Source organism: Caloenas nicobarica, chromosome 13 (assembly GCF_036013445.1).
Source record: "Caloenas nicobarica isolate bCalNic1 chromosome 13, bCalNic1.hap1, whole genome shotgun sequence".
NCBI classification, from domain to species: domain Eukaryota; kingdom Metazoa; phylum Chordata; class Aves; order Columbiformes; family Columbidae; genus Caloenas; species Caloenas nicobarica.
The window spans coordinates 11654936-11799114 of record NC_088257.1 but is presented as its reverse complement, the minus strand read 5'-3'; the positions used below and the strand labels follow the sequence as shown (position 1 = coordinate 11799114).

The window sequence follows — 144179 nt, the reverse complement described above, 5'->3', positions numbered from 1 at the left end:
GTACAAATCCAAAACCTGAAAGTAATTTCTCAGTAACCTCTTCTCTAACTGAATGTTATTGTAGATGGTTTTTCTTCCCTTCAATGTCATGCTATATTTCTCCATTTTATCTTTCCCTTCATTGATCTTTCTTCAACTGTGGCCAAGGAATAACTGAAGAGCGGTATGAGAGCATCAAAGCCTTTTCCAGACTGTTCAATACATGCTCTCTAGTAATTGTCTGCATTGGAATGGTTTTCCTACATTGCCTGATCCTAACACCAACAGAGAAGTCTTATGTGTTAACTGGCTTTTGGTAAAGAAAATACAGACTTTTCCAGGGATGTTCTTATGGCTTAAGGTACTGTGAGGGACTACATTGGTTGTGGCCTCCTTTGTTACCTTCAGGCTTATGTAGAAAAGCTACTGTTGTTTCCTGTAGAGTTGTTCATCCCAGTCCAACAGTGTGATTCTGAGTTTTAAAAGACTATCTGTCCCCATCACACATCTGTCGCTAACAATTGCTGGCTCTGAAAACTGTGACCAATCCATCTATGTACCTACCTGCCTACGTACCTTCCCTGTCATGTCTTAAGTCAGCTGAAATTTCTGTTAGTGTCATACAGATCACAAATACGTCCTGAGGTTCTGTGCACAGAATACTCAACTACTGAATTTGTTGCCCAAGGGTTTTACCCTTGCTTGTTGCTAATGTGTTGTGAATACCTGAAGAAATGCTCTATGCAATTTTAGAAATGCAAAGAAATCAAGTGTCCAGCCTCCTTTGTATACAAGTTGCCTGACAAACAAGAAAATGCTGCTTGAATTTAAGTCAATAAGTTACTACCGGGTTTTTCCCTTTGCTTTCAGTTTGATATGTTATTTCCCCCACCCCAGCACTATATCCTGGCCTAAGCAATGGTGACAGTGGATTTCAAATAGTTGCAACACCACACTCAAGAAATGAGTGAACTTGACGTAAAGAGAGCAACTTCTATCTAGGTCCTACAGTTGAGTGTAGCACATCAGATCTATCAAATGTAAAGAACAGATTTATGATGGAAACAGCAGACTGATGCGGTAGGAAGCATCGCATTGCACTGCACTTGAAAAATGCAATGAACCATCTTCATGTGTGTGTCCTGAGGGAGGAACTTTTGTTCAGTATCTCTACAGTTCTGCAGTGAATCTTAGAGATATGAGATTCTTTTGTATTTCTTCTCCATATTTTTGGAATTACTATGAAGATTTGCAAAAGTGTATCATAGGCTTAGGTACCCAAATGCCATTGACTCTCTGAAGTCATTTACTGTAGAAAATGTTATTTGGTTCTTAAAACCCTTTTGAAATGTCATACCTCTTTTTGCTATTTTTTAGCTTTATGCAGGATAGTACTGTCTCAGTCCTCACATTCTCTTTTTGCTTCTAAGATTGTCTCTAAATGCAGGCTGTATTTATAATGTGGAGACACTCAGCGTGACGTGAGTTATAAGTTGATTGGGCAGATGTTTCCAGGGGAAGAAGGGAGTAGGACTAAGAGATGACAACCCCTTCTTTCCATTTCTCTCATTTAGCACCAGCTCGTGCTCTGTGTCTACATGCGTTTTATATCCCCATTCGGCCCCACACTGAACAAGAGAGCTCTAATCTGAAAGTTGATTAGCCACATTAGCATGATAATGGCCAATTAATTAGGTCAAGCCACAATAATCTATTGTGCAAATTCTGCTCTGGAGGTAGTAGATGGCCTACCAGCTTGGAGCACAAATGAGGTGAAATTGTTGTTGTCCTCTCCATCTAAGGAGAGATACCCAAATTCCTTGTCTTGGGTGGCTGCTCTAGTTGTATCACAATGCAAATGAATCACTGTTGTATAAAGCTTAGAATTTTATTTTATTTATTTATTTTTACTTTTAATAAAAGTGGGATGTAGTTTTCCCCTCTGTTGTTTTGCATTTCTCTCAAGGTGTGATCTTGGTTCAGTGATTCCACATAGTGCTTGCAACTTGAATTTTTTAGGAAAGATCATTGATATGTCAATGTTGTACAGTATTTCCTGATGAAGTCACATAAATCACAGTTTAGTGAATTATATATAAAGAACAGAGTTCCCTGCTCACTGCTACTACATTAATAATAACAGTAATAAAACTTGATCTTTGGCATTAATCTCCAGATCAACATCCATGCAAAACTAGCCAGATGCTGAAGGAAATTCCATATAGATAAATCATGCTAATAATACAGTTTATATAAATCTTCCTTTTACTAACGTTACGCAGTTTTTTTCCAGGATTGTGGTCTAATAACTGTCATCCCACGAAGAAAAAGTCATCTGTCCTTCAAAAAAATGGAAAAGCATTTTCAAATGGGCCATTTCTGCCAAAAAATAGTGTTTCCATTGCATTAGAGGAAAGCAAAACATGGACATAGAGTTTCCACCATTCTCTTTCATTGTCATAGGGGAAGTAGGATAAAACGATGGGAGAGAAGCTGCTCTCCTCCAAATTTCCCCTTAAGAATGTATGAGCTCATAGTGGAAAATCAGACTGTCATCAAAAGATATTTTCACAATCTCTATGTTTTAATATATAAAAATTCCTCTGATGGATCACAGCAAACTATCCCACCATGGAAGTTCCACAGAGATGTGTCTGCATTCTGTATCTGCCATCTAGGACCCTTGACCTAAAGCTTGGATACTGTATTTCTCCATTTGTCCTGTAACAAGGACTGAGCTAAGGCAATTACGTAGGTTTTATGCATGTGTGTGCAAGCATACACTCTGAACATGTGTATTTATTTGTATTAATCATTAACTATTCATGTTTCAGAACTGAGCAGGCATTTAAAGACTACCGTCAAGTTGAGCAGATGTTTAAGCTATGCATTAGTGACACTACAGTCAAAAAAGAAAAGCCATAATAGATATTTGACATAAGCAAACAAGCAAGCTAAGATGGGTTGAGAAAGAAGTAGCCAACGTGTATGTAAAGTTACTTGTGCCCTTATTTATCTGCTCAGTGACTGAATGCAGCTCTCAAGTTTTCCTGTTCATTGCTGGCTCGCTGTTGATCTTGTGTGTTATCACAAAAGTGAATTTTGGAAATTGGAAATTGTCTTAAATGGGAACAAGGTGTTGCCCAACCTTGATTCAGCCTGGGCTCTTTCCTATTTATGAAAGGGGAGCTGCCCTAAGTTCTTCCCAGAGGCTGCAAATGTGTTGGTGTTCACTGAGGCTTCCTCCCTGCTCTCATTGCAAGGTGTCCCCTGGGAGGAGATGCAGATGAATGGGAATATGGTGCACAGCCCAGCCTCCGTCTGACATGCATTTCAAAGGTAGTCAGGGACCAGGATCAGAAGTAGACAATTTTCCCACCTGTAACAGCTGAATATCTTTCACTTGCCTGCGCCTCACCTGCTTCTGCCACATCTTTCTCAACATGCTTTCTAAGACTGCTATTTTATCTTTCTGAACAGGGAAACAACAGCAGAAGTGTCAGTGTTGGCATGGGCTATCTTGGGCAAAATGACCTGGATAACAACAGCTGTGAAGATCGGAGTGGGAATATAAACAGTGTATGTGAATGGAGGACCCAAAACTGCCTGAAAAGACATTTGTCCTCAATGATCATGTAAGAGAGGAAGACGGGCATCAGCCAGATGCAAAGAGGGTATGTGTGCTTGTAATCCAGACATCCTCAATGTGTAGGTGTCATACCATGTGTATGTGTGGGAGGGGGAGATTAGAGCTTTTGGGGATAAGTGGAGAGTAGAGAAGTATAGGTATTCATTAGCAGTATAGGTATTAAGTAACAGTTCACTGTTTGCTGGTCAATTCTGTGTCACGAATAAATCAATAAACCATTTTGATCCAGATTCAGTACAGCATATGGGAAGGGAGGGGTTTTTCCTCTGACGGACCTCCCATTTCAAACCCTCTTCAGAAGCCACGCTGGCAGCCGCAGCCCTGGCGCTCTGCCCTTGCCCAGCTCTGGCTCTGAGCTCTGGCAAAGGAGAGTCTGGACCTGACATCTGACTAACAGGTTGGGTACACTGGACGCAGCAGGGAAGTTGTTAGGCCTATCTGAGATTGCGATGCTCTAGTTTTGTGTTTTGTCAGATGCGATGGAGTTAAACCTCCCTTGCCACAGGTGTATGTGATCCCACTTAAGCAGGGTTTCTTTGAAGAGGATGGCTAGGAGAGAAAAAGATTCCACTGGTAATACTGTACATTTGTGTAAAGCTTTCAGCATGGTTAATCCAGAGCCCTCAAAATACCCTCATTCAAATGAGCATGCCACCCTCTCTGCTGTTGTGCCTCCCAGATGTGTGACAATAAACAGGAACTCCATTCACTGGGAACTGCTGGGGTTCATAATAAGTTTGTCTCACTGCTAATTTGGGTTGTTCCTCCTTTCGTTTTATGTTCTTGCCATATTTGCGGGCACCAAATAGGTAGCATACTGCATATGCTTGTGTTGTTTTATATGTGTGAAGGACTTCTAAAAGACTACTGCGTACAGCAAAAGGGACAGGCACTGTCATTTCATTGCTGTATTACATTACAGCTGTGATCTCCAGGCTGTGAGAATCCTCCTGTCACTAGAAAGCAGTGTGTAGAGTTGTGCCTCTTTATGAATTCCTACAGCATATCTGGTTGAGTTTAAAACTTTTTTTTTTTGCTTTATAAGCAATGTTTTTGTTCTTGCTTGTAACTTTTCAGTCATCTTATTCAGGTTTGGAACAGTTAGAACTACTGTTTTGGTTTGCCTGACAAAGTGAATTGTTTTCTATTTCACAAATAATTGAAAAAACAATAGAAACTTTTTCCTCATTTTCAAAGTATATGTTACGAATGGGGCTTTTCTTATGCTGGAGTACATGTCTAAAAGGAACATCAGTTTATAAAGAAAAAACAATAAGTTATATTTAAAACCGTAACATAAAATAATGTTACAATCTCAGGATTTTTGCTCTAAGCCAGAACTAATTTTTTTTTTTGTTGTTGAACTAAGTCTTAATTTTTAGAATAAATACAATTCTAAAACAACAATTAAAAATTAATTCTCTCTTAGCTGTACTTCTGATTGATGTGGTAGCTGCGATTTTATTTCATGTAATTACCTCTTTCATGCTTACCTTGTAGAAACAGTTAATTTAACTTTCTCTTTCTGTCTTCATAATATATTTCCCATCAGACAGTTTTGGAAGTTTATTTAGCCTGTATTTACTCTTCCTCAGAAGATGAATGGGCATTATGAGAAAGAAAATCAGACAGGAAAGGAAATGCCTCTGGCATATGATAAAGGTCATTGTAACAATCTCATAATCTCATTTCCTCTTTAAAGTTTACCTGAGAGTCCCAAACATTTTTTTTTTGCTTTAGCTCTGCCACTATGTAAAAAAGGAACTCAAGCCACGTGTTGCAATTCTGTGGTATTGCGGTGAAATGGAGCATCCCTTTCCTTTCAGAGTTTACAAGTATTTATAAGGGAGCCAGCTTCCTTCAGATCACAAACCCAACCTGCCTGGCAACTTCAGCTGACAGCCAGCACAGGAAAAGGTGAGAATTCCTTTCTTCTCTAACACTGGGGTGACACAAGGCTGGTACCAGCTGCTTCAGGCGAAACTAATTAAAACTTAAAATTATTTATTTTAAAGTGTATTTAAGTAGTTGTCGTGACATTTTTCTCAGAAGGGTATTTATATCCGTATGTGCCTGAAGTTAAGCACATAGTGTATATATTATATAGCTCATAGAATTGTTATCTAGCTGGCAGACTAGCTAACGTTATAAAGTAATAATCTTTTGTATCTTACTAGTGTTCATGTTGCTGGGGTGTGTGCATTGGCAAATGTGTATTTATGATCAGACTGTTCTCTGATTTTAAAAAAAAAAAAGTATTATGATTGACTTGGCCCTGACTCGAGCTGGGGCTGGTCCGGACATCGTCCTCAGGTCCTTTCTGACATAAATTATTCTGCGTCTCTCAGTGAAGGGGTCTGTGCTGGTCTACAGCAGCTCCTGCTCTGGATCACAGACAGCATATGGTGTGGGTACACTCTCCTTGTCTGCGAAATGCTTGGGCAGCTGGACTGATTAGTGACGTTCAGAAGCTGAGTTTATTTCTGATTAGGTTTTTGGTACTATTTTGAGATGGGAGAGAGGGAGTGTTCTCCCCCCATCTCAAAATGGAATAATTTTCCATGAAAGTTGTTAACATTTTCATCAAAAACTTGAATTGTAAAGCTTCTCCCTAAAACCGGGAGAAACTTTTCTGTTTTCAAGGTTTCAGTTCTGATGAAAGACTGATATGGAAAAGAAGGCGTGTTTTAGACCCTTCTCCTTCTCCAAGTTTTAGTTGATATTTCAGATATTGATTTTATGAGGCATCATAGTGAATGCCTTGTTACAATGAAAGAAAGTAGTATCTTTCAGAAAGTTGGAAAATGCATTTTTCTGTCACAAATTACAGATAATCCTGCCTGCAGCAGGAAATCATCAAGAGCTAAGAATGTTCACCTTTTAGTGAAGCAATATGCTGCTGATAGGCTGCCTGATGGAATCTGGCTTTTCACTGAGGCTTCTGCCTCTCTGAGTACAGATGCAATGTGAGCTGGTTCCTCTCCTACATACTGTCTCTGTTACTGTACTTGTAGCTTCTGATCCCATTAACAGCTGTGCTGTGTGATGTACAAAATCAGATGGCACGTTTTCTTGGCATTGGTTCAGAGACAGCTGGCTCCTGATCAAGATTAAGGACTGCTAATAATAGCACACGCTGCCAGTGAGTAACCAATTTAGCACACGTAGAAATACACACATACTCTTCCTCCATGAACCCACAGGAAAATGTTTTGTATCACATGAGAAGAAATCAGGACTACTCTCCTTTCACTGAAAAAACTGGTTTGGAAAGGAAAAACAAACAAAACAAACAACAAACACAAAACCACAACACTTAATTTTGTGTTTTTCTTGTGCTTTCAGATTCTCACTGTAGTAAGAATAGACTTTGAAAGGTATATTCACCAGTCTATTTTTCTAAGTCATATTCCTATTAATTTGGTTTACTCTCCAGCTGAAAAAGCTCTGAAAGTGCATCTAAATAACTGTCATTAAAGTTTTTATGTGCCCAGTGGTTACTACAATATTTGGCAAATACATTTTGCATTTCGTGTTTGCTCTAGCTGTATTTTGAATTCAGGACAGATATACATGTATATATTATATATACAGCTACATACTTCTATATTCTCAAGTGAGATATACGTATATGTCTCAAATGAACACAGCAACAATGATATGCATATCCAGCCATTTCTGCAAATACAGCTGTGGCACTGAATCCAGTAGGAATTTTGGCTGAAATTGCTTGCAAAGTTAATTAGCCCAGGCAACCTCAGGTGGATCCTAGAACTAGTACCATTCAGGCAAGTGTCAGTATTGATGTCAGCTCGACACTCCATTATTGACACTGCTGTCACTTGTTCTCACAGAGATAGTGAAGACTACAGTCCAGCAAAACACTTCAGCAGGTCCTTAATTTTATTTGCAATCCTTTGTTTTAACAGGACTACTGACACACTTAAACCAAGGAATATAATTATAAGCTTTGTATGACTGGAATTTAATGTCCATTGACCCCTTAGTCCAATGCCTTGTTCATGGAACCAGCCTCACTGGCATCAGCAGGACCTTTCTTGCATGAGGAATATTTAACTGAGGGACTCGAGAATGCTTCTGTTCTCCTGACCATATAAGACCTATGCACACAACAATTTTCCTCTAAGTTCTGTGATTTCTTCTCTGAACTGGTTTGTAGTGTGAATAACAAGCGGATCAAAATCTTGGCTTGAGCTCCAGTACAAACCTGATATTCAATTTTTGTGTAGTCTAAGAGTTCTTAGAATGGGAGAATGTTTCTTAGCTCGCTGGAACTGACTCTGTCTTCTTATTATCCTGTCTAGCGTTGAGCTCGATTTCAGTACACACTCAACAATCCTCAATGAACTTTAGTAATGTATTTTTTTCCTTACAGATGTCTCACCTCCTATTTGCCTTACTTTCATTATTTTCCTTTGCTGCCCTTCTGGAAGCACAGTGGAAACTGAGGGAAAATGGTAAGCAGTCTTCACTTACTGAGACCTACAGCTGACTGTAGGACACAAGGGTATTTCAGCATTACACTTGTGTCCACAAGCAAGGAATTTGTTGACTACAGTACCTTAGGGCAAGGTTCTTCCTACTTTCTTGTGAATAACTAGACAACTAATTGGTTTTAATGGAAGAAATAGTCAGAAGTCCTAAAATGTCATACAACGGCCATTCTAAGTATTTGCATTATAAACTGTCTTATTTCCTATTCCTTCTTCTCTTGTTTCAAAAGTTTCAGTCATGCAGTCTGGAAGCAGAAACAGTATCTTGTGACTTAGATAACAGTCCACAAACAAACAAGTGAAGAATTAATTGTCAAACAGAATATTTCACAGTAAAACCTAGAAATAGTTTTTCCAGCTCTTCTGGTAAACAAATGCAAATACACTTGTAAAAATACAGAGTCAGTAATAAACAAACAAATCTCTTAAATAACTTACCAGAAAATTGGGCTAAATTCAGATAATCAAATTTGCTGTTCTTATTCACCCAGTGTAGCTCTATAATCCAGGCTGTCATCAATACAATTATCTAAAAAGAAAGACCCTAGTCAACATGAGAAAAGCATTCTCAATCTGATTGTGTTTTATTTGTAAAAAGTAATTCAATTACAGTTCCCCATATTTTTACATTATAATGGTTTATCCTGTGGGTTCCCTGAGACATACCATGGTGCTGAAAACTGCAAATATGTTTGTCAGTACTGATAATAATCTCTGTATTTGAAGTCTGTAAGATTTACCTTGCCTGTGCTTCCAATGTCCATAAGCAGTTTGGTAAACTTCCAAGCTTCCTAGAGCTGCATATTTTCTGCCATTTTGGATTCAGCTTTTGACATGTATTTCTTAGTGTTTCTTCTTTGTGATAAAGTCTTAAAGCTCTTGTTCTGGTAGTGAAATGCTCTGGTGAAAAGGTCTTAGAGCTCACTGTAACTCTGATTTCCTGAGCTGAGTGCTTGCTGTGGTGTTGACACACTAAGAAACAAATTTTTGCCACTTCTTGCATGTAGAAAAGTCTCTAAGGGGTTGGGGAGCCTGTGACAGCAGTAGCGTATCTGAGCAATGACAGTTAAACTGTAGAACTGTTGCCACACAGAAGTGTAGGTGAAAGTTCTTCAGTCAACCACAGCAAAGAGACAAGAGAAGATAATGTTTCTTTAATTGAATTGTTCCCAGTTGTTTTGTGATGTGGTGTGTCTTCTAATTTGAAAAGGCCAGCAGGGCACTTCAGAGTTACAAGGTGGCATTTAGAAGACCACATCTCCCTGCTGCAGTCCACTTACCTCTGCCATAGCTCAGAGATCCTCCGTCTCCTAGTAATTGTTCCACTAGGACCAGGGTGAAGGAGTACAGTGTTCCCTGCAGAAAATGGAAAACAACATCAGCTACAGGCAAATACAAACCACTTCCTCAGAGCTCCCCTCCTTCCCGTTGCTCACTCATTGACCTTTGACGCTGAAGAGGGCAAAGCATCACAGCTTTGCACCATAGGAAACGCCCGAATACGGAGTGATAGGACAAGGGGAAATGGCTTAAAGTTGTGCCAGGGGAGGTTTAGATTGGATATTAGGAAAAAATTCTTCATGGAAAGGTTGTCAGGCATCAGAACAGGCTGCCCAGGGCAGTGGTGGAGTCACCCTTCCAGGAGGGGTTTAAAAGGCATTTAGACAAGGTTCTTTGCGACATGGTTTAGTGCTAGAGATAAGTTATGGTTGGATTCGATGATCCTGATGGTCTTTTCCGACTGAAATGGTTCTATGATTCTATGATTTTACCTGCCTTTCTGGGAGCAAAGGCCGTAGCCCACATGCAGGAGGAATACTTGGGCTCAGTGTGTCCTGGAATCCTCACCTTTAAAACAAAGATACCTGCCTACTTCCCACAGTTATGAACCACTGTAAGATTCTCTGGGAACATGGAAAAAAAATCACTTTTTCCATTAAAATGTCATCCCTATTGATCAGCATGTTCTAGATACGCTATAAAATTTGAAGTCGAACCTCTTATTGTAAAGATTTCCAGGTGATGGTGATGCCTTGGGCAAGAAAGCCAGAGACTGGTTAGCAGTTTTTCTGGAGACTAGAGCTGAAAAAAGGGCTTAGTTCAATCTTCGCACTGTTGAGTAGCTGCTAACATGTCTTTCTCTGCCATGTTTAGTGTACGTCATAGAATCAGAGTGGAATGATGTGACACCAGCTAAAAGAGTGGAGCTCACCTGTAACACACCTGATGAAGCACTGCCAGTTTACTGGAAAAAGGGCACAGAACTGAAGGGAACTGGAAAGACTCTTATTGCTGAAGTGAAAGAATTCCCAGATGCTGGCAACTACACCTGTCTGAGAGCTGATACCCATGAAATCATCAGCTATGAGTTCTTCCTCATAACTAAAGTAGACTCCAATGGGCAAATGATAAGGTCACTGCTGAGAAGCTTTGAAGGTATGGTCATAATATGATGTGCGATATCTTGCTCAGCTTTGTGCATTGGAGCTTTGTGAGGACCAGAGGGAGCTCTCTGGAGCTATGCATCAGAAATATCCCCTTTAAAATGGGTCCACCTCAAATGCTTTACTGACAGTGAAAGCAAATTCCTACTCTTGTGGGTGTGTATATGGTGCAACTGATGAGCAGCACTGGTTGCCAGGGGATTAATTTAGGACTCTATAGACCTATAGGACAGATTGATGGTAGGAATGATTAAATACAGGATTCAATCAACACTGTATCACTACTTTTCTGATGAGAGAGCAATTTGCTTGCTTTGCCTCCATCTCACAGACCCAGCACTCAGGAGAGGGTCTGCAAAACCAGGGCTACACAATTTGACAGAACCAGGGACTGACCTAGATTTTAAGTGCTGTCATTTGGGCTTCTCCATTCACAATTAACCCACTGGGACAAACCTGTGATGTTTTGCCTTTTCTGCATGAACCTCACTCATCTATGTCTCATATTGCGGTCTCTTGTTGTAGTGCCAGGAACTTATGAATTTCCATGGTTTTTTTGCCTGGCTCCTGGAGCCACATATCAGATGCAGTGGGCTGGTCTGCTGGTCAGCTACATCTAGGGTACAATATAGAGTTGTTGGGAGTCTGCAGTGCTGGGCAGCAGAAACGAAATACGTACCTATACTGAGGCCTCATTCACTTCTTACACTGGAAACATTCTCCATCAAGTGCCCCAGTGTGTGAAGATGTTGAATTATCCACTGCCTGGGGTAACAAATGCAGAGGTTTGCCAGCTGAATACCTGCAATGTTTCTTTGTGAAAGGAACAATGGATTGTTCTGTATTGCTGCCTGCAGCAGCTCAGGTATGTTCTAGCTCCTCTCAATGGCCACATAGATGTGGTTAATGTGGTGCCGTGTAAACCAGCCTTCAGCCACTAATGATGCTTATATGGCTTTTTAACTGCAGGTGGCTGCCCAAGGGGCAGTATGAGGCTGTGTCTGTGTACCCACCTGCCAAAGTAGATGGGAGTCTCTTGAATTACTGTTTTCTCTCTGCTTTCAACATTTTGGCAAAAAGTGTAAATAAACCATGTTTTCTTTCTTTTGCCATCTAGAGCCAAACAGGACATTTTTAAAATGTGAGGCAAAGAACTACTCTGGAATTTTCAAATGTTCGTGGATGACAGAAAATGAGAGTCCAAATGTGAAGTTCACAATCACAAGTCTAAAAGGGTAAAAGCTTGTACTTTCCTTAACAACCTCAGAGCAAGGCCAGAACAGCCCTTTATGTTACTCTGTGTAGGAAACCTTGGATTTTAGGCTATTGAGGACATCCCACTGTCTGATGAATCCCACTTCCAGAGCCTGAACATCTGCAAAATGTTTTAAGCCATGACTGAGACTAACTTAACTAGTAAGGGTATGGAAATTGCTCAGAAACTAATAAAGACTTGAAAATGGAACAGTCCCTCATTGGCCTGTTAGAGCTGCTGCAGTATAGCCACAGAATAACTTAAGCAATAGCAAAAACAGTTTGTGCAGGGGAGAGAGGGGAAGTTGGGCCAAAAGCAGAAACAATCACAGCGCTGAGTCCCTTGGCAGCAGATCCAGTGGAATCAAGGGAGTGAGAGGCTGCACCCACGACAAAAGCCACATGTCCACTGACAAGTCTCTGTTGAGGAACACTGCAGAAACCTGTGAGGGAAATATGTGAGGGGAACCTCGTGGGGATTTCCTACCTCCCACCACTCTTGGGGCTTTCTCCAAAACATGGAGTGCTTAAGCGAAGGTCACTTCAGTTTGTTAAAGAAGAAACAACTGCAAAGAGTTTTATTTTGCTGAATGCAAAAATAGAACCAGATCCAGGTAGTACTTTATAGATGGCTTTTGTTATTTTTTTTCTCAATGGATATATTTTAACATTTCCTTATTTCGTCCATCAAGGTTTTAGAAAGGACTAAGGAACAAAGTAAGATACCAGAGCTTGTCATGGGACAGTGGCGTGATAATAGAAGAGATATCCTCGTTTAGGTTTAAACACTAATTCCTTCTGCTAAGGAAGGGGGGCTTTTGTGATTTTACATTAATATGTAATACAGCACTACCACTGAACTGTTTCTGCATCTGTTGAACCGTAGCCATAAAATGATATAGGCAACAGTAAAACATTACCTTACCAACTACATGTTATTGTTGTTTCAACAAATTCTCAGAACAAACCAGCATTTCCAGTACTTTTCTCTGTTCTGTATTCAGTTCTCAAGGAGATGTAACCTGCAGCAGCCCTGTAGCTCACACTGATGAATCAGTGACTGAATACACAGCTCAGTGCCAAAAAGAAAATTACTGTCCATTTGCTGAAGAGCACCAGCCAATTGAGATGTTCCTGGAGGTCATTGATGAGGTGGAATATGAGAACTACACCAGCAGCTTCTTCATCAGAGATATCAGTGAGTAGACCAGGAATCATGATTAATTCTTAGCTTTATTCTTGCTGCTGACAGTGGAACTAACTGTGGCTGATCAAACCGAGCTTGGGAATCCCTGCCCTATTCTACTGTAAATCTCTATCAAGCCCCCAGTTACAGGAACAGGGGAAAACAAATCATAGCAGCAGTCCAGGAGAGGATGAGGAAGTGAAGAAGCAACATGTCCCTAGCTTGTGACCTCCAACCCCCTCACCCCCACATCTCACAGAAGTTCCTGTAGCCCTCCCTGCTATCACATGGACATGTTTTGGAAGGAGTATGTGGGAGAAGTCAGACAATAACCAATAACCCAACTGGCTCTTCTCTGAGAACTGCAGATTTACTCCGAGAATGGTTGGTGCTGTGTATGCTTCCCTCCTGATCCATTCTTACAGATGGGCATCCAGGGCAGGTTAATAGGAACTGGCAGGAAGTAAGAAGACCAGTTGTGACCATGATGCCACAGGGCACAGGAAAATGAAGGAACATCCTAGAAAAACAGATGTTTTGCTAAATGCCTTAACAGTTAGCAAGAGTCGAAGTTATTCCTCTGTGTCTCACAGAGCCCTGAAGCTGATTCCTATAAAACTATCAGCAGCAGTACATCAACTTCTGATATTAGGCTGCTAATGCGAACTCCTTCTATATTTTCTCCTGCAGTAAAACCAGACCCACCCCAATGTCAGTATGTGGCCACAAATGGAACAGTGACCTGGACATATCCCAGAACATGGAGCACACCGAAGTCCTACTTCCCTTTGACTTTCAGGGTCAAAGCTGAAAGTACAGAGGAACACAAAATCTGGGTAGAGATACATTTGAAACATGATTTTCTTGCTTGAACAGACGATATAAATAATATAAGCTTAGTATGCAAGAATTATGGACTAGAATTTAAAAAAAAATGCTGAAACTTAAATGTGACAAGGTTTTATTTTGGCGGAAAAAGTCTTCCTCCCCAGTTCCATGAGCAGTAAGATCCAGACAACACACTCTGTGGTGGATGCAACCTTGATGTAACTGGGGAGATAAAGTCATGCCCAGCATTGCATAGCTGTGCTAGTGTGAGGAATGTGTTTACTAATTCATTAGTAGGCTGTATGGGTCCTAATGCAGGAAAATCCCCATTTCCAAATCAAGAAATCTAGAATCTGTTGCATTGATTTCCTTGTATGTTGCTTGTACCTGGGTAGCTCAGACTTTCTTTAGAGCTGAATTGGAAAATAAGGAATCCATTACTCATTTGGCAGCATTTCTGTGGAGACTGGTGAAGGCTACAGTCTTTCCCACTCACTTTCAACTTATTAGCTAATTGTTAATTAAACATTGCTACTCTGTATTAGCTTTAAATCACAAAATGGTTTTGCTTCCTGTACTAATGCTCACGGATACACTAAAGGATACACAGCAGGAGTATGGCGATTTGCCTAGGTTGGCAAAGAAATCAGCAGTGGAAGTGGAAATAAATACACAAACCAGTTGACCACAGTGCAGGTCCTTGACTGCAGTGCTGCTCTTCCTTGGTCCAGCAATCAGACAAGTAAACAAATGTAATGATCATTCCAGTTTGTCGACAGATTAAACCAAACACACTAGCTGATGTCTTTTTAATGTGAAAAAAATACGCAAGCCTGTACCAGCAGATGGGGCCATTCCCCTAGTGCTGACTTCTTGATTTGAGTAGGGTTGTCTTGTACAGTCCCTTAGGTGGAGAAACTGGCCAGCTGCACAGTGCTTCTTGTATCAGCCACAGGTCCTTGGTGGAAATTTCAATGATACGGAAAAGCAGTGACTTCTGTCTTTTAGGGTTCCTGCTCTAGGAGCAGAACAAAAAAAGAGAAAACCCAGATAAACAAATAAACCCGTTGTTTTAATGACTGTTTCAGTTTGGGGTTTGGGTCACTTTACAACACTAATTTCAATGGAAAGTGGGCTTTTTAGTTTGCTTCTACTGAGGCTCCAGTTCTCACAAGTCCTCACAACTTTGGTATCTGAGGGTGAAAACTGGTGCCTTTGAAACACCAGACTACCAGTGGGGATTTTTGAGTTACATGTTCTTGTTGCAATCCATCTAGCACATTATTGTATGATCTGCTTGACCTTTACAACTCGCTGATGGAGCTGTGCCCTGTCCATAGGTCTATGAGGCTGATGAGCAGTCGATTCAGATTCCAGCGGCTGGGCCAGAAATCAAGATCTCTGTGCAGGCCAGGGATCGCTATTACAACTCATCCTGGAGTGAGTGGTCTTCACTTTGCAGGTAAGACTTGAAGAACCTTCTACCAGAGGAGCAGGGATGATTCCTTACCCAGAAGAGTAAGGACTCTGTGCACTTCTTCTGCTTCTTAAATATTAATTTATTTCACATTTCCTCATAACCATTTTTGTCTCCTGAATATTTTTTCATGAAATATCTGTAAGAGGATAAACATATAAATGTATTGGGCTGCCTAAATGATTATTCTTGTAAAAAAATAATGAGGAAACAATTATAATCCATTTAAATCAGAGTGAAACAATGGATGTAGGTTCATAGACATGGGTAGGGTTCTACCTAACTAAGCAATTATAAAATATTCTTTAAGAAATACACGAGCATTTTGCCATTGCTAGTGTAACCCTTGCTGATTTTGCCCCTTTCCGTCCATTGATAGCTTGTGAATGAATGTTGAGCATCCAAATACAGCAGACAATCCATACACAGCCAAGTATCACCAGTAAAATGACAAAGGGAATGAGGGAGAGAAAGAGGAGGAGATACTTGCTATTAGAAAGAAAAGTTCTTAGCAGCTTCTGCTAGTGCTAAGAATGGATGTTTTCTTATTCCGTGAATTGATTAGCGTTCTCTGACAGCTCTAAACTACTCTCAGCCCAGCTTTCCAGGTCTGAACATATTTCTAAATATGGAAATAGCCTCCTTTAGATCAACACCAAAAATAATTATGCAGATTTTTTAAATCTTCTTCCTCTCTTCTTTTTTGTAATTTTTTTTTTCCAGTCACATGTAGATGCAAATCTCTCTGGCCTCCAAGTTTCCTGAGTCACACGGTAGAAAAGTTGTAAACTTGTAGCCCTGTTGAAACACTTGAAATGAGATCACACTGTTCTGTGGATCCAGACTTCATTGCTACAGGGGCATTTATAGATACCAATGAGAACTGAAAGGAATTTTCAAAAGGGCCATAGCTGGATAGGTACTTGACTCTTATTAGCTGAAGTTGAATCCCTCACACCCATCAGACACGGGAACTCCTGAGTCTTGCATTCCCTGGGTCTGAGTCCTGTAGAGAAACTGAGTGCTGGCGTTTCACTAGATGGCTCAAACCAGCAAAGCTTTATTGAGAAATTGACTAAAAATCTAGGTCTGAGGAAAATAAAGATAATTCTTATGTAAATTTCCTTTATCTTATTTTACAGATAACCAGTAAGAGATTATAGAAGAATGGCACAAGGCTCCTAAAGAAAGCAAAGAATGAATTACCACAAGAACATAAGCACAGTTAGAAGAAAAATCTGCATTTGAGTTTATTAAGAAGCCATAACATTTCTTTTTTGTAAGAGATTAATACAGTCCTGATTTTGGCAGCTCTTTTAAGTTCTCCAGATTTGAGTAACGCCTTTGGCATACACCATGTTATATTAACATGTATTTTGATACAATGCTGTCAGCTATTATTGTAAGTTCTGCATATTCTTGAAGTGCATCTATTTATTTATTTATTTATTTATTATTGACTCGATATGAATTGCAATGTCAGATGATGGCAGTTGCTGTTTCATGTGTTAATTTATTTGGAAAGTGACTTATTGAAAGAACTGCTTTAGTATTCCATTATTTAATTGTTTATTTATTTGATTATTTAATTATTTATTTGTATTTATTTTGTTGCAATATATCAACATAGAAAGCCTTGGCTGCAGGAGGCAGCTATGCACCATGTATCAGGGCCATCCTCACCTTCCTCTCTGATGACAGATGTTTTTAGTAAAAGAAGGAATTGCAAGTTCAGAGTCCTAGAGATGCCAGCTGTCTGTGCTCACACGTGGCGATGTCCGGCCAGGGAACACAGCAAACGGCTGTTGCACCAGAGATGAGTCGCTCTCTAAGCCCCACACCTGCACCTGGACCCGGGCTGCAGCAGCAGCAGTGGCAGCGCTGGCGTGGAGGCAGTTTGAGGTGCTGTGGTTGACAGAGTCCTGCTGCCACATCTCATGAACATGAAAGGACACGGGAGCCAGGAGCTTCAGACAGCACCTCCTCCACAAAACTCCCTTTCTTTCGTGCCTGTGATCATCAGAGGCCTTTTATTCAGTGCACCTGGTACATCTCTTGCAGTGGAGTTTTCTGACAATAAAATTGATTTGGACCTGCTATGCAGCAGGCAGAACCACAGGGCACAAGCCCTCAGGGATCTGCAGATTAAACCAAGGCAGCTTAAATTATTTAGAAGTTTAACTGCAGTGTATCTGATACTTCAGAGAGCAATTGGTAACTGGTTTTATAAGTGGATGTTAAGCATCTAATTAGAGTTTTAGAATACAGATTTTTATAGTTCATTTTGAAAGTATTTCCCTAGTACTGCAAGATGTGCTAGATGTTGTCACAGAACCTTAGGAAATAAAATTCAAGTCCTAGTTCTGGACTGCTTACAGTGTAAGTCCCCAGGTCTGGAAAGAAGCAGAAGCATGTGTTGAAGCCTGTACATTTTTGTCAAACCACCTAAGTCCTGACTTTCAGGAGGGCAAAATCCATTAAAATATCTTTGAGGATTTAGGCCCTAATTCCTGATAGAAGTTCACTGAAATTAAAGACTTTCATTGTGACCATGCTTCTTTTTTCCCCAGTCCTAGAAATGGGTGGTAATTTAAGATATTTAAACATTGAAATGTGGAAAGTATCTGATATTTCAGAAAACTCTTGAAAATCTAGCTACAAGTGCTGTTACTGTTTATTAATATTAAGTGTACGCATCTTATTTCTGCTACAAATGCAATTTATTGTGCTTATTTTATAAAGGAGCTAATAATAAAGTACATCTGAAAACAAGAAAATTTGCTTTACTTGTGATCTTTTAAGAAGAATGGTTAATATCACTCTTCACTTTCCTGTAAGAATATTATACACTACTTCTAAGGCAATGTCTGTGGAGAGAAGTAATATTACTGAGTAATGCTACCAAATTCATGGCCTGTAAAACTGTACAGAACCACACAGAAAAGTGACGTCTGTTAGTCAGCAGTTTCTTCTAAACCCTCTTCTGCAGGCTGTGAACTGGTTGTTTCTTTTGCAGTCTAAGAGTACATTGAAGTTCACTGGGGTCTGTGGTCGGGAGGTTTGCAACTGAAACCAGGCTGACATAGATCCTGAGGTCTTTGAGGTTTCTCTCTAGTGCTGCTGGTACCATGTTCAGAATTAGTAGGACCTTCCTGTTCTTCAGATACCTGGGTTGAAACCCTGGCACCATTGAAACCACTCATTGAAACCTCTCATTAACTTTGATTCAGCCGAGTTTCCACTCTCGGAAATACTGAGGCTAAATTTACAAGTATCATGACAGAGATTATATTGATCTACTATCTTTAGAGGAATATGCCTTTCTGTGCCATGATCCCATAAGGTTAGACCTCCCTACAGGAACCTCTTCTGGCATAGATCACAAGGTAATGAGGAGGTGGTAATGACGAAAGTAATCGTCTAAGATTCTTCAGAAAACTAGCAAAGCACAGTTTGAAACTGTCCCTCTATCTGTAGAAAACAAGTTAATTGTAAGATGGCTGCTCTCCAAGACCTAAGTTGGATCCAGTCTTTGATTATCCATTTCCTGGGCCTTACATGGATCCAGTGTCCCTGAGTATCTGCTCTAGAAATTGTCAGACAGTCCCCCATTTCTGAGGAACTCTCTAGGTTTTACCAAAAGGTGTTAATATTACAGCACTAATATTCACCAGAGTGGCTCCATACACTGGAGACAATTTCCTGACATACTTTGTCAAATCAAGAAAATAATTGATGTGTGAATTAATCCTTATACTTCACTTTCTTAATTCCTCTCACTGCAAATTATCTGGAAACCTTCTTATAAATGTCACAATGTATAGACTCAACCAGGCTGCACAATGTACCAAATTCCCCTTCCAAAAACTTTTGATTGCAAAATCAAAGCTTCTGAAAAAAATAATGATAGATCTAAGTTTATTCCTGAGGCTCCCATGGTATGACAGCCATTAATTAAATAGTCATACAATAGGTCTTCTGCTGGACCCCTGTCTTACTCGGTGACCCACCGTTCTCTGGGAAGGGGCAGCTCCTCCAGCTTTCTGTTCGTCCTCATCATTCAACACGTGGCTTTAGGTTTTCTGTAGCACACCTCCCTAAATCTGCACTGAGCAGACTGACTCATTCCCTCCAGGGCTCTTTGTGGGTGATCCGCATCCTAAAGAATGCTTTACAAATAGTCGATGTGCTTTATGAGGCTGCAGTAGGAGTTTGCTGTCCTCTAAGGGCTTCAGCCATTAGAGCTGGGTAAGCAGCACTTGCTAACAGCAAAACAACAACAACAAAAGGCTTATGTCTAATTAGGGCTTTTGTAAGAGAACACATTACATTTCAGGTCCAAATGCTTCACATACACCCCTCCTTCCATGCTGACCTTCATTCTTTCCCACTTCTTCGTAAGTTGTGGCTTCTCTATAAAAGTTATAATATTTTTTGAGGCAAAACCACTGTATGTCCACTAAACTTGTTTTGAGACATTAAAAAAGAACTTTGTTTCCTCAAATGTTTCAGTTTAAATGACTTCAGTGTGACAGAACTTAGAAGTACTGAACACCTGGAGATTACATCTTAAAATACAAAATATGAGGCAATTTAAAATAAGTCCTATTCAGTGCTAATTGTCCAATTTATTCAGTGCTAAGCGTCAAGCTGTTAATGCCTGCTTTGCATATGTCTTTCAAGAATCAAGTCATTCAGAAACGTCAATGGTATGACACTAAGTAACTAAAACGATTCACAAGTTACTTGCACAATAGGAGGTATCACAGCCTTGTAATTTATCTTAAAGAGATCAGAAGATACAAACAAGAAGAATAAAAATAAGCTCCAGCCTTGGCAGAGAGTCATGGTGTTGTTTTGTTTTGTTTGTTTTGGTATTTTTTTCTGTCTTTCTAAAATAATATATGAACACCTCAGCTGGGATCTGTCCCAGCTTGATACGTGCAATTCTAAAGAAGGGCTCCTTTGATCTTTCTTAAGGTGTGGAAAATGGGAAACTCACCTTCCTTCAGGCAAATACCCAAATGTTTTGGCACAGTTTGATGCCTTAAGAAATACTTCACTTGGTTTTCAAATCTTCTGTTGCGCAAGGCTTTAAAGTCTGATATGTTAATTGCACATGGGTGGACAACCCTAACCACCCACACACAATAAAATTGAAGGAGCCTGTGTGCTGTGTTGCATATAAACATGCACTAGAATCACTATAAGGTCGGAATTTCCACTCTTGAGCATATCAATACCCATCCTGGCTTGTACTTTCTTCCCAGGTACACAAGGTGTGTGACAATATGTGGGTTTTAGCTGTTCCATGTGCCATGTTTTCAGCACTGTTGATGTCCTCAGTGTGAGGCACTCCATCATATGAATGGGAACAAGCTGCTGAGCACCAACACTTTTTGGAATACAGCAAGATAACATCCTCGCAGGCAGAATAATGCAGGCACTTAACTAACGACATTCTGCAGCAGCATATTTGGCATCACATTTGTGCTCCATTCAGGACTCCAAAAATAAAACCAATATATCAATAACTGCAACAAATGTCCTCACTCTCAGAAAAATATGCAGTAATATTTTATCAGATATAACAGACCTATTCAAGTGAATAAACATTTGTTCACCAAGTAATTGCTTTTTCTTCTCCAAAATAACAACTTGGTGAGGTAAGAAGTTGGGAAAAGACAAGACACAATGACAAAAGTAGAAAACTATCAGAGGCCCACAGTTAGCAAACACATATTCAAAGAGTACCTCCCAGCTCAATGGAAACCAGTACAATTTTGCTAATGAGGCCAAGATTTCACTCATAATTTTTCAATCCAAACAGATTATTTACCATGAATTTCAGAATTAGTTTTAGGTATGGTCAAGAGGCCTACTTATCCAACTCTGGGAAGCAGTTATTACTAAACAGATCTGAACACTTGTTTTCCAAAAAACAAGATTTTTTTTTAGTAGATAAAATCAATCCAGCTACTCTATTGTCCGTGTCTGCCTGGAAATGCTAACTTTTAATGACAAACGTAATATGCCACAAAGTTTGTTTTCCTCACATCTAACTGGAATTTCTCTTGCTACAATTTGCACTATTCTGTCTCTTCCTTTCACTGTGCCCCTCATAGAAGGGTCTGGCTCTTGTCTTCTCTGTACACCCCTATAAAGTAGCTGAAGACAACAATGAGATTTTGTCTTCTTTCTTTGAACTGAACAAACCACTTGTCTCAGTCTTTCCTAGTATGACATGAGCTCCATCCCTCTTAACACCTTGGTGGTTCTTCACTAGATGTGCTCCGGTATTTCAGTGTATTTCTTGCGCTGGGGAGCCCAGAACTCTGCACAGAACTCTAGATGCAGCCTCATAGGTGCTGAACAGGGAGAAACAACAATTTTTTTGACTTGATAATTACATTCTTACTAATAGAGCTTAGCATGCAGAGTTGGACTTGTTCGCTATAGGGGCAAACCATTGACTCATGTTCAACTTGCCTCCCAAGAGAAGAACCGCTTTATTCTCCTCTCAATCTGCCGGCGAATGATCTCGGAGACAGCGCTCTGGCCTAGATGAACCTTTGTCCTACCTGAGCGTGACAGGTCCCAGGTTGTCAGACCAGCTCCGTATGAAGACTACCGGGGCAAACAAGTCTCTGCAAGTCTGGACAGAAAGATGTCTCTCAGATGAAGCATCATTTTTTCAGTCAAACAGTGACTATTTTCTCCAGTCGACTAACGAGTATTCTGCCCATTATTAAAGCTATGCATACAGACACTGAGATATTTCGGTATCCTTTTAAACTGGGGTTGCAATAAATGCTTTGTGGTATTACTTTTTCAACAAATTTCATTTTGAGATTTTGCATATGAGTGTTACCTCACTGCAGAAAGTGAAACTGACTGTTGCTTTCTGTGAATGGCATTTTTCTTCTCAGAGCTTCAAGACAGCTTTGATATTTCAGTACACAAAAACCTTTAGAGCTTCGGCTGACCCCCTGTTGTGTCCTGCTTGCAGTGAGATGCTATTTGCACACCATACAATATGTCACAGCTTCTCATCAGAACTATATCCCTCCCATCCAAGTCGTCTGGGCAAGCCCTACAAAGCTTCAGGTCCACTGCTCAGACTATTAATCTTAATTTGATCCAAAAGCCCTAATCAAAACACCTAAACATTACCAGAAAGAAAACATTCACACCATGGTTTTCCTGTTATGGGGCATAGAATAAGCATCAGGAATCCTTTCAATAGCAACGTAATTTTCAAACGCTAAGAAAAATCTGATGCAAAATCCACCTCCCTCATTAGCCCCCTCCAACGTCCAAAAGTTCTCTCTTCCTTTCTACACTAGTCCTCAGAAAATCTTTCTATGTCAACTCAGAAGACTGGAAAGAGATGTCTATATTCTTCCACTGGCGGGATGGGATTGATCCCGAGGTTGCATCAGACTCTATAGCACCATATTAGGCAAGACAATGAAACTAAAGTGGCCGGTTTCCTCATACCAGTGTCAAAGAGCTTGCGTGTTCCGTCAAGCTGCAGTTCTATAGTTTCAAGATATTCTCAAGCATCTTGCTTGCTCAAAACTATTCAGACTATGAGTACCTTCTGGGTTGTTTTGGGGTTTGATCTTGTTGCCTAGTGTTGGTAATTGTCCATCAATCAACAAACATATTCTGAATATTATCTATGAGTTTATACGTTCTATGCCAGGCTCTTCGGAAAAGTTTTTTGCTTTCCAAAACAAAAATTTCACTGACACCCTAAAGCAGCAGAATCAAGACCAACCCAATTTAAATCACAGCCTGTCTGACATGGCCTTCACCTCACAGAAATATGCATAGATGTCCAGGCTAAGAACGAATAGAAATTTAAAATGAAATCACTAAAGTAAGGGCATTAAAAAAAAAAATCTACAAGCCTCCACCTCAAATAATATCTTTACATAGCATGGAACTGGAATTTGATGGCATCTATTTTTTTTTTGTCCCATTAAGTGATGAGAAATGAACTATTTATTCACTACCTACATTCTTTAAAGACAAGACGATGTGTATCCCTCTTGGTTTCAACACGAGTTAGTGGGGCCCAAGGTCTACTAGACCTCTTACAGCCTTCACTGTAAGAACTTAGTCCCTGTGAAATTAGCAAATATGAGCCTAATTCCTGCATGGGGAAAAAGGCCCTGGCTATTTTGCAAGGTGATCATTGAAATACTGTGAATTGTAATGGTGCACAGGGATCTTTCATATTGAGACAATTTGCACATCTATGTTTTAAATCTCTAAAGAGAAGGCAATTCTGGAATGATGGGTTCAAACGAAAGTCTAGGTTCAAAACTCTGCATTATTTGGACTTTATGAAAATTAAGACTCAGATCTGAGTTTCCCATTGTGACTCTATCCCTGGCCTGCATTATAAAAGCCAGAAAACTATGGCCATTGATTAAGTCATTAACACACTGCTATGTTGGATTTGTTTAAAGATTCCCACATGATACGACATCTACTTTGCTGAAAATAGCAATGAAGGAGATGGGGGGGCAGAGGATCTTCTCCATGTCTTTGCTCCTTCTGTCACAAAGCATTGCTTCTGATCTCTAAACTGGTGCAACTTCAAAGCCAGAAAAAACACTGAAAGACTGGGACATCTTCTGGGCTGTGTGTGAAGGTGAGGGTATTCACACGAAACAGACTTTTGCAAGCAGCAGCTGCTATCCCAGAGCAGTCTGAAAGGGCTCTGTGGATGGCCACACTAACCAGCGTCACCTCTATCCACAGGCAGTGACAAGGGTCTCCAAAATTTCAAGAGAATAGGACTTATGCATTTCGGCTTTACTGGTATGAATATTTTGGAACACATCCAGTAAAAATTATTTTTTCCCCTGGGAATTATATTAATCTCTAAGGGTCAAGATGACAGTGACAGAACAGCAATACATAACCACATTATTGAGTCACTCCTTGAACTTGCTACTGGAGATGGAGCAGTTAATTAAGCTGCGGATTAGCCAAAGTACAATACATCTCCTTTATCAACACAATGCATGCCATGACGCTCATCTTCGCCCTTCGTGTTGTACAGAAGACATTCTTATTGCCACTACCCATGGGCAACACCTTCTTCTAATTACCTTCTCTACAAGGGGGATTTCATCATCAGGGTTCCTGCTCTTTGTGCGTGCATATATACATATATATATCTGCCCTCACAGATACACAAATCCACATTTAAGCTGAGTGTACTGGAATACTCAGAGCACAGATTGGCTGTGAAACAGGTCAAGAACCCATGTCTGCCATGAAGACAACCGGTGCCTTTGTGCTTCTCGCCCTGGCAATTCTTTGCTTAGCAAGTGAGTAACCTTTTTTAATTTCTGATACATTATAGTTCTAATGTGCAAACAACGGAAGCTTCTCAGTCTACTGGGACAGTAAGCAATGGTTGCTGGACTTGGGTGGTGGAAAGTGAAATTTTATGCTTGTGCACTATTTAGCAAGCAATATTGCAGCAGCTTTACGGTTGCCAACTTGTGTAGGTTAAACCTATATTTTGCTGGTGGCGTGAATCAGAACTGCATTCTGCATTATAACTAAAATTGAACTGTAAAGCCTCAGAACTACAGCAGGTTTTTATCTTTTTATTTGAACTATCTGAGCAGGGAGCTCAGAGCTGATGAGGTCCTTCTCCTGCCAAACTAAGCAAGTAGGAGACGGCTGATTATGCATGGGACACATCATATGCCTGTGAATGACCTCTTTATGATGCTAGTTTGCCAGACCGGAGCGATGTCTGAGCGCAGGTTACTTTGTGGTAAAATAAGGAGCTGGGAGAAATTTCTTGAGCATTCACTTGGTAGGTTTTTTTTTAAAAAAACTTGCAATAAAAAGACAGATATATAAAAATAAGTAGAATAACTGAAAGAGGAGAGTCCAAGTCTTCTTTGCTAGTAGTATAGCAGTTCAACAGCAGTATGAATGTTAAAGAAGCAAAACAATGAAAATGTTAAAACAAAACCAAAGTTATGAAACAAAACAATGTTTCCATTTTAAATAGCTCTGAAAAGTTTGCTTTGAAAATTTTCTCAAAATGCCCATTTCGATGAAATGGCAGGCTTTTGATGGAAACTTCTTTCAAACAGTGTCTCATTTTCTGCAGATAAATAAATATTGCTTTCAGAAGAATTCAAGCAAATCACTTCCTTGAACTTTCTAGTTTCTCTTGTCTGCATTAAAACATTACGGAGCAATACTTTTTGAACACATCTTTTTTGCATTCACTCCCAAATATATAGTGAATACTAAAAGGTTATCAGAGAAAAAAATAATATCTTAATGTTTTTTGTGGAAGTGGGTTAAATCTGATCCAACTCCAGAATAACGAAAGCTCAGTGAAACGTCTGGTGACATTGCCTGAAACTTGACGTGGAGCATTATTTATGCTGGTTTTCTTTACCCTGGACAGCTTTATCTGGTGAGAAGATGTAAGCAGCTCCATGAAAGGAAGTTTCAGTGGAAAGCTTAATGGATTTATAGATCAAAAAAAGCTACAATTAGTCAGAAAGACAAGTGCTAAAGCCATGTTGCCTTTTAGATCATAATGCATTTTGTTCCTTCTCCTTCTGCACAAAAGCATCTGCCTGATCACTTTTATCCCTTGGAAGCCACAGAATGACGATTACAGGACAGGAGGAGAACAAAATACATTCCTAAAGACAGTAACAAATGTGTCACCATAATGGAGGTGTGCCAATATTACTTTGTTACTTTCTGGCAGATGTAATTATAATTGTTTTGAAGTAGCTTTTTGAAGCCCCACCTGAGAACAGGGTTTCATTACATTAGATGCCATATGTATGCAAGACAGGAGCCAATCCTTCTGCCAAATAGTTTTGAATCCATATCGACCGGCAAGGGAAAACACTTTTTAAAGTGGTATTATGATCCAAATTGCATTATTGTAATTATATATATTATTACATTTTATTGAAGATATTATCCTCATTATTGACAGAAAATCAAAGTATAAAAGGACCGTGTGATTTGCTTACAGCCTCAGTCATGCTCAACAAATTTCATCCTAAACAGACTTGCCATTGAACATAAAATTGACTCCTGGGTCTTCAATCTTTCTCTGGTGAAAAGGGGAAATTACCTCTAATAACAAAGGCTGTTCTGGTTGCTGACACAGATTTCTAAGGTTAACGATACAATAAGATCCACTTGTTTAATAGGTCCTGACACCTGTATCTTATTAGACACTGAAAAACTCTATTAGTATTTACTTTCAAGGAGGTAAGAGAGTTGGTGTTGCTGGAAGGGCTGGTGCTAGTGAAAGCATCCCTGTTGCAAGCTGAATGTTCAAAAGCATTTTTTATTTTATCTTTTGTGATTCTGCTTATATTGCAGGTGCTGCCAAAGAGAACGAGGTGAGTAACTTTCTCCTTTATTTCTGGATAAAAATATATGGTTTGTAACAACATGAGATCAGGAAAAAAATCACTTTAAACATTAATTAAATGCTGCCAAAGTATTGAGATTTCAGAGAGCAATCCCTGAGTTTGAGATATGTGGTTTTTGTACAGTTGCCCTGGAAACTTCCAGATACTTTTACCTGTAATGTAGTCTGGGCAAGAAATGGGGCAAGGCCAAATTTTAAGTTGGATAAATTGAGATTTTAAAAATATTTATCTGGTGGTGACACCATAAGACTTTCTCGGTGTCTTTCAGATCCCAAGTCATGTACCTAGAGATTTTAATTTCTCTCTGAGTATGCTGGAGTGTCTGTCCTGGAGTCAACCTCTGAAAGAAATGAGGCATCAAGCAATAAAGATCCTTACTCGGTAGAGCAGAGACAAGCTGCTTGGTGGTCCAGTGGACAGTAGTAGGGAGTGGAAATCACACACACACAGAGCTGCTCCCATACCAGCACAATATCTACAGCCTCTGACGCCTAAAACTACACCAAGACATACACACTTTTCCAGGAAAAGCCTGTTCCATTCTCCACGCTAAACTAAGTATCTTGCCCGTTTTCCCAGCTGTTACATATATATATATATGGGGCAAATTAACCTATTTTATAGCTTTTTTTTTTATTAGCTGACCCTTGCCTCTCACAAGCTGGTGGTTGAACAATTTTAAAATGGTTTAAGTTACAAGCCACAGATTCCCTCCCATGCTGCTGCCTCTGCTGAGTTATGTTGTGGAAACCTGGCAGCTCTGTCAGGTTTCTGACCTGCTTTGGCAATTGGGGCTCAGTGTGCTGCCTCACAAAAACCCAGGGAAACTAACATCCCATATGTGGGTTTTTTGGGTTTGTTTTTTTTTTTTTTGTTTTGTTTTGTTGTTTTTTTTTTTTTTAAATGGGGCACTGCATTTAAGCCCATAATACCCAAAAGAGTTATTGGCTAGAGCCTCTCTTTGCCACTGGAGACCTCCCGGTCTGTGCCGAGCCCTGGCACAGGGCTGGCCGCACGCAGCTCCTCACTCTTCACCTGCCTACAGACCCCAGGCAATGATTAGTGTAAAACTAATCATATCATCTGTATAAACCGTATCATCTGTAATAAATTCTGGGGTTTGGCTGAAGTAACACTACTGTCCTTCACTAAGAGCTAGAATGAAAGGGGAAAAAAAAAAAATCAGGTCAGAACAAGAGAACAGCAAGGCTGGGTTCTGTTTTAAATCCTTTCACCAGCGTAAAATGCAGCAAGAGCTGATACTTGTGCAATAAAGAGGCAGAAACCCTTCACAGCCTTGAGAACTAATCTCACCTGAATTTACTGAAAAATTGCAAGCAGGCAGAAAAATATACAAAGACTCAGCTTTTCTGTAGATGGAAAAAGGGCTGTATTTTTTTTTTCCAGTGGCTGAATTCTCATACGGCGAAGTCCCTGAAGGTGCTCAGTGCCTGACATGGGTAGTGTCACATCTCTGTCAGAGGAATGTTTCTTTTTTGAGGTTTAGGCTCAGCTAGTATAGATGGTGGAGCCTCATTGACTGTGCTGATGTAGAGCAGCTGACAAGTTTGTCCAAAAATTTCATATATTATTTCTATAGGTGAATGGAGAACGTGACAGATTCAAAGCAAAATGATACTGTATTTGCAGGTAGACTGCAGTGAATACAAGAGTTTAGAGAGAGAAAGACCTATTTACTGTGAAAGACTCTATCAACCTTTCTGTGGCTCTGATGGGAAAACATATAACAACAAATGCTCTTTCTGCAAAGCAATACTGTAAGTACAATATTACATAGTTACTCCTGACTAGGCCAGAATCTGAGATTAGCTGAGTTATCTAGTATTCCCTTTCCACTTAAGCACTATCATTTTTTTTCAGGGTAGCTAGTCTTCTGCTTCTTTACTCAATCTTTATAGACTGATTGTTTCACCCACCAATAAGGTCCAATTGTTCTAAACAAATGACTTTGATATTTGTGTGAGTACCTTCCTATTCTAGCAGAAAGTGTAGAGGTCAGACAGTAAAGAGTCCAATGAGCAACACGGGGCTAACAAGACACCTGGGAACAAATCAGATCATATAAGAATTCAAAAGTGGTACCAGAAATCTTTTTATGGACAAAATATGTAATTTTGAAGAGAAAAATGTTTACTGATCAGTGTCTTCTTGTCTACTACAAATGTTTATAGTGTCTTCTCTGTTAGCAAGCTGTTGGTTGAGGACTTCAGAGAGGTTTCAGTTTATAACACTAAGCTTACTGTCTGCAACCTCTATATCCTTCCTTTCCTTTGCAGGAGAAGCAGAGGTGCCTTACATTTGAAGCAAGCAGGGGCATGCTGAATGAATTCTGCATGACAGAGAAGAGTGCTGAGAACAGCTTTACACTTCCTTATCACAATCTCTTAATTTAATTTCATTCATCCTGCCTGTTCTGATGACAGCGAACAAAGCACAAAGTAGGCTGTTCAGTTGTGCTCTGTCATTTGCTGCTTCTCTCTGCTCCGGAGTGTTGGGATCGACACTCCTGTCCTCCCTGCAAAGCATTTCCTCAGGATTTTCAGGAGCATTCCTATTTCTGTAGCAAGCTGTTTTCCACATGACCTCTTCATTATATTTTTGTCTCCATGGTTAAAGTTCAAATCTTTTAAAAATGCCACCTGATTTTAGTGGACTCAAGTCAGTGCAGGCATTGCCTCTGCTTTCCTTGTTGAAGTGTTTTCTTTCATTTACCCAGAAACTTTTGCAGATGCTTCTTTTCAAAGGTTTCAGCTTTCCTAGGCAGTGCTTCAACTCTTTCAGTTTTGTAGCTACATTTTAAATTTTCATTTTTCTTCCAATGTTGTACAATTCTGATTCATGTATGTTGTTTAGCTACTTAGATTGCATAGTTATTAAAATAAACATTAACTCTTTTTTTGTCCATGGTGACCTTTCTGGAGAATATGTTTATTGCATCCATTATTCACAAATAATATGTTTCCCAAGTTACAGAAGATAATCACAGAGCAGGAGCTAGGGCCAGATATAAAAAAAATCCAAAGCCTGGAAGACAGAAGTTGTAACACTGACAATATGCACTAGATGGCCTCATTTTACTGGAATTTACCCTATGACCTGACTTTTTTCCTTCAAATGAAACAAATCTGGTAAACTCTAAGACTCTAGAAGCTTTAAGTCTTGTCTTTTAAATGTGATCATCAGTGATTCTGTTCACTTTTTGGTAAACTGACTGCTCTCAGGCCTGAAAATGTTTCTGTTCTGTTTTTACATCTGTATTTTCTTCATTATTAAACTAGATTATGTCTTTTATGCTTGAATCGTCAGTCAAGGGAATACACTTTCCCAGAGTTAAAACTTATTACTTTACTGAGCTTACACATGAAGAAAACTTTGGAACTTGAATGTGGATATCATTTCTGTCTGGTACTCCAACTGGGCTGGAGTAGGACTCGTACTTCAAAAGAATGTAAAGTGAGGAAAGGAGCCCATGTCCTTATCTTTGAAGGCAAGATACCAAAAAGCCCAGCCATGCCACTGCTGGCTGCACATCCCTGTAGCATCAGGCAGACTGTCTTCTGCAATGCAAGGACCAAGGGAGTCGTTTGGTCCATGGTCCATGTGCTCCTTCTCCTGGCAGAGCTGAGAACATCACTCTCATTCTCTGTAGAAGAAAAAAGGCTGTTGGGCTTTATATGATGCCAATTAACAATCAAAGAGAGAGTCTTTCACAGGCTGCTTCTTTACCAAGGAATTAAACGGTGCCAAGACACAGCTATGAGCACTGGAACTCCCCCATCGTTATTTTGAAATTGTTAGCATGGCCCTGGCATGGTCCTGACTTGGATGAAAACTCTTCCCAACCGTTCTCGGGCACATCTTGGGAAGCTAGGGACCGTTCCCAAATGGGAAAGTGGATGAAGGCACCCTGTTTTGGAACCTAAAATAATTTCATAGCAGAGATGTGACTGGACTCAACTAGCTGACTTCTGGGTGAGAGGGGCTCTATTTGATTTGCCAGTACAGGCTGATGTGACCTTAGTCTCTAGTTTGATTTATAACATGAACTGGCTGAACTATTTTTATGCTAGTTGCCTATTACACTCAGTACATCTGGAATATCTGGTAGAATGATAAAACTGAAAGCAAGAATGAAGGGAAAAATTGAGGGTTAATGAAATGCTAGATTAAGTATGTAAATGGACTGCTATTTTCCAACCAAGCAAACAACATAAAAAGTAAATACTTCACATTTCTATGTCAAATAATACTAAATAATGAGTGTATTTAACTAGGAACTTCTTTTTCCTGACTGTGAAGTTCCCTAAAGCATTACCTTTCTGGGCAAAATACCAGTACTTAGTGAATGTTACATAATCTTTGCCAGATGGATTTCTTAACATTATTATATGCCGCTACCAGTCACTGGTGTGTCCCATGAAACCACAGGTAGCAGAACAGGAGCCTAAGGACTGGTTTTGGGTTGGAGTGGGGTTTATTCCCCACTGTGGGAGGCTTCAGACTCCTTTCTAAGGGACAGTGGTGCTCTTAGGAAATTCAAACCTTACTGAACACTCTGGATCACTCAAGGGCCACTTGAACTGATGGGGTGCTACCTGTGACCTTGTCTTTAACTCTCATCTTTCAGAAAGGGGAAAATGGGTGTGTTATTTTCTAGCTGATGCGTAGGGAGGAGATATTAACTTTGTTCTACTGAGGTTACCAGCTTAGAACAACAGTATCAGCCAAGTGCCAAGATAAAAAGAGGATTATTTTTTATGAAAGTTAAAATACATTATGACAACAAGGGAAGCTAAAGGTGATATGTAACAAATACTACAGATGTCCTACGAAAAATGAGAGGAAACCTTCAGGAGAAAAATGCTCAGGGAAGATTTTAAACCAGGAAGCTGGAGAGCATGTGCCTGTTCCCTCTCCTCGTTATCTCCTCAGGCTTACTTTAGTGTACAAACCAGAGCAATAGAATCTTTGCCGATTCCTAAGGATGTGTCTGTTATCTGAAAAAATCTGTAGTGAAACACACATTGACCATATTGCCGCCTTTCTTTTCCCATGATTAGCTTAGTGGACAAGACTAAGCAATCAGTACTCGGCTAAGCCATGTGCATGAGAATCCCGCAGGCTGAAATACTAATAAAGGGTTAGTTGCAGAAGGCATCTTTTTATCTTCTCTATGAAATAAAGGGGCTAGAAATCCTTGTAATTCTAACTCAAAGTCACATGGACTTTTTTAGTGATTTATAGGGTTATCTTCTCACTCTTTCAACCCAGCATGAATTTCTCTGAGGGAGAACACTGGAATGGTGGCATATATTTTGAAAATGATGCTGTACACTGGCATTAGAGGTTTTTTCCATTTTTCTCTGGTCAAAGATAGGGACACTACATATAATTGAAATATTTTCCGAAAATCTTCAAGAATCTAGTGAAGTCACCATATCTTGTTGCAGATAAGACATCTGACTAGAAAAGCAATGCAATAAAACTCCTCCATTGGGTCACTAGACTATTCAGGTACTTTCAATACATTATCTCTTTCTTCTTTAGCTAGACTGCTGATATTAGTACCTCCAGCACTAATTTGATATGTTGCTGGTAAAGAGATATACGTAAATCTGTGCTAAGGTAATAAGAAACTGTTGGTTAGTCAAAAGTGTTCATGACCTCTGGCACAAGAACAGCAAGTCTTAGGGCTGTGTGTATAGACTAGTAAAAGAGGCGAGTCAGATGGCTCTGACTACTCTCTTTTGGATTAGGACATGAACAGAACATGAGGATATAGGCTGGTACTGAAACTGAAGATAAATCAGTGGCAGCAAAAAAATCTGCAGGTATGAAATGTTATTGTTCGTCAGCTGGAGCTGTTTCCTGTTGAAACAGATAAGCTGAGAAAGATAAGGAACCTAATTCTCTTAGTATTGAATGAGAGGAATTAATGGGGGATGCTGGAAGAAAATTCTTGTCTATCCTAGGACACAGACTAAAGCCACCACTATCATGAATTCTGTTTATCTGGAAACCAGGTCCCAGCAATTAGGCAGTAAGAATGCAAATGAGCAAGATAATATTGTAAAAGTTTCTCATAGCTCAAAGGCTTGTGGTTCTGGACAGTCAACCTAAAAAGATTCTCACAGCATGTCATCTTGCCCTGAATGTATTTTGACTGACAAAGATCAAAATGAGAAAACAAAGATCAAATTAAGAAAACAAAGTCAAACTCTGATGTTTCATCATGATGGCAGAAAATCCAGCAGATAATTTGGGGATATTTTCTGCCTCCCAGCTTGACTTGTTAGAGCCTTATTGGATACTCACACCATCTGCTTTAGTATATTGAGATATTTAGCTGACTGTGTTTGTGGACCATTGCTAAGATACCAAGTTTCCTATGCAGCCAATGCATGTCCACATGAGTGACTCAGTTAGTTAGAGGTCTAAAATAGACCACCACAGACCCCTGGGACTCTAAAATGTTTCTGACAATTTCTGACATGAAATAATAAATGAGAGCAGCTGGAGAACAATACTTTCCAACATGGAGTGCCCATACTTTTTATCAGCTCCTGCTAGCATCATGTGCTGGCCCATAGCTGCAGATAATGCTGAGGAGCATACCAGCTTTTGGCACATACCAGAGTAAAGAGCATGTTCGCAAATTGCTGTAAATGACATCTGAAGAAAATGTTGCAGTGGCCAGACAATCTAGACAGTCAAGTTTGTGTGATGGAGCAATGACACAGAAATATGGGGAAGAAAAAATGTACGTAGCTTGAGTAAGCTGATGAAACATGCTCAGATTCTGTTTGCTAGAAAATAAAATAGAAATAGTCAGATATTGGCATTGAATGGAAAAATAGAACAGATCTTCTTGCACTCATTGAGGATTAGAGTTTTCAAAACTCAGCACTGAAAAGGTTTCGATGTACTTATTTATATTTGGAGCAGAAGGAAGGGCTTTCACAGTAAGGTCTTACAACATTTTCTTTTTCACTTCTATGATAAGAGGTAATGAAATACAAGCCTGAAAATCAGATGGGTTGGATTCCCAAAAAAGAAAATGCCAGTGCTATAGTAAAGCTACTTTACTTGTCCATAAAGCCCACACTGTATTTTCTGATATTGTTGTTACTATCATTTTCTGATATTACTGTCACTGTCATTATTCTAGCATGTAAGTACAGCTGATGAAGAGCACTGGTGCTCCCTGTGCTCAATATAAGAGGTGGACCCTGCCTCTAAAACCTCAGAGATTGACCTGGAAAGCAAACTGTTGAGGGGATACAGAGCCACTTTGATCAAAGCCTCTTGTGTATCAGAAATGTATGGGTGAGGCAGAGCCAACAGTCAGCTCTCCTGACTCCTACACTAGCAATCGCCTTCTTGAAGACATCAAGGGCAAGAGGAAAAATTGCCAGCTGTGCTCTACAGTTGCTATTGCATCAATCATTCTTTAGATCAGACCAGAATACCGTGTCTCTGGATTGAAGATAATACCAGGTGTCTGACTGGTGAAGTATAATGGAATATAATTCACATTCAACTGGCTTCATTATGGTGTATCAGTGTCTGGTCAGGCTGGAGAGCTGCATTCTAACTCTGCCCTAAAACCAGTGTGATACTGCTCAGGCTGTTTACACTAAATAGCTCAAAATGTTATCTCATGCTTGTGGAGTGTTTCTAGTTACTACAATTATTTGGTGTTTCTGAGTCTTTTAATAATACTAAGTATTTGGAAAAAAACAGGCCCTTAGTGTCATGACTTAGAGAATGTAAGCAGAAGACATTTTCAACTATTTGATCTTAGGATCATAAGATCTTACTCCATAAGACTGCAACTTGTGGCTGCTAAGAGAGCTGGTAAAAAAACCTGTCACCACCAAAATACCAGTGAAGTTCTCAACACCCAGCACTTTATTTCAGCCATGTGTCAAGAAGGAGACATCTTAAAAATTCAAGTTTTAATTGAATTTGCATTTTTATGGTAATCGCTTGCTTTGGAACATTCTTCAGCTGGCTCCAATATAAAAAAAAAAATACATGGGAGAAGATGAAAAGCAAGTCTTGAGCTAAGGGAATGAGTGAAAAAATAGGATATGGTGCTAAATTAGTATTTAACTTAGTATGTAAGTATGTATTTACATTAATATGAAAGCATAGAAAAAGACTGAAAAATAACTTTTCCTACCAGATTTGACATCTTTAACAGTAAAGGAGATTGGAATGCTGTCCCATTACTTTTATACAAAACATGCGGACTGCCACATGCTCTGTTTAAACAGATATGTTGTCCTCTCTCCCCCAAGCTTTAAAAATTACAATTCAGCATATCAGAGTACCAAAGGTATGTATTTCAGTAATGACCAACAATCAACACCCATATAATGTATTAACTGAGGTGCAGGAAGAGAAACTGGCAACTGAGGAAATCCCGATTTTTTTAAAGAAAAGTTTGGAATGTTGATAAGTTTTAGCTAGCCACTTCATATGTAGCTAGTGCCTAACTTTGTCGTGGATTGGGATGGAGACCATTCATTGTCTCAGAAGATTAAAGCTTAGAAACATCTCTTTAGAAGGCTGGTAAGTATTGTGAGTTTGTGGGTTGTAGAACTTTTTCTCTAAAGCACAAATGAATGCATTAATTTCCTCAGGTCTTTTATTATTGATTCAATAATACTTTTATTACAGAAATAAGATTATGAAACCTCCCTACAATATAAACTTGTAGTATGCATGTCCAAATAACTTCTACCGGCTCTAAATGAGCGGTCTTAACACCCTGGGTAAAAGGAAACAATGCCAATGCTCTAATGTTAAAGAAACAATAGCCCCTTAATATTGTAAACTTCTCGGTAGTGCACTACATGTAATGCAGTGCACCCTTTCATTTCAGATTTGATCAAGACTAGAACAGAATTTTTATCAATGGCTGGTCAGCATCTCTAGTTTCTGGTTGTTTTGCTTTGGGTTTTAGTTTGGATATCCTTGAGTGCCTCAAACTCTAAGTGTTATTGTATGTAGCAGTGGAGAGAGAAAGAACTAGAACCATTAAACTGCCTTCAAAGATCCATGTGTAAACTGATCTATGTGATAAGTTACTAGTTTTCTGTTAAGAAAAAAAGATGTTTTTGTTTTGTGTTACTTCTCTTGTAACCACCTAATCATTCAAACACTATACTGTTTATATGTAAGTTTAAGCGACAGTAAAAGCAAACTGCCCTGCCCAAATTCCTTCATTCAGTTTAGTCTCTCTTGTGTCTTTTCTGCAATCTTATTGCTGCTAAATTCTGCCCCTGCCTTTGGGTGAGGGGAGCAGGAACAAGCATTGCTAAACTGCTATTGAATGAACTACTGTTTCCCTTCTCATTTTCTTTTCAGAGGAGGCCTCACTTGCCTACTTGCCTCATATTTTGGGGTCTAAATTTTTGGGTGCTGCTGTTGACACATCTAAAATCCACACTGATTGCCAAGAAGAGGGTCTGTTGCTATTTTGCACAACTGTTACCACCTGTTGTGTGTTCAGCAATAGCACCAGTGGTGCTAGTTCCTCTCGTTCAGCAGCCCAGCATAAATTTGGTCTATCCTAGTGATAAGAGGAACAAAAGTCTTTTAGAAACCCTTAGGCCTAATGTAACAAGACTAGACCTAATGTAACAGGAACTTAATAGAGAAACAATAGCTATATAGAGACTGGACATGAGGCAAAGTGTGATGTCCTTGGTTTGCAAGCTGGGAAAGCGGAATGTTCCACTAAATGAGCTATGTGACTTTTGCTGTGTAGTAGCACAAAACAACAACATGCATGCTCAAGAAATTAGATCAAGAAGCCGAGACTGGGGGGCACCAGAGACCCCCAATGAAGACCCTTGAATACCAAAGATGGACTTCCAGCAAAGGGTGGGATTATGTAAATAATTTAGGTTTAATGCATGAACTAAGCAGCGGAAACAAATGAATATGAAATTGGCATGTGTAAAAAATACCAAGAAGTGTGAGTTACCGACATCCTCAATTAGAGGAACGATCCTCCGAGCGTCCAAGTGTTGGCTTTTTAACACTTTCAAAACAGTGTTAACGAGTCTTTTTGCTGGCTTTTCTGTATCAGCTTATTTGTGGAAGAGCTTATTTTAGAATTTTATTTTCACACTTTATCCATGCTAAATACATTGTAAATTACTTCTTTAAACATCTTTGCACAAAACGTTAAAGTTAGGAGATTTTTATTCTTCAATTACAGACCACATGGGAAGCAGGTGACACAATGCTAGCGCACATTTTTATTACAATGAAGACAGAAGTTAACAAGTGACAGTTACTACAGTTTCATATATGCTTTAGCAGATCCAATAAACCAGCTGAGGATCAAAGGTTGCGCAGAGAGACCCAAGGGAAGGTGACAGAGGTGGGAGCGATCCAGGCCGTGCTTCCCTCCCATCCCCAGGTCAGAGCCTTCCAGGCACCCCCAGCAGCACACGTGCACCCCACCAAGCATCTGACACACGGAAAACTCACGGATGGTTGCCATGAGAGCCTTAAATAGCTCATTAGCATTACATTTTATTTCTGCCAATAGCTACTAAACCAGTGCCCTTTTCTTCAGCTTTTCAGTTAAAAAAACCTGGCACTCCAGATTCATCCCAGTTTGATTCTTCCACAGACTATTGCTGTTTGGGTTTCTTCAGACATCCCTATGCGAGCCTGGGAAAGATACTGGCAGAGGACAGAAATTCTCCTTGCAAATGCTTCACCAGCTGAAGCAACCTCCTTTTCCTGTTTTTACTATGCTCAGACACTGTCAGGCCTTTTGACAACATCACATACTTTTCAGAAAGGCATTCCACTCTTGTGAAAGATTTTGGTTTGAATCTGCCATTAAAAATACTAAAATGGGACACTAGCTTGATATCAATGGCATAAGTAAGAAAAATGAGACATTAAATCAAAGTATTAAAAAACCAAAACCCACTATAACCCTTAAAAAGGAAAACTAGTTTATAGGATACTACAAAGTTCAAGAGTACAAAAATATTTACCTTTTAGAAACACCCAGGCCTACAATCACGTAAAACAAGTATCAACTTAATATAAAAATCTTCACAAAAATATGGCCACTCATATTCAACCAAGTCCTCAAACATGCCCTACACTGATATAAAGGCTTTGTTGAGAAATTTAGTTATGTCTAAACAGCTATTCTATAGATTAACTTTTTAATAAGTAAAACCAAGATTAAATACTGCTGTTCTTAGAGAAATTCTAGCTTGGGAAGGGATGAGAACACCAAGAGTCACAGGATAATGTTTTCCTCATGCCACACTATATTTATGGCAAAAGCAAAACTGCAGAAAATTAATATGAAGGTAAATAGTATTTCCACATCCCAAAGAGCAGCTTGAAATAATTGCACAAGTTCCTTGCATTTAAATGTTATAAAGCTTTATATTTGTGCTTGAACTTACAGAGAGAGCCTCATTCCTGTGCCTAGTGCCAGCACAAGACAACTTGCCATGAACTCTCACATTAGAGATGAGACATTGTGCTCTTGTTGGCTAATTGTTATTCATAGAGCATAAAAATCAGTCTACCAGGTCTGATAGACTTTGTGGCTAAGTAGTGCATGCATAGCTAATAAATAGAAAAATAAAAGTTATACTTTTTTCAAACTATGTAGTGTTCATAAAACAGTAGCAGCACAACTCTGAGCTCTACATTTGTTTTCATCCAATCTAGCTTTGCTGAACTTTTTTTTTAAAAAGTGCATATGTAACCTGTAGGATTTGAAAAACAAAATACCAGTTTTGTTGGCATTTTGTTTTGAAAAACTGTGGTCCCAAACTAGTCCTTTTGCATTTTTAACAGCTGCAGCTGGACATCTCCAGTACAGAACAGCAGCTTTTTGCAAGCATCAAATGCCCTTTAAATTTGTAAATGGTACAAAGGTTTTGCAGAGGCTTTTGAAACTACAGTGAACTTTCTTTAAAGGTACAGAACAATGTGGTATATATCCAAAGGAGAAATGAAGTGCTTTGGAAAAAAAAAAAACCAAAACACAAAAGATCTAAAAAACTGCTTATGCCAATATACCATGAAAAACCTGAAAGCTAAAGCTGCATGGCATGTTTCGACAGGATCATTGACTCACTAAAGCCCATGTTTCTTCGGAAAGCAGGCACAGCCCATCAGAAGGTCAGCAAGCCACAGTCCTTACTCTGTTTTGGAGACTTTCCCCCATCCCCAAAGACACTCAACATTCATGAAGCCCAAGGATTTCAGCAGGCTCAGGCTTTATGAAAAAGCATCAGCAGGGACAAGCGGATCCCAGGTCCTAGGACAAACAAGCAACATCAAAGGATAAGCTGATATCTTGTTTAAAAAACATGTCCTTGCAGTGAAGTCTATGTCTGCTTTGGTGCAATTAAATTCAGATCCCACTTAGTCTATCAGGCTTTGGTCACAGATTTCAAAGGAGGCCAGGATCTTTCCTTTAAGGGCACATGCTGAGATTGTTTTCAAAGACAGATGCCCAGCTCTCCTTCATCCAGTCAACACGTACAGCAAGAAAAACACCAGCGTTATATTTGCTATTTTTTTTTTTTTCCTTTAAGCAGCTTTCACTGAATATCTGACTGACTGGAGTAATGGTTGCTACTATTCCTAAGGCTAATTTCTAGCTTATTCCTCAAATCATGTTTAGCACAGGTAGGCTCCCATTTCTCAACAGGGACAAATCTGTATCTGCTCTCATATCCCAGGTATCAGGACACTGAATTACAGACTTAGAGTCCTGCCAGATAGCATCTGCTCAGTAAACTCAGTATTTTGGTACAGTAGCACAGGGGATAATAACTGTGGTGTAGTTGCACTGACTGTTGGGTTTTGTTTGTTTTCCTCTGGCAGAAAATGCATTTTGAGAAGATCTTCTTCTTCTTTAGGCCCCTCTGAGAGTGTGCGTCCTTCTTCATAAAGGTGTTATCAGAATTTTAGGACTCTCCTTTGAATTCCTAATGTCAGTGGTTTGTTGGCCGTTCCTGAAACTGAAAGCCAGTAGAAGACTTAGAGAACATGTTACAGGGTCTTATCAGACACTTTCCCCTCCTCATTAGCACTGCTAAAAAAAACCATATTACACCACTAATATGAATATTAGAAAAACCCCAAGTGCTCTGTCAAGTCTGCCTTTCCAGAAGGCAGAAGCAGTGCAGCAAACAACACTTGGAACTTGAACATAATTCAGTGACTGTAATTCAGTTACTTAAGTCTGTTTATACAAGAAGCCCGTAAAGGTAATCTAGCTTGATTCTAGGATTTCTAGCTACAGTTCGTCAACTGCAAAGCTGAAAAGTTGTAAGTCAAACATATGAGACATTCATAGCTGTGACAAAGAGCAGCATATGCTACTCGAGCAACCTGGCCTAAGAATCATTCTTATTCTGGAAGCATAATGACAGCTCCTTATACCGACTAGGGATTTTTTTCAAGCTATTATTGCTTATAAGGGCAGATTCTGTTCCAGAACAAGTTCTCATTAAGCTAGATGGGAGCTGTGCAGCTGCACTTGGGCTAATTCAGTTTTTCTATGCTGCTCCCAAGAATTTTCTTCCCATTAAGGCAAACACTGGCCATCTTCACTGCTCCCGCACTATAATGTCATCCTACTAAATAGATAGTTTAAATGAAGAGTTATGGAGAGCGAATGATATAAAAGGATGGAAAGTGTTGGGAGATATGAAGTTACAGCCTCAAGGTGATGTAAAGGTCATCCTTGATCTGCAAGTCCCTGCTTTCAAGCACATCAGCTCTCAAGTTCAGAGATTCTGGAGAAACTGCATAATGCCAACGGCTGTCAAATTAACAACCCAATAAAATAATCTAAAGGGCACTTTGAAAGCTTTGATGTTTTTCAGTGGATCTGATGAAACACGGTGAAAAGAGTCTACATAGAAAGAGGTCCTAAACTCATGTGAAGCACGGGATGGATGTGAGCTGCCTTACCATTTCACCTTCAGCATCTGCTCGAAGCTCTCAGGCAGGGGATTGCCGTAGCTCTCCGGGAGAAACAGAGTAAGGATCCCAATCACCACAGTCAGGCTTCCCATCAGGATATAGGGTAGGAATCTGTCATAGGCACCTGGCAGAACACAGGGCATCACAACGGCATTAACACGTCCACAATCAACAAACTCATGTGTAAAATTTATACTACAGACATTATGGTAATGCAGAATTAATTTAGAATAATTAGCTGGAATCTTTGCAAATATTAAAGGTGAATCCAAAACTGAATTACATCTGGTATCTGCTAGTAAACAAAGGGATTTTTCAATTTTAAAACTACAACATATGCTCTGTTATAGTCACTACCTACCATCAGTTTCGTGCCATCCCCTGTGTTTGTGTAACAGCTAATAGGTTTTTTGTACATTTTCAATGGGGGTAGCCAACATCTTTGCAATGTAACAGCTCTGCTGGGGTCACTGCTGGAGTTCTCAGTACTATACTGCCATCTGGAACCAAATCCTCAGGTAAATAATTCAATAGGAGGGAATAAAAGTACTCGTAAGCAACCAAGCACTCATCAGCTGCCTGGGGTTGTGCATCCTACTGGCCTTGTACAAAAGAAAAGAGACTGATGGCAGCTGAACAGGTCAGCTTCAGACGAATGGGCCGTTAATGGGTGAATCCTAAAATACCTTCTTCATTGCAAGGGGTGGAAGCACCAGGCCTCCTGGGACAGACAAGAGGCTCTGAGCTTGGTCTACTCAGAATATTATTTTGGACAAGGAGGCAGCAGCCCCTGCCGGCAGCCTGAAGCCATTGCACAAGTGTTTGGGCAGGAAGCAAGATCTGCGAGTCACACCAGCACAGCAATTAAAAGGTCTTTCAGTAAAGGCAATAGCGAGGAGTTGAAGCATCTAAGGGAGAGAGAGTCCTAAACTGGGCCTGACAGCTTTGTTTTTCAGTTGGGATAGAACAGTATGCTTCATAGCGTATGGAATAAACTAGGATTACAGTGAAGGCCCCTGGGTATTTCATACAGAGCCAAAGTTTGTGATTTGATCTCTTCTGTGTGCACAAGCAGGACGAACTGCAAGGTCCTAATTTAGCTGTAGCAAGTATCAGCAGCTGACAAGTTTCTCCTAAAACCTCCTAAAGTTTAGGAAACAAAAACACCAAAACAAACAACAAAAAACCAAAACAAACAAACAAAAACCAAAACACTAAAAACTTTATCCTGTCTACATCTCTCTGTTACTGATACTTGTGCTGCAATGGAGACTAAGGAGCATCACAATCCCGCTGTCCCTTTTACGTTTGTGCTGTACAAGTATGAAATAAAGACAATGTATTTTCATCATTTTTGGTACAGTGCGTTATAGCCACACTGGAATGTAGAGGTGAGACGACAGAGGTGAGCTGCAGGTAGTCTCTCCCCTTTCCTGGCATGGTGAACCAGCACTAACCCCTCAGCAGGACACCAGCAGCGTTCTGCCAGAGCTGGCAAAGTCACGCTCAGTTTGTATCGAAGGTTTCAGCAAGAAGCAAAACTCTTCAGGCACAGGGCAGAGTTGCATTGGGTCCAGTGGTGGTAGAAGGAAACAAATAATGTGTGAGCAGAAGAAACAGGATATTGAGCACCCCAGATTGAGCAGCCAGCCAGTATTCACAGATATTTCCATCCTTAATCCCCTTATCTCTGTTACCCTTTCCTATCTGCGACATGACGACCATATTAAAAAAAAAAAAAATCAGTTAATATTTGTGCAGCATTCAGAATGTGATGGTAATGATTGTCCAAAAAAAAAAAAAAAAAAAAGCCTCTGAGGAAATCAGTAACTCTGCTTAGAGATCTAGGTATGAACAATAATCAAAACCAAAATCAGTGCTGAGGTGCCTGGCTTAGTAATGGAAAAAAACCAAAAGCACTTAATGAAGGTCACAATTAAACACTCTCTTGTGCTGCTTAATCTGCGTATTTCCCATTGATTTCTCTAGAAAGCACAGATTTGGGGGATGTTTGGATTCCCTCCTGGTTTATCTGCTCCTGACACACCCATTTTGGGTTGCGCAGGAAGAGCACAAGGCAATTAATTGCCTACAACCACATTTCCTTTACTTGCAAGATCGTTTCTTGTCACACTCTCCTGGGAAACTATCTGGTGTCCCAGGGGTAACATCCATTGCCAAAATGTGACCAGTTCTAAGCCCAGCCACTCTGTTTGCACAGCTTATAAACACCAGCATTGCCTTGGACCAGCTCAGACCCACTCCAGCCTCAATAAAGGAAAAAAAGTGCCCGATTCTTCTGCAAAACCCAAGGAGCTCCACTTAATTCCTGCAGTGTACAGCTGTGAACTCAGACCCAAGGTGAGAGATGGGACTTAAAAGACAAAAATGAAGGGACTTAAAGCTGAGCCTGTGCTCTAGAAGCTCCAATAACTTCTCTGAGCAGTTGTGCAGCAAAAGGCAAGAAATGCAAGGCGTCTCACCCAGGTAAACAAAGTAAGGAGCAATGATGCTGCCCAGCCTGGAAGCCATGGAAGTAGCTCCAACTGCCATATTTCGCACTAGCGTTGGGTATAGCTCCACGTTGTAGACATAAAGCATTGAAAAGGCAGCTGTTATGCCAAATTTTCCAAGCATCACCAGGCCAATAGACAGGACATTAAAATCTGGAGGAGGAAAAATAAAATCAAGGTGAATAAATTTTTTTAATTATACAAGGTATTAGCCCCATCTCCAGATGACTTGGCTCCAAACTTCCCACCGAGCCTGATGTAGCTGGTCAGGTTATTTTGTACTTTTCAAATTTTGGTTCCTCCCCAGTAAAACAGCATTATTGAAATGGAACAAAATTCTGGATTACACAGCAACAAAGCAGAAACTTAAATCCACGTCTTTTTCACAAAAACCTGTGGAGATTTACTCACAGTGAAATCTGGAAGACTTACAGGTTCTTTTAGCCTCTACACACAACTAGATAAATCACAGTACACTTTTGGCTCTCATTTTACAAGCTGGTTCTCCTGGACTATAAAAAGCTTAGTAATTTGACACAATAAATGATGGCTGTCCGTGACTCGGCATATACACTTAAAAAAAAAAATCATGGCTGCAAGTGATCAGCATAAACTTGACCTCAAATTCTAAATCTCATCGTGGTTTCCAGTAATTTTACAGAACTATCAGATAGTACCATGCAATATTTCTAACATTTTATACAATTAAGTCACAAATTGAACCTTGTACCTGCAGGCACAAGCTGAATGAAGAGGACAACACCTCCTCCTAAAACCAAGGTGCCAGATAAGGAGTAGCGCCGAGGGAGGGAGCGGAGGAGAAGCCAGGCAATGACATAGGCTGGAACCTCAATAACAGCCGCCAGGAAACAGTTGATGTAGGCATTGCCATGCCAGTTTGGAGTGCTGAGGGACAGGCCAAAGTAACCAACTGATGTGAAAAACCTGAGAAAAGCAATAAAACCAAATTATTCCAGAAACACCAGGCCCTGAATGCTTCCAGTGTTGCCTCAGGTGTTGTTACAAAAACAGGATGTCGCAAGGCACCGCCACAGGCATCGTGGCTTAAAAAAAAGAAAAAAAAAATCTCAGTGGAAACCCCATCTTTCTAATTCTGTCATCCCTTCCAGTGACCATATCCACAGCAGCTTGAAGAGACCTCTGATTTCTCTGCCCTTCCTGAATACATTACACCGAGTAAAAGGCTTTGTGGAAGTTGTTCACAAAGGCTTTTCACTGCAATGGACTCATTAATGACACAATGAAATAACTCCTGAAAACTTCCCATGCCAACTATGTTCCTTCTTGTAGCCAACTCCAGTGACAGGATCTCCTCCCACCCTCAGCAGTTCTGTTACATCTAATCTAATCTTCACAAGAGAGCTGGATGTTTGGCTTTCAAATCTCAAAACTGTATTACTATGGCATGCCAAGTGTGCCAGTTCCTTTCTGATGGGGGAAATAGGTCCAGAAACAGGTCCTGGTTTGTCTGAATGGTATTATTGGGTCCTCATTCCTCGTGGCTGCGAGATGGGCGCTGTAGAGAAACAGAACAAAATCGCTGGCCATGGGTCTAGTTCTTGCTATGTTACTGAGTTGCTGTCTCTGCTTCAAGGACATTTCTCTTCAAATAGAGATTATAGAGATGGGAGCTTCATTAAAAAAAAAAAAAAGGCAACAGAATTTAAAATACACAAGCTGTTATATATAGTTTCCTATTTTACATCTGAGTCGAGGCTGCTGTCTCCGTACTCTTGTGTATTAATGCATCGGGGGTGCAAGGACATTGAGGGCCATGTACCCACCAAGGACCATGTGTAGACAAGCTCTGAGCCTGAGACTTATTATCTAAATCTGTGGCATGTGCCCTCCAATTAGAAATTGTTCTATTGTCTGGATACTTTAGGAATACACATTTCCTTACCACAAAAGTAATGACATAATAGTAATAGTTGCAATGTTTCGGGTTCGAAATAGGTCCAGAAGGATAGCCTTCTGCTGCTGCTGAGGCTTCGAATCCTGCATCTGAAGGAAAAAGGAAAACAAAACCAAAAAAATTCCCACACACCTAAGAGCAAAACAACCTCTGCACACCCACAAGTTGGGCAGTTATGAAGTTTCGACTCTATCGGGGATAACTGGCCAGCCCATGACCACTTCTGCAGCCGGGAGGTAGAGCTCGTCTCTGCACCCAGCAGTACTCCACAGTAGTTTCCATTTTTTTGTTAAAAATAAGGCGGCACTGAGACACACCACCATGCCGACTGATTAAAAAGAAGTATTGGCTGATAAGAAAAAAGCATTAACACATCCTTAACGATCTAACACATCCCTAACAATCTAACACAGTACTTCCAAGAGTACCCTCATTGTTAAAGGCATTTTTCTGTGCACTGTCCACTCAACTCTCTTCTGTTCAACCTTCACAGTGTGATATAAATGCAAAAAAGTCGCCCAGTTCTGCTGCCTCCTGGTTGGCACCCTGCTGGGGATGGGGACGGGTGCCAGGCTTTGATGTGGAGGCCAGGACGCATCCTGGGAGCATCCACCACCTCAAATCAGAGACCGAGGGTCCAGTTTGAGGCTCGGAGCTGGGACCCGGGTGGCATGAGGATGGCACGAGGGTGCCCTTCTGCCAGCCTGGTGAGCCCTGGCTGGGCTGAAGCTGCTGCTCACGCCCGGGCTTCTCCCCAAGCCCAAACAATGAACCACCCTGGCAATCCCTGTGGGGCTGCCCAGGAGATTTCCCATGCTAGGAAGAGAGGATGGTTTCCAAGGAATCTCTGTCTAGCATTCCAAGGAATATCTTCCTACTTCAATCAAGAACTTAAAGTGCAAACATCATCCTCAGGCTTTTGTGGACGAATGCTTTCGCACACAAGATTCCCGTGAAGTAAAGGACGGCTGAGCTGCTGCTTGGTCTCAAAAATACGCAGGAGTGATGAAAACTCATGTGCTGGAGCCTGAAAAAGTCACATCCAGTATGAAAGACGACTGAACTCTTGCTGTGAAGTGAAGAAAGTGCTTTTCTATGGTTTCTGTAAGATGAGCTTCCCACAGCTGGAACAGGCACCTGAATTTACACTGGAACCTATACTTGGAAAAGAGATCTTCAGCAGATCAGCCAAAATGTGTGATGTTCAAGAGCTGGATCCTGCCACAGGAGGTGCAGCACGCAGCAGCTCTCTCCTGCAGATGCTGCAGAGGAGCACACGGTGCTTTGTTTTCTGCTCTACCGGGAGACGTAAACTGCAGGTGCCAGTATAATGAAGTGAAGCAAGATCTGACATACAGACACGTGGTTATTGCTGGAAGCACTGCTGGTTTCTTTGCATAGGAAAAATGTCTGTGCCTCTTCAGCAGGAGCTCTCGAGAGAGAAGAGCCATGAGACCAGGTGATGAGCACAAGGACCAGCCGTGCTGCTCCCAGCTTGCTGTGGTGCTGGGTTTGTTCTAGGCTTTCTCCTTTTAACCGATAGATATGAAACACAAGACAAAAAAAAAAAAAAGAAAAAAAAAAGAAAAAAAGAGGCCTGAAGAAGAGCTTAATGTTTTTCACTGCCTTTGCTACCATCACGTTTTTAAAGTGCCCTTGTAGCACTCAGGTGCCTTGGCTGGTTTGTGCAACCAGAGGAGTCCCTCCACGCAGCCCCCACACGTGTGGGTGATGATTTAGGGTCCCCAGCACAGCCCACCGCAAAGGGCCGATGTTAAACTGCAAACTGCTAAAGCCACACCAAGCTGAAACGGGGACAAACGTGTCTTCCTCTGGTCTTCTCAGGGCACAAAGGATGAAGCAATCTGGGTCACCCTTGCTCTGAAAACCACAACAAACCACCACTGAGGAAGAGAATTTTATTGTAAAAAAAAAACCCCAAACAAATAAAAAACCCCTCTGGCTTCTCGTTTTGAACTTGCTAACCCAGCACTTACCTCACACCACCAGTCACTGCCAGCCTCTAAGAGCTGCTGGTCCAAACCATTTCTCTGCTGGCATTTCCCAACAAGTTAACGGGCCAAAGGGGAAGCTGCCACCGAGGTAAAATACCAGAACATATGAAACATACCTCCGCGGTGTCAAAAAGCACGGCTGGGGCTGGAACACCATTTAATTTTGCAGCCTTTTGGATAATAACTTCTGCCTCCTTATATCTTCCCTGGGAGATCAGCCACCGTGGGGATTCAGGAATGATCCTGCAATCAGTTTCAGAATAAATGACTCAACGTTTTCACAAAAGTAAGAAGTTATTAAAAACACATGTATCGTTTTTATGAGTTATGCTCTCATCTCACAGATTGCTTGCAGCAGAAGACAGTCAGCACAGAAGCATGTGGGCAATGTAATGCATGGATTTGTCCCACTGGGATCAGTGGGAGAATTCAAATATATGAGATGTGTTTATTCTAATGCTGAAGTAGATACACAACTGGGCCCTTGTCCTGGGCGGCTGTTTTTCAAGGAATAGAATCATAGAATAATTTTGGTCGGAAAAGACCCTCAAGATCATTGAGTCCAACTGTTAACCCAACACTGTCACTAACCCATGTCCCTCAGAACCTCATCTCTGCGTCTGTTCAGCCCCTCCAGGGATGGTGACTCCACCACTGCCCTGGGCAGCCTGTTCCAATGTCTGACAACCCTTTCTGGGAATAAATTTGTCCTAATATGTAATCTAAACCTCCCCTGGTGCAACTTGAGGCTCTTTCCTCTCATTAAAAAATAAAAGAAAGAAGCAAAGTTAGAATGAATCATCCCCTAGAACTATAGGGGTAAATCTCGAGGTGGTTGACAGTGTCCAGAGTTAGGATTCAAACACAGAATTCCCAAGCTGCTCTGCAAAGCTGATGAAAAGGTGGCTTCAAGCACACGGCCAGCACCAGTGAGGCTTCGCGGGTAGTTAACTCGACTTAAAACTGGCAAAAAAAAAAAAAGAAACCCAACCAAAAATCCTCCCAACTCCTACCTCAAGGTAAAGCCTCCTCACATGGCAAACAGGAAAAAAAAAAAAAAAAAAGAGGAGAAATGAGAAAATGAGACACCCCGACACCTTGTCATTACCCAGCGCCCGGCAGGGAGGGGACATGGGGAGCGCGGCCTTGTGGCGCAGGGACACTCACCACCAGAGCGGGATGCAGAACAGCCCTGGGACGGTGAGCGCCAACAGCAGCATCTGCCAGTCTCTGATGAAGTAAGCAAACAGTGGCAGCAACATGTAGCCAATTGCAAAAAATATGCAAACTCCTAATGTAGAGAATATAATACGAACTGATTTGCCAAGAATTTCTGTTCCTGTTTAAAACAAGGGAGGTTGGATTAGCATTTTAACTCTTTCTATTCAATCATGACTAAATACTTTACTGCATTCACAAAAAAATAAGCTAAACAATCTTAGAAAAGAGTGGTTTCTCTTATAATACTTATAGGGACACTGTCAAGGAGTAATGGTCCAAGAGATGATGATTATCGCAGTGCTATTAATCTGGTGGGAGGTTCCTCCAGAAGCTTGTTGTGCATCTCCCCTGGAGCTGCCATTGGAGCACCCATGAGACCAGCACCAGCAGTCTGGCAGAGTCTGATACAAAATCATTTTCAATATTAAACTTACCTCGTTTCCCCAAAAATAAGACCTACCCCAAAAATAAGCCCTAGCATGATATTTCACAATTTTGGAGGATGCTCAAAATAAAAGCCCTGCTCCAAAAATAAGCCCTAGTTACAGGCAATTTAAATAGTGTCCAGGCATACATGTAAAAAAGTAATAAGTTTTGGAGCAAAAATTAATATAAGACCTTGTCTTATTTTCAGGGAAACAGGGTAATTACCAATCAGTATTTGTTCACAGATCTAGCAGAGGATTTAGAGACCCACTGTTCAGCGATTTCTCCTCTATTGCAAAGGCTGGCAAAATAAAATAGAAACAGCTGACAGTGGCTTTTTAACGCAGTCTTCTTATTCACATCTGCCAGGAGTTTACATGAGTTTTGAAGAGAAAATGAAGGCTGCCATGTGGAACCACATAGCAAAACGTGAACCCTCTGTGGTTTGCTCCAAGAACACGGAGGTGAAGGGATCCCAGTGCTGTTGATGGAGCACCAGAGGCAGATGCAAAAGCATGAAGCTGCTGTGGTACCATGGGGACAAGACTGAGCCCACTGGTCAGCTACTGCGTGCTTGCAAACAGGCTGAGCTTGGAGTGAAAGAGTTTATGTCACGTTTTTTGTCCTCTGTGTCAGCCCAGGAATGTGCACCCGCACAGCTAAAGCAGCTCAGCTGATGGGCAGACCTTGAATGTATGTTAAACACCTAAACGTTGCTTGGCACTGCAGGACTTCCCCACAGCAGTGAGTCCCGTTCCTTCCAGCTGCACGAAACAGCTCATCACATCCTCTCCTCATGGGAAGGACTGAGCAGAGAGGATTTCAGTTCTCTCCATTAGCCTCATTTCCAAAATACTGAGCTCCGCAACTACATACACTAACTCCGGCCAAACTATTGGGTGAACTGAAAGAGTTGTGAGGAACTGAAGGAGCTTCACTCCCCCCGGTCCCTTTCCCTGCCTGGCAAATCTGCTTCTGTCCTTCCCAGCGGTTTGTGGGATGGCAGGGAAGAGCTGTCAGTGACACAGCCGTCACTGCAGCACCGTACGGACACACCCAGTACAGAAATTATCGGGGACCATCGGGAACTTTCAGATGAAGGAGCGACTTCTGTTTGCTTCGATTAATGCATTGTCTGAGACAGATAAGGGCAGGCACGGGGAATGACCGGCAGACTCTCAGGAGCCTTCCCGACACGCTTGGCTGGGCACAGCCTGCTCCCCCGCTTGACCCGTCTGGGATTTAAGGCGCAGGTCATCGCTGAGCACTTCTGGAGGACGGCGCGTCTGCAGCTGGCAGACCGACACAAGCGCTTCGGGATGAAAGGACGTGCCACACGCCAAGGCAGCATCCCAACCTGCATCCAGCACTGCCCCGTGTTCCGGGGCTGGCTGCGGAGCTACGTCTCTGCCCAATCAGATCCCACACCCCCTTTAGAGGGACTCGTGTGACACAAATTCCACCTGCCTACAAGAGGATTTTCAGCCAAGCCCTGCACCTCCCAGCCTTCCTATGGCGGGTGCTTGCTCCGGCTTCATCAGCTCTGCACAAGAGTTAACTCCCAGGACGGAGGGAGCACTGGCAATGGCAAGGGATCTCCCCCCTGACAGTCTGACCTATTTAATCCTCACAGTGGTGACTCACGGCTGCCTGGGGACACAATGCCATATCCCTTCCATAACACTGATTTCATATCGTGCTCTTCTGCTCTACTTTTTTCCCCCGTTAAAGCCTCATGGCGTTGGAAAGAACAGCATTAACTGTTAGTATATGGTTTTAATTTAAACTAGCTCACATTCCAATCTACAAGTTTTAAATTTGACACCATTGGTTTAAAAGCTGACAGAGAAGTATACATCCCTATTTTAAAGACAGCTCTTGCAAACCCCAGCTCCTCCCTGAGGCTGCATCAGTCACCCCAGTAATTCAGCAGTGCAGTTGCCTTTCCTGAAAATCCTGAGACGTTGGGGGTCCCCCCTTCCCCACAGGGTCCCCGGGCAGCGACTGTGGCCGTGCAGCCTCCCTGCAGCCACTGGCTCTTTCTTTCTGTGCTCCTCACAGAAAACAAAACAAACCTTGCCCTCTAAAATTAGGGACTTCAGCACTAACCTCAGCACCAAGACCAGTGACTTTATGGCTAATGGGGCCTCTGACACCCACCTGGCTCCTCTGCTCCGGTCTTCCTGCTGTGCCTGGGAATGCTGGTTTGCTCCAAGGCTTTGCACCCAGGCATGTACCAACCCCTCTGCGAAGGCACGGAGAGGCAGGGAGGAACCCAAATGCCTTCTCTATCTCAGAGCTGCTTTTTCTGATAACAAACCCTGAATGCTTCCTGGAACGTGTTCTCCAAAAAGGAGGGAAATTGATGCTTATTTAGAGGTTTCCTGCTCTCATCTTTTTCTCTAACCTGTAGGAAGTATAGGCTTGACACATGCAAGAGCAAAAAAAACCCCAACATACTGGCCTAAATGAGGAATTGTACCAGTGAGGATTTGCTGGTGTCTAACTAAATGATGCAGGTTCAGAGGAAAACAAACAAACGAACAAACCAACCCCCCAAAAAACCCCAAACAAACAAACAAAAAACCAAACAAAAACCAAACCAAAAAAACAAACAGTACATGAATTGAGCATTTAATCTAATGCAGACATACTCATACCCAGTATGAAGGCCACCACGTAGTTAGAGATCTGTCCCATTCCCACTATGAGAAAGAGCACTGTGAACATCTCCCAGCTGGTAGAGAAGATCTGCAGGAAGCTGAAGCCAGTCTGCACCGCCATGGTCAAAAAAAGGATGTTCTTCCTGCCAAACCTTTTGCAAAAGGTAAAGGAGATAATTATTGAAACAGTATTTATTTACGGAGAAGGGCTGTATAAAAGAGCATGAGGGAACACAAATATTGAACCTCAAGAGATGCAGCTTAGAACAAACTGAAGTTTCATTAATTTTAAAGATTTTGTCTCTCATTTTCATACACGTTAAAAAAAAAAAAAAAAAAGGTACAATTTTCAAGATGCAGGAAATAAACCAGGAAGAATAATTAAGAGCAGCAACTTCAGAGGGCCACTAGAAAGGGACTAGAGAGACTAGACAACAGTAGAGACACCAGAAGATTGCAAGCCACACAGCCAAAAGTTAGGAAATGATGGTGTTTAGTCTACTGGCATCTATACATTGCAACACCATTACGCTTTGAATCTGTCGAATAGCTTTATCAACTGGTGTCAGTCTCTCTGAGCTGCCATACATATTGCACCCTTTCTCCCACCCATTTGTCTGCATTAGAAGTCCCTAGCATTTTCTTATGGAAAGGTAAGAGCAAGCATACGTGGGGGTTTGCACTAGCGGGATTTAGTGATTATCTTGTCGCCTTCTGCCCAGGGCAGAAGTTGGGAGATTAAATTTGGATCACATGGAATTTAATGCTGAAGGCTTTAGGATTAAGGCTTCCGTTGAGTTTTGAAACTCCTCTGCTAAACCCAGCACTGCTACCCTTACGAATTCCTCTCTAACAGGCAACAGACAAAGCAGTATCAGAGACTCCACTGTAACAGTATGGAAAAAAAGGCTCAGGGCTCTTTGAAGCAGAGACTTGCAGAAAGAACGCATATTGTGCGTTCAACACTTGTAAGGCCAAAATTTCAATACTGCTGAGATAATTATCAAATGCCAGTAATTACTTTTTTACTATTTCACATCTACTTAGTTAGATGCTATGATGATTGCTATCCAATTACAGGTTATCTTTTTTTTCCTTCCTCTTGGATATGCTTATTTTATTGCCAGCAAACCAACTCTTCAATGCAGAGCTTCCATTCAAAGGATAGGTTTCTATCCTGCAGCTCCAAGAATGGACTGGCAGTTAATGTGTGACAAAGAACATCTCTTAAACTACTAAAAAGGCCAGATACAGAAACAAGTGTGGTTGCAAAGTGAAAACCATCACATCAATCTGCAAAGTGGCCACACTGGCTCCTTGGAGAGACCAACTCTTGATCTCATGAAGCGCCCAAAAGGCAGTAATCCTGCACCTGGGGTAGATCAAGGGTGGGTTTTTCGAAGAAGCCAGGCCAGTTACCTAATTTTGATCAAAACTTGGAGGACTGGACATTTAACTCCCTTACGAATGCAGCAGCTGTGGCAGCAGCTCAGCCCGGCTCTGCCCACGAGCAGTCGGGGAGCAGCGGCGTTACCTGTCCGAGAGCTGCCCCGAGACGAAGGAGCCAATGAGGACCCCCACAAAGAAGAGGGATGTGGTCAGCGGCGCTTTCCAGTCGTTCTCGCACACCAGGTTCCACTGCAAGAGAAGGGCCAGTGCTCAGATGCAGCCACATCGAGCCTCACCCAGGCACGGGGGTTATTGGCTGGAGACACACACATTTCCACAGCATTTAATTTAGTTTCCCCATACTTGCATTTCCACCCATCGCTGGCACCAGTGCTGTTTTCACAGCAAAGATAGCTACCAGAATGTCCTGATTAAAGCACAAAAAAAAGGGAAAGTCATTGCCTCAAGTCTCATTAGGCTGAAATACTGGCAGCCATCTGATGAGACCCCATCACCTCGGAAGTGGGTGAGCAGCCAGCAATGCCAGCCTCATGGGCAGTCGGTGTGTGCAGCCCCATTTCCAGCACAAGCTCTGCACCACATGCCCATCAGGCCCTCCTGACACCCAGGACCCGCCTCCCCATGGCCTGAGATGCTTCTCACCAGAAAAACAAAGTGATGATGACGGGCAGGAGGCGGCTCCATCCCTGGCTAGGGTTGGTTTCCAGTTTACCTGACCCCTGCCATCACAAAAACTGTTGTTTCTCCAATTTCTGGGTTCAACAAGACATACACAACAAGATGCACAGAATAAAATCTCTTTTCCCATGCTGACACGCTTACAAAAGCCCTTCCATCCCCACGAGCTGCATGGCTGACTCACTGCCCATCGCTCAGCCTCGCGACCAGACCCAGCTCGGGCTGGAGGCTTGGGACAGGAGCCAGAGTGGAAACTTCCACCTAAAGCTGCTCGCAACCCCAGACAAGGTTTAAAAAAATAAAAACAGCATCATGAGCCTCTGTCCACTGAAGTTGCAGCTGAGCGTGTTTCTGCCGCGGCTTGCTCCTGTCCCGGTGACTAACCTCTCAGTCAAGGCATGCCTGCCAGGAGCGGTTATGGATAGACTTCAAAAACGTCAGTCTCAGATTAGATAATTCTACCACAAAGGTAAGAGAATTAGATCACGGATCAAAGTATAGCATAATTTTCGTAATTAGCTGTGCTATCAGAGAGCGGAGACATCGCCCTGACCGTGCCCAGGGAACGAAGGGGCCAAGCCCAGGCAGAGGCAGTGGAGCAGAAAACTCTGCTTTGGGCTGCTCGAGCTCCTCCGCTCAGCTGCAGGCAACAAAAAGGAGCAACTTTTGCATTACAAAGAGAAACCTATGGCGGCCATTTCTGTAAGAGGTTTTCTCGTCCCTGCTGGGAAGGGAGAGGTGGTGAGGTGTGGGCTGGCACCTGCACTTCTCTTTGCTGTGTTTGATAAGGTGGGTGTAAGTATGCGGGTCAGTAGGGCTCCCATATGTTCAGGGATGTTAATTGTGAAAAATACATGCAGGGATCTGTTTCGCGTCAAATACAACTCACATTTCTGTGAAGGAGCTGGGTGGAAATCGAGCCCCATATTTAAAACAGACAAATGCAGCTTCAGGAAACACAGCACTAAAAGGAAGAGTTTCAGCAGCTCTGCGCCGGCCGGGCTCACCTGGTCCCTGTGGTACAGAGACATTTTGTCACATCCCCTGCACCTCCCTTCCCCCGCTCTGGGAAAGCTAGGTGGCAGCATTTGCAGCCGATACAAACTATTATTAATGATCTGGGCACCGAGCATCCCGCTCTGGGGCTGCCGGTGCAGCGCCTGCTCCCAGACCTTCAGACTTCAGTCACTCGAGGTTAAGGGTCGGTGTTTTTAAAATGCCTCCACAGTGCCAAAGGCACTTTGGCTGCAGAATAAATCCAGCTAAATAATAACTTGCTCATGACACTGAGTTGCTTCCTGTGTTTCCTTGGTGCCAAATGCCTCCTATGCAGCTGTTCACTCAACCTTTTCTCAGGAGATATGCACAGACAGAAAAAATTCACTATATAGGGTTGAGTCTTTAAGATGTATGGGATGTGGTAAACAGCCAGCTGGCTGGAGAGGGGATGCTGGCTACAGGAACTTGCTGTATTTAACCAGAAAACAGAAACACACCAAATCCATCCGACTCCAAGCATACCTGAAGCTGTTGAGTGAAAAAAACACAGCACCTGTTTTGAGTCCAATACCACACACAGCACATGGGACGTGGGCGAAGATCTGTACAGCCCTACTCCATAGGCAGACCTCGTCTTCTCCCAAAACACCAGCCTCCCCTCCCCAAAGACTCTCGCTCTGACGGGGGCTCATGCCCTGGCACTGCACAGTGATGGAGCACGTGTCGACAGGTTAAGATTTCAGTAGTGCTTGAATGCATAGGGCTTTAAGGTGTTCTTTGTATGCTGACTTCCTGCAAGCAGTACTTGGAGAAAAAATGAAATTTAACTTATTTGAGCTTTTCCTCAGAGCCTGCATCCATCACAGCCAGCACCGAGCACACCACGGAGCTGCAGCCCAGCCGCAGCTAAACTACCCACAGCTACAACTTCCAAACCACCTGTGCTGGACTAATTATTCATTAACCAGAAAATAAGTAATTCTGCAGTGTCCCTGGCGAAGCATACTGGAAAGCAAAGTTCACATAAGCTTCCAAGCAAGTGCTTTGAACACTAGGAATAAGAGCTCCTCAAGAAAAACACTTGGATCACTTTATTGACATCAAATCCTTCCAACTCTTCCCCACAAGCTCCCAGCTACTAGAAGAGCAAGTTCTGCCGGGTGCCGCCAGCGGGAATGCTATGGAGGGACAAGCTTTCTGAAAAACTGCAGCTGCTGGATAAGGTACCCTGAATGCCCAGCAAACAGGGAAAAGGTGCTGAGAGACAGCCTGGCTCGAGGGAATTAACTGTATGCTAATGCACCGCTCCAGAGAGCAAAACTGGTGCATGCATTTCGACCTTTAATTACGGTCAGAGCTCAGCACCGTTGTCTGGAATTAAAGCAGAAGTAGTTTAAGTTTCAGACAGAAAAACCCCAATGAAACAAAAATACATATGTTAACATGTACATTAATTTCAAAGCACAGATGACAGAAAGCAGAAGGGGTGGTGACAGACTAGCAGAGGAGCAGCCCTGGTGACCCCAAACCAGGACCTTCTAGATCAGCTGAACCCCTCATGCAAGCGCAGGTGGCACTGACCCATGGCAGCAGCCACCTGCTTCGGTGAAAAACGGTGATTTTATGTCGGGACAACTGGAGGAGCTGCAGCAGACAGGAACCGCTCTGGAAATGGGGGGAGGTGGCTGGGCCAAGGGGAACCTGCCAAGGTGCCCAGCTGAGCCCTGCAAAGCAAAACAAGACCCTGCAGCGCCTTCATAGCTGCAGGATCACACCTCACCCCACCCTGACTGCACGTTTCCTCATGCACATCATTACGCTTACAGCCTCATTCTTATCACCCTGGCCTGTTTATTTGCTTTTTCACCTGTGCTGTGGACACATTCACTGTTCTGACATCATCTCAATCTTAAGACTAAGCAGATGACCAAGTCTGGGATCCTCTGTTCCCAGAGTTTAGCACGTCCCCACAGACCAAGCGACACCAGTGCTGAGCTGGCATCTTCAAGCCTGTTCCTTTCAAGCACCAGTAATAACAGGATTTGATGTAACTGCGCGAACCAAATAAAACCTGCAGCGCTTAATCCTGCACCATCGAGTTTTGCTCCTCAGTTGAGTTCTTGAACTGAAGATGTTTTTTGACTGAGCTTTCCTGACTGCATGTCTTGGCTTGTCTTTCATAATACGGAGAAAAATGTTGGGTACAAAAATAATCATCTCAAATTTAACTGAACTGCTTCTTTTCGGGGTTTCAGCAGTGCCTGTTTTCCTTGTTTTAAAACCAAATTCAGTATTTTTTCCAAATGTCCATGACAATTTTAAAACAAAACAAGTATCCTTCTTTTCCATCTGGCTTACAGATGGGAACCTGGCACTTGATTCCCATCTCCGAATGTGCTGTTGCCTCTCTGGTGTGCCCCAGCCCCCGTGACAAACCCCCCTGCTGCGTCCCGTCCGAATCTGGCACAGAGGCTCTTGTTTGGCATCTGCCAACACAAGGTGTTCACTGCTTATTAAGAAGGAGCAGCATTTCTCCTCCTTTTGTTTCATTTACTGTCTCAGAGCAATTGCTAACTCCAAACCACAGACTGTGAGTTCACAGCCACCCCGGGTTAATCCGGCCTCCCTCCGGCAGCAAGCGTTGAGGCACTGCCTGTGGCTACCAGGCACCTGACATGTGGCATGTGCCGGCCCACGCGTTATGGCTGGGCACATCTACCTGCAGGACGTGGGCTGCAGCTGGGCTGCCGCTCCGGTTCACCCACAGCCTGGAGTGGTATGACCTTCCCGAGCACCCCCGCCTTGATTTGGTGTTGTAAGGGATCCTCAATGACTGAGCACAATCACCAGCACAAACGACAAGAGATATGAACACAAAGGCACCATGGGTGACAATAGCTTCATTTTGGGTATGCAAGAGGAGGCAGCATCCCCTGCCCGTGCCCTGCCCTCCTCCAGCAAGGAGCCATTCCCCACTCGCCTCCCTCCCTGCATGCTTCAGTGCAGCGGAGGCCATGTCTGCACAGACCCTGCCCATGTCCCCAGGGCACAGACCCTGCTCCACATGCCTCTCAGTCAGGACTTTTCCTGGCTGGGGCCCCATGCAATGGTTTTTGTTGGCAGATGTTGCTGCTGAGTCACAGGGACTTGAGCCAAGAGCCACATACCCACTCCGTGCCTTGCACCCGAGCGTGAGCCATCAGTGTGTGAGTGGGGCATCCCTCGGCTACCTGGGGTACGCTGCTCAGCTGAACAACTGCAGAGCCCACCAGCTGCCAAACCCAAACACTGGCTGGTGTAAGGATGAGCCTATTATTCCTTGAACTCCCTCACAAAACAAAAAAGAGCAGCAGTAACACTGTAGCTTTAGGGGAATTGTGTTTTCCTTCTCTACCAGAGCTCCAAGCTCCCCACCAGTGCAAGCAGAGAGACAGACAGCATGTCCCTGTTGCAGCATGGCCAGAAAACCCAAACAAGTGTTTACATGACCTGTCACCATCCATGTTCCAACAAGACGCCCAGCACAAATGATGCCATTGTACAGTCTTAAAAAAACCCAAGCCGACAGCTTGGCTGTAGCCTGAGGGAAGGCTCCGGCAGGAACCTGCCACAGCACACCAGGCACACTGCAGACCGCAGGCACTAACCACAGCACCTGCCTCGCACCAAAGCTGACGGCAACCAAAGCCACCAGCACAGCTGGCAGCATTGGCACAGGGTGCTGTCGCCATCAAGGGCCCACCGCTGCTCTAGACCCATCCGGGCTGCTTGTGTGTTTACCAGAAAGCGTCCATGTCCCCATTCAAAGTGGCACTGGGAACGAGTGTCAGATTCCATCAGATGGAAAGTTTACTGGGACAGTTGGCGTGCCGGCAGAAGGAAACGATCAGGTTTCTATTTTCAGCCTTTGCCTCCCCCTCCACACAAAACCCCTCTCCAAACAAAACAAGCTGAAGTTTCAATGGAAAACACCACCGAGGTAACAAGGACGGGGGGCTCCTCTGAAGGCTGTTCACTCCACGTACCCCCTCCTCTCCCCGCAGCATCCGACCCTTTCTCACAGACACTTGACCCGCTGGTTGCTGCTCCCTGTTCATGCCCCCCCGCCAAGGCACAACGATCCCCCAAAGCCCTGGCCGGTCACAGCCTCTCCCGGGGCATCGGGGCTCCGCGGCCGCGCACCTCGGTGACGATGGTGGAGTCGTAGACGTCGCGGCTGTACTCCCAGCCGTCCAGGCACGGCTCCTGCTCCAGCGACCCCAGCTCCACATCGGAGCCCGGCAGCAGCCCCAGCGCCGAGAAGTTGGCGAGCGCGGCCAGGCTGTAGCGGCGGCAGCGGCTCGGAGCCGCCCGGCCGTCCCGCAGCTCCAGCGGGATGCTGGCGTTCAGCCACTCGCCGCTCAGGTTGGCCCCGCGGGGCACGGCGCACCGGTGCTCGGGGGTGCCGGCCAAGAAGACGGCCGACATCCCGTTGAAGCCGTTGGGGACGATGCTGGCGCTGAGGAGGAAGAAAACGAGCCGCTGGAAGCGGCCCCACTCGCCCAGGAAGGCGGTGGCCGCATCGTAGTCGCGCATGGCGCGGCGCGGGTCTTCCGCGGCTCTGCGCGCACCGCGGGTGCCCCGCACGGCGGCTCCGCCCCGGCCCGGCCCCCCGCGGAGGCGGCGCGTCCCGGCGGGTGCCCGCGGCCCCGCTCCGGGGGGCGGTGAGGAGAGGATGCTGCTGGCCCCCGGCCCCTCAGCATCCCCGGGGCCGGAGGCACCTGGGCACTCACGTTTGCTTCGCAGTCGGCTCCAGAGCTTTCCAAGGAGGCATTTTCCGGTTTTGCGCCGAGAATATTTCGCAGATTTATTTTAAATCGCCGCTCGGGGACTCCTGACTGTCAGCCGCGGCGGTCAGGGCTGCGCCGGTACCGGCGGTTCGGCATCCGCCCGGCCGCACGGCTGGGATGGGCGGGCTGGCTCGGCAGCTGCTGCCGGTTAGAAATCGGCGCCCGGTGGGACTGGGAGCAACGCGATGGTTCCACCGCCCCGAGCTCCCTCCGAAGCCCTGAAACCAGCCCCTTCTGGAACCCGAACCAGGTTTCTCCCAGTAATGCCGCTGCGAGATGGACGAATATCACTGCACAATGCACCCTGCGAGAGATGGGCGAAACCGAGAGTCACGATAATAGTTAATAGATAGGAAACTAGAACAGCTCTCGATCAAACCATAAGCTGGGGGGGCTGCCGGGAGGAGCACTCCGTGATACGCAGAATACTGCTGGAGGCAGCAGCGATGTGAGCCCCTCCTACGCACTGGCATGGGAAAAACTAAGCATCTGACACAGCTTTAGAAATCAAATGTGCTCGCAGCCCCTGAAAATCTGTGATTATCTGCAGCCCAGTGCTTTTTCCCAGTGGTGTTTATGCAACAGACAAGGTCAGAGCAGACACTGCTGAAGGAGCCTGTAGCAGTCTGGCCTCGGGAGAGGAGCTTTTTATATTCCCGTTTGCTATCTGTTAACTATTACTGTTTCACACGTGACTCTTGGCTTTGCCTGGAGCGAGATATGTAGATAGCTGCTAAAGCCATTTCAGAAATCTGAGCAACACTGTCATCTTCTGAAATAACTCAAGGGGCACTCAGAAACATGGTGGTGTTTGAAATATGCACAGCACTTGACTTGCTTGAAGGATTCAGCTCCCTGGAGGGGTACAGCAGGGTGCCCATTCAAAAATGGGACAGTTTGGCTGTGCAGAGCTGAGGGTCCCTGTGCCGGCAGCGGGTGAGGGCAGGCTGGGGAAACATCTGTCTGGCAGGGATGATGAGAAGGTTACATAGAAGGTAAAGGCACAGACCTGGAGCAATGGCTGCGGCAGTGCCCGAGGAGGAAAAGCAGATGGCAGCATTTATCCGGGCCAGGCAGAGATCTGCTGCTCCTCAGGATAAGAGACAGAGAACCAATGTCATGCAGAAAATGGGGCAAGTTTAGATACCTCCTGCCTCGAGAGAGGCTGGAGGTGACATCTCACTGCCAGGCCTGAGCTAGCCCACAGCCAAAGCTGTCCCCAGTGATAAGGGTGGGCGGGGGCGGTTCGGGCAGATCAGGGGCTCGCAGGCAGCGGCAGGCAGCCTGCCCCGCCCTGGAGCTGTGCAAGAACCACAGCAGAGACAGGCAACACATGCCTGCTCCCATGAGGAAATGAGGAACTGGGAGTGTATTGTCTTAAGCATTAATGTTAATGCAATCTTAATAATTATTTAGTCAACAGTAGTTGTTTACAGAGGAATAATTCGCAGTGCTCAGAAATAACTGTGGTGGATCTGCAAATTTAATGTATCCAGAGTAGGCGGTAGACATAGATGGCATATGCAAGTTTACCTGGTTTGCGGATGAATCCTTAATGTATTATAAATTTCAAGCATTCAACATGAAAACAGTAACAGGTTTTCTCTTACGTTGTGAATTTGCATAAATTAGTAGTTATAGAAATACCTCTAGTTCTTGCCAGCTCTGCCCCAGCACCACTAACTACTGCATACAATCATTTTAGCCCAGAGCGATGCTGCTCTCCTGCCAGCCTTTGCCAGGTGCTCCCCAGGTTGCAAACCCCACTTATCATCCAACATTTGGGATGCTTCAGCCCAGGCATGGAGATTACAAATGCCACATGGAATTAGCGGCCAGTAAACGGCTCGGGCAGTCACAGAGGAAATTCGCTGTAGCGGAAGGACTGGTCCTAATTCTTCCAAATGACCCCTCTGAAAGCTGTCAGTGCATTTCACTACAACCTGCTAAAATACACTTTCAGCTATTAAATAAAGAGCAGTGTGTGGGAAACAAGGATGGAGAGATTCCTGTAAAGTGAAATCAGATGCTGAGGAGCTGGCAAAGCAAAGGAGTCACAGGGGGAGAAAGAGCGAATCTTTGCATAGTTGAGAAACCATCTTTTGTGCAAATATTTTGTTCTTGTGCAACAGGATTTTCTAACGTGGCCTAAGCCAGTCAGACAGGGGTTGGTTGGGGAAGTGGCACCGATGGGGTACTGCAGTGCTGGAAGCTGCCCAGTGGCTGTTGAGCTGCCTGGCTCCTGCCATGTGCAGTCCCGTCACACTCACCCTGCGACACTGCCACCGGCGTGGCTGTCACCGGAGCTCCTGGTGTGCCCTGGCTCAGGGTGGTTACTGCTCATGGCAGCTCCACTCTCCCTCTTCTGCTTGGGCAACGCCCCTCTCAAGGGATCCTCTGCCTTGCTGGGACTGGGTCACCCTCCCAGGAGGCACCTTGAGAGCTGGGAATTAAGAAAACACGTGATAATTTAGAGTTCTGTAATTCCATGTTGCTTGTGTAGCACTCAGATCATGTGGAAGCTTGTTAATCGATGGGGCAAAGCAAAATCCATTTTGTAAGTGTGTTTACTGAGTCTGCAGAGTGTCCTCCAAGGGATTCCATGCGTGAGAGCGCAGTATGGCCGTGCTCTGCCCCAAACCCTGAGCTTACACTCCTGCCTGCTACCCGCCCTGACACGGCTGGAGCCGGTGCTCATGTCCATCAGGGCCATGTCTCACTGGACAGATAGCATCTGGGAAAAAACCATCTTTGGCAATGCTGGAAAAGACTCTTGGCTCATTCCAGCCTTGCTGCTCTCTCAGCAGTGCAATGCGGCTGTGTGTATCCACAGAGCAGGACTGAGAACTGGCCAGTGCAATTCTCACTTGAAACCATATTAATTTACAGGGCTTGGAGCTTTTAGGGGCAGTTGTGGCCATCGCTTTCCAGTTCCTGGCACTAGTGCATGAACTTTTCCCCTCCTAAGCAGAGCTGGGCAGACAAGCACTCAGCATCGTTATTTTTCAGGCAATCATATTTGTGGTAAGAATATTATAACAGAGATGGACCAGGGCACCTGCCTGTAGCACATGTGTGAGGATTTGCAATAAAACCCCCCTAAAACGCATCTATACTCAAGTGGAGCTAGCTTTCCCAAGACCATCCATCATCCAATCACCAAGGACTTCAGTAATTTTACCTGGTGTAATGTCACTCTGGTCAGGTAAGGTTGGCCTGGTCAGGGTGCCAGCCCTGCCAGCTGGCACCAGCACACGCTTCCACCGTAGCTCTGCAGCAGGAGCAGATGCACCGAGGAGCAGCATCACCCCATCCTGCGTCCAGGTCCCCTCGGCCTTTGGGGCAGGACAGAGCGATGTGGGTCAGGGCACAGTGACTCAGTACTTAAAAGGAGCCTATAGGAAAGATGGGGACAGACTTTTTAGAAGGGTGTGTTACAACAGGACAAGGGGTGATGGTTTTAAACTAAAGGAGTGGAGGAGATTCAGGTTAGACATGAGGAAGAAATTTTATACTGGGGGTGGTGAGAGCCTGGCCCAGGTTGCCCAAAGGGGTGGTGGATGCCCCATTGCTGGAGACATCCCAGGCCAGGCTGGACGGGGCTCTGAGCAACCTGATCGCGGTAGAGATGTCCCTGCTCATGGCAGGGGTGGCACTGGGGGAGCTTTGAAGGTCCCTTCCAACACACGCTATTCTGTGATTCTATGTGGGTCAGGGCACAGTGATGTGGGGCAGGGCAGGCACGGCTGTGTCAGAGCACAGGAAGGCAAGAGGAGAGACAGGACGTCTGACAGCACCCAAGAGCTGAGCGGACGGGCTCAAACCCATTGCTGCTACTCACACCCGGCTCTCCCAGCCCAGCCTTTGCTAGAGGTTTCTCAGAAACCCTCCAGGTGGACCTGGCTGTTCCCACCCGGGAACCACCCCACAATGCTGGGAATCTTCACAGCGCAGGTTCTCCTCCCATCCTACCTGAAACCGCTGGATATTTCGGTTTCCATCGCTAGATGGTGCAAGAGACAGGCACAGGGGCCGGCGGGGCCGGCGGGGCCGGCGGGGCCGGGCTGGGGCTTGGCCAGCCCCATGCCCCTGCACCACAGGCACCCCATGTGCCCCTTCTGCTGCTGTGCACCCTACGTACCCCCTACACATCCTATATAGCCCCACGCCCCCCCACTTATTTACTAATACCACTATCAACCCTCTGCATCCCATACATTCCTCTGCACGTCATGCAACTGATGCACGCCTGTGCATCCCATGCAACCCACAGATCACAAAATCATAGAACACCAAGTTGGAAGGGACAGTAAGGATCATCTGGTCCAACCTTCCTTGGCAAAAGCCCAGTCTGGACAAGCTGGCCCAGTATCCCGATGTTGGGCAATCTACCACTTCTCTGGGGAGATTATTCCAACAGTGTTTGGGAAACACCCTGGTACATGATACCTGGGGAGCTGGGAATTTCCAACCAAGGACAGATTAAATGCCTCCTGAGAGGGATGCAGGTGCTGCCTGAGGACAGGAGCAGGGACCAGGTGGCCTCCTGAGGTCCCTTCCAACCAGCTTTTCCAAGCATGGTGCTCAGAGTCCCCCAGGTGAGCACCAGCACCACCATCCCATGGTGCCAGCAGCTTGCGTCTGCTCTAAACCAGTCAGCTCTGGGAGGACAGACATCTGCCACTAATCCCCCAGCACCCCTTGGGTGAGGAAGCAAAGAACTAAGCTGTTTATTTAAAAAAAAAGTAGCAGCTGTTATCATTAACAAACCTAAAAGCCTGAAGCATGCTTGAGCAGCATCTTTGCACAGCAAGAAAGCGATCCTGTGCACATTAACTGCCCAAAGCAGCAGTGCTGGCTGCAGCCCAGGCTCTCCCCACTAGCTCTCTGTACACAAAAGAACCGCTTTAGCACTATGTAAAAATTCAAAATATTTAAACACTGAAGTGCAAGAAGCTGCTCCAGGGCTGGGGGAATCTCTGTGGGTGTCTCCTGACAGCTTGTGCTTTCCCAAGGAGAAAAACAGAGGCAAAAATAACTGGCAGGGGAGTGCACTTACTGTTTTGTTATACACGTGGGGAAGAGTTTTCCCTAAAGTAATTAAAGTAGCCTTTTTCACACATGAGAAAGGGAGGAGAGGGAACTTTTGCAAAGACCCTCTTTCCCTTTACCTCCCCTCCTATGGCACAAGGACTTTTATCCTAATACAAATGTAACCAGCTGAGGTTTTGGGTTTTTTTTGTTTTTTTTGTTTGTTTTTTTTTTTTTAAGGTCCCTGGGGCAGCCATCCAATAACAAAAGCAAAGTTAAACAACTCCAAACAAAAGCAGCAGAAGAAAAGGGGTGTGGTAGTGGAAATAATGCCTGGCTAAGTAGGAAACTTTAATGATGATACATGGAAAAAGTTAAACAATTAGAACTTGAATCAGTTTGGCCCTAGTCCCACCTCATTTAGTTAATAAACAGTGCCTTTCATTGTGTTTGATCTTATATATTGCTTTTTTCCAACGCAGCTCAGTGAAGGCTCCCAAGGTTGGGCAGGTCAGATCAAGGCGGCTGTGCCAGGTGCCCTGTGTCCCCCTCTCTGGTCTCGCAGTCAGGGATCACCCCAAGAGCTCAGTCGCGGGACTGACGCCTCACAGCAGCAGGGGCTGGATATCACAATGCCTATAACATAGAAACACATCTGACGTATCTATGCATTCGAGGGTGAATGGAAAAATCACTGGCTAGGGAGTCATAAGCATGTTAATTATTTGAATATGCACAGAAATTAGATGTGGAGTTCCACTGACCCAAACTTTATAAAGACCTTTCATGCCACATGTGGATCCTCTGGGGCTTCATCTTTTTAAAAATCTTTAAGCATGTACAAGCAACAAGTTCCATATATGAATGCTTTCCAAATAAAACCTTTTAGATTAAATATCTGCAGGAGGCACTTAACCCACATTACTTCCGACTTTCCCACATATCAGTGAATTGAATACCAATCAACCACTAAAACCAGACCTATTGAGATTTAGCTACATAAGCAAACCTCTCTATGATACATCAAGCCTGCCCTCACCCTCCTGATCCCCATGCTCTTGCCACCCATCAGTTTTTTGCTGTTCAAGGGTCAGCAGTGGTAGGGTGGGACAGGGATTTGGGGACCAGTTCTGTGCCTGCCATGCTGATGTTACAGCTCTGGGCTCAGGCAATGAGCCTGAGCAGTGCCACAGCCAAAACTGTGCAAAGGGATTCTTAAGAGCACTGTTTGCTTATGGCTGTACTGAGGTTTACATTATCCTTGGGCAGAAGGATGTTTTCCAGCTTGGGTGCTGCCCAGATCCCTCCCATGGTGACAGGGCAGGTGACACCCTCAGCCCCACAGAGCTGCAGCTCCCCGACAGCCTGGGCCATCAGGTGGGAGATGGTACCCTGGGAACAGCCTTACGCACAGGCAGACGCGATAAAGCTCTGGACCACTGCAGGGTGAGGGTAGCCAGCCACCCGTGGTTGTTCTCATACTGGGCAGGGACAGGATGGTCCTTCCCACCTCTGCACCCAATGCATGCAGGGTCCCAGGAAGGTCTTGGGAGTTAAAAACGAAACAAATACAAAACACACCAAACAAACCACAACATACAAAAAACCCCAAACAAACAAAAAACACACCACCCAAAAACACACCCCAAAAAACCCCCACAACAACAAAAACAAACACACCAAAAGAAGCCCAACCTAAAACCAAACGACACCCCACCAAAATACAGATCAAACCTCAAACAAGGGTCTTAATGCCCAATGCCCTGAGAAGCGCAGCTCTTTGTCTCCAAGACGCTTTTTAAAGTTTATCCAGCGTCCTCCTTATCCGGATGCTGAGTGATCCCCGCACGTACAGGTGCTGCCACGGCAGAGACCCAGCCAGGGACCGTGCAAAGGCCACGCTCAGTAACGCGAGACATAAAACTGACAATACAACTTTATTTTGTATTTCATACAAACAGCACTCTCCTCCTGTTGTACAGAGTTAAATAGCGTTACCTGGGGACACGGGAGCCTCACTTGCGGCAGCTCCCACAAACCCCATAATGTCAATGACACAGCCTAAAACCAGGAAGCAATGCGCCCCAGGCTGGGGTTGTGCGAGGCGGCTCCAGCTTTAGGCTCCTTGGGAGAGGATCAAAGGAATTGATTACTCCTAAGAAAAGATATTATGAGGCAACTGCATGGAAACATTGATTTCTTGGAACTTGGTTTTAACTTTAATGAAAAGCCCCATGCCCAGTGCTCCCAGTGCTGTACTGGTGCAGCAGCCAGGCAACCCCGCCAAGGATGCCCTGCCAGCAGCCTGCTCATGCATTCAAAATGATGGCAATTAAACCATTTATGAATTTCGAAGGTGTCCTCCATGCCAGGGCTGCAAGACGCCTGGCATCCCCCTCAGCACAACCAGATGGAGTTGAACAGGGGACAAGAGCTGTAGAGGGTGACGCAGCCCCAGCTGGCAGCTGCTGCCATATCTAGGTGGAAAATGGGAAAAGCCTCCAGGACTGTTTGTGTCTTGAGTTTTCCATCGCTCAGCTGAGCTGGATTCAGTCCTGCATTTGGGGGAAAGCCTGAACTTTAACACAACAGGCAGCAGAGCTCAGCCCAGCAATGCATGAGGTTAATGGAGGAATTCAGAACAAATGTTTCTGACAATCTCTGACAATCTGCCAACTAATGAGCTCCAAGTAAAGGCCTGAAAACAAGGGCAGCAACACTTCCCACCTGATTATTGTTAGTCTCCTCATCATTTACAGTTGTCCCAAGTATTTCCCCTCAGATGGTCCAACCTACCAAGCTAGGCTATGCAAATACAAGAAAAACAAGGCTCAGCACTGTAATAAAGTTTTCCATGTGTTTCTTGTACTTTAGTAATTAAAAATCCCAATGGCAGGAAGGGCAGGTGAATGTTGTGCTGGTAGCAGGAATGCGCAGGGCCAGCATCCCTGGGGCTGCCAGGTGGTACCCAGCCGGGATGCAGGCTCGGGCAGCCCAGCCCTGCCGAGCACCGGGCAGGAGCTGCACCATGCAAAAATGTCTAAATGTGGCCACGTAACACCCTAAAATCCTTACTCCCTCTGGGGTGCAGAACCTGTAGGAAGAAATCGCGTGCCCAGCCCTAACCAAGATAACACTCCCTACCCTCCTCCAGTCCCAGATTTCTCAGACCCCTGTTATGGAGAGCCAGAGGGGAAAGAATGCTTTGGCCATTGCCCCATCTCTTATTTTCCTTTTCCACGGAAGGGAAATGAGTACAGACATTTCTTTTCCAAACCCGGCCTCCCTCTCTCACATGAGGAGCAGGAAGGAGACTGTTGCAAAGTAGAACCACCCTCATGGTACCAAACACACAGCTCCTATCACCACCCACAGTGGCACCCAGCAGCTGGGTGACAACTCTTTCTCTCCCCTCCAAAAATTAACAGGAAAAAAAACCCCACAACATTTCTCCAACAAAGCAACATCCCAAGATCCTCAGAAACGTTTCCCCATCAAATAAAGTGGATGACGGACCTGGCTGAAAGTGCAGCCTTGGGATACAGGTACAAATCCAAACCTGCTGCCTCTGGACTCCAGGCTCATATCTAGGCTCACCACAACTCCAGTTACTTCCTAAGTGCCTGGAGGGATTTCATCACCACCTCCCTGGCAGACCAAGATGGTAGCAGTCTGGGGATCTAGAAATAAAGGACTAAAAAATACTGCAAAAGCTGGAGAAGAGTCAGAACAGCCAAAGCAGGACAGGTGTGGGGCAGGAGTGCAGGAGATGGGAATAGCAGAGGTGGGCTCTGTGCTATTTCAGTGCCCTATAAAGGTGTTGCTCGGGTGATTAGATGATAGAACAACTGAATTAGGAGTGAAAGAAAGAAAAAAGCAAAAAGGCCCCTCATCACACGCTTAGTGTGGAGATCTCTCAGGGAACTTGGATCAGTCCGTCTCAGCCTTGAACAGCAGTGCCCCAACCTAGGGAATTTCACAGCAAATACTGTTTTAAGAGATTGCCCTTTCTGGGCACATCTGCTGGGATGGGGCTGAGCCAGGGACCCTGACCCACTGATACCACATCTCAGACTCCTCAAGGGGTCAGTTTTTAATCCTTTGGGCAGCCGGAGGGCAGGAGATTAAGGTCAGGATATAGGAGTCAGCTTCTTTTGTTAAAGTGCCTCTTTTCTTTGAGCTTTTAAAACATCTTCCTTGCTTTTTCAGAAGAGGGGGGCAAAAAAAAAAAGGAATACTGGTTTTATATGAAACAGAGTAGAGAATTAATCAGTATTTACACAGATCATGGATAAGGTTATGGCACAGACTAATAACTCAACACGGCAACCCAAAAAAGCAGAGTGTCAAAAAGAAGGAAAAAACCTGTTCGTATGCTTTCAACACCATCCCCTGGAGATCCCAAGTGTAAACGGTTTTATCTAGGAAAAGGCATTTTAACTTGGGCTTTGGCAGTCGGGGTTGATTACAGCCACATTGCGCAGCCGGCGGGGAGGACGTGGGTGGGCGCGCAGCCACCCGACCTCTCCAGAGCGCAGCCCGGGTTTAGACAAGTTCGACTTTGGCGTTGGGATAAACAGCCACCACGTCATATCCCTCGGGGGGCTTAACCCTCTCCTTGGCGTGCGTCTCGCAGTACAGCTGCTCCTCGATGAAGAAATACCCTCTCTGCTTCAGGTTGAGGCCGCAGTCATCACACATGAAGCACTCAGGGTGGTAGAGCTTGTCCCGAGCTTTGACGATTGTGCCCCTGGTGAGAGATGGGGAGAGCTGGAGTGAGACGGGGCAATAACCAGCAAAAATAGTTTTTCCTGCTGCCTTGAGTAAATGGGGTGAGTGAAGGAAAGCAGCAAGGGTTTTATGGCGAGTTCCCATCCCAACACGCCAGCCCACCCAAAGCTGCCATCCCACTCCACTGTATTTCTGCGGCAAGGGATGCTCCATTCCCATTTATCTACAGCCTCTGCAGCACCGCACCACAGCTCGATGTAAAGCTGAGCCTCGAATATCATACTAAGCCCAGATCTGAATATCAGGAGCCGCATCCTCCGAGTGCTGCCAGCAGGGCTGGGGACATGGGCACCACGGCTCGCGGAGCAGAGACCCACAGCTCACAGCACCAGCCAGAAACACTGTTACAGGAATTTACAGAGCAGAGCCAGCCAGCAAATCTGGCTTAAGCAGAACGTTAATTACAACAGAACATAAATTGCAATAACATGAAGCACAAAAGTGCCTATATTCCCTGAAGTCAGACCCAATATCCACCCGTCTGAGAGTAACTCATTAACAAACAAAAAAAATCCAGAGACCTCTTCTACTTGAACCTCAAAGCATTTCTCTCTCTGCAAGGCAGTGAAAAAGTGTCAGCGCTATTCATGGTCCCTGGGCAGTTACTATGATAAGCAGGGCAGAAACCATCCCATGAATCATCCCTGTTTACTGCAAAATTCCCTTAAAAGGGGCAATCCAAACCATATTCCTCAATTCCAGGTTTATATATAAGGTTAGCAAAACCCAGAAAGGGATTCAAAGTATTCTGCTAGAAATTCCAAGATACTCTGCTGTAAATTCTAACCCACAGGTCTGGTAGGACCTGACCCAGCTGCGTCCCTACATCACCATCCCCACTGAACCGGAGGCCGTGGCGAGATGTGACACTTACACAATGCCGTTCCTGCAGCGGGTGCACTCGGGGAGCATCTGCAGCCCAGACATGGCACCGCCAAGCTTTGGCACTGGGGACTTGATATTTCGGGGGTTGCTCAGTTTGTCGAGTTTTTCACCTGCCAAGAATTTTAAAACAGTCACAAATTAAAAACTTGTCCTCTTGGGGCTATTTTTTTTATCCCTAAAGGAGTCATATGAGCCTCTGCCTGTTACAACAGAACCTGCAACTTGCTCGTAAGGAAGTAAAAAGCAAATTAGTGAGATCAATTATCTCAAAAGTCACACAGCACTCAGGTTTGCAGACAACCAGAGGATGCTGTGCTGACCCCTCTGCTCATCCTAATGAAGCATGAACAGTGGCAGAAGCTCTTGGCTGCATCAGCAGATGGTCTATCCATGCTCTGTGACAGCACCAACTCAGTACTTGTCTCTGCTCAAAAGGCAAAGTAGCCTTGATCTAGAGATGAGAGATTAATTTGGCTGCAATGCTATCTAGTGAGTTAAAGATAAATAGCAAAAATCTCAGAAAAGCTCCAGAAAGAAGAGGTTCTATCACACCAACATTTCAGGTGCACTTGGTAGATCTACCATCAGGCAAGGAGATAAAGATGAAAGCCTTTTGGAGAATTAGGCAAGTTAAACCAAACAATAATAGAATTACATGTATTTTTCTTCTTAGCACACTCATTTAATCTCAAATAATCTGAAATAAAATATTGTGATAGAAGATAAGGTCTTCTATGGCACCAAGCCTCCTTTCATAGAGGTCCAACAACGGGAAAGGAAGGAATGAAAGTTTTGCGCATACGAACAATATCAAGGAAAAGTTTTCAGTGTTGCAGTCCCGCTCCCTACACATCATCTATCATTTGCCATCGCACTTCAGACAATACAAACATGCTTGTTGCCAACCACTGTGACACTTAAAAGCTTCTAGTATTCACCGCATGGTTTTTCATGGCTCACAACTGACTGGTCTTTTGGGCATTTACTGATCTGTCATTCCTCTGTGATGACTTAAGGTTATAGAAAGGAGAAGCTCATGAAGAAGGATAATGTATTTTATTCCATCAGCTGACACAGTTCAGAAAAGAAGCAGAGGAACTCATGGATGAATAAGCCATTCTTTGGTGTTGGGCTTCCTACGCTCCCCAAGCTTCCAGGGTATTTCAGGCCATGGTCAATCTTCAACACACGCGTAAAGCCCACGATGCCCAGGAGGTCTCAGCAGGGCCCAGGCACTTTCTGACCCAGTTGTCCATATGCGCTGCATCGGTTTTGGAAAACTCCACTTGGATCTTGATCTGAAGCATCCACTCTGGCTCCAGGAACATCTTCGCATTTCCCAAAATGAATTGTTAGGACCTGGAACCAGTGCATCATCACTGGTGGTCGCTCGCTGATCCCATGCAGGTTCACACAGTATGTTTTATGGGGCATTGCTCGACCGAGCTTCCTTCCACTGAGAGATCCCCATTCCCCCGTCCAGCACATCTCAGAGCACCCACTGTCCTGACCCTGTCTTGCCAGGGCCACCCTGGGGACACACAGGGACCCTCATCCAGCAGATCCCATCTCTCCAGCTGTGGCTCTGACCCAGCGACCAACACTGCCAATGGTCCCAGCCAAGTACGTAAAACCAAAATAACTGATTTCCCACCAAACCTCACATTCCCAAGACATAATATAGGTTGGAGATGCTGAGCACCTCGGTACATGCAAGTCTGCCTGCCCAGGAGCAGTCGGGGCTGCTCCACCCCAGGGGTCCCCAAGCACTCAGATGGCTCCAGCCAAGCTCCCTTGTCAAGTCCTTCCGCTCCCTTGCTGGGAATAAACCGAAATAACTGCTCGAGCTGGCGGCTTCCCCAGCATGAGATACGGACTAGACACGCTCATCTGCCAACGTCTAACAGTTAAGCTGTCGCTGTCTCTCAGGCAGAATGCCTGGCTAAGCTGCTTTAAAGGGGGCGGGGTGGGGGAAGGAAAAAAAAAGACATATTACAGCAAGACAAGCCCTGCAGAGAGCGCTCCCAAAAAACTAATCATTTCTTTCTATTTACCAGTCCACCACCTCTCATCACATTTTTATGGTCCTCAGCAAGGCAGCGAGATGCTTTAACTTCACAATCTTAACCATCACCATCCCCGTTTGCAGCTGCAGTGCTCATCCTTGCCTCACCAGGGACACCTACAGACACTGCTGTGATTCCTCCAGATCTCAGCAGGAAGCGTTGCTCCTTAAGGGTGCGGGATGGGGCTGGTGATGCTGAAGAAGATACAGCTTCCAGCAGAAACACCTTCCACATAAAACAGGTCATTGTCTGGGACACTCAGCTCTTCAGGAGAGGAGATCCAGACTTTAAAAGGACAACGCATAGCAGGCTCAGGCAAAAGTATGTAATTTTAGGCTTAAGGAAAAAGCAGCAGGGGTGGAAGCTGTAAAACAATCTAGCAGAAACACTTCTGAGGATTTCAACCATGCCGAAACAGCGCAGAGCTTCATGCCAGGAGAGATGCTTTTCACTTCATTTCTCATCCCTTATGAAATAAACACTGAGAGCGTTGTAAAGGCTGACATAGGAGCGAGCCTGTGCCTGCAGCCAGTCACACGTCCTCGCAGCGCAGCACAGCCAAGAGGGCAGCAGCCGGTGGCAGAGCCCTGCAGGTGACATCTCCAGCCTCCTGGTACCCATCAGCATCCCCTCAGCCTCAGACTCTGACCAAAGATGCAGGGGCTGCATCAGCGATGGGCTGGCTCTGAGACACTGCTGGGGTGAGCAGACACCCAGGACTGGCTGGGACAATCCCAGGGTCTGGAGACTGTCCTGGCATCTTTTCATCCTCCCCTTTCCCCAGCCCATCCCCTTTTCTTTCTTCCTTCCCTGCAAAGGGCAGCGCTGGGTTTCTGCCAGCCCAGGGCTGCAGGATGCGAGGGGAGGCAAAGTTTCAATTTTGTTCCTTTTCCCTGGCACAGAGCAGAGAGAAAGGCAGTAGTGTTATTAACTGGGATTTACACAGTTGCTTCCTATTTGCGTCTTCCTAATGAGGAGAGCCCGGGGGGGCAGCAGACATCACCCCGGGAAGCTGCTCGTGCTTGCTCTCAGTGAAGGTGCAACTGGAGCCTGTAATTAACAGCAGTTTTCCTGCCAGCTAAGGAGGGGCTATAATATTTACACGCAGTACTTCCAAGGCCGATCCTAATCTCGTGCTTTGCAGACATGCCTCAGTACCACTGAGAAAACTAAAATTGGTGGAAACTCTCAATTCTCACAAGTTACCTGTGATAACGCTTCTTGTGAAGCAAAACCCAATATCCTTGTAGTCAAAGAAAAGGGTTCTCAGTCATTTTATATACACAGAAACTGAAGTGCAACAGCCTGACTTGCTGCCTCTCATGGCTTCATAATGAGATTTGCAGTAGTTAGTATTTTCCCATAAAATCTAAGTTCCTGGATTCACATGATCAGATAATGAGGCTCTTGGAAGGAAGCAGAAAGAAAAGTCTTGCCCTAATGATTGTAAAGCAAAGCCTGAAAGTTCGAATGTAAAAGCCCCAATGGACTTAAGGTTGAAAGGCAAATAAAAAGAACCTGAAATGTATAGTTTGGGGATCTTATTATTTAATGCATGGAGTTGGCTCCCGCCTGTGTTAACGACAGGGGCCGGAAGCTGTGACAGACCTGAGAAGTGAGCCAAGAGCTCCTGATCTCTATCCCTGCACTACTGATGACCATCCCATGTCCTTATGCAAATGCCATTTACTTAAACAGGCCTATGGTTCTTCATGGTGATCTTACGCAACCACTTTAGGTCATTACATTTCATAAACGATCTCAGGAAAACAGCTGCCATGTAGAAGCTGTTTGCAAATCCTATTTTCACACGATGCTCAAGTAATCCACAACATTTGTTAAGCCCCCAGATGCTGGCCTGAGCATCTGAAATCCTGATTTGAAACCTGCCATCCCAGCGTTCCCCCTCACAGGGTGCTTGGACGCCCCTGTGCTAAGCTGAGCTGCCTCAGCACCCAACTGACATGCTGTAAAGTGACAGAAGAGTTTGCGAACCCACCCCACCAGCTATCACAGATGGGTCCTTCTGGACATCAGCAAGGGAAGGAGCAGGAGGTTAAGTTTGCAACAGCAACTTGGTGGGCGCATGGCCATGGAACAGGGTACAGAGGGACTAAATGATGGCTCAAGTCCCATGGCATCGCAGTGCCACAGCCCCGGTCCTGGGGAGGTGTAGGGGACTTGTTGGGACACACAATTGGTGACAACCTCCTTACCATTCTCACCAGCCTCCAACATGCCCTGCAAGTATCGGAAGGATCCAGACTGCTTAGGCTCCGAAATGGGCTTTTCATAATCCTGAAGCATCTTGTAGACATCTGACTCCACATCAATCCCATTTCTGCTCCGTGGGAGAGACTTCAAGGGGTCAAGGCTGTTTTAAAGAAAAGCAAGGGAGGCTCATGTCAAACAGAAACAGCAGTTGTCAGCACATCAGGGAGGTACTGAAATCTCCGCATTCCCACAGATTCGTGAAACACCTCTCTGTTCCCAGGCGTTTCTCTGCCTGGAGGTACGCCTGTCCCCGAACAGCCACCGAACCAGGGAAGTTAAACTTGTTCCTGTTCAGCTGCGATTGAGCAACACAGCCAGGGCTGGCCCTGTTACCAGATGCCTTCAGGAAAGAGGGCAGCTGCTTACAAGCACTGGAAATCGCTCTGCCACACATGGAATTTATTTGAGGGAAAAAAAAGAAAGGTAAAGCAATGCATTTCATTAATTATGTAGGGCCAGGGAATCCACCCACTCCTTGTACCACTGCTAGGGCATCTGGCATGGGGAGAGCGGGTGCTGCTGCCAGGCACAGACAGGACAGCAAGTCTCCTCACCCTCCACAAATGCCTCTTTTAAGGTTAGTGTTTCTGTAAGTGACTCCATTAAAAGATCCATTTCATTACCACAGAACACCAGGTTGGAAGGGACCCCAAGTATCATCTGGTCCAACCTTTCTTGGCAAAAGCACAGTCTAGAGAAGGTGGCCCAGCTGCATCTTAACAGTGTCCAATTGCGAGAACCAACCCACAGTTTAAGTGAGAAACACCCCCTGGGGCTGCACAGCACCGAGGACGGGACACAAGAGCAGCCCCACAACTACCCCCCAACCACATGCCCACCTTCAGCATCCAGCCCCGAGGCTGCTCCTTGTCTGTATGTGGCATGACTGGGGTATGCCAAACAACGAACAGTCATTTAAACCATCACTCCAGCTCATTTGATACATCCAAACATGAAAAGCGTAGTTCGGATAAAAAAAAATATTTCAGGTGCGTGTTTAAGTGTCCTGCTAAGCAGAGATGAATTCGTGCTGTTGTGCTTTGCTGAGGCCCCACAGCGCAGCTCCCTGGGAAGGGGCTCCCGTTCCTTTTTAAGGAGAAGGTCATCAAGGTCATCATAAAACCAATAAAAATAGCGAGAGCCCCAAACCCCAGACAGCTTAACATATTTAGCCATCATCTGACTCATTTTCTCCACTAGCATTATATTCGTGCCCACTTAAAAAAATTAAAAAATCACTTTCAAACAAACCAACCTCCCCCCCCGCAAAAAAACACCACAAACAAACAAAACACACACACCAAAAAAACCCACCACAAAAACACCAAAAAAAAATTCACTTTCGAATAAAAAAACAAAGCTTCATTTTCTGGGAGGGACCTGCCAGCTTCTCAAGACGAGGGCCCGAAGTGCTGCTGCCGAGGACCCATCCCCACGACTCCCGGCCAGCCCAAACCCTCCCCGTGTGCCCCCGGCGCCCACCTGCCCTGCCACAGCCCTCACTGCACCCACTCACACATTTTCAGTGAAAAGGGGCAGGTTTTGACGAGTCCAGCCTGATCAAGCACAAATTCAAAGAGAATGCACTTCTGACCCAATTCTACTCAAACACCCAAGCTGATCTCCTGGCTTTTGGCTCACACACCGATAAGATCAGATTTTGTTCTCTGTGTTTTTAGTGTGGTTCTCTTCTTTCCAACTTCATTAACTTTCCTGGAACAGCACAGGGAATAAGCTGGCTCACAGCAGCACTGAAATATGAATTCGTGCAGGCACAGAGCTCCTGAGCTGAAAAGAGACTCCCTTCACTCTTCGTATTTGCTACAGACGTTACTTTCTTGCAAAATATTTTGCCAGTCTGGAAAAGCATAAATCAGCAGCAGCGTAAACCATGAGAAAGCACTGCAGTCCACAACCTGGCCCGTCTCAAAGTCCGAGTTATCCACCCAAACCATTCTTGGCTACACAAAAGCTTTTTCTTTCCTCTGAGCATTATTTATTTCCCAGCCTTCCAGACAGCTGCATTGAGCAGACCGTACATTTATAAACATCCCAGTTTACCAGTTGCGGATACCTCCAGCTCCCAGACCAAGCGATTGCTCCTGGGTCTGTGGCGGCGTGATCCCCACTCCTAGTAGGGCAAAACCCTCCAGCCTGCCTTGAATATATACTTTGAAAAACCAGGACACTAACTTCTGTGACACTCCCTGGCATTAATCCCAGCCTGGGGACTGGATCTGATGCCACTAATCTACCTACCCCCATCAGCAGTAGAAGGATCTTATGGAGATCTGGAAAACCAGCACCTTCATCCATCTCTGAGATAAATGGCTGAACATTCCTTCAGCATTACAAGCTTATATTCAGTGTTGCAGTTGCTCTATACATACATAAGGACATTTTCTTCAGAATTCAGCATCTCCAACCCCTGTGCCCTTTTTTTTTTTTTTTAATTTTGTGTGTGTGTGCATGTATCTGGAGCATCTCTGAGGCTCCAGGAGCACCACAGCCTCAACGCACGCCCCTGAAAACTGAGTCTGCAGCAAGAGCAGGGGGATCTGGAGCAGAAGCCTTGCTCTGGTCCTACCTCTGGGCAGGAGCGATGTGGAGCCCACTCAGCTGGGCTGGCAGAGCCGCCTCGGAGCCGCTGTTGGGGTAGAGCCGGGTCGGGTGATGGTGCTGCATGTTCAGCATCTGCTTGTTGTCCACAAGGCTGCTGCCAGCCCCATGGGGCATTGACCTCCTGCTCTGGGCAGGCCTGTTGTCCTGGAAGAGAAGAAAAAGCAGTAAAAAATAAAAACTCTGAGATTTATAGTTCTTAGTACGATATGCATGGAGAGACTGTATTGGGGCAAGCAGTTTGCAGTAATAATGTTTTATACGTGCTGTGGAAAATGGAGATAATGCAATGGGAAAAGGAAAACTCAGCCTCAACCTGCAGTTAAATCTTGCTGAATCTGTGCAGCTTTCCTTCGTCTCCAACCAAATGAACTTGCCTGTTTCTCCACAGTGAGCCGCTGCCAAGTATTCTGCATTTATTCTCCTGTAAAAGCATATTTGTTATTTCCGCAAAAGAAAGGCTGCAGGTCTGCTTCTCGTTTCGCGTTACATCACTCCGAGAGCACTTATCGCTCTCCTGACTTTGGGACAATCGCTCTGATTTACATTAGCGAAAGACGATAAAACCCCAGCTCTGCAGCTACGCACGCAGGTTGGGCAGGACCTGAAGCCAAGGGGCCAGTCCTGGTACTTTCACTCACCCGCAGCTACCCTCATCCACAAAGATCCGTGTCCGTTTGGGGGGGTTTTATCCCAAAATAAGATCAGCCATTTACAGTGTGAAAAACACGTTGGTCAAGGGTTTAGCTTAGTAGTAGCCATGTTTTCATTTGCTTTTTAAATCCCAAGGCAAACTATGGAAATCTTTTTTCATATGACTTCAAGTCAGGAACTCAGACACCATTAAAACACAAGTTTTCCATATTATTTTAGCTACGTAAAACATTACCCACGTGTTTTTCCAAAGCTTTGTTAGTCAGCTCCACACACACACCCATAAATCCAACAGTACCTACTGCTAATCTTGCCACGAGTCACTTGAGCCAGGCTTTACCTGCTAATACAGCCTGGGGAGTGACCAGCAGCTCCTTCCCCAGAGAGGGGCTAATTCCAGCTCTTAGGAAAAGCAGGAGAAAGACAGACACAGCCTAAGGACACACACCAGCTATTTCCAGCCATGAGTCAGAAAGCTGCCTGTACCGATGGAAGAAATAGATGCTTGTATAAGAGGCAGTAATCTCTTTAATCTGGTTTAATCTGTTTCAGGGCAGATCCCCAGCAGTGCTGCCTTGCACCAGTTTTCCAGTAGACTGATGCAGAACCAAGTAGGAAAAGAAAACACCGTCCTGTGAACAAATAGCAAAGTGCATATTGCAGGGCTCTAACACAAAGCTTACTTTTGACTAAAATAATCCAATAAATACTAATCAGAAACAAATGTCTGTCACTGGTTCATAGCAGAAAACACTGGTGCTCCCAAGCCTTGTAAAAACGAACAGCTAAGAGAAATAAGAACCAGACTCTGCTAGAAAAAGATCTTGAAAAAGCCCAATCATTCAGTTCTTCCTAAGGCAAAACTCCCATTGATAAAAACCGGGCTTAATTAAGAACTGCAAGATGGTGCCTTTGAGGTTTTTTTTCCTGCCATCACCTGAAAAACTGCCGGCTCCAGCGAGCTGCTGGCACATCCACTGCCTCGAAAGCCCCAATAGCCACCCCGAGCCCTCTCAGTTCTGCTCCCTCCACACACATGTGGGGAAAGCTGCTTCCAACATAATAACTTCAAATTATCTATTAAAAAAAAGGAATTTTGCTGCCAGGAATAATTTTAAGTATTCCCCATTTCATATTCTTAAAAAAAAAAATTACAACCAGGCTATGGGTGTCCAGTTCCCAGATTTACATTATTATTTCAAGGGAAATAAAGAAAACACTTTCAACCATGACACAGAAAGGAAAAGAAGGATCATAAACATTTCAGGGAAAAAAAAAGCAATGGCCCATTGCTGGCTGGCAGGCCATTGCAAGCTGTAGAGTTACGCTTTTGAAAAGCCATTATCGTTAATTATCTGTGCATCGGGGCCCAGATGCACGCTCGGTCCAAGGGAAGCGGCGGCTGGAGTCTCACAGGGCAGGGTCCTCGTGACCAGAATGTCCCTGGACTTGCTTTGATCCAAGGCAGTTTGGAAAGCCTTGGCCATTTGTCCCTGTTAAGCTCAGCAATTTGTACATCAAGAGCAAATGTCGCTATAAAGCTAAAACTTATTGCTTGGGCACTCTCCCAAAGGCAGGAGAGCCCAGTGCTGGAAGTGGGATGTTTCAGAGCCCTCCCTGCGCTGCCAAGCTGCTCGGTGGCCCCGGCTGCCACCAGCGCCCTGTCCCCATGGGAGGAGGATGCTTGTGGTGGTGGCAGCTCAGCCATGTTATAAAGCCACAGGTGATCCAGCCACATCCATAGGGAACACTACGCTCCTCCTGACAAACACCAGAGTGCTCCAGCTATCCCGACATCTACCAGGACCAAGATAATGGAGACAAAGCAATGGATGTCCCTCAGCCTTTTCCACCAAGTTCTTTTCAAGGTTTTGGTGGCTTCATGTCAGGGGCAGCCAGCGGCTTTGTGGGAGACACAAATCCCTCTGAGAGCACACCAGGCTTTGCCTTCCTTGTCGCCCTCAGTTTCTGTGCTACACAACTTTCCTGTTGCACAACAAAAGCTGTTCCCAGCACCGAGCTCGGGCTCCTTTCTCTCATCTCAAAGGCTGTTTCAGAGTTTTCCTGTGAGACCTCTTCAAGGCTTCGCATTGTGCAAAACACTCATGCACTCGTTCTCGGAAACCTAGAACCAGATGGATTTCTTTCCAGTTCTCAAACTGAAGATCAGAAAAAAAAAATCCCCCTTCGGGACCTAATTTGCTTTTCTCTGCTGGCTTTTTTTCCTGCTTTTTATGGCCTCTCAAATTAAGAGGGTTTGCAAACCCTTCCTAAAAGCTAGCCTGCAAAGTTTCACCGAGGAAAATTCTTTTAGCCTACAAAACAGAAACTTGCAGTTTGTTTTCTCACGCTTGCCTTCTAGGAGCATCAATTACCAAGTGTAACCAACCTCCTGACATGCAGCATTTGGAGCTGCTGGAGCCCAGGCGTTCTCACTCCTGGCAAACACAATTCGCGCAGCTGTCCCACAGCAGATAAACACAAGGAAGAGCTCAAAAGGAGAGGTTTGGATGGCTGAAGTCCCAGTGCCTGAGAGCAGGTGGGTTTTGGGGTGGTTTTGTGTGCAGCAGCAGTAGTGATACAGCAAGATGTACAGTGAGCACCCACGGCCAGGGCGACCTGCTCTCGTCACCACCTTGCTGGAGCCCCCCAGCCTGTCCCTTACCCACCAGGGAAAGGAACGAGCAGAGGAAAAGGGATTATTTGGAGGAGACTGAGCCACAGTAAAAAAAAAAAAAAAGAAAAAAAAAAGGCTGTAGCAAGCACCTACCTTGGCTACCCCATGTCAAAACATCTCCTCCTCCACAGGCATTTATCAGCATTGCATGTCCACAGCCTGTGCCTTACCAAGCACAGGTAAGGGCTGCCCTTACAGATACACTACTCCTATCCCAAGGAATTATTTCCAGCAGAAGGAAAACGCGACACAGCATATGGGAGTGTTCCTCTTGGCAGGAGACGCAGGAAGCCAGGGCAGCCGGGCACACAGAGCTGTGGCAGGAGCAGAAAGAACTTCACCCCGAGCTGCCGCAGGGCTAAAAGCACCAACAAGGCACCTTGGGTTGGCTACTAGAATCACAGAATAGTTTGGGTTGGAAGGGACCTTCAAAGTCATCCAGTGCCCCCCTGCCATGAGCAGGGACATCTGCACCAGCTCAGGTTGCTCAGAGCCCCGTCCAGCCTGCCCTGGGATGTCTCCAGGGATGGGGCATCCACCACCTCTCTGGCCAACCTGGGCCAGGCTCTCACCACCCTCAGTGTAAACAATTGCACCTGAGCTACTGCATCTCTCTCTGCTGAGCCTTTGACATCAACAGCTAGATGCTGTCAGCTTTGCTTGCACTGAGCTGTAGCTCCCTGTACACAGAGTCTCAAATATGTTGTTCTTCACCACTTAAAATAGGAGAAAAAAAATTTATGTCATTTTTGGAGGCCTGGCTCTTGTCCCTACCACATAACGCAGCATCAAGAGCACAAAAGGAAAAAAAATACTTTTATATTTAAGGGAAAGATGCTGAAGGATAGGTTGCTTATATTTAATCCTGGGAATTCCTTGAAGAGCCAGAAATAAGGACAGCTTTTTTTCCTTCCTTATTCTACAAGCACTTATTCCATTTCCCAAGTCCCTCTGTTTCATGCCTGCTTATTCGCAAATCTTTTCCCCTATATCAGCTGAAGGTATTTCATTTAGCTACAGCGGGACACCAGACACAGCCAGCCAAGCAATATGCACAAATCAGCAAAGTAATGAAGCTCAAATGCTTTTCACAGGACATATCGTTTCCAATTTCAGGAAACGTATAGGGGAGCATTAAAAGGAGGAAGCTGAAGATTTCAGCAGAAATACAAATATACTCTGTGGCTTCAGCACATAGAGCCAGCACGTACTGCAGGTAACAGATGAACAGATGGGCTTTGCCCGCTGATTGTGGCTGTGCCCCGACTCCACGGGAGCCGCTGAATTGAGGCACTTCCATCCCCCAGGATTTTTAGTTCGAACCTGTAACAGGACAGAAGACTCAAAAATTAAAAACTTCTATCAAGCTAATCACTGCTGAAATAAGGGTTCCCATAAGTAGGAAAACATGGGGCCAACTGGGAATTTTTGAAAGGTTTAAAAACCAGTCTCAGTCCCTGTCTCTTTTTGAGGGAGTTCCTCATACTTTGAAACCACCTTCCGTAGAATCAACAAAAAGCATTAATCCCTTCAGATTTTTAAAATGCATCAAGACGAGCGCACACTTTCGGCTGTCTGCTTAACAGGAATAATGTTGGGATCCAAAGCTGGGAAGAGTTTAACTCATGGATTTTAACCTAAGCCTGCCTCTTGGCAAGCCGGAGTCCCCCACACTCACCGCCTCGGCTGCTCCTGGTGCCAGCTGAGGTCAGCCGTGCTCTGCAGCGACGTGTTGGCAGAGCTGCAGCAGTTAAACCGCCCTTCGCACTCAGAATGTGCTATACCAGACAGTTTCCTCAGAGTTTTGGGAACTCACATTTGTATTCTGATACACTTTGGTAAAATACATCCAACCTTACTTTCCTAAAGTCTGACCTTTTTGCTGCCTCAAGTTCTCCTAGTCTTGAGGAAAAAAAAATATTTTTTTTTTGGACATTTTGCAAGATGCCCTATTTATCCTTCCCTTTTTAAAATATAAGGCTTACTTCTAGAGACCACAGGTTTTAGACACAGCTTTAGAGAACAGATTCCGTGTACTGATCCAAAGCACTTAAAGTTCAGTCACTTCAATGTTTCAAATGATACCCTTAAAAGGCCAGAAGTCCAAACAAAAACAATCTTCCAGACTATCAGAGATTAAAACTAAAGATTGCTAATCTGAGAGGTCAACGTTGGGTCCTACGACCTCCACATAAGCACCTGATTTGGAAGAGTGTTGACCAATGGCAGCTTTGACACATCTGAGAAACGTTCCCCAGGAGCAGCCCCCTAGCACAGAGCTGAACGCCCCTTCGAAATCACCCCTCCGAGCCCCAAATCCACCCTGGAGCCCACTCGTGCAGCAGGGGAAGATCTGCAGGGCCAGGACCAGCCACCACAGGCATCGCCAGCAAGATGTTTATTTTCCTAAGCCCAGGGGAGCCAGTCCTGCTCTTGGTTATAAACACATGCTGCATCAGACTTAAACAGAGCTGAAGGTCATTAACAGCTTGGCTCAGCCAAGGGCAGTTTTCTGTTTGATGTACTTCAGATCCACTCTCTTCCTTTGCTTTTAAAGCCAAGGTGCAGTTCCTGCCTGCGGCTGCCTCTTCTTCTGACCCAAGGGGTACGGTCGGACTTGGATGACCTGATTCCGACCTCTCCTGGCAGAGGGCTTTTGTGGGTAAAATCTTACTGCCTTCACTGCTGCAAGTCCTCTTTTATGCAAATGTCACAAGCAATTAAGCCTGAAGACATATCCTAGCATATCCTGACACCAAGACATTTCCTAGCACATCCCAACACTCCCAAGACCGAAATTCAGCCTCTGCACAAGACAACTGCAATACAGCAATCCCTTCCTCTCCCCCATAGCTTTTCAACAGCAAAGTTGCTGCTTTGTCTCTGATAAACTGGTTCAAAAGTCCTAGAAATTGAAATCCTATTATTACCCCACAGAGGAGCTGTATAGGATGGACAGCACTGTTTTCATTTGAAGGCAAATAACAGATTTACAGTGTGGCTGGTGTCTGCAGCAGCAGGATTGATTCTCCAGCTCACTGCCTCGAAAAGAGTCCCATGGAGAACCCTTATGTCAAAGAGTTTTTCCTCAAAATTGGGGAAAAAGGGACAGTTTCAAAAGCTACACACATTTCCCTATGAGCACAGTTCAGATGTCCTGTCGAGATAGTTGTTTCACAGATCAAGCAAGCTTCAATCTAACTTTAAAGAGCTCTGCTAAGTACGATCACACTATTTAGCTCAGCTCAGAAGATTAACAAATAAGTAAAAAGGTCGGGGGCAGTTTGCTGAAGCTAGATGGGGTTATTTTATGAGTCTGACTTCCAATATTCTGCCAAGTTCCTCTTTCGGTGTATAACATGGTCTGAATACAAACTTTATCCATCATGTTCTTCTTACTACACTCCTTCCACAGTCATCAACTAAACACCAAATTCATTTTTCAGATCTCTCTATAGTAAGAGACCGAACCTTTAAAATCAGATGGTCTTTTAGTTAAAAGGCAGCAGGCAACGTTCATGTGAAACACGACTCAAGCTGGAGCCTGGCTGAGCCCCAGCCCACGTCCCCAGGACAGTCTGTACCCAGACAAGGCACTGCCATTAGTGCACAGCAAGTGATGTCTTGGGAGGAGGGAAAGACACTCAAAATGAGCCCCACGGCCTCATGCCAGGTCTTGGACACGTTGAAAAACACCCGTGGATCACCTCATGGTGGGCAGAGATACAGCCCCTGCAAGCACTGCTAAGGTTTGCTCAGCTTTGTGGCATTGGACCCAGCAGTCAGGCTCATTTTAAAGCTCTTATTTGTATATTACATGCTGCAACTTCTGCTGAAACCCCTGCAACCTACAGCAAAAGCATTACAGGAAAGTCTCCATCTATTTAATTGCTGTTATGGCAGGGAGCAGGCTGAGGTCAGCCGCACCACCTTCCGTCGGTGCACGTTTCCAACCACAAAACCTTACCTCCGCAGGTAAAACACACCGACCTTTCCATACAGCAGCCTGGCTTTGTTTTTCAGGGGCAATTCTGTAAACACATGACTCCAGGAGCTGAGGCTTGACCAAAAGCACCCACTGCCCTGGCCCTGGGCTCGGCAGAGCTGCTGGATCAGGAGTGACAGCGCCAGGGAAGCAAAAGCCAAACATTTCCTGCGAGCTTTAAATGACATGTCACTTTTGACAGAGTAATAGCAGCCTCAACAAGAGTCATCCAAAACATATTTCCATGGATGGGAAAGTTTCTAAACCACTTGTAAATGATGGTTGGGAATGTCTTAATTTCCAGAAAGAAGACACGCATCCCTTTCTGAAGGAGTGCTGTCACGAGATGCAGGTCTGTGATGTAAAATGAGGTATTTAAAAAGAAAAAAGTGGTTTTAGGGTAAACTAGGAAAATATTCCAGCTCCATATTTGCACGTGTTCTGCACTAGATACTGTATAGCACAAGGACAGCATACATCCAACCCAGGGATAACCTCTCACAATTAGAGAGGAATAAGCTACACAGACCTTTCTCATGGAGCGGATACTTTTCCACCTCAACATGGTCATGCTGATGGCCACCAGCAAGGGCCACCAGACCCTGCAGCAGCTCGGGGACAGCTCTGCCCCCAGGAGAAGCCACAGCCCTCCTGCGAATCAAGGAGCTCCAGCAGGACTGGGGCAGCAATGCCACGACTTGATCCCTTAAGCCACCTGGCTCCCCAGCAGCCTCTTAAAAATCCACAGCAATGGAAAAAAGTTACCCAAGACCAGCAAGAATGATTAAAATGTATTTCCATTTATCTTGCCTGCTCCGGTGTGGAGGGCGTGTTTTTAATATCAAGGGGGTGTTTAACAAGCAGACAGAGGAGGGCTTTGTACAAATGTATCAATTTTATTAACAAAAAAAAAATTTTAAAAAAAAGATAGCCGGGGATCATATGCTCTGCCAGACTGGAGGGTGCAGGATATCCTGGCTGCATTTTTTAAACACCTTCAGACAAAGCCCTTCTGCACAGGCAACGTAAATACACGTGGACATGGAACTACCACACTGCAGTAACATCATGGACTCATGTTAAGGCTCAGGCGAGGTGCAAGTGTCTCCAGCTCTCATAGTCCTAAAACTACCTCAGCCAGTTTCACATGTGCACAGAACTAGTAACTCATGATATATAATTTTAGAAGAAATTAGAGTAGGTGAAGAAGCCTAAGAATAAAAGAATTTCTATAAAGTAGTATTTAACTCCCATCCATACAGGAAAACCTAATGACCATTAATAGAAAATAAGCATCAGTGCAATCTCAAGGTTGTTTTTGCAATACAATAACCCTGGATAACAAAGGTAAAGGAGGCTCAAAATTTCTTCCACTCTCCAGCAGCAGCAGCACCCTCCTGACAAATGACTACCAAGCCATAGCCAAGCTCAGCAACAGTCTAGACCCTAGAAAGAATTTTCTCTCTGTTTCCCAGTGTTCAGGATCATCTTGCCAGCCCAGGAGATCATTGCTCAGAGGATGCTCCCACTAGCACTCAGCCTCAAGCTGCTCCCACAGGGCATGGGCTACTGTGTGTGTGTTGATCACCCTCCCCTCTGATAGGAAATAACGTCCACTACAGAGGAAAAAACCCCAAACCAGCATAACGAGTATCCATCCTGGCCTCCTGTCTGCTCCCTCCTCTTAGAGAAGGTGCTGCTGTTCCCATTTTAGTGTCACCTTCCCACCTGATTTAACACTACCATTAAACCAATTTTCTCACCATTTGATGTTTGGCTTAAAGAACAAACCTAAGGAGCTTAACACTAACAGGCAATGTCCTAATTCCATCCTTTTCTGCTTACTGCCTCTCTCCTCCACTCCCAGTTGGGGAATTGTTGCATTTTCAGGTGTTATCGTATCACAATTTCTGATTTTCTTTCTATAACCACTACCAGCAGCTGAGAGAAAAAAGCATCACTGGCAACAAGCTAAGCTTCAGAATGCAGAACTATTGCATGCTTGAAACCAGAAGATGCCTACTTCATCAGCATGGCTTATCCAAACATCTCTTTCTGTAAGAGCTAGGGTAAGGTACACAAAAATAGAAGCAAAAGCAATAGAATAATTTTTTTTCCCCATTTTGGAATACTACAGCCTTTAGCTTTTACTCATTATTAGAGAAGATAAGCTCAGTTTGAGTCAAAAACAAGTCTCGGGCTTTGCTGCGAACGAACAAGCCCTGGCAGTGGCCGTGGGACACCCCAGTCCTCTGCGGTAGGAACGAGATGTTCCAGGGGATGGGAGGCAGCTGCTGCAGCCCGGCCAGCCCAGGCTCCCCCCACACCAAAGGGTTTCAGGATCCACTCCCTACCCTCACCCCATCCCCTTCACCTGCTGCGCTGGCGGCTGGTCTGCCCTGGGCCACTTGGCTGGCTGCAAGGGGGCTGAAGGACCACAGCCAGCAGCTCTCCTGCACCCAGCATCAACCCACATTATTTCGTCATAGCTCCTATTTACCATCAACGAGAACAAACTATCCAAGTTACCTACATGGAAGAAAACACTACTTTGAAGTTTCCATTCCCATTTTTTTCCCCCTTTATCCTGAGCTTGTTTTTTCCTCTTTCATACACCAGGATTATTGAAGTTCACTTAATAAAGATGCTCGTTTAAACAAGAGATATACAGAGGATTTCACCTGAAAGGTTACAGCTACAACAGTTTGACACGTTACAGTGCTGAGAAAATTCCTTTCTTTCAAATGACAATACTACATCGCAAGAAAAAGAATAAACAGAAGCACACACCAACTTGAGTGTAACCTCTTCACCCAGTAAATCAGATCAGCAGATTTTGATGGTGTATAAACCCCTGATATTTGAGTGTGAAATGCTGCCTGAGTATCCGCAGTTCGAGGCTGATGCCGCTTACAGCGGCCGTCAGGATTCGGCATGTTTCTGCTATTAAATCAGCCCTCAAACAACACGCTGGGAGTTCCCACGCGACGGAACCGGGTCCTGTGCCAGGGCATTATCTCATCCTTTGTTTTCCCAAAAGCACCAGGCAGACATTTTCCCCATCCTGCCGTCCCAGCAGCACCAGGAGATGCCCGTGCGAGGGCTGGCGGGACAGCGGAGCCGGGGATCCCAGCGAGAGCTTTCCCAGGAGCAGCCATGGCCCGTCCCACTGTGCTGACCCGGGAGGAAGGAAGGTCTGTCACCTTGGGAAAGGAAATTCCACCTCTCCAGCTAGGAGGCTTTAACCCCTGCTTCACAGAAGTAAGTATGGCCTCTGCCATCTGCTTTTGCAAATATGCATTATGGAGGTTTCCTGCACAGCACCAATCCAGTAAGAACTTCAAACAATCCTCAGAGCCAACTAATCAAATGAGGAGCCCTTCCTCCTTAATAAAAAAGGTAATGATAATCTGAGACCAAAAAGAAAAAAAAAAAAAATAGATAATATTGAAGACCTTTTTAACGCTGTTAAAATTGGTGCTACGGGACAAGTTAGCACCAAACCTCCTCCCCACTCCATTGCAGGACACCACAGCTGTCCCCAGGTGCCCAGAGCTGGGACACCAGCAGCTCCAACTCACACCTGAGGCCTCAGTCAGACATCGAGGCTGGGAAAACCCCAGCTGACGGGGCACAGCGTGAGAGGACCAGGGCACGGAGACCGGGACCACTGCCCCTTCATCCCCATGCCTACCCCTGAGAACAACCCAGGAGCTGCTCTGCCAGCCAGGTGGCCCTGGGATGCCATTCCCACTGGGAGGGGGCTGATGATCAACTGCGGGAAGTGCCTCTCCCTCTCTGGGCAGCGGAGGAAACCCAGCCTTTCACCCGATGTAGCTTATTTTAGCCAAGTGTCCAGGTTTAGGAAGACTTGCATCCTATCCTATTCCAGCTTTGGCTTTACACTGCCAATTTAATTTCTGCTGCAATTATTTTCACACCCAGACACTCGATCTACTGTCAATTAGCACAGACGGGGCTTTGCCCCATGGCCAGAAGCCCACATTTCCAGCCTCCCCCTCCCAGGCCAGAAAGCCGCCAGTTCTGGCAGTATGGGAATGGTCATGAAAACAAACATCCTCTCCTTTTATTAGTACCACATGGTGATATTTTGTCTAGCGAGCTCACACTACAAGAAGCCGAAGACAGTGGGATTTCCAGAAACTGAAGGATCAGGGCTCCCACTCTCCCCACTGGCCATGGAGGGGTGGCTGGGGACACTGCAATTTGCATCCTCCTCTATAGAACCTTGCTGTTAATGACAGACCAGTGTAGTGTAACTAACTGATAACTAAAGTCTGCTTTTTTTTTAAAAAAAATACGTTATTTCATGAAGGTGACTCACTGCTAATTGTGAACAATCAGGTCTGTCCACTTCCAGCTTCTTCAGTTGTTAAGGGCAGCTATCCCCTCCAGTCATGGCATTAATCAAAGTCTTAATAAGGACAATTGATTACGTTCTCCATCTCTGAGTAGGAGTTTCCACATGGCGCAACTGTCAAGCCACAAGAGATTTAGAAAGAGGAGAGCTCAGCAGCCACTCTGTACCTTCCAAGTTCCCTTGCAAAAAGATAACTGCAAGCCTCACTGCCTTCAAGATAAAGATTGCACCCAAATAATAAACTAAAATATGATTGTAGGGTACATGCTTTCCTAGAAATCACAGGGATTGAATCATTCTGCTTATGCTCGTGTGTTCTGGGGTAGGGGCCCCCAGCAAGAATTACTGCAGTCACAAGTCAAAAGAATTTCAAGACATCTTTGCCCAGGATGATTGAAAAGTTGATAGAGTAAAACCTGGAAGAAAGAAAGACATGTGCTCCACATTACTGGAAAGGCCACTTGGGGTAAGACTTTCAAAACCCTTTTCAAGGACAACCCCAAACCTCTTTTTGTGATTCAAGGGCAGAATTCCAGCAGAATTTTTTTTTTCCTTGTGTTTCCAAGAAGATTGCTTTCTTCCAGATGCAAGGAAGTGCACCTAAAGGTTGCACATTTTGAGCCAAGCTATTACTTTACAATAAGTCTTTTCTTTTTCACAATCTAATAAAAGCTTTTGCTCCAGGGGCTGAATGAATCCAGCCTAGGACAGCCCTGGGTCATATGGCATCACTCCACAGGGGACTCCAGCCATGGCTCCCAGGGACAGGACGCCTGCTGCAAGGGTCTGCACCCTTGGGTGCTGCCCATCACCCTCCGTGTCACACAAGTCAGAGGACATCTGCAAAACGCAGGGGTTAGGACAGCTACTAGCACACGTCCCACACTGTCAGCATGACCCATGCTCAAGGCACAGTCTGAGGAGGGTACACCCACATCTGGGGTGCACTCACAGCTGGAATTCTTTAATGTGTGCATGGTACCTCCATCTCCTCTCTGGGAGACCAAAAAAAGCCATTAAGCAAGACAACACAGAGACACAGCCATTGAAAAAGAGAGCAAGAGCAGGAACCTGCTGTCTTTACCCGCACATTCTTGTTTATACACCTTTCTCAGTGCCTCACCACAAACACATCTGCTTTACCCACTGAGCACTCCACAGATTTAGACATTTGCAGTGTAGGTCCGGATTTGGGAAAATCCATCTCTACTCCCTCATTATATTCTATGTAACTGTCTAATTTTTAAAAGGATCCATATGTAACATATATTAATAGCCAGATTCAAATCCAATCTGCACTAAACCTCAGAAATGTTGTATCTGGCAGCAGAACTGCTGCACATTTGGTCCTTATTTAATATTATTCATAGAATTTGGGGCATATCAAAGCCTATTAAGAAAAAATATCTGTCAAAAAAGATTGCTGTAATTGATTAATGAATCAAACATGGCCAGAACTCAAAGCCCAAGCACACAGATCACACTGCCCTGTCAATCAGCGCAGGAAAGACGAGCAGACCCATGAGTTGCTCAAGTGCAATACTAGAGTGGGTTTGCCGGTGCTGCTGTTCTGTAGCTGCTCTACCTGCTGCCCCAGGTACAAACAGACCCTGGGCGTGCTGTGCTGGAATCAGGCAGCATCCTCAGGAAGGCTCCAATAACTCCATCAAATGATGCCAAGCACCAGGCTGGTCACTGGCCTCGAGGAGGGTCCCATGCTGGGTGCTGTCCCCCCGCAGCACTGCCCAGCCTCCTCATGCCACCTGTGAGCTGATTCAACAAAGCTTCACTTGGGTGGAAGGCAATTACAGAGCTGGGTTTACGCCAGCTCAGTTCAGGGATCTGGTTCACCACAGGAGCTTTACAAACTCAAGGAAAGCACAGCAAGACCTGCACAGAAAAGTCTAACAAACATAATGCTTTAAAAAAAAACACACACAGAAACTCCTTAACCTCTGGAAGGACCACAGGCAGAGCAGAGGGCTGTCCAGATTCCAGGTATGGATCTCCTCTCCCCAGAGGGGAGACTAGCCTGTGTGCAGGGCTGCTGCCTACCTGTGGGTCCGGCTCTATGTTGATCCGGTATGCTTGAGCCTTGCCATCTTCCAGAACAGGGGGTGACCAGGTCTTCCCGTCAGTTCTGCAATGGAAAATTAAGTAAATTCAACTTAAATGGCTTACAAAAACCAAACACACACAACAAAACAAAAACCAAAAAAAAAAGTCAAAAAACCCCACAAAAAACCCCAAAACACCACCACCCACACACCCCAAACAAAACAAAACCAACCAAAAAAACCCAAACACACACACAGCAAAACAAAATATAAAATGCCAAACAAACTTCTCAAAAACAAACAAACGAAACCAAAACAGACTACCAGCAAAACCCCAAACATATATAACAGTACACAGGCCTGCAGAGGAATGAATATATAAATGCATTTGTCTAAAATTATCCTCAGAAATAGTACAGGGGTGAATAGAGAAAATGCTGGTTCCATGCTCTTAAAACCATGAAGCTCAAAACCATTCTTGAGCTACAGGTTCCAACTTAGCATGGAGTTAAGATACAAAATTATTTCAGTTCAAGAAATCATGAGACAGACTTGGGGTGGTTGTTGTTTTGCATATCCCTGGCTTTGCCCCTTTATTCTGGTTCCGAATCCTGAAATGTATTTCGATTATGTGCATGTGTATATAGGTATGTGCATATGCGCATATATATATATATATATATATGCGCATTCCCTGGCAGACCTATATGGTAGACCACAGCAGGAATTATATAAATGCCTTTCAGGGAGAATGCTTACACAACCCTGTATGAATCATCTTGACCCTTTCAACAGGTGCCAGATAGAAAAAGCCCTAAAAATACAGTTTCCATTAATGAATGCATCTTTGGTCCTGCCAAGCCAGAGCAGGATGCTGCCACTGTCCATGTGTCTGATCATTTTTTCCCCAGGAAGGCATCTGGGGGCACAGCTAGGATGTGATCTCCAGCGTGTCCTCTCCCATGCTTGGGGCACTGGGAGCTGCAGGGACCTGGGCAAGGTCCAGTGGGCACATACACAGGATCTTCTGGATGCTGAGAGGTTGAGTTGGGAGATGGAAACCGTATGAAGTACAAGATAAAGTTTTCAAATGCATGCTGTTCTGTTTATCATCCCAATCTGCATATGTACCACTTAATAAAAATAGGTCTTGTTCTGACAAGCACAGATCACTCACTATGGCCATGGCCACACATCCTTCATTGGACTCTGGCCCCTGCCACGTACCACCTTCAGCTTTGGTTTAATTATCTGCAGAGTCCAAGTCTGAAAAACCAGGAGCATAGTTTTAACCCAGGAATCCTTGAGGTGTATTTTTACCTTGGTATTTTGCATCTAAACCAGTCAGCAAACAAACCTGCCTTTCGAAATTCAGGGTCTGACCCAAAACCCATTAAAGCAAAGACTCCCACTGGTTTTAACTTCAGATTCATCCCCAGAGTATTTAAGCTCTTTTGTTCCAAACCGCTACTCAGTACTACCATCAGCTTTTTCAACAGGGATGAACTTGCTCTCTCTCACAGCTAGATGTCTAGTTCTAATTTATTATCGTTACCATAATAATTTTAGTTTTTAGGCTGGAACCCTTCTTTTTAAGCCAGTCTAACTTTTTTTGGTGGGATAAAGGAAGCCAGCCTTCCCAGGAACAGCAGCATTCCTAGCAATCCCAAGTCTTTTTGCCACGATCCAGTGCTGTGTATATTGCTTCCACATTGAGAATTTCATCTGGAGGCCCATAACAATGAAAATGCCTAATTACATTGGCAGAGATCATAATGATAATTTCTGTGCTTTTCCCCCCTGCATTGAACCAACCCAATGTGTGCTCACGCTGCCCCTGCAAAGGGGCCGTTACAACATCCCCCACTGCTCAGCTCTGGGGCCCACATGCCAAACACAGCTCAAAGTATCCCTGAAGGCTTCAATTTGCCAGGAAATAAGAACCGAGATTCAGAAAGCGATTCTGATTGCAGAAGAGCGACAGCAGTAAATTTGCTCTGCAGGAAGCTATGGCATTTGGTCACCAGTACTGCCAGTGTTTTCTACTTGGAGTTTCCCAGTTCCCCACATGCCTGATGAACAAAGATCACACCGCCTCTATCAGAAAGCAGCTAAACTTGTGTTTTCCAAAAATTATAGTTGCCTTCACGCTTAACAAAAGATGCCCAGACTTAGGTTTGCATGTAGAAGGCCCCTTCATAGTTAGTGTTTTTAATGATTAAATTTAAGGCTTCACTGTCAGCTCTTCAGAGCAACCAAAACTTCTTGATATAAGCAAAACAGCCTCGCGCAGCTTCCAGCAGTGGCCTGAACAAAGTCACACTGACATCAGCCACAGCTTCCACTCGAAACAGCCTGAAATTAAGCAGATATGGCACAATTCAGGTTCTATTTGGCATTTTTAAAGGCTGCCTGAAAAAGTATAAGGGATTGGGAGAAACACCAGCCTCAAGGAGAAATGCAAGTTTTATCTTTGATGAGCATTTATGCTTACACAAAGAAACTCCCTCTTTTCCACAGGAACACTAGAATATGACGTAATCAAAAATAATTCGGGTGACTGCCCCAGAGTGAGGTGCCATGGGCAGTTCTGAGTTCACCCCTATTCCCATGTCCCCAGTATCCCCCACCAGGACAGGGGGACCTCAGGGTCACCATGGCCACCCTAAGCCACCCTGGCAGCAGGTTCAGGCTACCAACAGTCAGAGCTTTGTGTTTAGATGACAGCAAAAACTAATCACACTTTTCTTTCATAACAGGTGAGAGATCAGGCATCTCGCTCAAATGTTCTGAGTCTTTTAATTTACAGCTCAGGGATGGGAAAAGTGTTTTCAGATGTGTTGTAGGGGATTAAAGTCAGCTATGTGGAAATCATTACCCAGCACTAACAACACTATTTTAACGGCTGCTGGGACAAGTCTAAGAAAAATAACTTGACCTAGGTTAGTGCTAGGCCTTCACCACAGGGCTTCATGGGAAAGGGACCCATTAACAAAACATAAATGAAAAAAGAAAGTTGCAGACACTTTTATCCCACCATTTGTTTTCTAAAAGACTCGACGTCATTCTCAAAAGATTACTTGCATATGCTCACATATTTTACCAAAGTGTTTTTTCACCTGGTAATGATCTGCAAGTCTTGCTCTCTACATTTGTAGAGCTGCTTTTAAGTTGCGAGAATTCCTGGGACTTACTGAATTTCTACTTTCTCCAACCTGTTATAAACTAATGTTTAGCACTTGGGAGAGTGCCAGCCTGGACCCGGGATGCCATCATCTGTGAAGGTGCAGCTACACCGGTGTGATGGGCAACAGCAACACAAACCTCCCAAACAACCCTATGGCTGCATTGCACCCCAATCTGTATAGTCCCTTCTGGGGGGTGTGACTCCAGGTCCCTGCCTATCTCCCAAACACTGTTCACCTCCCACACCACTACCATCACAATCTGGTTTTATCCCTGATATGGTGAGCCTTCCAAGACCTGAACTCAGCCTAGAAGCAGCTGATGCTTCTGATTACCCAGGATTGTGAACCTCGCTGTGACAACCGTAAGGTGTTGGATCTGTCCCTGCAGCCCAACATAGGGCTGTCACCTGCTGTGCAAGGTGGCCAAGGCTTTGACAGGAGGAGCTGAGCTCTGCTGAGCACCTGATGGACCTGGCTCAGTCAGGGTACACGAAGGAGAAGCTGTGGCATTTCTCCTGCTTTATTCCTCTCAGCTGAAAACATTGCTGTGTATTGAGGCTCTGGAAAGCTGCCGGTTTTCCTCTCTATTAGTCCTCGAGGAGCTCTGGAGGGGAAGCGGTGATTCACTTTTTCAGTTGTACTTTTACTGGAAACTTGAGAACATCAGACATTGTCATCCTTCCCATCTCCCAGCAGCATGCCTGCGCTGCTCACAGCAAACAGACCCCGACAGAACCTCTGCGAGCTGGAGGAGGTGAGAGGGGGGCTCAGAAGAACATCAGCTACACAAGGTTCCAGGGACTTTTGGGGCTACACATCCAGAAGACTCATTACTGGGCTTTATCCCATAGAAACTCCATCTCTGTACCGAGGGCAGGAATAAACAGAAAATCTTCACACTAGCGCTCTCAAAGCCGACCCAGCACAACTGCGATGGTGCATCAATCCCTGTGGGCTCTCTACAGGCTGCTCATCCCCAGAGAGGCGATTCGGTTCTCCATCCCATAGCAGGGCACAGCTTGCAGCTGCAAACCCCACTGCAGCCTTGCACTTGGTCACTCAGTCTCAGGCAAATATGAGCAAATCTGATCCACACTGCAAGAACACTGCACCCCATTGCCACCTGTGAAGGAATCTGGGTTTTCCTGGCCCACGCATGCTGGTTTGCTTCTTTCTCAGCCCCTTGTCCTTGCTCGGCAGAGGGGTCGCGCAGAGCGAAACCAGCCCCCAGAGCTGGGCAGGGGTTTCCACAGCAGCTATTTAAAAAGAAGAGTTACCATCTCTGAAATACCTTCCCCGCATGGGTGAGGCCCCAGCAGTGCCATTCCTGCAGCACACAGACCAGACAGAGGGGGAAGAAACTGCTTCCAGGATTTACTTTAGATAGAAGGAATCAAAGCTGAACCTTTGAGGACTTATGCTTTGACACTACTGTCAGGAAATAAATACAACACAACTACTCTGGAGTCCTTGGCTGTGCCTGGGGCCAGGTAGATGCTGCCACTTCTCCAGCACCCACCCAGCCCCATGCACAAACAGCTGCAGTGTTATTACCAGAAGGGCTGTAATTGGAATGGGAAGAACAGCATCATTTTTTTTCTGTCAAAAGTCTTGCAACACACATGAACTCCTGCCTGCACATCACAGGAATATGAACATGTTACTCCCGGGGTGGAGGAGCCAGGAAGCATCCTTCTTGCCTGATAAGGAACTTCTTCATTTGTGTAACTTAGAGACAACTTCAGTGAGAAAAAAAGAACAAGTTTTACCGTGCGATCATCCTTATCCACACATTTACATTACTTAAAACTCTGAAATCCTTGGCTACCAGTCAAGTGCATACATTTTGTGGCCAAATACCAAGAGCTCCATACCAGATTTCTGTGAGTAATAATTCATGGGGCTGCTTAACACCCGGGATTTTCTCCAACCAGCTGCCACGTACCTGCTCGTACCCTCCCTTGCAGATGCCAGGCAGAGCAGCCCCTGTGCTACCTTGGCTTGCGATTCAACAGCTGGGAAGAGGCTGCCTGATTCATCATCAGAGCATCCCGAACAGTCCCACTAAATCCTTATCAGCGTCTTCACCGCCTCCCCCTCAGCCCAGGTACCTGGCACTGCTCCAGCTTTACTAAACCCACTTGAACTCCTGGCCTCACATTTCAGAACCATTAACTACAACCTGAACAGCCACCCCTTGTTACAGGGATGCCCAGGTAATTCCTCACACATTACCATCAGTACCCACATGAACACTGGTTACCTAAATTGGCTCCTTTCATGAGCTGATAAGGATTTTTGGCTGCTTCATTTCAGAACAGAAAGGCTACTGTGCTGATTTGCTTTTCATGGTATCGCTGCCCAGAAACAGCCCTGCACATCTCAGGGCAAAATGCAACCCAGCAAACCCGGGGACAAAACTCTCATTAACTTCAGGAGGGACGGAGTCTAGTCAAGAAAGGCGTTAGAGAATGGGGTGCAAAGCAAAGAGATCTGACCAAGAGTACTTAGAGTCCTTGATAAAGGACAGGGTAGAGATTTTTAGAAAAAGAAATGTTAGTACAGCCTGAGAGCAAGATAGCTCACAGATAGCACCAGGGCTGCAGAGGACAGGAGAGGTGCAGCCCCCACCACACTCAAGAAGCTGCAACATCCCCTTCCCAGCAGTTTTCCCAGTGTGGGCTTGGGGCCAGCCCATCCAGGAAGGATGCAGCTCAATCCTCCATACTCCCAGCTGGAAGATGACTAAAGCTTCAGAAAAACCTTTTGGGCTCGCTTCCCCCTCAGGCACAGGTGGGCAGGTCTGGACAGTGCTGCCAAGGACCTTCCAGCCACGTGCATCAACAGCAACAGTGTCCATTATGCCACAAGGTCTCCTGTCCAGTGCCCGAGGTCCTTTGGGTCCTCAGTTGTCTTCTCAAAAGGATGGTTTTAGCAAGGCGCAGCTCCAAGACGATTTTATGGCAGCTTTTGAGGCATGACCCGATCTGAAGTAACATGTCCTCCCTAATAACTAGGGCTGCAGCACAACCCCAAGAGATATTCATGTTCAAAGGAGCTGGGAAGGCTGCCTTGAGAAGAGATCAGGAAATACACACTTATATGTAAGGAAGAACAGGACAAGCTGCATTGCCAAGCTGGTCAGCTCTGGACTTGTTGTATGCACTTGCCTGGATGCTGACTGCCTTCCAGGGTAAGAAAGGGTTAATTGCAAGAAATAATACTGATTTTAGTGCACAAGTACTTGTTCACATGGACATCCATCACTATAGAAAAATCCAGATGCGCTTTATCAAGCCTGACATTATTTTGCTTTGTGTTGCTGGATCCTTTGCTACTATTAGAAAACAAAACAGCTTTTCCATTCAAGGTGATTGCTGTTTGGAGCCAGCTTCTCACCGTGCCGTGTGTTTTGCTGCTGATGCCCTCCGGACACTGCTTCCCTCAGCCTCCCAAAAATTCTGTGACAGAGCAGCCACAGAGCTGCCCTGAGTCCTGCCGTTCTTTGCCAACCAGCAGACCCATCTATGGAGCTGCACCCTCAGCCCTGTTTCCTGCAGGATTCAGACCAGCCCAGGGAAACTGGAGCATCCCCCAAAGAGAAAACAAACGCTCTTCCAGTTTCCCAGGAGCTGTCACGCAACCGTGCCAGATACACTAGGAAATTATGTGGTTCCTTTCTGCCAACACAGCCACGCTGCTTGCACTGCATATCTTTCTGCTGCCTCAAAAACTTCACTTCTCCAGAGGTCCCGGTGCCGCTGACACCCCCGGCTCCCCCCAGAGCTCAGTGCAGCCCCCAGTGAGTGAAGCTGCAGCAGCCGCACTTCCCACCAGCTGGCACAGCCCTCCAGCCAGGGAGGAGCGCTCTGGGTGCTGCTTTCCATTACAGTGTTTGGAAACTCTGTTCTTCTCCTCCCAAATCCTGCCATGCAGCCAGCTAAGAGAAAAACCATCAAACCCAGCGTGACGTTCCCGATGACAGACTGTGCTACCCATAGATGTGCTGATCTATTTGCAGTCCAGCCACACGGTCACTCACGCCTGGCCAAAGTTTGTGTCACAGCAGAAATCCCACTAGCTTCAGTCATTCCCTCTCAAGTATCGGGGAGAGATATTGTCTGCATGAGAAAGTTTTACACACTAATTTTTTGTTCTACCCACAAACAGTCAGTTCTCCTGGCTCTTTACTTGTTTCTGGTGTATCCAAATGTCTTAACTGAGCAAATTTGATGAACAGGATGATCAGCATCTCCTCCCAAAGTCAATTAGCTCTCTGCATCATCAACCCCTCTGAAACCCAGGCAGGCCACACGGGCCTCAGGACACTCTGACAGACCACACAGTAACTCTCCGCCTGTTTTCCCCCTATTCTGACTTTTCTACTGAACTTTCTAGTCAAAGGGCATTTACTGACCATGGTTTGAAAACAAACCCAATCTTGTTCTGTATCACAGAAACACATAATGCCAAGGATTCATGGAGAAAGGGCACGGGATGGAAGCAGCCCAGAGGGCTGGAAGCCCTTGGCTGCCAGACTCACTGCCCACGTACCCAGCTGCAGGGAGCCTCCTTTGGTAAAACAGAATTAACATCAGATTTTGTGTCTTCAAAAGACCTACAATAAACAAGCTCTTTATTTCAAATATTTCAGACAAATACTCTTACTCCAAAAAAATAACCTCCTTGTGTTGATTTGCATACTGTATTTTGTTGAAGGCAGCATACAGAGAGGACACTGCTTGAAGAGCATCCTTCTGCCCAAGGGAGAAGATGCTAACCCACATCTCTGCACGTGGGGCCTTCCAGGAGCTCAGTCCCATAGGAGAGTCCAGGGTGGTAACCTGCAGTTATTCCAAACAGCAGCTGCTGGACACAGACCCAAACCAACAAAATCCCCGTTACTGCCCCAGGACACTGTTCCATCACCGGCACCAGGTCCCCCCACTCTCTGGGAGGCAGGTCCTGGAGCAGGAACCGCTCACCCTGAGGAGGTAGCGCAGGACACGCTTCCAGTGATGACTAATGGCTGGGCAGAGTCCTCTGGATCCAACAGGTCATTTGAGAAACAGGAGAGAAATCCAAGAGCCATGTCACCAAGAACTCACTTTGGGCCAAACTAAAAATAGACTTAATAAAGCATTACTGGAGCTGCTTTCCTTACTGTAGAAAAAAGAAACTATTCAGTCTTTCCTATCAAGAGAGGCCACCCCACAAACTTCTCCAGGCACAGCTGAGGTGTGGTTGCTCTCAGGGGAGCCACCTAACCAACCCAACAGCATGATCTCCTCTCCAAGATGAGCCACCCCGCACAGTTCTGCACTGTCACCAGCTCCTGTCCATTCCCATCTTGCAAAAGCCTGAACATTTATTTCTGTCTGACTATGAGAGCCTTTCAAATCCGTACGCATGAAGACTTTAAGGCCTGACAAAACCAATACAATCCTCTTGCCTAGCAAAGCCTAAGCCACCTCACCCACAAACCCCACACCACTGCAAGGCTGCAGGTCATCACCAGCAACATCTGCTCTAGAGAATCCACCACTCCTCTGGGCATGCTGCAAGGTCTCCCAGTTAAAACCATCCATCTTTAGAGATGCAGTTGGGTAAACCCAACCTGAAGCCACAGACCCTCCTGCTGCCAAAAGTCTTCCACACAGCAGCTTCCAGACCACGATGAGGTTGTTAGGGAACATTTCTGCATCTCAGGCATGCTAAACAGACAGATCACCCTTAACCCCGCACCAAGGCACATACCTGCACTGCTGCAAGACTTCTATCCACTCCTCTGGCGATGGAGAGGAGCTGTACCAGTGACACAACCCCTGCCCTGTGTCTGTGCAAGCAGTCACCTCTTAGGAGAGAAGATGCACTTTCACAGAGATACCACTGGCACGGCAGCTACCACCACCAAGATCAAAGCACTGCAACCACAGGGACCAGGCTGACCCCAGCAGAAGGCTGTGCATACACTATGTGCCTCTCATGGAGGAGGAGTACTCAGGGGTCTGATCTCAGCCAACAAACAGATGCCAATCGATACCAGTGGCTAAAATGGGGTGTAAGAGTGGGAATTCAGCCCATAAGTTCATGCAGTAGAAGCCCTCATACACAAGAATAAAGTGCTGCCACACTGCAGGTGAAAGTTGTTGTCAGCAAAACTTTAATATAACCCCTGACAAAGCTGTTCTGCTGCCAAACCACCTCAGCAGGTGGTAGCTCACCGTACCTTCTGTTACAACAAAGTATTTCCACCTCTTCCAAAAAGCTCCAGCAGCTTGTGGACAGCAGCAAGGGAACCCTTGTCCTGCCTTGGGTACAGCCCCTGTCTGGGTAGAAGACCATCCAGTCTCCCTAAAACTGCTCCTAACAGAAAGCAAAACAACCATCCTCCTTGGCTCTGGGAAATTCTTTCTTTCTCTCTTTCCTACTGCTGAAGCTGAGCTCAGGGGACCCTGCTTCAGCCAGGCAGTTCAGACCCCACTGTCTGATGAACCGACAAAGCTTTAATCCATTTACGGCAGCTTCTGACTGGAAGCCTGGGCTGTGCTATGTGTTTTTCAAGAGAAGTATAAACAGTAAATGATAGCTCTTTATAGCAGGAAATGCCTTTTTAATCTGAAGTGGGAAATTGTACACACTTATTTAAATCTATTACAGATAACATTTGTTATTTGTAAGCCTTATAAGGAGCACTCATTTTGACTGGATAATGTGATTCGTATTGGAAACCCTTAGTTACAGAATTTCTATGAAAAAAAACCACATACACCACCACAACAAAAAAAACACACACACCAAAAACAAGCCTCTTTTTTTGTTTTGCTTTGAAATAGTCTAATAAAGTGGATTTGGTAGGACCTTCAGGTGTATATTCATTGAACAAATGTTTAAGAAAATGATAGATGTTAATGAAGTTAGAGGCTTCGCCCAAAGGAGATTTCAATCTCTGTGCTACTCTTGTTTGAGTTAATAAAACCTCCATTGGGTTGAAGGATCTGACTCAGCTCACAGTCTGCATGAGCCTTGCAAGGTGCAAATGATGATCCACACATACAAATGAGCTGAACACTTTTTTTTCTTAATCAGTGATCTTTAACAGACAATTTTGCTTTACTATTTTTAAAAATGTAGAACAATTACATAGAGCATAGGGATGCACTAAGGACTGAGCCTAAGGGCACAACTGTACTGGTGCCAGCTGCCTAGAGAAGGGCCAAGCAAAGCTGACACAAGGGCACAAACAGAAGAGGACCTACCTGTTCACTGAGAGCAGCAGCTGGTCCATGCAAGCTTTGATCTTGTTTTGTGCTTCTAGGTGTGTCATGTTATCTGTGCTCTCTCCATTAATTGCCAGAATAATATCTCCTGGGCACAGGTCTGCCATGGCTGCTTTACTGCCAGGGTTAATCTATGCAGGGGGAGAAAAAAAAAAGTTACTTACAAGAACATTTGGTTTTAAACAAAGTCCAGTTTCTTGCAATGAGCAACAGATAAAGGGAATAGTTATTTCTAGAGAAGACACGTGTTTTACCTACACCAACAGCATCTACCAGAGGTTGGATGTCAGAGCCAGGGCTCTCAGGTCACCCCAGTTCTCCAAGGGCCACCCTCTACAACAGCCCTCTTTTAAATAAGAGATTTCTGTCAACCCCAGTCAGTGAGTGATCTCTTGCTTGAAATAATGCAATAACCTCTTTCCAGAGAGATGCTTTACACTCCGTTGGCTTGCAAGCCTTAAATCATGCTTTGAGAGTCAACCCCTAAAGAGCATACAAAACCCTGCTCTTCACCTAACTATGTAATTAAAAGATGAGCACAGTTACCCTAATTGCTTCCTGCAGAGAGGTTACATTTGACATCAGTTTTTCCTGACCGTCATTCAGATGACTTGTCTCTTTCTAACCCTGCATGGAATATCACACAGTTCATTAAGCCTCCACAACTCTTTCCTTCTGGTTTTGTAGGAATACCAGAACCTTATAAAAATCATAACTTCTTTCCTGGGAAACTAATGACAGGTCCAGGTACTGTTTGTGGTCAGCCATTAAGACCAATCCTGCAGGCCATAAAAGTGTTTCTTGAGAAATTACCATTTTATTTCCATCAGTCCAAATGTGGTTTTAATATTTGCAATAATATAAAATGATGCAAGGCACAGACAGGACAGGTAAATGTGTCCATTTAAACTCTTAATAGCTACATGCTTGCCCTCTAATTTCCTCTTCAGTCATTCAGAGCATCTGCTAAGACTCCACTAACCAACCACATGGCTTATCAAGCGAGAAAGTACAGCAGGTCTGACTTTTGGTTATTCAACTCCCACTGCATGTGTGATGGGGCTTTGATTCTGTTCAATCTTGACTTAAACAGGCATAATGGCCCATCTCAGGTGGTGGGTCTCTGCCCCATCACACCCTGTCTGAAAGATTCAGGCAACATCTTCGCTGCTGCATCCTCCATCTCTGCAGGACAGAGCTTACCTCAGTGCATGGTGGCAACCAGCTGCTAACAAAACAGTTATGGTTTTTCAGTTTGAGATCAAGTGGTGGCCACCAGTTCCACAGTGCCCAAAAACCCCTGACCACCACGGGCCATCATTAAACAGGCAGCCTTCTAGAAAGGCAGGCATAAAAACAGCCCTGTTTCAATCTTGATTTGTTTTCTCTAGTTCTGTTTTCATGGGGAAATTGAAGAGGATTTAGAAAATAGGAGAGGTGCCTGAGGACTGGAGGAAAGCAAACATCACTCCAGTCTTCAGAAAGGGCAAGAAGGAGGGCCTGGGTAACTATAGACCGGTCAGCCTCACCTCCAACCCTGGAAAGGTGATGGAACGACTTATCCTTGGTGCCATCTCAAGGTATACCAAGGATAAGAGGGTCATTAAGGGCAGTCAACATGGCTTCACCAAGGGCAAGTCATGCTTAACCAACCTCATAGCCTTTTATGAGGACATAACCAGGTGGATAGATGATGGCAGAGCAGTGGATGTGGTCTATCTTGATTTCAGTAAAGCATTTGACACAGTCTCCCACAGCATCCTCACAGCTAAACTGAGGAAGTGTGGACTGGGTGATCGGGTAGTGAGGTGGACTGTGAACTGGCTGAAGGAAAGAAGCGAGAGAGTTGTGGTCAATGGGACAGAGTCTAGTCGGGGGCTTGTATCTAGTGGAGTGCCTCAAGGGTCAGTACTGGGACCAGTACTATTCAATATATTCATCAACGACTTGGATGAGGGACCAGAGTGCACTGTCAGCAAGTTTGCTGATGACACCAAGCTGGGAGGAGTGGCTGACACACCAGAGGGCTGTGCTGCCATCCAGCGAGATCTGGACAGGCTGGAGAGTTGGGCAGGGAAAAGTTTAATGAAATATAACAAGGGAAAATGTAGAGTCTTGCATCTGGGCAGGAACAACCCCAGGTTCCAGTACAGGTTGGGGAATGACCTATTAGAGAGCAGTGTAGGGGAAAGGGACCTGGGGGTCCTGGTGACAGCAGGATGACCGTGAGCCAGCACTGTGCCCTTGTGGCCAGGAAGGCCAATGGTACCTGGGGTGGACTAGAAGGGGGGTGGTTAGTAGGTCAAGAGAAGTTCTCCTGCCCCTCTACTCTGCCCTGGTGAGACCTCATCTGGAATATTGTGTCCAGTTCTGGGCCCCTCAGTTCAAGGACAGGGAACTGCTGGAGAGAGTCCAGCGCAGGGCCACAAAGATGATGAAGGGAGTGGAGCATCTCCCTTATGAGGAAAGGCTGAGGGAGCTGGGGCTCTTTAGCTTGGAGGAGACTGAGGGGTGACCTCATTAATGTTTATAAATATGTAAAGGGCAAGTGTCAGGAGGATGCAGCCAGGCTCTTCTCAATGACAACCAATATAGAACAAGGAGCAATGGATACAAACTGGAACACAGGAGGTTCCACTTAAATACGAGAAGAAACTTCTTCCCAGTGAGGGTGACAGAGCCTGGAACAGGCTGCCCAGGGAGGCTGTGGAGTCTCCTTCTCTGCAGACATTCCAACCCGCCTGGACACATTCCGGTGTAACCTCATCTGGGTGTTCCTGCTCCAGCGGGGGGATTGGACTGGATGAGCTTTTGAGGTCCCTTCCAACCCCTGACATTCTGTGATTTACCACCCTTTGTGGATAACACTGGGACCGGTCCCAAGACCAAGGCTGGTAACCGTCAGCAAGAGGTAGATGGCACTTGGTACAACACAGACCTGCTGCACCAGTCCCAGTGTGACTACAGCTGATACCACTGAAACTTGAACCTGAAGGTGTTTGAGGAGCTCCAAACCACTTTTTACTTTTAAGTAGAACTGGCAGCCTGAATTAAGGCTTTTGTTGCATTGTCAGAGTAAATCAGCATTTGCCATTTGCTCTGCAATAATGTCAGGCAGGCTATTCTGTTCTGAAAAACCTGCCGAGCCAACTCCTTCCCTGCTCATAGGCTCCCTGTGACTCAGCTCAGAGCAAACAACAGGAGGTATTTCTGCACACACAGTAGCTGTAAAGCTCTGACATGGGACATTGCAACCCAGGGTAGGTTTATTTTTTCCCTGGCATGCCTTTGCCCTGCTGAGTGTTTTGAACCTGTGTAAGACATGGCATTCACAGAGCACTAGGGTCCTTCTACAGCCACAGAAGCTGCCAGACCCACCAGAAAGTCAATCAGAAGCTTGACCAGCACCTCCAAGGAAGCATCTCCATGTGCTTGCCTGCTGTTATCCACTTCCCTCAGTGTCCACCTCACAGGCTTTTGGACTAACAGACCTTCCCTTTGACCCAGGACAGCTGTATTTTGTTCTTGTCTGTTCAATGCTGCCTAGATGTCCAATGGACTTTTCTCCCTGCACTGATCTTAACCAGATTGTAGCTTCCTTGGAGAATAAGCTGTTCATAAATGGGGCTCTTAGCTGTTTCCTATTTTTAGATTCTGGTTTATTTCAAATTATTTTGGCAGTATGTTCACATTAGCACTTCATGCTAGCCATGGAGATGGCTGAGGCCTTGAAATGGAGCTACACTCCAAGAACTCATTAGTTTGAGATACAGCATTGGTGTCACAGCAGCTTGGGAGCCAGTACTGTAATCCCTGGCAGGTCCAAAGTTTGTATTTCAGTGAAAAATGCTTAAAATACTTCAAACCAAGTTCTCCTAACTCAGAGCTGTGCAGCCATTGACACCAAACATGCCACAGAAAGTCCTACGAGCCTGGTTACGCATCAGGGCTGTATTTGGATCCCCTTGCAAGGGCCCTACCAGCTTTGCTCCGTGCAAGATCTCTATAAGGACAAGGATGCAATTTTAAATATATTTTTGTAAGAGCCTATGCTTGGAGTGACACAGCTGAGAAAGATGACCCTCTACTGTCACACAGAAACAGAGGAGGAAGGAGCAGGAGGGATCTGGCTGTCTTGTTTGAGCAGCACCCACACCCAGCAGCAATCAGCTCAACCCAGAACGCTCCTTAACCAGCCTCTTCCCTACAGACACCAGCCACTGCCCAAGGAGCTGCTGAGCACCCACTGTTGTAAACACAGGGGTTTTTTCGCTCAAGTGATAAACCTTGTTTAGTGTATTAGTCTGTTCTCCAGGGCTTATAGCCCTAAGTGGTGTAACTACAGCTGTGTGCGTTGCCCATGGGTGTAAGGTCTCTCTCAGGCATTAAAGCCCAGCAGCGCACAGAGGTTTGAGGATGGGGTTTTTACTGGGGCACTTTACCTCCAGAGGGGGCTCGGGTCTGTCACGAGCAGTAACTGCAGCATGCGTGACCTGAACAAAGCATGCGTGAATTTGAGAATAACCTGATACATTACCAGTTAAAAAACACTGCACAGAAAACCTGCAGCCTGTCACCAGAGCCTGGTGTTCTTGAAAGAGTCTATAGGATAGGCTTAAGAAAAGCAGTGATAAGGCTTGGTTTGGTTTTGAAGCTCTCCACCGATGCTATGAACAAACCATTTTAAAAATCAAGGCTGAATGAACACAGACGCAGACCAATGGATATGTAGCTCAGGGTGGTATGAGTGGTCTCCCCAGGACAGGCTGTCTCTCCCCACTGCACACTGCCATTCTACGGGCAATGCCAAGTGCCCTAAAGCAGCGTCCCAGCTCACGCACTGGGACTGAACACAGGACCATCCCACGGTGCCTGCTGCACCCCACGGTGCCATGCCTTGTCTTGCCCACGCTGGGCACCTGCCAGGATCTGGGCTGTTTGTCTGCTTTCTCTCCAGTGACAGCTCAAGCAGGGCAATTACATGCCAGCAAGGTGCCAGCCCAGGCCCTCACATCCTGTTAACCCTGGGGCTGCAGGGCCCCACATGGGTGCTGGGATTTCAGGGCTGGAACAAGGTGCTGGTGGCAAATAGCGCAGGGGTGGTCCAAGCCCTCATGCTGCTGGCACTTCATGGGTCTCATTCGCTGTGAGGCCACATGTCTCGCAAAGGGCTGTTTGTCAACCTCAATGCACCTTCAGAGCAGTCAAGTATGGCACCGAGAGCCAAACCCACAGCAAACACCACAGGCTTAAAGAAACAAATATTTTTATTCGAGTTCCCCTAAAGGTTTTTCTTTTTCAGCTAGACAAGAATCCTGCCTCCTCCAGAAGCTGTGAGCTCCCAAAGCCGCAACTTCATACAGCAGCAGCCCAGTGCTGATGGGAACTCCTGACCAGCAGTTAACTTACACTGCTGGTTAACTGTTCCACTGCACTTGAAGGTATTTTCCCACCAACACAAAGCCAAAGCCAACTGATGGAGACTTGGTGTGAAGCTGCACAAGACAGCCCCACAGCCTGCCCACGAGGAGGTAGAGGACCTTCCCTCAGCACCTTGCTGCTCCCAGGCGCAGCCAGCCTCGCTCCCTGGTGCTCGGCTGGCTAAGCAGCACAGCCTGGGGTGCAATCCAGTAGAGCTGAATGGTTTTCCAAGAGCAAATCAAAACAACTCAGTAACAGGTCCAGTGTGCTAGACCCACCATCTGGGACCAGGGCAAGGAGGGAGTTAGCTGGTGGTGAGCTGATGAAGCAGATACCACACAGCACTATACATGGAATACCCACGACCCATCACCTAATCCCTGCTGTAGCTTCAGCAGGAAGGAACTGAGCACAAAACACATGCAGGACCAGTCAGTGTGCTGGGGAAGTCACTGGCACTTGTGTTTTCACAGCTTCTTTTATGCCCATAGAAGCACATTTGCATGTTCTCTGCCCAAGGTGGCTGTGCACGCACAGCACAGTGTCTGCTCTGGGAACACAGCATAAACACATGTCATTTTTAGTGCTCTTTCAAAATTAAATAAAGCTGAGAGAGAACAATGTTCTGCATTTCACCCCTCCACAAAAATAAGCAGCTGTTTCTTCATTTCTCTCTCTCTCAAAAAAAAGTGGATGCATAAGAATATTTAAACAGAAAATCACAGAATCACAGAATCACAGAATGTTAGGGATTGGAAGGGACCTCAAAAGATCATCTAGTCCAATCCCCCTGCCAGAGCAGGAAAACTTAGGTGAGGTTACACAGGAAGGCGTCCAGGCGGGTTTTGAATGTCTCCAGAGAAGGAGAATCCACAACCCCCCTGGGCAGCCTGTTCCAGTGTTCTGTCACCCTCACTGAGAAGAAGTTTCTTCTCACATTTAAGTGGAACCTCTTGTGTTCCAGCTTGAACCCATTACCCCTTGTCTTACTGTTGGTTGTCACCGAGAAGAGCCTAGCTCCATCCTCGTGACACCCACCCTTTATATATTTATAAACATGAATGAGGTCACCCCTCAGTCTCCTCTTCTCCAAGCTAAAGAGCCCCAGCTCCCTCAGCCTTTCCTCATAAGGGAGATGCTCCACTCCCTTAATCATCTTTGTGGCCCTGCGCTGGACTCTCTCCAGCAGTTCCCTGTCCTTCTGGAACTGAGGGGCCCAGAACTGGACACAATATTCCAGATGAGGTCTCACCAGGGCAGAGTAGAGGGGAAGGAGAACCTCTCTGGACCTACTAACCACCCCCCTTCTAATACACCCCAGGATGCCATTGGCCTTCTTGGCCACAAGGGCACAGTGCTGAAAGAAACTGAAAGAAACTGAAAGAAACACAAAATATGCACAGCTAACAATACTGTAACAGCAGGGCATGCAGAGGTTTGCAGAGCATGTGCCCCCAGTAAGGAGCTCCAGTTCTTGGGGGCACAGCGAGCAGCACAGTGTGCCTCCTGCAGGGATTCACTCCCGTAGGAAGCCAGAACATATGCTTTTCTCCCCTTTCTTAAGCATATTATTCTTCCTAATCCCCCCAGGACAAGTCTCATTTGTGACACCTTTGTACATCCTCCACATAGCACTGTGCTTCAAAAAAATACTCGAGGTCCAATATTGGTGCCTGTCTCAATCCTTTTATATTACTCCAGAAGGAAAAGGAGAATTTTAAAGAAAGAGACCCCAGTAAACAGCCCTGCCCTCACTGCCCTCTGTCCCTGCAGGAGGTTCAGTCACAGCGCTGTGAGCATCACCCCCACACCAAGGATAATGCCAGGAAACACGACCCACAGGCTGTAGCTCTGGACCAACACCCCACAAGTTAGCATCTCCATTTGCCAAGTCATCAACCAAGAAACTGTATCTGCACAATTACACACTTTTTTGAAATAAGTTTTTTCAATTATTTTCCCAACCATTTTTCCCCAAGATCACCACCCACCTCCCTCTTCTCCTCCAGCCCCAAGAAACCCCTTCCCCGGCCAAGCGGATGCTCTGATGCTATGGAACAAACTGGAAAAAACCCTGAAGCCAGCAGCAACTATCTTATCTGGCCACTGGAGCCTCATTAGGATTTACTAAGTGCTAGCATCTGACATCAGGCCAATAAAATAAACCACATTAAGGCAACTGCTGCACTAAGCCAGTTGGTGTTCGAAGCTGTGCAATCTAATTTAGTAAGCAAGATTATTCACACCGAGAGGAGTTTACTCTTGAAACACACATCATGTTATACTTTCCCCCCCGGAGATCAAGCACAGACGTGTGAGACAGTGCAGAGCAAGTCTTAGGGGCAAAGTCCCCCATGTGTCACAGTGTGTGTCCTGCTGCCCATGCAGGGATGACCCTGCACACCCCAGGGACGCCTCTGCTCAGAAGCAGCTTTGCTCCAAACTTCTCTAGAGTTGGATCAACACCACAATATGAAACAATCGATGTCAATTTGTTATATGAACCTTTTGCCCCCCCACTCTTTTCTCCCAAAAGCTTGCCCCTGTAATACCCCATGTCAGGACACAAGGATGACAGAGCTGGGGACACGGTTCCTCCTCACTGCCCACACAGGTCTCAGCACAGCCACTGGAGAGAAGAACTTTGTACTTATTCTCCTTTTTCCTCAAATTAACTAAAGTACCTATTGAGGCAAATCACACATAAAGGCAGTTTTCTCTCTCCCAGATCTCTTTCACTTTTACTCTTAAGAAAAAAAGCACTACTGTAAGAAAACACAACATATCCTACCAATTAATAAAGCCATCTTCCCAGAATTTAGTGGGTTAAGACATGCAATCCCACACAAGCTTACATGGACCACACACCACTCCTCTCTTAAATCAATGGTAGTTTGTTACAGGCAGGTCTGGGGAAATTTTCTGTTCTGCAAGCATGATCAAAAGGGCCTGATTAAAGCCTTCAAGAGGCTTTCAAGACAGTGTGACAAAATTCTCAGCTTTTACACAAAGCAAGCCTGTTCTAGTATCAGGAAGCATACTAGAAGGCAGCAGATGATCTTACAGTAGCAATATATTTTAGAACAGGAAGAACCAGGAGTTAAATGACTAACTAATGAAGATAAATTCCCCAAATCCTTTCAGCATTCTTTCCAGGGATTCTCTTCAGCTTTTCAAAGCATTGTGCCTTGAACTGACATACATTCCTCACCAATCCATTTGCAGCTCTCTAATTGCTTATATAAAAGTCTAATGTATCAAGACATTTAGGTATTCTGCACAGCCAGTAAATAAAGACCACTGTTTATGTAACATTACTTTATTAACTACTGGAGAAAACAAGATAAAATTTAAGAGCATAAAAAGGAAAGAACCAGAGTATGAGTGTTACAAAAGGCAAGACACTTGAAAATCCTTTTGAATCCGAGTACCAATGGATCTAGATCCAAATTTAGAATCAGATTCTTAGCAGAGATCCTAATCCAGCTCAAAGGCTGAGGTCTCTGTACAAAGAAAAGGCTGAGAAGCAATGAAATGAGATATGAATTTTAAAGCAATCAACCACATAACTTGAGTGAAAACCTCAAAGAGCTGACTGAGAAAGGCACAGGTCATTCAGACACTCACGTCCAGCCTGGCCTGGGATGTCTCCAGGGATGGGGCACCCACCACCTCTCTGGGCAACCTGGGCCAGTGGCTCACCACCATAAACGCAAACAATTTCTTCCTCATGTCTAACCTGAATCTCCCCTCCTTGAGTTTAAAACCATCACCGCTTGTCCTGTCACAACATGCCCTTCTAAAAAGTCTGTCCTCATCTTTCTTACCAGCCCCTTTTACGTACAGAAAGGCCACAATAAGGTCTCCCCAGAGCCTTCTCTTGCCCAGGCTGAACACACCCAGCTCTCTCCGCCAGTCCTCACAGCAGAGCTGTTCCAACTCTCAGATCATCTTGGTGGGTCCTCTGGACTATCTCCAACAGGTCCATGTCTGTCCTGTGCTGAAGGCTCCAAAGCTGGATGCAGGACTCCAGGTGGGATCTCACCACTACTCTTAGCCACTGCCTCTGCTATTACTCTTCAATCTGCTTCATACTCACTCTGCTATGTTTGGGAGCAAGGCCACAGTGGGACAGCCTGCTGAGGGGACATCAGCTAAGCCTTGATTTAGGTGCACTCAGAGCATCACCATGGTCCCCCAAGACACTGCACCATTGCACACCACCCAGCAAACTAGATTCAGCAGCAGAGGAAGCTTTTACTATCATAATTGGTTCATCTCCATTAGATGTTTAATGCCCAGCTCTCCCTACCCAGACACGACAGCCAGCAACTAGTTGTCCTAAATCCTTGTGTGGAGGAACCCCCTGGTGCTTTGCAGAAGACACATGGGAGCTGCTCAGAGCTCTCCCTTTCACATCACCAGCTTTCTCAGCCAGGAAGGTGGGTTGATATTTACCTTCCCATCACAACAAAAGCAGCGACTGAAGAATCTCCAAAGAGAAGAAAATTCGCCAACACAAAAAGTTTGAATTCATTTGGTGAGCAGACCTGAAGCATCATTCTTGTGAAGGCATTAGTCTCATACAGACTGCAGGGATTTGTGCCTTTGCAAACACTGGATATTTTGCAGGGTTTAGTCTTTTGTACCAGAAGCTTCACATCTGCTAAAGGCTTCTGTGAAGCATTTTGTGGCTTACGGTGAAGGACAGCATCCAGACCCAGCATACTGTGACCTCCCAGCTGGGCCTCTGCTCTGCAGTGCCCGTTATTGTGCAGTCCTGGGTTTAACTGCTCAAGACAGTTTCTCTTCTAGTTCTGCGTTGCCCATATGTGACAATTAAGAACCGTTACTTTCAATAATCTTCTTTAATCTGGTATATTTTGCTTTCTGATGCTTGTACTGTAAAATGTCATTCGCACATAATTGCCTATCAGTCCACGCAACATGTAAAACTACTTGGGGTTTAATGGGTGTGAATCTGAGTTGCTCTGGTTGACAAGAAAGATTGAGTGCTGTAGGGGCTTCGAGGCACCTTTATGATGTTTGGAAAACTCATTGGCTGAAATATTCTTGCACAGCTTTTTTTTTTAAAAAATAGAGCTCTGTTCTCTGTAGTGAGAAAGTGAGGCTTATTTTAGGTCACTGCTGGCCGTAAAAGCTACATGAATGCCACTCTGTGGCTTAACATCTTTGCAATTGCTTCAAGTAACCCAATGAATCCTGGTTTTGCTTGAAATTTTGTCTAAATCTTGAAGTAGAAACCAAACATAACCTTATCTTCTAGGGCTTGGGGCAAGTGTGGCGTTAACAGCTGCGTACAAAACCACAGCGTTAACAAGCTCTGGGTATCAGGTTTGCTTCGGTACACATCTACCAGTGCTGCACCAACAACAACTCAAGCAGAGTATCTCCTGTGAACATGTTTGTTTTAGCTATTTTATCAACATTACCAGATCTTGAGAGATCTACTGTTTTCTTTCACACTCTAGCACCTGTGGTCACAGAGGACTTCAAAAATAAAAACGTTTTCACTAAGTGTTTAGGTATCTAATAACCATGAGCTCAGAAATCAGACAGCAAACTCAGAAACACTATATTTAAGAGGACTTGTGCCTTCCAGGATTTACCATGTGACTTCTGCAGACTTGTCATATGCACTTTCCCCCCAAGCTACAAAAAAAAAATTTAAGCTGCAGTAGTCTGCACTAATTCCATACAATCCATAATGGCATATTTGTATTAAAATTAAAGCAGTGATCTACCCCCTGCAGGAACCAGGATTATCATCATCTATTGTGATATACAGAAGTAGTAAGTTTAAGAAACTTCTCCTGGGCTGTATCAAAAGCAGCATGACCAGCAGGTTGAGGGATGGATGGGACTTTGAGTAACATGGTCTGGTGGAAGGTGTCCCTGCCCATGGCAGAGGGGTTGGAAGCAGATGATCTTTAAGGTCCCTTCCAACCCAAACCATCCTATCACTCTGTTAAAAAAAAAAAAAAAAATCAAAACCAAAACCAAAAACCACACAACACATCAACCCCACATATTTCCCCTTGTACACTTCCTACACTAACAGGGCCATTTGAGTAAGTCTGCTGTCTAACTTTACTCTCTTTTATCCCTGTATCAAGTGGGATACAACCACTTTTCCAAAGTGACTCCGAATACCTGTCCAAACAGGCAATCTTTCAATCTTCGATAAGTTAGAAAACTGACATCATTAAAAAACCCAACACACAAAAAACCCCACAACCCCCCCCCCAAAAAACCACCACAAACATGACACAAAAACTCAACCCAAACTCCAAATCCCCCAGTTACACTGAGCTCATTCTCCTTTGTTCAACCTGGCAGAGGCCTGAAGTGTTTTCAAGGGTGTGCTGGGTTTATTTTGCTAAACTCGCCCCAAGGTCAGACCTTGCATGAATGGACCTACATGAATCATTCTTTCCGCCTGCATTCCCACTCTGGATTATCAGTGTGTTTGATGACTGTAATTACCATTAAACTTTCATTCCAGCATATTCTACCGTTACTGTCTTCTGAACCAGCACAGGCATTTATTCTTCTCTTTCAGTTATTAAATGAAGCCTCAGTGATAGAATATCTTCAGCAGCAAACATATTTGTTACATACTTTAGTTAGTTCTTATCTGTAGTTCAGATTAATTGTTAAGTACCACTACAGCTTCAGGTGTAACCACCCAGATTTCTCATTCCAGGCCTTACAAGCAGCAATTGTTGGAAGAATGATGAGAACAAAAAAGAATGACAAGCAAAACTATTTCCTTCCACTTAAAAAGAATAATCATCCCACTTGAACTGTTATGTATAACAAACATTAATATGCAACCAACTGAGAAACAGCTAGCATCACATAGTTCTATACAGGCAATAAAGACATGAAAGATCAGCAGAAATCAGCTGGGGTCCTAGTTTTAGGATTTATCAACACAGAGCAACTCCTTTGTCTATTTGGGTGCTCTGAACAGAAAGTGCATCAATTCAATTCAATAAACAATCAAATACACACAAGTTACACACAAAACCAGTAAAAAAACCTTAAGGAAAGCAAAGAAAAAGCCCCATTCCCTTTGCTGACACCTCTGGTTCTTGCCTTCTCCACAAACACACACAGAGTAACTGAAGCCCAGCTCTACAGAGCCCTTTGTGCTCTGCCTCCCCCAGCCCCAAGCACACACAAACCAGCCTCCCAGGCCACCCCAGAAATCATCACCCCAAGTGGGTTCCCTCTGCTTTCAAGTGGGATCACACCAACACACTCCGGCATTCACTGGCTGCCCTGACGGAGTCAACACGACAACTTTTACTGGAATTCCTCCCTCAGCAGAATTCCTTCTTGAGTATCCTAACCTTTAACGGGACACATATTTGCTCAAATACAAAAGCTACTTAGGTTTAAAAGTCAACCTTAACTCAAACAATACCTGGATAATGGATTGCAGACCAATTATTTCTCACCCTTCTTGCGTTACAGTTCCAAGCCAACACTGAAAAATGCATTTTTGCTGCTCTGCTAGAGACTAGTGGGTAAACTGAGGTTGAAGCCAGCAAATGGAGGGAAAGCTGTAGTAAAAACTTAAAAAAACCAACTAGAATCAGTCCATTTTTCAATTATTTGTTTAGCCATTTATCTACGACTCTAAAAGCAGCAAGTACTTGGATTAACACTGGCAGAGTCAGGTAGATGACAACACTGACTTGACTGGTCTAGGAGCCAGATAAGCCCCTTTGGGTGACTGAATGAATTCAGCTCCTCCAGTTACACTAATGACCAATTATCTTTTAATCCCAGGCAAGGGGTAGATCAACTGTGATCATACACAGAACCGCAGCACTCCCTGATGTGGTTACAACATTGAGAGCAGCTGAGTCAATTATTCCACTTCTGTTCCGGAGCTGCGGTTGCTGGCGAAAGGCAAGGTTGTCCCTGCCATAAGGCCCCTTCCCCACAGAGGGCAAACACCCTGCCCGGTTGTCAGCCTGCTCAACCAAGGGAAAGCAGCTGTCAGCTACCAGAAACTTAATTTCAAAGCCACTTTCTATCAAGTCATTAAGGCCAACCCTAATCAGATGTTTTGGTTCATTCCTGTACCCCTATAAATATCAGTAGGAGGAAGAACCATCAGTACCTGATGTACAACACCCAGCGTAGCTTACTGTAATTGTGGGTATAAAACAAGCTGGGTTTCTTCCCCAGAGCACAGCCTTGGGCTACAATTGCCTTTCCAGCCCTGATAGCACCCCAGCATCACCCCTGCGGGTACCCACAGCAGCATCCTTCAGGCCTGCGGCTCTCCAAACCAGCCCAGCAAACTCCTGCCCTGCTCATCTTGATGCCCGAGAAAATGCAAGAAGAAACGGGGGCGGGGGGGGGGAAGAAAAGGATGGCCAGCACATCAAACTGTTTACATGACCCCATGAGACAGATGCCCTGAGCACACCCTTCTGGATTTGCATTTTTCTTTCCTTATCTTTAATCCTGAAAAACCAAATACTCCAACTCCAGCCCCGGCCACTCTAGGGCAGTGCTCGGCATCAGCTGTTTTCAGTCACTTGGGCAACAAGATCTTTACCACTTGTCATTTAAGATTGATCAAAGCACAGATGGAAGTGATCTGTTTTTAAGAAAAAATAAATTATTCCTTGATTTCATGAGCACATTTGAAATAGCTGCAAGGGATGGGCTCAACACCACCAGCTGCACCTGCACAAACTGCGACCTCACAGGGGGCTAAAGCAAGTCCTGCTCAGCAAGTCAGGTCCATTACAAAGCAGAACTGCATGATCCTCATTTTCCTTGCCGACAAATCTGTATTTTTTTGGGTTTATACCTTGACAATACTGTCACAAGCCACTTTTGGGGACTACCTTCAGCCTTCCTTCCTGCCCCAAGTCGGGTACCTCTCCCCGCACCACGGTGCCTCCTGCTCAGCTCAGCCTGGTCTGGTAGCTCCAATCACACCAACTGCTTCAGTATTTCCCCTCTAGCAGTGACGCTTTGGCTTCGCGTCCTAAAAATGCAAGATTAAGGAGCTCTCTCTTCACTTAACCCAGAGCAATGACACTCAGGCTTTGGAGAAGAAGCTGCATCCTTTTAGAGTCCCCCCATCAGATAGCAAAGCATTGCTTTGTTTTCTGTAGTAGCTTAGCAAAGAGTGGAGAAAACCAACCTATTAATGACTGAATACTTTTTTTTCCCCCAACCCCTACGCAGCTGAATTTGTGTTTTATAAGCAGGCAGCCAGCTGCTCCACCCAGAACTGAACACAGGTGGCTTTTGGATGCTGTGAATCCCAAACACTAACTTTTAAATTCCCAACGTAACCAGTTGAAGTAGGTTGTTTGCAGGGCTGTACAGCCCTAACACCATGGGGCACATCAGTCCTCAGCCCCCCTCGAGCACAGAAGCAGCGTGCAAACCCGCATCCCTCGGGCAGCCCATCACCCCCGCAGCACGTCAGCATCTTGGGCTCACAGCTGCATGCAGGAGTCCCAGAGTCTGGTCCCGCCTCCTGGCCAAATTTCTGCTTTCCAAAATGTATTTGTAATGCAACAGCATTTTAATATAAAACAAATATATATATATTTGTTTTCTAAGAAAAGGCACTTTGAAGGAAGCAGAAGACAGACAACAGCCTCAAAGAGGCTCCTTCCTGCAGCAAACCAACTCAGACAAGGGGGCTGGGGGCAGCGGGGACAGGGAGCCCCCAGCCCCCTTGCCCGGGTTTCAAGCTAGAACAAACAGATTTTCTGGTTAGAGAGTTACATAATAAAAGTGAATATGGCACCACACCAGCTGCACTCAGTTCTCTGCAAAGAGGCAGGGTTGCATGGACCCACCACTGACCAAAGCCCTCCAGCAGCCCTCTCCTGCACCCAGAAGGCGAGGAGCTCCAGCAGAAGCTAACTCTTCCCCGATTTTAATATTTTCAAGTATTATTCACAATGGCAGTGAGGCCTCTTATTGTGTTAAGAGAGAAAAGCCCAAGCAGAGCACCCTACACCCACATTTATGTTCCCAGCAAGTTATCACCCTCCAAGGGCAGCCATTAGCATTACAGCACATTGGAGCATCACCAAGAATTAAAAAAGGATCTGATTTAAAAGGCTGCCACACTCAGTAACATGACATAACACCCCACAACTGTTACTTGTGATCCAAAGCAAGATTGGCCTAATGAGAATTATCCTCACACCTCACAGGTTTGCTGAATCAAACAAGGAATTTGTCAACCCACCTGTCTAGGCAAAAGCAGACTTTGTTTTTTCTTGTTTAACGTTAAGTCAAACTTTTTTCAAAGTAACAGGAAAACAGGCTCCCTCTGCTAAATTAAGATATTCATCCTCACAACAGGAACATTTTTACAGTCACCGAGATGCAATTTTGTGTTTTGTTGTATAAATCCATGCCCGGGAGGCGTAGGCTGAGCCCCAAAAGCTGAGTGTCTCCCCTTTGCAGACACCCTGGCTGCGTGCAGACCCCTGCCCGGTCCCCAGAGCACGGCCAGCCCTGCTGGCTGCTGCTCCCTGCACGGCCCCAGCTCTTCCCTCCTCTACAGCCACCTCCTCATGCCTCCTCCAAAAAAGCCCTCACTGGAACGCTTGGTAAGGGACAGACCAAAGTAAAAACAGAGACGTAACACTGTGTAATAGGTGTGTTTCAACTCAAATACAAAGCAAGTGTCTTTAAAACACGCTCTCTTCCATAATTTTTTTCTTTAAAACTCAGGGTATATGCTTTCCCTCTTCCATCCCAGCTTTAGCAGTTGAATGAAAAGACGGCAAACAGCTTGTATGCGTTATATGACAGTATTTAAGTTATGGTTCCTTTCAAAGCCCTTTAATACTCTGTTCAGGCGCCCCAGCAGCGGCTGCCCAGCAGAGCTCAGCAGTACTCCCCAGCTGCGGCAAAGCAGGGCAGCTTCAGACATCCAGCCCTTCCGCGGCGCAGCCCGATGGCCATGGCAACACCAGAGTCCACAGGAACGTGCCCAGCTCGGGCACAGCGCCTCATCCATCACGCAGCCCACCGCACCACCTCGCTGCACTCCTTTCTGCGCCAAGGACGGTTCCTTTTCGCATGTATCTATGCACAACGCCTTTTTCAAGCTAGCCACGGTGTCTTAGCAAAGAAGTTTCCAGAATACATCTTTGTGAGGCTAAACACAAGTGCGAGTGCACTTACACAGTAATTACTACCAGCCCACTGGGACCCCATAATGCAGCAGCCTGCACAGGGCAACTTCTTACCGACTTAACTCGTGCCTTCCTAAAAAAACCCAAAAGCCTGTGAACTTGGTCCCAGGCACAAATCCAAGCCCTCTGTAGTGCTGAGCACCACAAACTTTTGAAAGCGGACCTTTATGAATTAACAGCTAAAAAAAATAAAGCAAGCGTGGAGAACGCTAGCTGCTCCGCATTAGCACAGGGAAGAGCAGCTGAAAGAGTGCTGCGGTCAGAGGCAAACACTTCTTCGCCTGTTATTTGCGGGGTATATAGAAGAACATCTATTTTAAAAGGCCCTAAACGGTGCTGCACGCCCCGGGTACCCCCGGCCCCGCTGCCCATCACCTGCCGCCGGTCCCGTTCCGCTCCCCCCCGACCCCCAGCTCACCCTGGAGATGGTCAACGGGGCGCTGAAATCTTTACCGCCCACCAAGCGAAAACCCCACGGCGAAGGACCACGCAGGACCACCGAGTGGGACATAATGGCGAGGGAGCAGAGCGGCTCCCGCAACTCCCACTCGCGACTTCTCGGCCGAACCGCTCGCCGGTCCCCAAATCGCCGGGCCGGGCCGGGCCGGGCCCGCCCCCGACGGGGCGTGGTGAGGAGGCGGGCCCGGCCCGGCCCGGCCGCCGCCGCGGGGGGGGTGAGTTTTAGCACGAATTTTCCCCTGTAATAAAGTGAAATGCGGTCAAAGGCTCCGCTTACTGCGGCTTCGTCCTCTGGAGTGGGAAGAAAATGATGTAATAGGTCGGTAAACACACAGTCACGACTTTTTTTATTCATCACAAGCAGTATGTCGAAGGAGAAAAGAGAAAAAATGGAAGAAAATCACTTGGAATGACTTGGCCGATGCATCACTGTAACTTTGCAGGGGGGGCTGGGGCAGCACCGAGCAGCGCAGAGCATCTCTGTGCAGGCGAATCCGTGACCGTGGGAGCTCCCAGAAGATGTCCACGCTGCAGAGGGCGTTTCATGGGATGGCTTTCAGGCATGTGGCGGTAGCTCGGGGGTGGGATGGGTGGGCAGTACAGCTGCTCAGTGTCTCCCCTGAAAGCAAAATTCAAAACGCCTGGGCTTGGGAAAGCTCCTTCCCTTCCTGGAAAGGGCTGGCCCACTTCAAAAAAAGGGCTAAACAAAGGATCCATTGTTTGAAAAGTCCACTTTCATCAAGTTACTTTCTTGGTGCTCAGTTTCTGTGACTTTGATTTATGTGCTATTTGCTGTGAAGACTTTTTGCACGCCTTTGCTTGTGGCACAGGAAGGTTTGTGCGACCGTCTCACCGCTGTGCCCGTGTTACCCCAGAGGCTTTGGTCTGGGGCAGGGGTGGGAGCTGAGACTTTCAAACACTCCTCCGAGCTATGCTGCAGCCTTGTGATTTAACAACGTAAATACACTGAGTGTGACGAACCCAAAGCACAATAAGCTTTGCTTGCTTTGCTAGAAAGGTACCTACAGAGAAGTTCTGCTGGTCCCAGCAGAGCTTTCACCCATACTCTTTGTTCCATGCGAGCGTGTGCCTCCACCGAGAGAGGCTATAAAAGCTGACTTTTGTCTGTACAACTGGTGATGAATCATACCTCCTCATTCCTGTATGATATCACCGAGCCTGCAGAAGGCTGGGAGTAGGCTGGCCTGAGGTTTCCTTGCTCGTGTTAGAAAATCCACCCAAATGAACAGAGACATTTGTCTTGCAGAGAGCTGGAAGCCAGTTTATGTCCCACCTCTCCCGCTGTCACTGTTCAGTGACAAGGAGCACCTCCTTGAAGGACTGAGTTAAACATGCGCACGCATGCGGAGCGTCAGCCTGCCATCTTCTTCCTTTTAGGAGGGAAAAGAAAAAAATCCTTTCTGTAAAAGAAACTAAGTTTGCTGGAAAGTAGCAACAATAAAAACAGAGAAAAGGAAAAGACTAGAGAAAAAAAATGGAGACTGCAGCTCTGTGAAGTCAAACATTTTTCACTGGCATTCATCACAGCTTTTTTACCAGGGTGGTTTCTAAATTGCACTCAGGCTGCGAGCTGCAGGCTCTGCTGCACAGCAAAGCGTCGGGGATTTCAAAGTAATTTGCTGGCGTAGGAAATAGATGATGAAAACACAGAAATCCCCACTATTAAAGTATTCATTTCAAAAGCCGACGGGAAAGCTGCTGGCTCCAAGGCACTTTCTCTTCAAGGCCTTTAGAATGCTCAGCCTAGGTTACCCCTCATGGCTCATCAAAAAAGTGAACTCAAGTAGAATACAATTAAAATTAACCAAATCAGTGTAAACTTGTGGGTGTGCTTATTCCAAATGAGACTATTCCGATATGCATTAAACTGAGCTGAAGTAGAGGCAGCTTTAGTCTGTATAAAAGTATCTGCAGCTGAATTGCTCCTGATGGAAAGTGTCCTCAGATTTCAGAATTGCATCAGGAATTAATTTGGCACCACTCTATCAGCAATAGATTTTTTTTTCCCCAGGGTTTGGGCAACGAGGACATTAACTGAAGAATTCCACATCTCACAGGTGCCCCATTTTCCTTCAATCGCTCACACACCTTTTAACATGTGCTTTCTTTGAGCAAAGCCAATACAATTTTGCAGCCTCGCTTCAGTCAACCGAAGTGGGCTCAGAAACATATATTCTTGTCTTTGATAACTGGAGAATTTTTAAATTATATTTTAAGTTATTTCCAAAGTCTATCTGGAGTTCTGCTTCTGGAACAGAACGCAAGAGGACCAACAGAAGACGATGTGAGCCTTGCTGTGGGAGTGAGCCTTGACACCCAGCTCAAACCCTGTATCTCCAACATGCTCTTTCCTCAGCTGAGTGCTGAAACCCCACAGCGAGCTCTAACAAAGGCCACACATTATTCAAAAGAGAGGTCAAACCTGTTCATGAATTCAATCTCATCACTCCACTCACTTTATCTGTCCCCCGTCCCTCCCTCCCCCTGCCAAGTATTTTCCTCTGTGTTTGTTTCCAGTATTTTTCCACCCCAAAGTCTTATCACCTCTTTGTTTTGTTTTTGAATATTCCATTCTGGCTCTCCTTTGCCACTGGTGACACTCTCGGTTTCCTTCCTTTGTTGTCACAGACTGACTGGGTAAACTACAGATATCCAGCTTTGTGTCCCATTTTGAATGAGCGTTCAGGTTTTCCATTTGCCGCCCTCCCGACATCTAGCAGAGGTCCCCTGCTTATCTGTGAGGCCCCACAATGAGCCCCCAATGCTGTTTTTGAACATCTGTCCTCATGAGAGTGATTTCAAGCATCGTTATGACTTGATAGTTCTTCTTTAGGTCAGGAGATTTCGCTGCCCGTTTATACTGTTTGTGACCAGTTTAATACAGACATTTGACATTTAAAAGTAGCTTTAAGCACCAAGCTAGATGTTAGCTTGTGGACTGAGTTTCATGGTTTGTGTTTGAACGTAATTTGTTGTGAATGTTCAGTTGTATGTTCTAAGGCTGGTTGTTCCTCCTAGTAGTTGTGATTGGAAACGGTCCCTGGAAGTGATGCAAATCCCATGAATTCAAAATTCTTGGAGTAAGGACTCCAAGCAATGTTTCATGGCATTTGTGCCATTTGCCCTCCCAGTAGTCAGCATTTCGCAGAGTATAAACTCTTTTCCTTTCTTACATTAATCAGTAGTCCTTGACAGCGTCACCTAAACTTCCATTTCCATTGTGTAAATGAGTCCTTCTGGTGCCTTCCTAACCCAATGGGATTCATGTACAACTAATTCTTTAGGAAACCAAAGTTTATTTCTTTACTTAATAGTTAAAAATATCCAAAATATCCAAAAACCAACACCCTGTGAAAAGAGTTCATTTTGAAACTCATTATTTGGATTAAGTCCAGGCAAATCTCAACCCTATGGCAGATTTAACTGCAGGTTTCCAAAGGATTACTTAATTTATAGGCTTTGCAGGATCTCTCAGATCTGAGTTATTATTTTGGCTTTTGAAAGTTCCTTGGCAGATGCCCAAGTGTTGGGAGCTGTCATTCTGAATTCTATTTAATTCATTTGTTTGGCTAAATCATTTCTAAAAAGTTTATCTCATGGATCTAAGCATCCCACAGAGAAAAATCCAGCTGTGATAGAAATCATTAGGATAATGAAAGAAATCTCGTTGGTCCAGTAGAATTTCTTGTTTTGTAATTGCATTCAGATGGAGCAGCCAGCTGCCTCCCAAGGTTTCCCAGCTTTGTAGGATTGTTACAGAGAAAACCGCACACAAGAAGCTGTACTGGGCATGGTTCATTCTGCCTTTGAGTCTCTTAAACACTGTGTAGCAGACACAGATTCTCAGTAAGGACCAAGGTAGATCTTCTGTCTTTGAAAAATATATTTGGAGGGTAAAAAGCAGCAGGGCCTGACCCAAAATGCAGTTTCTTATAATGTTCTGACAAATATTAAGGAGACAATTTTTACACATTATTCTAATCCTTGCTCATCAGACCAGCCGTTAACCAGAACTTCATACGGCTGGGGTTTCGCAACCCGCTGAAGAGCAAGGACAAATCCCTACCTCGCAGTATTGCAGACTAAACACAAGATAAGAGCTGGAGGATGTTTTTTCCAAGGGGGAACACCGGGAAGCAATGACACAGCACGGTCGGCTCACGTCGGAGCACAGCAGCAGCTTGTTCTTGATAACTTCACGGAAGGCCGTGGAAAAGGACAAGGCAGCTTGTCAGAGAAGCTCACAAAATGTTCCATCATCCTGTTCACAAACAAAACGTGGTGGTTTTTATATTCCCTGCTTCCTGTCAATTTTGCTGAAAAATGAATTGTCTCCGTGTTCACCTCATTCTCAGCCCCACTTTCCATCTCAGCCGTCAGAGCATACAGATGAGCAAGTGCCTGTTAGCTCAGGTCTAGTCTTACTCCCAGCCTCTAATCCCCAGTCTGAGACTAACCTGATGAGGAGCCCGATCAGAGGGAAGCGGGCAGGAAGGGACCCTGCCACCATCAGTCACCACACTGAAGGAGATGCTCAATTCTTTGTCATCTTCCCCGTGAGGTCGTGAGCCCAGAATATATTGACCAGATGGCAGGAGCTGGTCTGTTTGCTTTGGGGGCACCTGACTTAAAAGGAAAGATGGGGACAGACTTTTTAGAAGGGCGTGTTATGACAGAACAAGGGGTGATGGTTTTAAACTAGAAGAGAGGAGATTCAAGTTAGACATGAGGAAGAAATTGTTTACACTGAGGGTGGTGAAACACTGGCCCAGCTTGCCCAGAAAGGTGGTGGATGCCCCATCCCTGGAGACATCCCAGGCCAGGCTGGACGGGGCTCTGAGCAACCTGAGCTGGTGCAGATGTCCCTGCTCATGGCAGGGCGCGCACTGGATGAGCTGTGAAGGTAACATCCAGCACAAACTATTCTATGATTCTGTGACCTTCTCCACACAGCTCCAGCTGCTGCCCTGGCAGCAAGGGCAGGATTAACCCCGGCTCTTCCCCTCCATGAGCTGTAACCTCTTCGCGGGCGCAGCAATGTGAGTGATGAGCAGCAGTTGAGACAACAAAAAGACATATTGGCATAATATTGTAAGCAGAAGAAGAGATTACAAGTGGTCTGCTTTTTCCGTAAGGCTAATTGTTCCCATTATGGGATTAAACTGATTGATTTCCCGTCAGAAATGGTGCCTGGAAGAACAAAGTTGAAATCTCTGGTATAATGTGAGTCACTTCACTGGGCAGCTAAACACTGAGCTTTTGTATTTTTTGCTTATGAAATCATGACAGATATCAGCTGTTGGTACATTCCGCAAACAAATTTGGTACATTTTTAGCATCATTATTTCATACAGTAGAAAAAAAGTGGTTGTACCTATTGAGCAGAGGAGGTCCCCAGCCTTTCTTTAGGATTTCAGCATTTATCACCCCAACTCTTGACTCCATTGATAGTGATGCTTCCTTTTTGCTATTGCACAGCTCCAGAATGCAGACAACTGGAGAAAATTAAGCTGAATGTTCCCAATTTATGCAGGTCAAGGGAAGTTTACCTTTTATCATTCAGAGATAAGTACAGCCAACTAACTGTTTTTGAAAGGCTGAGTTCCACAGATGATGGTATTAAGCTTCACTAATCACACAGGTTTGTGTAGGTGGGTTTCACAGAAGCATTTCCATTCATTTCAGAATGTCCCACAGCTTTAAACTGATAGGGACAGAGGTACAAACGGTACACTAAAAATGGGGGGATAAGCCTTGTGATATCTTATCCCTGTGCATTCTGCTAGTGAATCATAACATCACTTCTTATTGCCTTGGGGGAACTGAAGGAAACATCCCCTAGAATTAAATGGAAAATGCAGAGCCTATTTGGTGGTGTTTATCCTGGATGCAAAAGGCATGCTTAACAATTCGAACTCTCCCAGTTTCCTGAGTTCATTGGATTGCTGGAGGAGGATTTCTAAAAATCTTTGGAAAAAAATTTTGCTTGAACTTTGAGGTGAAATGCTATGAGGTGCTCAAGATAGACAGAAGAAGCTCAAGCTCAAGCTAGACATTCATCATCCATGAGCATTAAATGAAGAAACTCAGTAACACCAAATGAAGAAACTCCCTACTGGCGTCATGGGCTTTAGCTCGGCCCTGAATTTTTGGTAACTGTAAAGAGACAAATGGGCTAAGCCTTCCTCTCACTCCTAGGGCCTGCAAGCCAGAATCAAGACGCTTTGGTGTCCAAATCCTGCCATTTCTGGGAGTGAATCTCCTGGGCACCGAGTGAGACCAAAAGCAGGCAAATAACATGCACATATAATTTTCAAGATTGCCATAAAACTTCAAGATTGACATTTTGATTTATTGCATCTCTTGTCTTATTTCTCTCTTAATATTTCCTAAATTCACATTTGTGCACCCAGATTACACGAATGTAACAGCACACATTCAGGAACCCTGCACACAGGCAGTAACTTCACCAAGTGGGCGAAAAATAAAAGTAACTGCCAATAGTTATATTCTAGCACATAAGCAGGAATTCACAAATGCTTGCAGGAATGTAACGTATCAACCTCTTAAACAGCCATATCCTGTTTCTTTTGTTTCCTTTTCTGCTTTTGCCATGGCTGTTGCTACAACACCATCCATCACCGCTCCTTTCATCTGTCAGGCCCACCAGCCGCCTGCCCACGGCTCCGTACCTGCTCCCTCACGTCTGAGCCATCCGGATTTCCCCCGTCTTTGTCATTTCAGGGTGTAGGTGCCCGTCCTTTCCTGCTGCAGCTGTGTGGGCACCCTTCCCATACCTGCTCGGCTGGCTGCATGAATAGGTTTCAGTCAAATAAGATTGGTTTTAACAGGTTTTGTTGTCGGAGATTCTTCCGGGGGACTGAAAAGATAGTTAAGATGGGCATGGTCTAGGCTGAGACCAAGGACGTGATGGCTGCAGAGGACAACACACATCCGCACCCCTGTTCAGAGGAGTTCAAGCACATCTTTGTCTATCCCTTTCCTCTTGGCACATAATTAAGAGGCTAATAAGATGCAAGCTCCTACCACTGAAGATGCTCCTTTGATCTCTCCGGAGCATTGCACCAGGTTGCTTTCTGGAGCATATTCCTTGAAGAAACTCATTCTGCACAAATGGTAATTTAATTTTCTTTTTCCCCTCATACCAAGCATGCAGTTACTCAGACATAGAAAAGCTGAGCCTGAAACAAATGTTTAACATATTTTGAAGAATTTGTCATTATTTAGAGAAATAGGTCTGTCATTGATTGGAGTGCAAGGAAATGGAGAGAAAGAAATGTGTTACTCAGAAACTGCGCTGGCTTGGCCAAAATTTTGCCTACAGCTGCATCTGGGCAACTCATTTAGGGTCAGAGAACTGTGTAGCACAGTTTGGAGTAGAATTTTCCCTCAGAGTTTAAATAAAATAATCTGTATTTAAGAATCTGCAAGGCTGTTAGGTGATCTTGTACAAAAACCAGTCTAACAGGATTGAAAACAATATTGATCCAATACTCAGTGACATGAGTATAAAAGCTCCCACCAGTGACGGTGGGAATGTCGTTCAATGAGCAGCTTGGCTGTTATCCCGAGTGTTTAGTGGGCAGTAGGATAATCAGTGCTTCCACCTAATAAAGAGTCAGATCATGCTATTAATATTTCATTTTTTAACATGTGCCACTCCTTAGGTTCCTCAGCTTTTCTCTGGCTTTCTTAGCAAAGTGCGTGACCGGACAATGGAGTGAAAATGCCTTATGTCCTGAGAAAATAACAAAAACCACTTAAAATTCAAGGAGTGTGAAAAGCAAGTGTTATAAACATTTGAAGTATTTGTCTGCTTCAAGGACAGTATTACATTATGGTAATGAATCTGTATCTACTTTAATTTATTATTAAGAAAATAACTCCTATCTGCTTCTCTAACCGAGGCATTTAAGGGCCTTTTGCAAACATTATCTCCAAAATGGTCCTCGCAGACAGGATAAACAATGTTTCTAACAAATGAGTGAGACTGTGGCATCAAATGGTTAAATAACCAATTCCAAGACGAACAGGCAGCTCGGGCTAGAAATCATACCTGGTCTTCTAATTCACTTTCCTGTGGTTTAAGCAAAAGATGCATGTGTCTGAAAAACCCATGTGGGACTGAGGGTCTTCCTCTGTCCCATCGGTTCCCCAAGGTCCATCCAGATACACCAACAGTGAGTGGGAGAAGCTGACGGTATTCCACCAAAATGAAATTATTGCATCTTTTAAAGGTATCATAGAAAATAATTCTTGGTTGCCAAAGAATACGGTATTTTTATGGATGTTTAGGAATGCAAGGTGAGGTGTCACAAGATCAAACAAATCCTAGCAATTCTGGAGGCTCATAAAATGGGCAGGAAGGGAATTGTTCAGCCTTTTTAATTCCTCTGTGCCTCTTTGAAGATTTAATATGGTTTTTTTTGGTTGGCTTTAAATCTTAATGGTGCTCTAAAACTCGTTATTTTTTCTCAGCATTCCTAAGGTTGATCTATGGATGGTTCTGCTGAGCCACACAGCTGCACAGTGCCATCGCATTGCCAGTGCTCACCCCTTATCGGGAAAAACCCAGCTCATATCATTTTACTTTAGTTCGCCGCAAGAACCGTCCACTGCTTCTTTCAATATCTTAATTTCAGCACTGCTTTTACAGCAATCAGTGTCACTGCCGGGGGTGAGAGAATACAAATACTTGGCGCAGGTCGATATTTACTTTTCTGTTTTCATGGACGCGGAGTCGCTTGTGCCTGTTCAGAACGTCTCAGGAGAAGCATGAATAGTTTCAACATGTGTTCAAGGAAGCTTCTTAGTTTATGGATCCCCAGGTATTTTTCCCAGTTGTGCTTTTGTAGAATTGCTTAAATAGATATACTATTGTTGTTCTAGAAGAGACTGAAAAAAATAATTCTGGACAGAAGTTTTCTTTAGACCATACTTTGCAGAGGCAGTGGAATTGCAGAGTCCGTGCTGGGAACAACCCAGAACGGCTCCAGACCCCACGGCCATGGGGACCGTCCCTCCGGGACAGCCCCGCCAACCTCCTCATGCCTTTCAGGTATATGTCAAGTGAGTCTTTCTCAAATCCTCTTCACCACAGGCCAGTGTAACCTTCTGGGAGACATAAAAATTCATTGGATTTCTTGTGTAGCATTGGCGCAATGGTTTTAATTCACAACCAAATAAAGAGGTTACTTTAGAGGTTGTGTTTTTCTCTCCATTTCACTCGTAAGCAGAAATGCGTGTGTATGAGTTTGAGTGGGTTTTGTCAGCAGCTTTGCTGATTGCTTTGGGATGTCTCCGGTGGTCGGTGGCCCAAAGATGGTGAAGCAACTGGAGTGAGGAACGGGAAGCGCTGCAGGGTGGGTGCTGGGCGATGTACCCTGCCCGGGAACAGCTGCTCCTGGCCCTGCTCTGCTTGTCCTCGATGGATGGTGATCCCAAAGGCTTCATCAGAGCAAGATTTTACAGTTACACGGTTATTTTTCCTTGGCTAAGTCAGTCCAGGAGTGTAGTGCAGATGTAGCTTTGGGAGCCCAGGCTTTTGTGTGTGCCACAAGCTTCACTCACACTTGCCTTTCAGAAACCCACTCATTAGCATCTGCTGGCCAACAGGCACACCTTGAAGTGTCACAGGGCACATGAGGCTGGACTGGACCTCCAGAGACCATCAGACCTGAGCTCCAGCTCAGAGCAGGGCCAGCTCTGCAGTTAGATTCTCTTTCCAAGTCAAGTGGGGTCTGATGAGCTGAAGAAGGAGAGATGTCTAGTGCTCTTGAAATGCCACAGAAACCTCCAGTGTCTTGATGGTTCATAAACTGAAGCTGGGATGGAGTAGTCACGTAGCTGAGTTCAACAGCAGAGAGGTTTCTCTGCATCGTACAGGCACTGAGCATCAACTGCTGATGACTCATTTGGAAATGATTTGTTGGCAGCTTGTCCCCGTCCAGCACGCAGCCTTCATCCCACCCTTCCCGCAGACCCCCTCGCTGCACGCACCGGTTCTGTGCTGTCAGGCAGGGATCAAATCCAGCTGACAACAATAAGTACCAGGGGAAAAAAAATTCCCTAAGAGTTTCTGATCCTGTCAGGGATTGGACAAAGGAAATAGTGGAAGCCCCTTTGCTGAACTTGGCAAAAAAAGCTTGGACAGTATTGTCAGGAAAATATTCTTCACTGAACAAGTGAGGCAGCTTATTAGGTCTTTTCTCTATTTCTGTGACTATGAAGACAGAATTCATGAGTAAGAGGCTGTTACAGCCAGTGTCCAACTGAATAGTTACAACATGCTTAGGGAAGCACACTTTTTCTTTCCATTTGGACAATCAAACGTGGTATTTTTAGTCTCGGACAGAGCTTTCTCCTCTGTAATGATGTAAGGTTCCTGTTAGCTCATCAGATTGGGTCACCCACTGTAAAAAGCTAAAAAGAGACAAAATTGCACACCCCATTAGGTCAGAGCATCAGCTGGAGGCTGGACGGTGGGGACTTTCTGCTGCTGAATTGCACCCGAGTGGTGGAGCCGGCAGGATGCAGAAGCCCAAACAAACCACAAAGCCCGATTCTGGTCTGAACTGAGCTCTTGTTAATTTATCTCCATGTATGGAGTTATTTTATGTTAGACAGAATATTATGCTACTTTTTGGCTGGTTCATTTGAGACAAAATACATGATGACCTAAACAAATACCAAAATCCACAAATTATACCCAGGTGGCAAATCTATTGTTCGTGTTTTTAAAAGCCTTTTTTATATAATCCTCCTCGTGGGCGGCTAATCAGCGAGGCTGGATCTCTGGCGGGTGTCAGTCTGCGTAGCCGCGTCCAAGTGTATTCATCTCTGCTGCTTTATGCCAGCTAACAGTTTGCCTCATATAGTTTCATGTGCTTAGACTGAGAAAACTCTCAACTTTTGTTGCAGTGCTGGTATTTGCAGAAATAGAGGGCTCAAAGCTGGAGTGGTTGCTGTAAGGGCTGGTTTGTGGGATGGGCAAGGATGGGCAGCTCCCCCAGTCGGAGCTGGCTGGGGGCACAGCAGTTCCCGGTGGCTTTTTGGAGGTCGAGGCCTTTCAGGCTGCGGTGGCTCCGGTCCTGTGGCTGCTCAGTGGAACGTCCTCTGGATCCAGCCCCTCACAACCCCCTTCCCGCATCCAAGCATCTTGCTGCTTTGGACACAGTTTCTCTGTAGCTGGAGGTCTCTGCTTCTCCCAGCTCACACCCTCAGGTTTGTGTAACTCCACTATAAAATGTTCTCAGGACATTGGGGTTTTTTTTCTGTCTCCTGTTTTTTCCTCTCATAGGCAATCAAATCACATTCACCTAAAGCTTTCTATGCAAGAAACTAAAGTAATTTCCTTTAAACATTCACTTGAGGCTTGTTAGTTTATAAAGAAGTCTGGTTCTCTTCCATCGCCCTTCCCAGGCACTTCCTCCACATTCCTGACCTGGTGTCAGTAGGAAATGCAGGTGCCTCAACCTTGGGCTGCTGGCACCCGTCCCCGTGGGAGTACAAAAGTGTGAAGCTGTGTGCCTTGAGTACTCAGCCCAATGATTTCCTAAATCCTCCCAACATGTAAAGTTTGCAGCTCCTAGGTGTAGATGCTAAGCAATCCTTAAAAAAAAAAAAAAAAAAAAATTTCCTGTAGATCTATAAAATATATAGGGTCAATTCCTCACCCGCTGTGAGTCAGCATAGCCTTGGGAGCTTAACAAGCAGCTGCTGTGCCCTGTCGTGCATGGGGACACTTCCACGGTGCTTTGCATAAAACCCGGGTTTTCGTTGTTAGACGCGTGGTCCCTCCTCAACCGACCCACTCACCGAAAGCATCTTAGGTGGATGGATGCAGACAGACATGAGTTCCTGGTGTTATGTCATGCACGGATGCGCAAAAATACTTTTGGGGTGTAGAAAAGACCTTTCTGGCCCATTAGAGGTGCCTGAGAGGGAAGTTGCTGAGTGAGGCTGGAGCCTAAATGGGATTTACTTTTGCTGAATGTACTAAGGGGCCCCTAGACATTTTGTGTATTGGCTCCGATCCAGCCTCGTCGCTGTGGCTTTTCGGAGCAGGCCAGAAGGAACGGATTGCTTGCGATATTTCCCAGGCATCCGCTTTATAGTCACTGAAGACAAAATGTATTTGGTTTCTTATGAAACAGGGATGTTTCTAAGCACAATGAAGTTCTTGCCTTTGTTTTGCTTTTCATAGCCTAGCATTATGTGACATATAAAACCACCCCATTTGTTTTCCATTGCCTGTGAATGTGTTCCCCCATATGACCACCCGCGAGCAGGTGCTGTGGCGGGAGCCAGTCCTGCTCCCCCCGCCCCATCCCCTGGGGTCACCTCCCACACAGCATTAACCGCTGGGTGACACTGGGTGCCTTCACGTAGCATCTGCCCTGTGCAAACTTCATGCGCGGTTCCTAGCATGGTGCAGCCCACACAGACACTAAGACCCACCTCTGTCACAAACATGTCACTGTTCTGCCACAGCACGTTTAGTCCTAATTTCCACGGGCCTTTTTCAGCCAGATATGCCACATACTCCATCCTGCAGCACAGCTGAACCAGTAAATGCATTTAACAGCTTTGAGTCAGTGCAAACACATCACTGAGAATGGTGCTCTGTCTCCTCCAGAAGCAAAACACACCTATGTAGTAAACCACGGTTGTAGTGAATAAAATCACATGGTGGATGTGAGTAGGATATTGTGGGTTTGGCCTGTTAGCGTAAGGAGAAGTTTTTGTGGTAATAGATCCTGTTTCTATAGCATCATCCATCTGCAGGTCCAATGGTGAAGCTGTGGGGAGTGTTTTGGTACCAGGGCAGCTCCATGGCTCCCAATGCCCACGGTGTGTCCCTCTGAGCTGTCCCTGTCCTCCTGCCCTCCTGCAAGTGCAGGGGTGGGTAAAACCAAGCAGCACAAACCTGGCACCGAGTGGGAGCCGATATGTCCCCCTCCCTGGTATTGCCAGGGCTAATGGATGGAGCCTGGAAATCTTGCTGTGAGACGGAGAGAAGGAAGAGCTTTTTTTGAGGTTGCAAAGCTGAAATGTGCAGAAACGAAGTGACCTTACAGAGGCCTTTGGGAACAAAAGCACAGTCTGTGTCTTTCAAATTGCAATCCCGCGACTTCACACAAACCCATCCTCTCTGCTCCCCTCTGTGCTGTGGGTGCTGCGGGGTCACTCGGGGAGCCCAGAGGTGTCAGAGCTCCTCGGCCCAGGCACTCACTGGCCTCCCAGTTGGGGATTTCAGAAGCATGTGGAGAATCGAGCATGTCCCAATGGATGTTTTCCACATGAAGTCTGCTTGCCAGAGTTACGGGCTGTGCTAGGTCTTCGTTTTCTTCGGTGTCTGGAAGTCATGTTACGAGCACCTGCTTCTCTTCACGGGTAATAACTAACACACAGTCCTATATTTCTTCTGCTTTCAATGATGGAATTACTCCCTAAAGGACTCAGTACAAAATGCCTGTGTTGTTAAAGATGTGCCAACGTTTTCTTCACAAATCTTTGGTTCCCACCCACCTTAGTGGAAAGACGTCTTTTAACTTGCTGTGGCCCTAAACTGAGTTCACTTCAGGATAACCCCAAGGAAACCTGTTGTTTTCTAAATGTGGAAGAAATCATATATTCCACTTGCTGTGATTGCCAAGGAAAAATTATAAGGACTTTTTTTAGCTTTAGGCTTTTCACTTTTGTGCTCTAGAATAAGGTGCTCATAAGGAGCTTTGCTGAGACCAGTGCAGGTATGCTGATTTACAGCATTGCAATAATACTAGTATTAATAACAGCATGACCAGACAAATAATTTGATCCTGTTAAGAAAATAAGTTCTCATGGCTCTTAGTGTATCTTGTGGGGTTCTTGAGTTCAACTCGGCCAATCTTGATTAATTTGAGTTTGACTACTGAATACACTGTTGTAATTGAATTCAGGGCAGCAGTAATGCTCTACAGTATCTGGGTTTCTAATTAATTCAAATAAATGTTTCAATAAAGTGAACAGATCTTCTGCTTGTGTGTGTCAGCTCTTCTTTATTACAGTGCTTAGTGAAGAATATACAGCTGCTGAAATCCAACATATATTTGCAATTAGTGCCACAGATAACCGGGAAAAGACCTGGAGATCCACAGAGGGGGAGCAGCATCTGAGGCTGTTACTATTGCTCTGGGCATAAAACTGCTCTGAAATACCCTCTTTCTTATGGAGTCTGCCCCCGCCTTGTATAAACCCCAGTATTCTGGATTATTAGCTTATTAGAGAAATTCCAACAGGCACTATGCTTCACAGAAGTTTTTAAAAAATGTATTTTATTTTATTTTATTTTTAAAACATGTTCTGAGATTCATAAGGATTTGCTCTTTATTTATTCCTTGAGCTAAACCTACAATTTTTTCCCCCTTTTCTATGTGACAGTAGCCAAAACAGCCATTACGAATCTCAGACTGCAGCGTTTTGTGAGTCAGTGTCTGCTTTTACAGCAGCAGGCAAGCTAGGGTTACCATCAGGGTTGTTTATACGGAATCACGTTAATTAATTGCTGAAGATATGCCTTGGGTTTACATCACTTCATTGTTATTGGCCTGTGCTCATCCTGGCTAAATGCGTTTTATTTTCAGCTGCTGCCCTCTCCTTTCCTACCAGCTGTTCCCATCATTGTGCCTCGGCATGAAATACACAGAGGCGTTTTAGCCAGAAATCCCAAAATCCCGTCACCACCTTCACTGTGGTTGCAGCTGTGAGTCCTGCATTGGGAGAACAATTCCGAGAGGAGCCCGGGAGCAGCGCAGGGAGCAGCTCCTGGAACCTACCTCGGAACTAGCACCTCACACAACTCCTGTGAGCAGCTCACTCGGACTCTCTGTTTGCTTTAAAATCTGGAGAGCGCTTCTGCTAACAAAGCTTTGCCAGTTTGTCTCAGCTAAGCTTCTGCCCCCACGCGTCGATTGACTCATTGCTAATTATTTATTTGAGGAAATCAGTGGTGGTTCTTAAACGTGGATTTTTACTGGCAAAGACAGCTCAGGAGTCTGGATTCTCGAGTGTATTCATTTTACCCAGAAACTGAGAGGTGGCAGGGGGGACCGGCCTGGGCAAGCATCACAAGCAATCAAGATGCCTGTTTGCGTGGAAAACAAGCAGGTTTCTAAGAGGAGCTTGCTGGGTGCATCAACGGGGACGGGACAGGCTGGGGAAGGCACAGCCATCCTCATCCTCATCCTCATCCTGTGTGGGAGCAGCGCAAGGGCTCCCCCGCCTTAGCCCCGCGCCCTGGTAATTCCCAGCAGCTCTCCTCAAGGCTGTTCCCTGCCTAATTTGTCCAAAATTTCTCTTTAATAAAGTCAGTAGGATTTACAGGGGCAGAAACACGACTCAATTCCACATAAAATCAGGAGCACCGGGGCCATATTTCTGCTCTCTGAGGTGGACAGCAGATGTGAGCAGAGACTGCAAGCTCTCCTGATAATTTAGTGTAATAATGGTGTTAGCAAGGGTCAAATGGCTAACTTGTTTGTGAACGAAACTAATTACCCTGCCAGAGCATTGCCACGAATACTTTAAAACCAATGAAAACAGACTGACCCAGAATGAAATACACTCATTGTATCAAAATGACCATAACATCATGTGCTTATTTATTGCCAAGTATGTTGGCTTTTGGGTTATTTGAAAAAATACAGCCTCAGCTGCTCTCTGCTGTTTGGCACCATCTCAGGAGCCCATGGAAAACAGAAAATTCTGTTTCATGGGCTTTTAGAAAGGGGGTGAAAAAAAAGAAAAGAAATTCAACATAGGGTATATTTTACAATAATGTCTTAATTACGCAAGCAAGCAATTTGATGCAACTGGTGTGATTTTTATTTCCTGGCAACAAAGAGGGGATTTTTTTGTGGAGTGGGTGTTAGGGTTAGAGTTAGGGTTAGGGTTAGTGGTTAGGGTTAGGGTTTGGGTTAGGGTTAAGGTTAGGCTTAGCGTTAGGCTTAGGGTTTGGGTTAGGGTTTGGGTTAGGGTTAGGGAACTGACTGGAAACGGAGCTGTAACGATGGAGCTGACCACCATCACTCATACCTCGTTTACATCCTTTAAGTCTCTGTTTTCAGGGCTCTTCCCCTTCTGAGCTGCACTGGACTGTGGCTGTTCTCAGCTTCTTGAGCAGCCAGGGATGACTTTGGGCTGCAATATCAACAGAAGAAGCTGCAGAGGCTCTGCTCGCCTGCCTCAGCTTGGTGTCTGGAGATTACCACCATCCTGTTGGATTTCATTCAAGCTAAGCCTCCAATATATTGCTCGGTTCACTCCAACACTTCCAGAAGTACTTGCCTGCCCACGTGCTTGGATCCCCTTGGCGGTCATGGGGCCCTTCATCCCCAGGCAGAGGGGAAATTGCGTGATTGTATGGAAAATACTAATAATGTTGTTGAGTTTTGGTGCCATGGGAACAGGAGCTCAAATCAGAAATACGGCACATCAGATGGCAGAAGGCTGTCTGTTGTGGAGGATGCCCAGAGTTCTGTCTTTAAACAATGACATAGCAAAAGAATGAAATACGAAAGGCCAAGAGCTGCTTTGCGGGTTAGTCTTCCATTTCTTTTGACCTTTAACTATAAATTGTCCCTCTTATGACTGTCTCATAATATAATCTTATATTGTACATGATTTTTCATGCACTTGCATTAATAAATGGGACTATGTATTCCCCCTTTCTCCCTTTGTGTGACTTTCTGTGAGGAAAATACTTCATCAAGAAATGAAAGACTCTATTCACCTTCAGTCTACATAGATATCTGATGTTAACATCCAAATGCACACGACCTTCTGCAATCTGAACCCAGATGTCAGATGTAATCGTTTTTCATCTTTCAGTCTCATTACTAGGTTGCTTTTATTTAGGAATGAGTAGGATTCAAAGAGGAGCTGAACACTTCTGTGGTTAGTGAGCACATCTGCAGCTATAAAAACGCTTGGCCACAGAGGAGGAGGAAGGTCAGACTGCCCCACGTGTGTCCTGCAGACAGCAGGACTCTGCCAAGCTCCCCAGTGCTGATGGAGGGATTTTAAATAGCCGGGGCTGGTTCCCACCAACGCTGGCACAACAGGGCTCAGCATCACTCCCACCTCCAGTCCCCAAAGTCCTTTCCCACCAGCACCTACTGGGATTCACCCTGTGCTACCGGATAGTTGGTCTGATGTGACTAGAACCAAACTATGGACTTCTGCAGCTTTGCAGCAAGGCCACGGCGAGGAGCCAGCTCCCATTGTTTCTTCGTTGGGGCATTTCTGCCTGTGCAAACACAAGGCAGGTGAGTGCAAGGCAGTGATGCTCCAGTTCGACCGCCACCCCAGCAGCATCAAGGCACAGAAAACATCCCGGGAGGAGGGGGCTCCCAATAGTGGACCCTCAAAAACGACAGTTTTGTCAAAGCTGCTGTGAATTTGTTCTTCTGCTGGCTTACGACATCCACATCTGTGATGCATCACTGAAACGCACAGCTAAACGTCATATCAATAGCAGAGGAGGAATAGAGGAGCGGTTTTCCCAAGGCGGGGGGTGATCACACCACGACTCCCTCGGCTTTGGGCCGGGGGCCCATGACGGTGGCGCTGAGCAAGCACTCGGCTGGCTGAGTCAGCCTTATCGGCCGTGCCGGAGGAGCCGGGGTTATGGATGGGCTGTCAGGCCCTCCCGGCGGGGCCTGCCTTTATTAGACAGTGTCACAGCCGCTGGCGACTTTCCACTGGAGTTTTAAAAATGCTCTTAAAAAAAACTTGTAGGAAGGGTTTATTAAACACACTGCAGGGAGAAATAGATCCAGCTGACAAGAGCATCTGCTCAGGACTGGCTAAATTCCTGCTGTATGTTTAACATATTAATTGCCCTTTGCACTATTTGCCTGCATTAGCTTTCAGGAGTTGCGTTGCATTTCTTTTTTACTTTCTCTTACTCAAGAAGGATTTCACTCCTGGCTTCTCAGCCCTCTCCCGAGGGCCAGGAGAGCACAGGGAGCTGCCACAGCAGCTCTGAGCCCTTTGCTGGTGATGGCTCCGTTGGGGCAGAGATGCAGGGACAGAGATCCAGCCAGTAATATGATAAACTTTGGTGTCAATTCACTTTGCCTTCCTTGAGAAAGTGTCTCTAAAACCACGCAAATAAATAGTCCTGTTTCGTCTCAGCTGTTTTTTCAGCCAGCAGAGTCTGTGATGCAACTCCTGGCTGGCGGTGGGAGGTCAGACGTGGAGCGGTTAACATCAGCATCCTGCTCACCTATTTCCCAGCCAGCAAGTGACTGCACCAATTTAAGTGAATTAATTTAGAAACAAGCTCTTTTGGGCCACACGGTTTCTGTAGGTCCCTGGGGGGCAAGTGCCAAAGGGGAGATCATTCTTCGCTGCTCCTTTGTTTCCTGGCAGCCCTGGCAAAGTGGTGACAAAGGCAGCATTTAGCAGGAGCTATGGCAGCAGCTGATGGCACCAGACATTGTTCTGCTTGTGCCAGTGATTCAGAGGCTGTCACAAACCGTTTTCCATTTATAGCCAGCTTGGGCTCCTGCACCAACAGCCTGCCAGGAGCAGATTTCCCTTTCAGCTGAATCAGATTAATCCAAAATAATTCTGTCAAAATCAAGAGAGTAACAGTGACATTACCCATCCCAGGGTGCCTGAAAGCCTATTGATCCCACTAACTCTGTTTTCACTATCAAGCTCCTGAGTCAATCACTGGTCTGCATTAGTGCATGTTTAGTGCTTTCAAGGACAAGGTCAGGATGCTTAGGTTTTTACTTTAAAAGAAGCATGGCACACATCCTGAATACAGAAATACCTATTATTTTCCATTTGGGCTATAACAGAATTATTGGAAGCATTAAATCTACTTTCTGAATTTTGTGCCAGAGTTACTTTGTTAGTACCCAAACTATGTACAGTAGAAGCTGATAACATGTTAATCATTTGCGTGAAGCATAGTGAAATATATTGCTTACGTGTGTAGCCACAACATGTTGCAAAATGTGAATTTATATTTAAGTATGATTTGAGGTAACAAGCATTTGTGCATTAACCAGTTCTGCATCCTTGGCTAGCTGAGACTCTTCCCTTTGGGGATAATAACTGTTTAACCATGGCCATGCTGAGCCAGCACAACTCCCAGGGGAAACAGATTTGTTCTGAGCACCTACAGCAAGAAAAACGTTCATTACTTCAATGTCCAGCTTCAGCTGTGGAAGGTTTTCATCTGGAAATGGATGCATAGGAATGAAGGGCCAGACAAGGCATCTGGTCCCCCAGCCTGCTCTGGAGGGTGAAAGATCTGGTTGATCCTGGGTCTGGTTGATCCTGGGTCTGGTTGATCCTGCTCTTTCCTGAAGCCATCCGCCTGAACTCCTCCCAAAGCCGGCTGGCAGGTTACTCGTGCTGCTTGTGGGAGCTGCACCCCGGGCATCTTGATATTAATATAATACTAGCAAGCTTAATCTCTCCTGCTGCAAACTAAACCCCATGTGTTCATCCCCCACCCCACCTTGTGAGGGGACCCCACGCCTTTGCCCCCCTCCCTTGCCCGGCCGCACCGCGGTTTGCCGAGGGCAGCCGAGCGCCACCGTGTCCGCGACCCGCCGTGGGCTCCGCTCAGGACCCGCGGCCGCCGCCCGGGCTCGGCTGCTCCCTCCCGGCCGCTGCGGGAACGGCAGCCCGGCAGCCGCCGGAGCAGCCCGGGCCGGGCGTGCTGCCGCCTCCCTGCGGGCCCCGGGCCCGGGCTCTGCCCGCGCAGCCCCGAGCGGGGCCGCAGCCACGGCGGTTCCCCACGGCCCCGGCACCTCCCGCCCCTCCGCCGGGCTCGGGCATCGCAGCTCTCCCAGCGCGGGTGGGTGCTGGCGGGGGGGGCTCTGAGGCTCATCTTTAATTGTAACAGGGTGAGGACGAATCTTATTTGAAATGTAGTGAATCATCCAATCGTAGAACAGTTTGGGTTGGAAGGGACCTTCCCAGCTCCCCCAGTGCCCCCCCTGCCATGAGCAGGGACATCTGCACCAGCTCAGGTTGCTCAGAGCCCCGTCCAGCCTGGCCTGGGATGTCTCCAGGGATGGTTCAGCCACCACCCCTCTGGGCAACCTGTATTTTGCCGCCCTCATTGTAAACCATTTCTTCCTCATGCTAAGCTGAATCTCCTCTCTTTTAGTCTAAAATCATCGCACCTTGTCCTATTGCAACAGGCCATACTAAAAAGTCTGTCCCCATCTTTCTTATCGGCCTCTTTTAAGTAGGAAAGGTGGTAATAAGGTCTCCCCAGAGCCCTGTCTTCTCCAGGCTGATCAACCCCAGCTCTCTCAGCCCACTCCATCCCTCTGATCATTTTCGTGGCCTCCTCTGGACCCGCTCCAACGTGAAGGACAAGTCCTGCCAGAGGGGAAAGGGCAGGCGATGGGGATCAGCAGCAGGTTGGGTGGTTCTCCGGCAGGTGTAGTGTCCTGTAGCGGCATGAATAGCGTTTTTGGTAACCCTGGCTACAGTGAGGGCTCATGGGTCCTCAGAAAAATGTAAAGCTGAGCTGCTTGTGGCCCTGGGGGTGAAGATTAGTGCCAGTTTTCACTGAGATGCAGCTCAGTGAGACACAACTAATGAGGAGCTAATAAAGTATTAGGAACCACATGTAATTCTGCACCATGAAAAAGAGGTATTTTGCCCTCATGGGAGAGGGTTGGTAGGCTGTATTGGCCAGAAGCCAGGGCCCAAGGGGAGAGAACAGCTCTAACATCATCCTTTACCAGAGGAAACAGCTGGAGCAGTGACATTTTAAGGACATTTCCCAGGGGTCTGGCAGATACCTGGGCAGTAGCACGGGGCCCACACTGTGCTGAGCTCATGTTACAAATCACAGCATTGCCTTGAGATGGCCCCTGTGAAATAACCAGGGAATCCTGACATAGCAAGACATGAAAAGTCACTTTGCCCAGCCAAATGGCTCTAAGGGAAGTCCACAATAGCCCAAGGGCATCCTTTGATTTCCTGCAGCAAAATGATCCCCAAAAACTATGTGGAAAGGGCAGATCCTGGCTGCCCTTCGCTGCTGGCTGTCCCTCAGCAGTGCGTACATCAGAGTGTAAAACCACAGCAGCAAAGCTGTGCCACAAGCTGCATCCCTAAAGAAAATCTAACACAAATACTAGTTTTGCCCAGGGTGATTAATTTAATTTTGGGTCCTCAAAATCATTACAGGGACAGCATGTTATGCGACAATACCAGGGTTTGATCCACAGCTCATTAAAAATTGTTTTGTCTCTCAGGGCTTGATATTTTGCTAATTAAAGAAGAGTCACTCTCTTGAAATTAGTAGAATTTTACAATTTGTACTAGCTGAAGATTTGTCTGTATGGGCAAAATTAATTTACTTGCAATAACTTTCCACTGTCACACCTGTACGTGCAATATAAGCCAGATTCAGCAGACTGGAAAGGTGAAGGAAAATTTATTTTATGGTATTTTAATGTGTTCCTTAAATTAGAAATGAGAAAATACAATTTCATTTTCTTTTGGATTTCCATCCAACTCTGATAAAGTAAAAAAGCCAAGAGACCTTTTATGTTTACAGCAGATACTGTTACTTAGCCTCTTGTTTGTATTAATACACTTTTCCCAAACATATTATTTTTCTGCATTAACCATGGAGCTCTCGTCTTCATTAACTAGAATGCTTCAGGTCAGTAATTGCTAAATAGAGCTTTTTGTTGTGGATTTTGTAATATAAGGGAAGAACACACCCCATCCTGATTTAAACTCTGCTTTGTTCAAAAGTGCTTAGAAAATGCAGAGCTGAACGGTGCTTCCACCACACACTATTTGCTGTGGAACCCGTCATTATGGGTGAAGTCTCTGACTCCTGCACTCCCTTGGATCATGCCAGAGATGAACCTCCTCATGTGCCCCTTCACAGGCAGAGCCAGGACAAGTATTTGCTCTGAAATATCCCTGTGTGCTCCAACATTCACGCTCCAATACCATATGTAAATTCACACTATGTGTGGATGTATATAGAAGACGTGCTTTCCCCTTCCAGCAGCTGAAGTGAAAGGAATTCACCGCCTTATTTAACACCTCGACATGAATGTCCATGCTCAGACATCCACTGTTTACTTATGCTGAGTATACAGTGCACACACTGTACTGCTTCTTCTGCCAGGGAAGGAATAAAGATCTACTGTTCAAGTCAGCCAAATATTTTTAAAATCGAGTGATGCGCCAGAAAGGATTTCTGGAACTCCAGAAGTATGCGATCCCACCGCTTTATTTTGCTCTGCAGATGTTGCTGCTCAGAGGAAGGATGAGGAATTATGCTGCCAGGGTTGCCCTGCTTGAACACTGAAATGGGAATTGAGAAAAAATCCTTTGCAGAAGCAGCTTCTGATCAGACAGAAGAGGAGAGACCTCTGGGGAAAAGACCAACCCTAGCACCTCCTGGCCTGGAAGCTTGCGCATGAGCCACAAATGATACAGGAGACAAATGAAGGGATGTCACGTGTGAGAATGATGAGAAGCTGGAGGACAAAGTGCTCTGCAGATGGAGGAAAGACAGGTTCCCTTTGCTTGTGCATTGCCAGCAGGCCTGGAGGTCATGGGTGAACATTTAGGAAAATTTAAGAAGGATGCTGTAATCTCCCCTAAGATTTTAATGCTGAGATCTGAATTCTCAGAGCTCAAACAAAGCTAATGAGTCCTCTGCCTGAACATTTTCCATCAGCTGGGTTTCCCTTCTAAGGTCTGTAAAATACGTTGTGTGAAGAAGGGATGCAACAAGCCAGCACAGGCTGATGCAGAATGAGTAATAATATGGAGCTGATAGTCAGCAGTGAAACCCTGGGGCAGTGTTAGCCTGGGCTGCCCTCTCTAGTACAAAAAACCAAGACGTGGTGACCCTTTCCGCGTTTATGGCATCTCCTCTGGAGACAGATCTCAGTTCCATGTAGAAAACCCACACACAGAGAGGGAGCTCTGCTCTGGGGGTGACACCAGCACAGGGACCGCAAACTATCCTCTCTCTGAGGGGAAAGATTTCATACTGATCTGGCTTCAGCCTGGTTCAATATGTGTTTCTTTAAAGTCTGGCTTTTCATCCACTAATTAGTAGCCTAAATAAAATACGGGTTGAGATTCTTTTTTTTTCTCATGGTTTTGCAATGTCTTTTACCCGCATTTCTTAACTGCATCTTTCCCTAAACCTAAAAGGAATGATGTGACCAGCTGGCCTTTCCTATTTCTGGACTTGATTTATGCTGGAGTCTGTGAAAGAATGACTCACAGAGCCTGCTTTACATTGGCCGCTCAGTCTTGTATAAAATCTGTGTTAAAATCCCCGGCATGCAGGGAGGAAGGTTCTGCACAGCGCAGTGAGGGATGCCTCGAATCCTCTTCCACACTCCCTCTTGGGCTTTCTCTATCCTGTGTCAAAACGTGGTTCTCCTCCACAAACCTCTATGATAAATGTGTTGCAAAGCTAAATTCCTTGGAGGTTGCTTTCTGAGCTTCAGCCAGGGTGGTCTGGCTGCTCTCAAAGCCCTTGTTTCTCTCAGTTGTTAGTGAAAATTACTGCTCTCAGAGAACACAGAGGTCAGATGGGCAATGCTCAGCAGCTGGGGCGTGCTTGCCAACCACCCAGGTATATTCCACGTTGCTCACAGCCCGGGCTGCGGTGACGTGGGGAGATGGGAACGTGCCCTTGGGCCTCAGCTGGGGCTGCTGCTGAGCTTTGCTGTGGTTCTCAGCATCTTCCCCTGGCTCTGATGACTTGCAGTATATTCCCCTTAGTTCAAACAGGGAACATAGGCTGATTCATCGTTCCTGCGAGCCAAGTTTACGAGAGAGCTTACTCATTTTCTTGAGGAGGGGGTCAAACTTTGATTAAAAAGCATAAAATGTGGATATGATTTTAAAAATGTTTCAGCCTGGGCAGTGCCTCCCATGAATGCAAACAATCAGGGCTGCAGTCACTTGGTGCTTTCACAGAGCCGCCTGCCTTAAGTGCCCATGGATGGATTTCAGAGCAGAATATCAGAATATCATTTATAAAAGCTGCCTCACGCCCTGCAAGCCCTTCCGCTGCTTAGCAAGGGCTACAATTTGCATCCTTAAGTCTCACAGTTCTTTTGGGAAATCCTGGACAATTTGGAAAATCTAATTAAAATATGGGCACTGTCATTTTAAATAAGACAAGGAGAGAAGAATGTGTCTTTTCTCCTTCTGGTAGTCAGTCACTTCTAATTCTGTATGGGTGCCCTTAGTTTTAAATAAGCTCATCAGGCAACTACTAGTTATTTCTATGTTTGCAGAAGTTTAAATGACCTTGTGAACGTGCAGCTGGGCACGGTTCAGAGTGCTGCCAGACCAGCCTCGGCTGTACCATAATTACATTAAGCAGGAACACAAGTCGTCGGATTCCTCCCCAGGCTTCTCTTCCCGACGGTCCCAGCGAATTCAGCTTTAGTTTCCCAAAGCTGGCACAGAGACAGCTGGAGCCACCGCACTGTATGACAGTCCTTTTCCATCTGCACGCTGGGTGTTTATCTCACGTTAACTCTCGTCTAGCTTATCTGCAGCAGAATTTAATACATAAATCTCATCCTTTCATTTCTCTTGGCTGCACTTTGCTGTCCTCAAGGGGCGCAAACTTGAATAACACTGACTGGTGCCTGCAGCCTCCCCAGTCTGCCCAGCTCGGCTGCACACCAGCATCAGGGCAGCTCAGGACCCTGCAGGACTGAGCTCCTGAACCGGTGTGAATGCAAAGGGCGTTTTGCCCGTTCCAGGAGGAGCCTGGTGCAGATCTGGCTGCTCGGGAAACATTCAGAGCAAGAGTTTATTTGCAGCCAACGTCTCTGAGTTTTATCAGAGGATAAAACTTGACAGAGTTGCCACCTCAGCATTTCACACACAGGGGTTTGTTCAGTCTGTGCAGGGCAGTCCTGTACAGAGACACCTGGGTTTGGCCTGATTTGGCTGCTGGACAAATTCACTTGCGATGCAGAGAGCAGTCACAGGGTGAAGGAGCAGTGTGAGTGTGCAGAGCACCGGGCTGTGTGGGTTGTGGTGCTGCACAATGGATGTGCCGGAACCGGGTGTAGCTTCCCACTGCCGCTGTGCACAGTGTATAATTTGAGAAGGAAATCATACCCCAGTCTATTCCTAGTGAGATGCGTGTGTTCAGCTGTGTAGCATTTATCTTGTGTTTGGTAAATCTTGCATCTCAGTCACACCTTTTCCTGGTGATGGACCATGTTTCTCTAATGCTCAGGGGTTCTGATTCAAGGTGGCTTCTTGACAAACACTCAGGAATTTTGCTCTCAGCAAATGCTCCGTGATTTTGCTGCCAGCTAGGTACCAGTGACCAATTACCACCAGTGCTGAGCCCACAGGTGCAGCAAGCGCAGGAGACTCATCCCAGTCCTGCACCCACCCTCTCCCTCACTTCAGAAGTCCCTCTGCTTCTCCCCATCAACTATGGAGTTTGTGTTTCCTTTGATGCATCAAATCCTCAGCTGGTAAGATCCATCTGTGCACACACTAAAGGAAGACTAATAACTAGACAATACTTCAGCAGACACCACTTCCATGGCATAGCATGATCTTTAGCTATGGTAGATGTAAAGACACTGGTCAG

General features: G+C 45.2%; 4 protein-coding genes across 4 annotated transcripts; 2 read left to right on the top strand and 2 right to left on the bottom strand.

Moving 5' to 3' along the window:
• Positions 1-8024: 8024 nt before the first annotated feature.
• Positions 8025-15320, top strand: IL12B (interleukin 12B). The gene is made up of 6 exons (XM_065644359.1): positions 8025-8106; positions 10297-10578; positions 11704-11821; positions 12845-13038; positions 13717-13862; positions 15195-15320. Exons 1-6 carry the CDS (start codon positions 8025-8027, stop codon positions 15318-15320), a joined length of 948 nt encoding a protein of 315 aa, XP_065500431.1.
• Positions 15321-24571: 9251 nt separating this feature from the next.
• Positions 24572-29670, top strand: LOC135994045 (ovomucoid-like). The gene is made up of 4 exons (XM_065644334.1): positions 24572-24681; positions 26735-26754; positions 28438-28565; positions 29085-29670. Exons 1-4 carry the CDS (start codon positions 24618-24620, stop codon positions 29128-29130), a joined length of 258 nt encoding a protein of 85 aa, XP_065500406.1. The 5' UTR covers positions 24572-24617; the 3' UTR covers positions 29131-29670.
• A 7365-nt stretch (positions 29671-37035) lies between these two features.
• LOC135993880 (solute carrier family 22 member 4-like) lies at positions 37036-59245 on the bottom strand. The gene is made up of 10 exons (XM_065644042.1): positions 58853-59245; positions 53118-53221; positions 51581-51735; positions 48441-48612; positions 47390-47516; positions 45247-45347; positions 44053-44267; positions 43293-43475; positions 40798-40933; positions 37036-39839 (listed from the first exon to the last, which is right to left on the bottom strand). The coding sequence occupies exons 1-10, from the start codon at positions 59243-59245 to the stop codon at positions 39764-39766; spliced, it is 1662 nt and encodes a 553-aa protein (XP_065500114.1). The 3' UTR covers positions 37036-39763.
• Positions 59246-66410: 7165 nt separating this feature from the next.
• PDLIM4 (PDZ and LIM domain 4) lies at positions 66411-118644 on the bottom strand. The gene is made up of 7 exons (XM_065644344.1): positions 118452-118644; positions 101367-101518; positions 90918-91002; positions 77134-77312; positions 74489-74646; positions 70196-70316; positions 66411-69280 (listed from the first exon to the last, which is right to left on the bottom strand). Exons 1-7 carry the CDS (start codon positions 118542-118544, stop codon positions 69076-69078), a joined length of 993 nt encoding a protein of 330 aa, XP_065500416.1. The 5' UTR covers positions 118545-118644; the 3' UTR covers positions 66411-69075.
• Positions 118645-144179: the final 25535 nt, after the last annotated feature.

Coding starts and splice junctions, on each gene's coding strand:
- IL12B (XM_065644359.1), top strand. CDS start 8,025: ATGTCTCACCTCCTATTTGCCTTACTTTCATTATTTTCCTTTGCTGCC. Junction 10,579..11,703: donor ACTGCTGAGAAGCTTTGAAG/GTATGGTCATAA, acceptor TTTGCCATCTAG/AGCCAAACAGGACATTTTTA. Junction 13,863..15,194: donor CAGAGGAACACAAAATCTGG/GTAGAGATACAT, acceptor CCCTGTCCATAG/GTCTATGAGGCTGATGAGCA.
- LOC135994045 (XM_065644334.1), top strand. CDS start 24,618: ATGTCTGCCATGAAGACAACCGGTGCCTTTGTGCTTCTCGCCCTGGCA. Junction 24,682..26,734: donor GGCAATTCTTTGCTTAGCAA/GTGAGTAACCTT, acceptor CTTATATTGCAG/GTGCTGCCAAAGAGAACGAG. Junction 28,566..29,084: donor TCTTTCTGCAAAGCAATACT/GTAAGTACAATA, acceptor TTTCCTTTGCAG/GAGAAGCAGAGGTGCCTTAC.
- LOC135993880 (XM_065644042.1), bottom strand. CDS start 59,245: ATGCGCGACTACGATGCGGCCACCGCCTTCCTGGGCGAGTGGGGCCGC. Junction 51,736..53,117: donor TCGGGGCAGCTCTCGGACAG/GTAACGCCGCTG, acceptor CTTTTGCAAAAG/GTTTGGCAGGAAGAACATCC. Junction 44,268..45,246: donor ATTATGTCATTACTTTTGTG/GTAAGGAAATGT, acceptor TGCTTTTCTCAG/GTTTTTCACATCAGTTGGTT.
- PDLIM4 (XM_065644344.1), bottom strand. CDS start 118,544: ATGTCCCACTCGGTGGTCCTGCGTGGTCCTTCGCCGTGGGGTTTTCGC. Junction 101,519..118,451: donor CCCCGTTGACCATCTCCAGG/GTGAGCTGGGGG, acceptor CCCCCTGCATAG/ATTAACCCTGGCAGTAAAGC. Junction 77,313..90,917: donor ACATAGAGCCGGACCCACAG/GTAGGCAGCAGC, acceptor CTTCTCTTCCAG/GACAACAGGCCTGCCCAGAG.